The 144,179-nt window shown below is 45.0% G+C and overlaps 4 protein-coding genes and 1 pseudogene across 9 annotated transcripts; 3 read left to right on the top strand and 2 right to left on the bottom strand.

Annotated features, from left to right (window-relative positions):
- Window positions 1-40,173: 40,173 nt before the first annotated feature.
- On the top strand, window positions 40,174-42,655 carry LOC147633612 (uncharacterized). Its single transcript, XM_086805747.1, has 3 exons — window positions 40,174-41,588; window positions 41,684-41,933; window positions 42,064-42,655. Exons 1-3 carry the CDS (start codon window positions 40,174-40,176, stop codon window positions 42,487-42,489), a joined length of 2,091 nt encoding a protein of 696 aa, XP_086661873.1. The 3' UTR covers window positions 42,490-42,655.
- A 3,800-nt stretch (window positions 42,656-46,455) lies between these two features.
- LOC147633611 (uncharacterized) lies at window positions 46,456-47,843 on the bottom strand. 5 transcript variants are annotated; one of them, XM_086805873.1, is made up of 3 exons: window positions 47,500-47,843; window positions 47,203-47,368; window positions 46,456-47,026 (listed from the first exon to the last, which is right to left on the bottom strand). In XM_086805873.1, the coding sequence occupies exons 1-3, from the start codon at window positions 47,784-47,786 to the stop codon at window positions 46,937-46,939; spliced, it is 543 nt and encodes a 180-aa protein (XP_086661999.1). In that variant the 5' UTR covers window positions 47,787-47,843; the 3' UTR covers window positions 46,456-46,936. The 5 variants fall into 5 exon arrangements, with proteins under 5 accessions (XP_086661999.1, XP_086662000.1, XP_086662003.1 ...); XM_086805874.1 differs by having other exon boundaries at window positions 46,456-47,103; window positions 47,220-47,368; XM_086805877.1 differs by having other exon boundaries at window positions 47,220-47,368.
- Window positions 47,844-56,532: 8,689 nt separating this feature from the next.
- Window positions 56,533-114,623, bottom strand: LOC147633608 (uncharacterized). Its single transcript, XM_086805746.1, has 6 exons — window positions 114,264-114,623; window positions 65,011-65,561; window positions 63,221-64,916; window positions 62,171-62,246; window positions 61,927-62,032; window positions 56,533-58,872 (listed from the first exon to the last, which is right to left on the bottom strand). Exons 1-6 carry the CDS (start codon window positions 114,548-114,550, stop codon window positions 57,224-57,226), a joined length of 4,365 nt encoding a protein of 1,454 aa, XP_086661872.1. The 5' UTR covers window positions 114,551-114,623; the 3' UTR covers window positions 56,533-57,223.
- LOC147633610 (vacuolar protein sorting-associated protein 60.1 pseudogene) lies at window positions 87,197-88,023 on the top strand (annotated as a pseudogene). The gene is made up of 3 exons (XR_015267153.1): window positions 87,197-87,271; window positions 87,619-87,770; window positions 87,861-88,023. The product of XR_015267153.1 is annotated as a vacuolar protein sorting-associated protein 60.1 pseudogene (transcript).
- On the top strand, window positions 106,938-109,510 carry LOC147633609 (uncharacterized). The gene is made up of 3 exons (XM_086806818.1): window positions 106,938-108,352; window positions 108,448-108,697; window positions 108,828-109,510. Exons 1-3 carry the CDS (start codon window positions 106,938-106,940, stop codon window positions 109,251-109,253), a joined length of 2,091 nt encoding a protein of 696 aa, XP_086662944.1. The 3' UTR covers window positions 109,254-109,510.
- Window positions 114,624-144,179: the final 29,556 nt, after the last annotated feature.

Raw genomic sequence — 144,179 nt, 5'->3', positions numbered from 1 at the left:
TCAGTCCCATGAAAGAGAGAGAGAGAGAGAGAGAGAGAGAGAGAGAGAGAGGAGAAGCTCTTCATTCAGTCCCATGAGAGAGAGAGGCGAAACTCTTCGTTCAGTCTCATAAGAGAGAGAGAGAGAGAGAGAGGCGATGACTTGCTGGCTGCCCCTTTCTACACGTCGACCTCCTTCTGTCATGAATGCGAAGTTGCCATGAGTTGCACATGTGGCCAACCATGCCTTAAGGTCTTTCTCCCTTTTATACTTTTAAGTGCCAAAAACCTACGTAAATGATATTGGGTACACCCTAATAGTTGAAGTCCTTCCCATTAGTAATATGGGACATGCAATTAGGATTTATGGGCTCGTGTGCCCATTGGGGTGTTCACACCCATTTTTAATGTGGGTGTGAACACTCCACCTTATAAATTTTTGACTAGGTCCCAAACATGGATTTTATGACCTTTTTTCTGGCCAGTTCTAGCACCTGTAAAAACACAATCACTAATCAACAAGCAAAGGCATCCACGAGCCTCGTAGCCAATAGTTCTGGGCGTCTCCAACGCTACGCGATTGGACATATACATGCATGTAGGACACGAAAACAAGTCATGCATCTAGCAAATCTTATATCTCCGCACACACACAAAATGAAATGCATATGTAGATATACCCTCGTTCTCAAGCCATGTATCTCAACCAGGGATCTAGCCATACTAGATGACCTCAAGTACCAATGTTCCCAATCAAACTCATCACACCTCCAGGCCTACTAGTCACACTAGCACTGCCAAAAGAGCCATAGATCATATTAGCAAAGTTCTGGGGAAGCTACTGATCGTATCAGTAAAGCTCCCATCTCTCTGGAAATACCAGCCCATGCCACAAGACTACTGATCATATCAGCAAAGCCCAAACAGAGGGTGATTCACCAGTCAAACTCGTGTCCAAATGCATATAAGGGTCCAGTAAAAATCCATCTTTGCATTCAATAAAGGATACCTTGTTGTTCAAAGGTGACAGCAAGGACGCCACCCACCCCCATCCCCCCCCTCCCCCCGATATCTCTATTATCCAAAAGAGTATTTCTTGTACAAGCTTTGAGGGCTCTCCTCCATAAGAAAATCCCGCATTATCCAATAGCATCTTCCCGTCATGGGTTCAATAAAGCATAATATTCATATATTTATTATTGAAAGCCATTTGATATCTCCCTGTTACATAGAACACCATAAGCTTGTCGATATATACACATGAAGGCTAGATATGTTCCAAATATTACTTGTATACCATAGATATTCATGTAGGCACTTCAGCTTCCAATATATAAGAGCACCACACATAAGTCTTATCAAAATAAACTACGCTCATGACTATTCCTAGTTTTCCAAGAAGTAACCTCGGATTCCTCTACTTGAATGCTTTACCTTAACATGCAAGGGCTAATATAAAAATGTCTACACAAAGAAAGAGCTTATTCTTCAACAGATTTCACTGATCAATTGTTTTTATTAGTTGTGGATGTATGTCACCAGCCTAGACATTTACCTTCTTTCACATGTGGTTGGGCTCTAGAGGACACTCGGATGCCCAAGTGATTGTGGATGTACAAGCTTTAGGAATGGGGAATTAAACCAATACAAGAACCATGGCATAGAGAGTCTAGTCATGGTGCCCGAAACAAGATATTGGACAAAGAGAATGATATGTAGTGTTTTGTTCGCATGGAAAGTATGCATGGAAAGCCCGAAGATTTGGGGCGGCACACTCTCCTCTGGAGAGTATGTCCGGAGTCCTCGATACTCACAATGTATAGATGAATAGACTAAGACAGATTATAAGATGAGCATAGCAAAATGACAAGAACACTGTAAACATTACTTGCATTACTCCCAAGAAGTTGTTACATACCCTTCATTGTACAGTGTGATGGTCATAGTGAGTAGGACGACACAGGCAATAACAAGGGACTATAGCACTCGATGAATAAGACTCAATGAACAGGACAAGATGGAAGAGGATATCCCTAGAATGAGCTGAAGAACCATTTTAATTGATTCTTGCGAGGCGGTGGAGTCAGTGGCATCTCCTATCTTTGGTAGATGCCCATCGGGGTGACAGTGCAATAACAAGTGACTATAGCACTAGATGAATAAGACTCAATGAACAGGACAAGATGGAAGAGGATATCCCTAAAATGAGCTGAAGAACCATTTTAATTGATTCCTACGAGGCAGTAGAGTCAGTGGCATCTCCTATCTTTGGTAGATGCCCATCGGGGTGACAGTGAGGTGCCTTCAATGCCAGTGTGTGCACCTCTCATGTATCCATTGGTGGTGCACTTTAGGATGGTCTAGTGGAACGATCTAGGCTCAAAATGATCCAATAGGACTATTATATACCTAACACTAATCCTTGGGATTAGGTCCTAATTTGGGCAGGGTTGGGGAGGCCTGAGATTAGGGGGAAGATTGCAAGCACGTTACACGTGGCAAGGGTGCACTGTTTTTGATAATCCATGGTTACTCGCTATTTATGACCAATCATAGGTGCTTCCTTCACCTTGGGCTTGAGAGTAGAACAAGCATCATCAAGCCTCTCATTCCAGGTAATAGGACTATTAGATTTCCGTCCCCGTCCTCTAAGAAGGTTCGTGAAAGGAACAATCAGATTTGAATAATCCTTCATTGACTTTTTAAGAAAGACTGTTCGAGGAAACGGCCAATCCAACACCTTATGGATCCACTCAAGATCAATGCTCATACTATCCCAACAAATTCGATGACCTAGGTATGTGAGCTCCTTCCAGAAGAACTCACACTTGGAGAGTTTAGCATAGAGCTGTTCCCACCTCAGAATCCCCAAGAGTACCTTGAGATGCTCAACATGCTCCCTGAGGATAAAACCATAAACTAAAATATCATCTAAGAATACCACAACGAGCTTTCCCAAATAATCTTGAAAGAGATCATTCATCATCCTGCTGAAAAGCAGCGAGAGCATTCGTGAGACCAAAAGGTAATACGAGAAACTCATAATGGCCATATCGCGTACAGAAACCTGTCTTAAAGACATCCTCCTCGGATATATGTATCCGGTGATAACCAAAACAAAGGTAAATCTTTGAAAAATAGGCAGCACCCTCCAACCTATCTATCAAATGGGAAAGAGGATACCTATCCTTTATCGTAACTTTGCTCAAATTTTTTTGGTTCAAACATATCCACCAAGTACTAGTCCTTTTTGTGCTTCAAAAGCATTGAAGCTTCCCACAAAGGTTTACTCCTGCGTATCAGTCCCATCTAGAGAAATTCCAAGGTGCTATACTCACCGGCTAAGGCCCCGGAAGCAAATCAATCTTATGATCCACCGACCTATTGGGCGGCGAACCATAAGGCAATTTCAACAGGGAAGACATCAACAAAATCCAACTTAATGTTTACTAAAGCCTGTGTCTCCCAAGCATTCAACTTAACCGTATTCAAATAACAATTAACATTACATGAAAGGGGATCAAGAACACATTGAAACACCCCATAATCTAAATTTTCAAATTTCTACTAAATTTACAAAATTAGAGGATGGGACCGCAAAATCACCCTTAAGACAAATCAAAAGACCCTCCATAACAAAGGACAAAGTATATGACCCTTCCAATCAACATGAACATCATGGCTAAAAAACCATTCCTCTCTTATAATAACATCAACCCTATCTAGATTCATAATCAAGAAATCTAGGAACTCCATGTAATCTTGGATAGAGATTGGCAACAACTAAGAATCTGTCCATGCCCCACTCCCAAGTTCACACGGTAAACATGATCACTTGGCTGCCTCTCCTCCCTCAACTTCTGCACAAGTTTGGCATTAACGAAGTTGTGAGTACTACCAAGGTCAAAAAGAATGTGCACAATCTTCCCCAATACCAACCCATACATCCGTATGAGATCACTGGAACCGAAGACAAACATGTTGAAGTTACACACCATGCAGGTACTGTGATCAAGAGCTGTAGTATAAACGGAATAAATTCTAAGGTTCCTTTTCACTTCAGACATGTGAGCTGCCTTGGGCGCTTTCTTCACTTGGGGACAATTCGCTCTCATATGACCCTTCTAGCCACAAATGAAACACGCGCGGCGCGCCATCTCGGAAAGTTCGGAGGCATTGGTGGGTTTTCTTCTGTTTCTTCGGATTGGAATCACCACCTACTGATGCTCCACGCACAAGAGATGGAAACTGTGTTGTGAATCCATGCAACAAACCGTCTCCAAAGTTTTGTCATGCCCGGAGGAGGGTAAGATGAGTTAAAAACCCCTAGACCACGTTTGTATAGGTGAAAAAAAGCACCACATGTGCTTTCCACTATAAATAATAGGGATGCCTTTTTTAAAAGCATTAGAAAGTATAAATGCGCAACCCCCCGCGCCCCCCCCCCCCCCCCCCCCCCCCCCCCCGGGGCACATTTTATCTTTAAAAAAACAATGGGCTTTTTGTTTTGAACTCACCTAATTGTCTTTTTATAATTTAAAAAAAGAAACTTCCCTAAAAAATCGTAGCGCTGGCTTTAGCATGCCCGACTGTAGCTTTCTGCACGCTTGTTGTATAGCTGCCTGAAGACACACCTGCTGTACGATCTGTGCCACACCACCCCATCCTCTCCTTTGCTACACCCTGCTGTAGCTAACTCCTGGACTACCTGCTGCGACAGACAGCAGTTCTACCATGTGTACACTAGCGCAACCCTGTACAGCGCAGCACTGAGGTTGACCTGTACATTACTGTGCACTTCTGCACACCCTGACTCTACTACTAACCAAAGAGTAAAACACATAGATACCAGATGCATCATTGAAGACCAACCTACACAATCAACTCAAAAAAGGATAATAAGCCTTCTCCAACTAGTTGAAAATGAAATAAGAAGGTCTTGAAGGCATGATGATCTATAGAAAAAAGAAGAAAGCCAAAAGTAAAGAGCTCCCCACAACTTATCAGGACACTAATGAAGATGGAAGAAGCTCTCAGGGGGGCAGCAAGGAGGATGCCACTGAACAAGGGGATGAAGGTTAATCCCCATCATCCCCACATTCTCAATAGTGTTCAACCTTACATTAGGAAGTGAATGGGGTCTTCTTGGGCCCTTTAATTTGCCCAAGCCTAATCAAGGTGATTAAGGAATAGCCAAAAGGGGGGTTGCCATGTGGATTGAAATGTTGGGTTTTTAAGAGAGGTGTAAGAGTGGTCAAAGGGTGCACTTTTTCCCCCCAAAAAAGGGGGAGTACAGCCCATGTAGCAAGTATGCAGAGTACAACATAGCACTGGCAAAATGGGAAAGGACTTCAGGTTTCCTGCTGAGCTTCTGGGACAGCATACCTCCCACTCACGCATGCGCACATGAGCTATGCAGAGCCCGGCGCCCTCGACCTCATGGTCCCTCCCTACACCCGCGAGGATCAGAGACATCATCTCCCACCACCACAGGACTTTCTCCCGCCGGCACAGCTTTACTGCATTGGGTGCCATTGTCATGTGCACAGTGTGTATCTACCGTGTGCTACACGCACACAAGACTAGCTTCGAGGTTTGGGGAAGCTTGGAGCTAGGCAGGCTGATTGGTGAGCTGAGTTAGGGATAGACTAATGGGCAGTATGGATGGGCGGGCGCCCAAGTGTGGACGCCCGATGACCGGCCAAGAGCCTATAAAAGGGTGGCCAAGGTTAGTCATTAGTGATATAGAGTCTCGCGTGATTTGTGAGAGCTCTATGGTATGGAGCCTGGATCTAGTGCAGACGTGCACCTGCTTTACGTGGCCGAGACCGGCAGCAATCTCGTGGCCCGCGAGGGTAGCTTTATGGCGGTATGGGACGTCGCGAGGTAGAGCTTGGTCGGTACGTCAACCTAGTTAGCTCAGCTCATGGCTCGGTGGGGACAGCCAAGTCTGTGGGCTTGCCTACGGCTATCATGGTTGGGTGGTGAGTCAGGCCTGCACCCCCTTCTTGTTTATTTGTTTGCAGGTTTTGAGTCTCGTACCAGGAGCGTTCTACGAGGAGATCTATGGGGTTTTGACAGTGGTATCAGAGAATGCCTCGTGAACGAGCAAGTTGGTAGGTAGCGAAGATGAGGTCGAAGACAGGTATGTGTTCAAGAAGCTTGTTGTTTTGTTTATGCATACTGCTGTTTTTTCACATTAGTATGTGCTTTTTTTCATCGAAGAAACCCGTGATGATGGAGATGGTGTTCTAGGAAGGGTCGATTTGTTTAACATGAAGAAGGTTAGATGTGTTTTGCAGTCATATGAACTATTGAGAGAGAAAAGAAAAAAGCATGTTCGCTTTTTGTTGAACGAGAGAGAGGAAGAGAGAGAAGTTCGCTGGCTGTGTATGCGCAGTCGGATGCTAGCCGGGTGTTGCTGGTCGGGTGCTACTGGCCAGGTGCAATTGGGTGCTGCCGGCTGATGTGGGCACAGGCGTACAGGCTAGCATCACCTGTGCGCAGGCTGGCAGGCGGCCAGGCCTACGCAGGCAGCCGTGCGCCGGCGGGAAAGCACACGTGCGCCGGCAGCAAAGATTTCAGGCCACGCAGGCGTCCGGCGGCACTAAATTCAGGTGGGCACAGAAAAAAAAAGCGTAAAAGCATTCAAGCGCCAAATTGAGCTTTTGTTTTGTTTTTTTTTTTTACAAAACATACGCTTGCTTTCGTTTTTTTTATGGATTAAACTTTTTTTTAAAAGAGTTTCAAGACCCACCTAAAGTTTAAAGGTGTTTTTTTTATGGATGAAAGGGTATGTAGAAGATTATGTTCTCAAGTGTCAAGTTTGTCAAGCAAATAAAGCTGAACGCTTTAGACAGGCTGGGTTGTTGCATCCTTTGCAAATCCCAAGTAATAAATGGGAAAGTATTTCCATGGATTTTATTACCGGATTGCCAAGAACACATCAAGGCCACCATTCTATTTGGGTTGTGGTAGATCGCTTGACAAAAATGACTAGATTTTTACCGACCCGAAAGACTATTACAGCTACACAATTAGCAAGGCAGTTTATCGAGCAATTGTTTAGACTGTACAGGTTACCGCAGGACATAGTCAGTGATAGGGACTCTAAGTTTACGAGTGATTTTTGGAAACATATTTTTGAGAAGTTGGAAACAACTTTGAATTTGAATTCCTCAGATCATCCTCAATCTGATGGCCAGACTGAAAGAGTGAATCAGATTTTGGAGGATATGCTTCGAGCATATGTATCCAAAAGACAGAGTTCATGGGAGAATTATCTTCCTATGTTAGAATTTGCATATAACAGTACTAAGCATACGAGTACAGGTTTTAGTCCTTTCATGCTTATGTATGGTTTTCATCCTAGATCACCTGTTTTACAGTGGGATTCTCAGGACTTCAGCATGATGCAGCACGTAATTTTTTGCAAGATATGCAAGAAATAATACAAGTTGCGAAGGAATCTATTAGAAGTACTCAAGACCGAGACAAATTTTATTCTAATAGATATCGTTCACCCAGAGAGTACTCTGAAGGAACCATGGTATATTTGCGAGTTTCGAAAGATTCCGAGACTTTACGGACAGATCGATCTTCAAAATTATCCCCTAGATACTGTGGACCATTTCGTATTACACGACGGATTGGTTCAATTGCATATGAATTGGATTTGCCTTCTCATGTGAAAGTTCATCTTGTATTTCATGTCAATAGACTTAAGGAAGTACTGGGTGGAACAAACCAGTTAGTTACTCCTCAAGAAATCATAGATGTCGAGGACATGACATTTGTTCCACACGAATCTGAAAAGATTCTTGGAATTCGTGAAAGAAGATTGCGTAATATGCTTATCACGGAATACAAGATCAAGTGGAAGGATCGTGTTGAGGAGGACGCTACATGGGAGACATTGACTACTCTTCAGAGAGATTACCCTAGCTTTTAGTGAGCTCAGGAGTGAGCTCTTAGAGAAAGGGGAGTATGTCATGTGCACAGTGTGTATCTACAATGTGCTCACGCACACAAGACTAGCTTCGAGGTTTGGGGAAGCTTGGAGCTAGATTGGCGAGCTGAGTTAGGGATAGACTAACAAGCGGGCACCCAAGTATGGACGGGTGGGCGCCCAAGTGTGGACGCCCGATGACCGGCCAAGAGCCTATAAAAGGGTGGCCAAGGTTAGTCATTAGTGATATAGAGTCTCGCGTGATTTGTGAGAGCTCTATGGTCTGGAGCCTGGATCTAGTGCAGACGTGCACCTGCTTTACGCAGCCGAGGCCGGCAGCAATCTCGTGGCCCACGAGGGTAGCTTCATGACGTTATGGGACGTCGCGAGCTAGAGATTGGTCGATACGTCAACCTAGTTAGCTCAGCTCGTGGCTCGGTGGGGACAGCCAAGTCTGTGGGCTTGCCCACGGCTGTCATGGTTGGGTGGTGAGTCACGCCTGCATCCCCTTCTTGTTTATTTGTTTGTTTGCAGGTTTTGAGTCTTGTACCAGGAGCGTTCTACAAGGAGATCTATGGGGATTTGACAGCCATGTTACAGCATCCTATGCGGGATATTTTAGGGTGATATGAGAGTTGGACACTTTCTGTTTTGGGATCAGATCTGACATTTCAGCTCTTATGACTTTCTTTGATTTTTATTTTTAGTACCTATGATGATGTATTTCATGGACATGATGTAACCTTTTGGTCTCATAGGTCATTTTGGATTTTTATAGATATTAATATAATTTTTACAGGTACTCCGATTTGTCTCATAGGCCGAGTTCGGTCTTTTGGAAGACGTTAATAAAATCTTTCTTTCTTTCTTTCTCTCTGTCTCTCTCTCTCTACATGGACTATGGGAGCTTCTACAACATAGTATGTTCGGTTGGCACTCGAGTCCTCCAGACAGCTGGCTTGGCTGCAGAGGGGGGTAGATCTTGCCGATATGCACAGATGTCTATATGGTTTGAGCTACATGGATTTTCTATGGACAGATTACCCCCTTTCCAATATTCTTTGGATGCACCATCTCTCCCCCTGACAGACACAGAGATTAGCAGGGTCATCAGACAGGATCTCACCAGGTTGGACACTGAGAGGACGTGGCTTACGCAGAACAGGAGTTAGGGACGAAGAAGGCTTTCTATAGAGATCTTCTCCTCCATACCACTGAGGACAGGTTCACCATACGCCCGAGACACATGGACACACACCTCTCACATGACATTAGATGTGCTATTGGAAAGATCCACACTTCTTCCCACCAGTTACTGATTGAGACTGGTAGATAAGGACCACAGAGATTGCTTGCAGAGGAGCACATATGTTGCTTGTGCAACATGGTGCCTAAGACAAAGGAGCACTATATATCCCACTATCCAGTCTACTATGAGATCCGAGGGAGATTCCATTCTCTCTTCGCACAGGGAGGCACTTCTACATAGCAGTGGACCCATGATCAAAGGACCAATACAAAGACATTTGACCGACTATTTCAGTATTACTTTGCAACAGGAGATCTCATATGCACCAGAGTATACAGCTGATCGTAGCCAAGCACCAGCAGAGGCCTACCACGCACTTTACCTCCGATGAGATTGGGCTCATGTTACGCCGTCCCATGCGAGCGTTTCTCCGATGACAACCTCCGGCCCCCCGACGATGATATCACTCATCTGATTGTACCCCTCTTTAGTTTAGGTGCTCTTCCCCTATCTATTCTTTGATGATTTACTTCAGCTATTTCAGCTTTATATTATCTTTCTTGTTCCACAGACAGCTTGTATCGGACCTTTGATTGTAACTTTTGTCTCATAGGTCATTCTGGCCTTTTGAAGACGTTAATATGACATTTCATCATAGTGGTTGCGTACTTTTGGTACGGTGCGGTAGGATATGCGTATGAGTATGTAAAGTACGCATCCGGGTAAGTACTTTAAGTACGTTTACTTTTTAAAAATAACGTATATATAATAAAAAATATATTTCATAAACCATTCATGATTTAGCAACACTAGTACACAAAATTGCGCAAAAAACGATTGAAATTCAAAAATCTATGCTCTATAAATGCTACTTGCGATGCTCAAACTCCTCAACAACAACCTACATACCATGTATTCACTAGTAGCTATTAGTGACTAGTCACTAGTAGCTATTAGTGACTAGCCACTTCAAACCTTTTTTTAAGTATGGGTACGGAAAGCATGCTACCGGTACGGTACATATTGAAAGTATCGAATGGATGAGTACGAGCACGGAATGCAACTATGCATTTCATCTCTCTCTCTCTCTCTCTCTCTCTCTCTCTCTCTCTCTCTCTGCATAGAATCAACGAGTTCGTTTATGCAATCCTAACAACATAAACACTTACTAGATTTGTAAATCAAACAAGAACATGGTGACTAAGAGTACCTGGACAAGGCGACTATTAACAGCACATGCTAGACACACAAACCTTATGAAGTTCCTTGCTTCCGTGATCAGGCAAGTTCTGACACCAACTATAAAGCTCCCATAGGACCACCTAATACACAAGCTAAACACACGAGGTTAGAACACATAGAATGGTGCAAGCAAACTCACCTCCCAACCGTAGATTACATCACGAATCTCCCTCACGACAAGGGCTAAGGTTCCACTTCCCACACGCCAAGCTAGTCAACCCGAGCATCCCATACTGCCAATGCCTATCCTAAGGGTCCCTCAGCAAGACTGCCTATGAACCACCATGTCCATGGTAGGAGTCCGATCCAAGCATAGACCACCATGTCCATGGTAGGAGTCCGATCCAAGCATAGACCACCAATCAAGTATATCCGATGGGCAAACTGTCACGATTGTGACTTGATCTCTCTAACTATTCTTGCTTAGCCTTCAATCATTGAAAGGACACCAGTGAAGGGTCACACCCTGTCACACGGGTCAGCACTAAAGGACACATCTCTTCAAAGAGACACATCTATTGATCAAAGGATACATCTCTACGTTCAACGAACATGACTATTCATTCAAGAGCCACACCTCTACACTAAGGATGTGCCTCTTCATTTGTAACTTCTCACGCCCTATTTAACAAGGGCTTGTGTCTCAATGCTACACAACATAGCTTTCTCCTCTCTGACTCCTATTTACATAAGTATTTATGTATTAAGATCTTAAATCATGTTTAATAATGTTTAATTATTAACAGTGGTATCAGGGCAAACAAAGCTCCAACCTGTAGGATGCCCATAGCCAACTTTTATTCTGAAGGAAATAATGTATGAAATTAATCCGGTGGTATGGGACATCAGATTGGTTTCGTATACTTACTCCAGACGCATTTATGTCTTCTATCTTTCTACCATCCTATGTGTGTACGTAAAACCCACCTATGTGGTATGAGACACATAGACTCGTCTTACATACATTCATTTGATTGGTTCACTGCATATGCATTTAGTGTAGATCTAGTCTTCCACACTCATCATAAAGCCATCCTCTCACATGTTTATGCTACCGTATATCGGGCCCGTATATGGCATGCTTTCATGCCCTCATTGTTTGTTTCAGTTGGTTCATATGGAGGGATGATTCCCTGGATACTTATGCTTGGCAAACATGTATGTGGCTACCTTCGCTATTTGTTTCAGTTGGTTCGTATGGAGAGGTGATTCCCTGGGTACTTACGCCTGGCAAACATGTGTATGGCTGTTGTTTGATTATTTATGGGTTGTCTATATCTCTAGACGATGTGGATACCATCTGAGTAACACCTCAATCGGTACCCTCGTATAGTGCGGCTCCTCAATCGGTACCCTCGCACATCTCATGCAGTGCAACATCTCAATCGGTATCCTCACACTTCTCGTTGCTACGTATGGCTGGTGGATTGTGCGGTGGTGTGAAGATGATGATCATTTTTCTTTTGTATTAAACTTTTTGTACATGTTATCTTGATTTGATAATCAGTGTGACGATCACCAATTTTCGTGTCGCACTAGTTTTTCTTGATTGATATTTCATGTCCATGAGAACCTCTAAGCCATGCCTTTGTGCCTCTGAGCCATGTTCGGACCTCTGAGTTTACCTTGCAGATTATGACATCAACAATCTTGTTCTCTTCACATATTTCTTACACAACTGAGGACAATTGCTTCCTCAAACGAGAGGACTGTTACAAATATATATTTATTCATATTTTTGATGAATTAATAATCTTACAAAAAATATGTTTAATGTGCAGAATTCAGTTTAATGGAATATGAAAGTGGGCACAAGATTAATGTATAGGTATAAATGTGCACAAAGACATTTTTATGTAACAAGGCCTACTAGCAATTTTATTGGGGCAAAGATTTTTATATGTACAAACCTTAGGAGATTTCATATGGTTAAAAATGTGTAAAGCAATACCCCAAAAGTAGTGGATGTATGTTTGTGCTGAGTTGTGGAACCATGTACATGAGATATGCCAGATGTGTGCTCAAGGCTGTCCTGCTGAATGGTCTTGGCTGATCAGAGGGAAGCACAGAGTGTTGCTTTTGTGGGACACAGATCTGTGTGTGAATCCTCTGTGCTAAGAGGTATTGTGGACTGCCAAATTGGACATACAGGTGTATTCTCCTTGCTGGTTTTGTTGTACTCAGCTTTACATCTTTTTTGAAATTGAATAAAGAAATACCGCAAGGGGCGCCAAGCTTTGGGGCCAACAAGTGTCGGCTTTATTTCAGATTTGGGGCACTCTAGCTCCAATCAAATTTGTTTTTATATCTGGACTACAAGTGGAAGGGTGACTGCTAGTCTACCGCACTTTGGTTTCTACCAGAGGCCAGTTTCAAGGTTCCGTCCCCGGGACCTATCATCAACTTTCTTAAGGGGGTGAGCTCGTGGGTGGTTGACTCGAGGAAAGTCATCGCTGAAAAATTCAGCAACATGTCTGATACAGAATACGAGTACTTTTATCATGAAGAGGAAGAGCAAGAGACCTCTCCTGAGCGAAATGAATCCGAGGATATTCTTGCAGGAGAACAGGTTGCAGATGATGAGCAATATGAGGATGTAGCACAGCCAGAAGATGTGCCTAGTAAAGAGGAAGATGATGCTCAGTTTAAAAATCGTTTGGCTAGTGTTATGGATGTGTTTATGCAGCTCACACAAAGTGAGAAGTTTGCTGAATTTATGAGATCCCGTACATACTACAGAGCCCGAAAAGAAGAAGAAGAAGGTGCGTTCTAAGAACCTTCCTCAAGGTCATAGTGGTGCCTTCCCACAGGATCCATCTTTTGGACAGTTTCCGAACATGCAGCATGCTTATGGTGCTAATTCTCAAAGTTCCTTCTTTGGACAGCCATCTATTCCTCAGCAGACTATGCATCCAGGTTATTTTGGTGGTGGCTCAGTGTTCCAATCTATGACTGGGGGTTATCCTCAGGGAGGCATGGGTATGCCAGGGACTTTTGGAGCCAATTTTCAGCTTGGTATGCAGGGGAATATGTATGGTGGTATGCAGTCCAGAATGCAAGGAAACATGTTTGGGAGCATGCAACCTGGAATGCAAGCAAATATGTATGGTGGCATGCAGCCCGGTATGCAGCCTGGTATGTTTGGAAACATGGCTGGAATGTATGGCATGCCAGGTGTGGGAATGGGTAATGTTGACCCTATGATGGGCATGAATGCTGGGGGTAGCAATCTTGTGAAGCCACTTCCTTACGATAATCTTACGCCTATGGGAAAGACGAAGGATTATAAGGAAGGGGGAGCTGCTGTGAAATTTGATACATTCAATGGAGCCAAAGATAAATTAAAAGCACTTACCTTTTTACAGCAGTTTGATGCTGCTTTTTTTGGTGGTAATTACACGGAGTCCTCAAAGGTGAGAAAAGTTGCAACTTTTCTCAAAGGCAATGCATTGCAGTGGTGGTCTACTCTTCTTCTGCAGGGCATAGCACCAACTACTTGGGTACAATTTAAACAAGTGTTCTCTTCCATATGGCTCACATCTACATTTGAGGTGGATGTTATGACTGCATGGCACAAGTTGGATGCTTCAAAGTGTGAAAATTTGGAAGATTACAACAAGAAGTTTTGGGAAGCTTTACTCCCAGTTACTTCTTACCGTGCAGTGCCTTTGTCTGAGCAGGTAGAGAAGTATTGTTGTTGTGGGCTGCCCAAGGAGGTGCGTGACTATTGCATCAAGACTCGAGTAACGAACATGTCACAGATGATAGAGAATGCTATGACAGCTAATGCGTTACTCACTGGAGGTTCATCTGGATTTAAAGGCAGTAAGAACTCGAGCAAGGAAGCTGAAAAATCTGGGCATGCTTCACGTGATGCTAAAGGGTCTTCAGAGACGCGCTATAAGAAGTTGCCAATGCCCAAGAGAACTTCTGAGGAGAGACAGGCTTTGAGAGATGCTCGGAAATGTTTTTACTATACTGAAGAGGGACATATGTCATTTAATTGTCCCAAGAGAAAGTCCCAAAAGGACTCTGACAATAAAGGAGAGCCCAAGTCAAAGAAATCAAAACCTTCTGCAGGGTTAGTTCCTGATCTTGTTGGGGAACAGCCAGGTGGTGAAGAGACAGAGTTGTGCAGGGCATGGGACAAAGTGAGAGATCAAAATGCCTTGATATTCTTTGACACAGGTGCTAGAGCCAACTTTATTTCACCGGATTTGGCTGGCCGATTGGGGATTCGTGCAGAGGAGATGGGGCCGTTATATGAGGCTAACATGGCTTGTCCAGGGTATGCAGAACCTGTTACTCCTATCATTGGGAAGCTCAGGCTTCATTTGCAGGGTTATGTGGATAGCGAAGAGTTTTTCATCATGTCACTTGATGGCTATGATGTTTTGTTGGGTATGCCATGGTGCCACAGAGTACATGCGGTGGTGGATACATACAATCGGAAGATCACTCTGACTCATAGAGGGAAAGAACATGTTTTGGATGTAAAACTTAAAGGGAAATCTGTTCCTATTGTATCAGCTTCAACAATTTCATCAGTAATGAAAAAGCATCTTTCCGCGTACTTGATTTATGTAAAGGATGCAAAAGATGATGAGTCTAAGTCTAATTTGTCTATGTTAGATAAGGACAGGACTGATTTCTTATGTGGGTTCCAAGATTGTTTTTCCGAGACATTGCCAGGGGAACTTCCTCCGGAGAGGCCAGAAGATCATGCCATTGATCTAATTCCTGGTAGTACTCCACCAAATAGACCGCCGTACCATCTTAGTGCAGCTCAACAAGAAGAAATTATGAGTCACGTACAGGAGCTTTTGAATAAAGAGTTGATACAGCCTAGCTCATCACCCTTTTGCTCACCTGTACTCTTAGTGCAAAAGAAGGATGGTTCTTGGCGCATGTGTATTGACTACAGGGCGCTGAACAAGAATACCATCAAGAATCGATTCCCCATTCCGAGGATCGATGACATTTTGGACCGCTTACAGGGCTCCACAGTCTTTAGTCGTATTGACTTGAAAAGCGGGTATCATCAGATACGTATTAGACCCGAGGATGTGCATAAGACAGCATTTCGAACCACGTTTGGGTTGTATGAGTTTTTGGTTATGCCCTTTGGTTTGACAAATGCACCTGCCACATTTAACAGAATGATGGACAGGATTTTCCGGCCTCATAGAGCGTTTGTGGACACATTCTTTGATGATATGATTGTGCATTCACAAACTGAGGAGGAGCATAGAAGGCATTTGGCCATTGTGTTTGCAAAACTCAAGAACCATAGGCTGGTTATTAATGGCAAGAAGAGTGAGTTCTTTTTGCAAGAGATACATTTCTTGGGGCATATTGTGTCTAAGCATAGAGTCCGTATGGATCCAGCAAAGGTGGAAGCAATTCTTCACTGGCCAGATTTGAGAACCGTGCATGATGTACGCAGCTTTCTAGGATTGTGTTCCTATTACAGGCGGTACATATGGTATTTTGCTGAAATTGCTTCGCCCCTTCATGCCTTAACAAAGAAGGCAACTCCGTTTAGATGGGCTGATCGGGAAATTACAGCCTTCAAAAAGCTCAAAGAAAAGCTTACTTCGGATCCAGTATTGGTGTTACCGGACCTCCGAAAGGCTTTTGTTGTCTAGTGTGATGCATGTGGAAGTAGCATTGGCACAGTTCTCATGCAGGAGGGACATGTGATAGCCTATGAGAGTAGAATATTGCAAGATGCCGAGAAGCATTTACAGGTTTATGAGAAAGAGATGTTGGCTGTAATCCATGCTCTTTCTACATGAAAACACTATTTGCTTGGGGCTGATTTCACTGTGCAGACAGATCATCAGACCTTGCGTTATTTCCTCACGCAAACTAAGCTTTCAGAGAAGCATATGCGACGGGCAAACTTTTTGTCTATGTTTCACTTCCAGATTGTGCATGTGGAAGACAAAAAGAATGTAGTGGCAGATGCTTTGTCACGCAAGCCACAGGTCTCCGCAGTTTCACTTGCTTATCATCATGAGCTTGATGAAATGAAAGAGCAGTATGCCCATGATGAGGACTTTGAAAGGTTGTATGATCAGATGTCTGAGGGTCAGCGGCATGAGCACTATACTCTCAGAGATGGGTTTTTATTGATACATGGCAGACTGTGTGTTACCAGGCCATTGCGCCTCAAGGTTATGATTGAAAGTCATGCTCCACCGTATGCAGGTCATAGAGGTATTGACGCCACGGTAAAAGCACTAGAGACTTTCTTTTATTGGCCAACCTTGAGAAGAGATGTTGATGCCTTTGTTAGGCAATGCATCGTATGTCAGAAGGTAAAGTTTGACCGTCAAAAGACACCAGGGTTACTACAGCCTTTACCTATTCCAGATAGACCTTGGGAGAGCATTGCCATGGATTTTATATTTGATCTTCCACGGACACAAACGGGCAATGATGGCATTTGGACTATCATATGCAGGTTCAGTAAGCAGGCTCATTTCATTCCCGTGCGTAAGACGATCAAAGTGGATCATATGGTGAAGTTGTTCATGGCGAACATCTTCAAGTATCATGGCTTGCCTACGTCTATCATTAGTGACCGTGATCCACGGATGACGAGTTTGTTCTGGAGAGGGTTGTTTGACAACATGGGTACAACTCTCAAGTTTTCATCGTCATTTCATCCACAAACAGATGGTCAGTCAGAAGAGGCTAACTCTACAGTGTTAGATCTTCTCAAGTGTTATGTGTCAGAGCACAAGCAACAATGGGAAAAGTATCTTCCTTTGGTGGAGTTTGCATATAACAACACTGTTCATACCTCGATAGGCAAGGTGCCTTTTGAGATTGTGGAAGGAGGGAAGAAGGTACCACCTATTTTGCACACAAAGGATAAGATCTTTGAGGCTGATCAGTATGTGGAGAGTATGGATGAAGCTTATCCGAGAGTTAAGTTGGCACTCCAGAAAACTCAGCAGAAGCAAAAGAAAGCCGCAGACCGTCACAGACGTGCTTTAGAGTTTGCATTGGGTGATTGGGTTCTTTTGCGCTTTGAAAAGGCTAGACTCAAGAAGATGAAGGGTAAAGAGCGCTTATTCCCTAAGTTGAGCATGAGTTATTATGGGCCTTTTCACGTATTGGAAAAGATTGGTGAGGTAGCCTATCGTTTGAAGCTACCAGATCACTGGAAGATTCACAATGCTTTTCACGTGAGTCTCCTTAGACCTTTCCGTGGGGATGTGCCTGAGGATGTATCAGATGAGGCTCAGCCGGAAGTTGAGGAACTTGATGAGGTTCTTATTCCAGAGCAGATACTGGCACATAAGGAAAGAAAGGTACGAGATAAAGTTTCCCGTCACTATCTTGTGAAGTTCAAGAACTATTCACCGATGGATGCGAAGTGGATGGAGGAAGGTGACTTAACAGATTCAACTTAGGGTTTGCAGCTTTATCTCGATGCCTTTGAGTTAGAGCCGACTCAAAGTGTGGCTCATTCAGGTTCAGCAGAGCATGGGTCTGGAGCATTACCTAATGCTCAAGAGGGGGGTAGCACCTCCACTCCCTTGATACAAACAGGCTCAGATGACATCTAGAGGTCGCTTGGTGCAGTTTTTATCTCACCCGAAGGTACTGATGGCTGACAGTACATCTGTTTATGGGACTTCTATGATATATGTGTACTAGTCACATTGGATGTTGTGGTTGTGTATGGTTCACAGTGGTATACAACTTGGACTACTACTACGCCATTGGTTTGCAATGAATGTTGATACATGTGCATGGCTTAGAGAGATTGGGATGCTGATCTTGCCATATTGTATATTTCACTCTGAATATTTTGCTGTATCACCAGAATGCAATCGAGGACGCTTGCCATTTTTCAAGAGGGGGGTATGTCATGACCCTATGAAATGGAACAGCACAAGTGTGGACATGGTGGTTGCTGAGCAAAAATATTAAATGATTCACATTTAGGGTGCCCGGACAGAGAGAATGATGTATGGACATCTCCAGGTGTGAAGGGGGGAACTAGAACATTAATATTTTAATGTTTTATTTATGGTTGCCCCTAGGCCTTAGTGGCCCCTAGGGAACTTTAATGTTTATTAAAGTTGGGGCCCTAGGACATTTTTGGAGAGAGGCCACTCCACTTTTGGAGTTGCATGCCTCTCTCATCTCTCTCTCTCTCTAGCTTTTTGAGAGGCGTGTAACCTACGTGCAAGTTCTCAAGCGTGGAGAAGAGGAGAAGCAACGTCGATTGCTGGCTGCTGTTTTTGACTGCTGTTTTCTGTGCTAAACTGGCCGTACAGTCCACTTGTTGCAAGCCGTACAGCCCAGGTGGAGTTTGCCCGTACAGAACTGCTGCTGCAAGTACAGCCGGCTTCTGCAGGTACAAGCGACGCAGGTCAGGCAGTTGCTGCTCTGTTGCTGGCTGGTGCAGGTAAAGCCATCAGAGAACTGCACAGCAGGTACAGGTGGCTGTACGACTGCTGACACAGGCGGCTGACTACAGGCGCTGGTACAATCGGATACAACAGCATAGGTAGACTCAGGCGACAGCAACACAGTCCGTACAGTTCTGTACGGACAGATTCAGTCAGGTGTGCAGAGGCTGTACGGACAGGTACAGTGGAGAATTACTGACCTGTACGAACAGGTGCAGCATCTCTAGTTGCATGCAGAGCTTTTCCAGAGCTTGGCTGGTTCAATAGTCAAGTGGTTGCAGGGGAAAGAGTACAGACAGTCGTCGTCAAGTGCAGACTGGTACGAACTGTTCCACGGGTGCAAAATCACGCACTGACGTGGTAAACTCTGAACTTGTCCATCTATCTTTCTTTCCATTGGCTTATGTCTGCTGCTGCAGAGTTGTGCTATCTGGCCCCTTGTGAGAGGAGGGGTATGGCAAATTGAAAGGGTGGAAACAGAGATTGGACAGTGGATGTATGTTTGTGCTGAGTTGTGGAACCATGTACATGAGATATGCCAGATGTGTGCTCAAGGCTGTCCTGCTGAATGGTCTTGGCTGATCAGAGGGAAGCACAGAGTGTTGCTTTTGTGGGACACAAATCTGTGTGTGAATCCTCTGTGCTAAGAGGTATTGTGGACTGCCAGATTGGACATACAGGTGTATTCTCCTGGCTGGTTTTGTTGTACTGAGCTTTACATCTTTTTTGAAATTGAATAAAGAAATACCGCAAGGGGCGCCAAGCTTTGGGGCCAACAAGTGTCGGCTTTATTTTAGATTTGGGGCACTCTAGCTCCAATCAAATTTGTTTTTATATCTGGACTACAAGTGGAAGGGTGACTGCTAGTCTACCGCACTTTGGTTTCTACCAGAGGCCGGTTTCAAATTGCTAGTGGACCTTGTTACATAAAAATGACTTTGTGCACATTTACATCTATACATTAATCTTGTGTCCACTTTCATATTCCATTAAACTGAATCCTGCACAAATTAAATTAAAATATGTTTAATTTAATTTGTGCAGGATTCAGTGTAATGGAATATGAAAGTGGGCACAAGATTAATGTATAGATGTAAATGTGCAAAAAGTCGGTTTTATGTAACAAGGCCCACTAGCAATTTTATTTGGACAAAGGCTTTTATATGTACAACCCTTAGGATATTTCATATGGTTAAAAATTGTGTAAAGCAATACCCCAAAAGTGAAAGAAGGAAGCCCATACAAAACCGAGTGTAAATGTTATACCCGATGTTCAGGGTAACACTGCACATGAACCAAAGAGCAAAATTTTATGCAAAGCTTGGGACAAGTTGAAGGACCAAACAGCTTTATTCCTTTTTGATAATGCCTCAACAGATAACTTTATATCCATACATATGGCTACTGCTCTTAGGCTAAAGCCCGAAGAATTGAGCATGGACTTTCATGCAGATGCTGCCTTTGAGGGCAAGGAAGTCAAGGTGACTCCCATCATCGGGAAGCTTCGCATACAAATACAGGGATACTTGGATCATGAAGACTACTGACGGGATGTGATGTGATACTTGGGATGCCATGGCATTATCGTTTGGATCCCAAGATTTTGCACAAACAAAAGAAAGTTATATTTACTCATAGGGGTAGGGAAGCCTGTATTGATGCGGGTACTACTGGGAGTACCATACCTGTTGTAAGCCACATTTCTATTTCCAAGGCAATAAAGAAATAAGCTTGTTCTTATTTGGTCTTTGTACGTGATATTGTTGAGCATGATGTTGTAAATCCCGTAGATCAAGATAAGATTGATTTCTTGAGTGAGTATGCTGATTGTTTTGCTGACTCCCTACCTGGACAGTTACCCCCAAAGAGGCCAGAGGATCATTGTATTGACATAATTCCTCGTAGCTCTTCTCCTAACCGACCTCCTTATAGAGTGAGTGCTGCCCAACAGGAGGAAATCATAACTCAAGTGAATGATTTGCTTGAGAAGGGGTTGATAAGGCCAAGTTCTTCGCCTTATTGTTCCGCAGTTTTACTTGTGCAGAAAAAGAATGGGACATACAAAATGTGTGTTGATTACAAGGCCCTTAACAAGATTATAATCAAGAACAGGTTTCCGATTCCTTGAATCGATGATATTCTTGATAAACTTGAGGGAGCTACTTGTTTGTCGTATTGATCTTAAGAGTGGTTACCATCAGATTCGAGTGGCACCTCAAGATGTATACAAAACGGCTTTTCGAACATCAGTAGGGCTATAGGAGTATTTGGTTATGCCATTTGGACTTACAAATACTCTCGCCACTTTCAATAGAATGATGGACATAATTTTAGACCTCACCGCAAGTTCAAAGGAACTTTCTTTGATGATATTATTATCTTTTCAAAGAGTGAGGCTGAGCATAACGAGCACCTCGCCATTGTTTTTGAAGAGCTAAGGAAACACAAGCTTTTCATCAATAGAAAGAAGAGTGAATTCTTCTTGTCTGAGATTCACTATTTGAGGCATATTGTCTCCAACGGTGGAGTACACATGGATCCCGCAAAGATTCAAGCTATCAAGGATTGGCTAGAACTTCAGAATGCTCATCAAGTTAGGAGCTTTATTAGTTTATGCTCTTAGTATCATCGATTTATTCGACATTTTGCTTTCCTGGCTTCTTCGTTGCATGATTTGACGAAGAAGAAAGTTGCACTCTGTTGGTCAATTTCAAAAAAGACAGCTTTCCAAAAGTTGAAGGACACCATCATCTCAAGGCATGTTCTTATAATTACAGATTTGCATAGACCTTTTCTGATCAAGTGTGATGCATGTGGAGATTGTTTGGGGGCTGATTTGAATCAAGAGGGACATGCGGTGGCTTTTAAAAGCCACCGCTTGCAACATGCAAAATTGTATTTGTATGTCTATGAGAAAGAATTGTTAGCCGTTATTCATGCCCTTGAAACATGGAAGCATTATCTTTTGAGGGCTGAATTTATGGTTAAAACAGATCATCTGAGTTTACGGCACTTTCTTACACAACCTAAACTCTCAGAAAAGCATCTAAGGTAGGCAAATTTCTTGTCAATGTTCCATTTTCAAATTTTGCATACTCTGGGCAAGAAGAATTTGGTAGCGGATGCTTTGTCACGAAGGCCTCAAGTGCATGCAGTGACTACAACTTATCATCAGGACTTGTCAACGATGCGGGATTCTGTATTTATATTCTGGAAAGGTTTCGGAAGGACCATAAACCCTGGGCATTTTATCGAATACAACTGTGCAGATGGGTGTTTCTTCCAGTCTAGCTACACTCATGTGTGTGCATGACTTTGATTTTACCTTTGGATGACTTGTTTTGTTTGCCTCGACAATGCCTGAGATTTCTGCCTGCGTTGTCCATGGGGCCGGGGATGCCTGGGCACCCTGTGGACACGTATGTGCACATCTGTTTGGGACTGACAGGTGGTCTACATGTGTTTTGCAACTGGTAAGTGTCCCCAAAAACCCAATTTACAGCTTTACGTTTTCACATACTAATAATTATGGGTGCAGGTTCACACACTTATAAGTGGCCGGACAACTTATAAGTTCTACACAGTGGACATGACTTATTTAATACACATGGCTGCCAAAAGACGGGCTCTGGACAATATTTGGGCTATCTTCAAGTAGGCGCCCCCTTTTGGACTTAAAAAGCACACGAGTGAGCTATTTCTGGCAGAGAGCCTCTATTATTGAGAAAAACTCCAGATTTGGGGAAGGCGCATGCTTTTCAGTGTGCATGAGGGCTGGTCAACTGGTTTTCAGCCTGTTGGCAGCCTACTACAGCTATCTATCGGGACAGATGTTCACCAAATGGGCCGACTCCTTCTGCATGTCTTCCACTACTGGCTGGCTAGTTTTATAGCTTGAACAAAGGCTGGACGAGTCATAAAAACAGAGAGAAGGAGCTGGTCATCATTATCTAGACCAGTTTTCTTCTTACCAAGAGCTTGCAGGCATGTGTGCTGCTGCTGATCGCATCCTTCTGTGGCTGCTGAGGGCTGCTCAACTGCTGTAAACAGCCTTTCATGGCTGGTCGACTTGTCTTGTGAGCCATACAGGAGGAGGGTGAAGACATAAGGTTGTTCCGGACTGATGCGGGAGTGCTATGGGCTGTCCATAGTTGTCCTGCATGTGCTTGATGCCGGAAGTGCCTTCCTGTGATGAGGATTGTCAACAAAATTCTGCATATGTGTTTGTTTTGCTTTGATATTGTACTGGAAGAGATAGGTGCTAGCCAGTGGAGAGTCCCTGGGCACCCATGAAGTTGTATTTGGAAGCAGACTCCTTTTTGGTAATCTAACCATAAAGGGGGCTGGCCCCTAGTGTGGTGCACTATGCAGATTTGTGATCTTCTTTTGTCCGGCATGCTTATGTGTATTTTCAGTTTTTCATGATTGATAAGATTTTCCGTGTACAGTTGCCCTTCCGTTTACAACAACATTATCCTCAGCTTCCAATATCTCTTTCAATCGATTGATGTGAAAGACTACATGAGCTTTCACATTCGGAGGTAACTCTACTCTTTAAGCAATCTCACCAATCTTTTTCAAGATCCTGTAAGGTCCACAGTACCTAGGGGATAACTTCCCGACCTTCCCTGTAGGTAACGTCTATGAACTCTTGGGCACTCTCAAATATACTAGCATTCCCTCAATATACTCCCTCAGTGATAGCGCTCCCTCTCAACATAGAACTGTGCATGAGCTTGTGCAGTTCTGATAGGCTCTTGTACACTAACTAGCATTTCCTACATATTAGCTAAGAAATCTCTAGCCGCATCAATTTGAATACCCGTAAGTCCAATTGTTACTCGAGATCAAGGTTGGTATCCGTAAATCAGCATTAACGAATTGTATCCAATAGCCACATGCTTAGCACTATTATAGGCAAACTCGACCATTGCAATGTACTTCTCCCAAATCTGATGGTCTCTAGGAGACGTATGCATGAAGCATATCCTCCAAAACCCGATTCACCCTCTATGTTTGCGCATCAGGCTAAGGATGATCAAAGGAACTCATACTCAGTGTAGTCTCCTATCTTTGGAAAACTAGCTGCCAAAATGTCCAAAAAACTTCCACTCCCTATCACTAACTATATTAAAAGGTAATCCATACAACCTCAAAAGCTGCTCAACAAACTGTTGTGCTAATTCAGCTGCTTTCGTTGTCACTTTTGTAGGTAAAAAACATGCTCTCTACAACCATCCAGAGAGCATCATGCCCTCTGATCTGGTCCGTGGCAAACCTACAATGAATTGAAGTCCATGGAAATACTATCCCATTTACCTCCTGGGATCTCTAAAGGATGCAACATACCTCCAGCCCTCAAGCATTCAACCTTATTCACTTGACATTGACGACACTTTACCGAAGTCTTGAACATACACCTTCATCTTAGGCCAGTAAAAAATCCGTTTTACTAAATCATAGGTTCATTGTACCCCTGCATGACCCACTGTAGAAGCGTCATGACATTCAAACAAGATCCTCTTCCTAATCTCAACGTTATCCGGTACACAAACCTTCTCATTCTAGAACAACGATCCATTCCGAATAAGGAACTGACCACCTGCCACACTCATGAATAGCATGACTCCTTAATCTCGGTCTAAATTATTCTCATTTCCAAGTTTTTAAACTTGGAGACAATGTCGTACTCATCCTCCGCCTACAGGAACTCTTCCCAGAAAACACGTCGTAGGCTTAAGATGTTCAGCCTCTGCGTTAGGGTTGCTCTGATACCAACTATAAAGTCTTTCCTGAATCTCCCTAAACAAAGCTGAAAATCAAGTTTAGTCATAAACCAAATCACGAGGTAACACACTAGCTCACCTCACATCCACCGATCTCCCCCAAGTCAAGGCTAGGGCTTCTTGCACGATCTCATAGATCCGTGTCTAACTCCAACGTCCCATACCACCTAAGCTTTCCTGTAGGCCTTTGACACGCCAACCTACATATTCGCCATGTGCATGGCATGAGCATGTAAGCTCTCCTGGTCCAAGCCAGACCATAAGTGGTGAATCCGCACAACTATGTCTCATAATAACCCAAGCTCTCACGTATATAGTGATAACTACACCATAAATAGCTAACTCGCTATAAAAGGCCATTAAGCTTGTTTTATCAATCCACGAACCCTAGCCAAGTATCAGCCTGTTAATCCCTAATCCTCGGGCCCCTAACCCTACTGGATTAATTCCCTAATCTGTAGATTAGTATCTGGGTAATAACACAATACCACCAATGTCACTCCCTTGGCAAGACCAAAATCATGGTCCTTAACACATCCTATGATGTTGCATCACAGCTATCCTTCTCGTACAGGCATGCCCCTTTGGAGATTCTCAAGAGGTATGTATCCCTCAGAATGACCTTTACGGGTCCTCACTTTTGCAGGACCATGGTTGCCATTGATCGATAGCCACAGGCCACGCCTCCCTCGCTCATCTAGAGAGGCAGTGTTGCCAAGCCCACTTCCAAGAGCCTCACACCAAGTGTTGGCTTTTTGACACTTTGGTACTCCCAGCAGCCATGTATGGTGCAGCTTTTTGGGGACCACCACTAGAGGAGGCTACATAGAAGAGCAAAACGAGGCCACACATTATGATGTTGTCACACATGATCAGAAGTAAGATTTTAGCACCACATAAGGTTGTGCTAGCAGTGTTCAGGGTGGTCCCACTCGCCATAGATGAACTCTTTCAAACCATCACCTACATTTAACATGTATACACTTTTGATAGGGATTGTCTTCCGAGCCTGGCACTAGTGTCATCTATGTAGTTAGATTCAGTACAGGGAGAGAGAGAGACAGAGGGAGAAGCAGTAAGTTAGGTTGGTTGGACTGCCCTCCACTCATAGTCACAGGGGACGGAAGGGACGGCTGCTTGGAACGCGGGGACGGCGAATCGGGATGGAACAGCGACGAGGGCGGGCGGGGACGGCGAATCGGGACGGAACAGCAACGCGTCACTCACAGGGGACGGGGACGCCGCAGGGACGGGGACGCCGGTGGGGGACGGCTCTGTGAGGGGACGGCAGAGAGCCGTTGCTGGCTGTTTTTTTGCCGTTGCGCTCGCCGTTTTTAGCCGTTGCGCTTGCCGTTTATGGCTGTTGGCTTGGCCTTGGGCCTTGGCCCTTGAGCCTTGAGCCTTTGAGGGTTGGCCCTCTCTCTCTCTCTTGCCCTTGAGGCTTTCCTCTCTCTCTCTCTCTCTTGCCTATCTATATAAGAACAAGCCTCTACAAGGCTCCAAGCACACACAACTCTCAAGGCTCAAGCTTTCAAGCTTCTTCTAGCTTCCAACTTCCAAGTTCCAAGCCTCTAGGCTCTCACACAAGGCCCGCGAGCCGCCGCCCTACTATCTAGATTCTAGAATCTAGACTCTCTCTCTCTTCTCTCTCTCTCTCTCTCTCTCTCTCTCTCTCTCTCTCTCTCACCGCTCTGAAACCGATCCCGTCAAGTGGGAAGACTCCGTTGGACACCCACACGCTTAATAGCACAACTTTAAAACCACAAATTTGAAATGGACAACTTAATACAACTTGAAATTTAAATGAAATGAAATGGAAAGATGGACACCAGCACTGGGGCCGGAACGGGCCGACCCCCCCCTCAATATATGATATATTTATTGGGAGTATTTAATGAATACAATGCTCCATGGGTTCCAAGAACCAGATAATGTCCATGTACATATGAAAACAGTACCAAACAAATAGGCTCGAATTTCGATGTAGAAGCTTGAAGCAGAATGACCACTAGGGTGGTCCAATCTCTACGGTCCTGTGCTTTCACTGGACTCCGCGGAGAGCGCCACACTGGTGTTCCGAGACCACGCACAGACAGGCGCTCTCGTACTAACGCCTGGCTCTCCCGATCTCAGCACCTTTGGACCGAGGTTCGCCAATATAGCTTGGACAACCCGGCACCGAACGGGTGTGGCCGTAGAGGAAACGAATCCCTTAACAGATTTAACACAAAGTACTTTATTTAAATCTGAAAATTCACTTACTTGTTGATGGTTGATAGGAAACCAATACTCGTGGTGTTTGTGCAGAAGATGAAACCACCCAAGAGATGTGAAGTTCCTCTGATGAAAACTCAATCGCCTCGTGGTGAACCTAGTGCTGCCACCAAGATAAATACACCCGCAAAAAGCACAGCCGCCTGCTGTGAGAGTAGGAGTGCCCACTTGCAATGCAAGGGAGGAATACAACAGCAGAAAGAGAAGTATGTGTAGTTGCCTGCTGTGGGTAGGCGCAACTAGCTGTAAACAAGGCGCAGAGCCTGTTGAAGGTGGCCCACGACTGTGTGTAGAAGAGGAAAAACAGCGCAGCCTTCAAGTTTGCAGCCGCCTGTAGGAGTAGAACAATAGGGTAGTCTGCTGGTGAAAAATGCGCAGCCTGCAGAGCCAAGAGAGTCGCCTGCAGAGGGTCCTGGAGTGCAGCCTGTCAGCAACCGCCAGGGAGCATGTGGAGGGGCTTGGCTGCAGCCTGTAGTGCAGAGGAGAAAGGCAGCGCAGCCTTCAAGTATGCTGCCGCCTGTAGGGGTAGTTGCAGCCAGCCGCCTGGTTGATTAGCCGCCTGCAGTTAGTGCTGTGAGGAGTAGAAGCAGCCGCTTGTATGGGGTGGTACAGCCGTACAGAAGCATGCGCAGCAATCCTCAGCCGCCTGGGAGCCAAGAAAGTACACAGCCGCCGGTTCTCACGTAGGGTGAAAGCGATGGGGTGGTCTACGCTTCAAGAAGAGGGTCCCTTGATATAAAATATTAAGGTGAAGTTAACTTTTGATACCCACGCATGCATGTGGGGGGATTAGTGGGGGTAGGTGACCATGCCCACCCCACACTCACTTAAGTGGGGCTCCCCACCTTGGCCCCTAAGTGGGTGCCCAAAGGGGGTGCCCACATTTAAGTGAATGTGAACACTTAACCTTATAAATTAAAAGGTTAGAATAAAATATTAAAAACTACATGTGCAACATACTTACCACCTGTTCACATGCACTAAAACTTGTCAGAATACAGAGCAGACTTCACGACTCACTGGCAGGCGTCCCCGCTCAGTAAGTAACACGTCAAGCAGGCAAACACACAAATACATGTCATACGAAAACAGTTTCAAACATGCAAAATATGTGTGCATGTGCAAATAGTAACATGGACATATCTCCCGTTCATGGAACAAGTACAAAATATCTGTCGGCACAAAACTGGCACGACATAAAAACATAAAAACCTGGTCTTCCTATGGAGTGACAGTCCCATAGGTAAGACACAATTCCAGGCACGAGTCTCCCTATGGTGTGACAGTCCCATAGGCAAAACACGGCACGAATACTGGCTCTTCCATGGCGTGACAATCCCATGGGTCGAACACAGTCCAGGTCATACACGGGTGGCACTGATCTGGCTCCCGTCCATACGACACCATCCTGCTAACACACGGGTGGCACCAGTCTGGCTCCCGTCCATGTCAGCAAAATACTGGCCTCTTCACATGAGACACCGGCCTGGCCTCAAGTGAACGAGACGCAAAAACTGGAGATGGACCAAATGGTCGGTCAATTGGTGACATCCCCCCGGGCTTCTAAAGAGTTGACCTCAACTTAAAAGCCTCAAGATATGCCTGCAACAACTGCGGATAATCTGCAAAATAATCCTCATTTACCCATTTGGCATCAATAGGCAAATAATTTTTAAACTTCACAAGGTATCTCCTGGAAAGCTTTCCTGCAGGTAGCTTTCTCTCCTTGTGAAAAACAATCTGTTCTGGCTGGAGGATCTCCTCAAGCTCTTCAATCTCTGGCGGATCTTCTGTGACAGGCTCATCAGGATCTGGCCCCACATATTTCCGAAATAGACTCACGTGAAAAGCATTGTGAATCTTCCAATGACTAGGTAAAGCAAGCCTGTAGGACACTTCATTGATTTTGTGAATCACCTTGAAGGGTCCATAATAGCGAGGAGAAAGCTTAGGATATGATCCTTCTCGTCCTGGCCTCTTCCGAAGCCTAGCCTTCTCAAATTTCAGCAATACCCAATCACCCTCTTTGACTTCCATGTCCCTTCTATGCTTGTCAGCAGCCATTTTATGCTTATCCTGAGATTTTGCAATGGCTGTCCGCACCTGACCAAAGGCAACATCTAAGTCACGAACATATTCATCAGCTGCAAAAATCTCATCCTTTGTACGAAGGATGGGTGGCAAGACCACTCTGCCATAAATAATCTCAAACGGAGCCTTGCCCGTGGAAGCATGGATCGTATTGTTGTAGGCAAACTCAACAAGTGGAAGATACTTCTCCCATGCAGTCTTTTGATCTGCCACATAACACTTCAATAAATCCAATACAGCTGAATTTGCAGCTTCACTTTGGCCATCCGTTTGGGGATGACAAGCTGATGAAAACTCAAGCTTAGTACCCATATTATCAAACAAAGCCCTCCAAAATAGGCTTGTAGTCCTGGGATCTCTATCCCCAACAATGGATTTAGGCATACCATGATGCTTGAAAATATTAGCAAGAAAAAGCTTTACCATGTGAGCAGCTTTGATGGTTTTCTTGGCGGGCAAGAAGTGAGCTTGCTTGCTAAATCTATCCACAATAGTCCAAATAGCATCATTCCCATGCTGGGATCTAGGCAAATCCATAATAAAATCCATCGTGATACTTTCCCAAGGTTGCGAGGGAATAGGCAATGGCTGAAGCAAACCTGGAGGCTTTTGCCTGTCAAATTTCACCTTTTGGCAAGTAATACATGCCCGCACATAAGCCTCAATGTCTTTACGCATGCTTGGCCAAAAGAAATACCTCTGAATCATGCGAGTAGTAGGCATAATACCTCTATGACCAGCATATGGTGGAGCGTGACATTCGTCCATAACCTTTGGACGCAACTCCTTCACCACACAGAGGCAATTATCCTTCATGAGATAACCCTCGTTGATAACATAAGAGGCATGTGAATGACCAGCCATCAAATCAGTCCATAAATGGCAAAAATCAGCATCCAAATGATACAAATCTCTCATAGCATATAGATCTCCATGAGAGGCCACTGAGATGGCAGCAACATAAGGCTTCCTAGATAGTGCATCAGCCACCACATTTTTCTTTCCTGGAGTATGCACAATCTGAAAATGAAACATGGAAAGAAAATTTGCCATTCTCATCTGCTTCTCTGAAAGCTTGGTTTGAGATAGAAAGTATCTCAAGCTTTGATGATCTGTCTTGACTACAAATTCAGCCCTAAGAAGGTAATGTTTCCAAATCTTTAAGGCGTGAATTACAGCCAAGAGCTCTTTCTCATAGATATCCATATGAAGCTCAGCATCATGCAAACGACGGCTCTCGTATGCAACTGCATGCCCTTCTTGATTTAGAACAGCTCCTATGCAATCACCACAAGCATCACATTCAACCACGAATGACTTGTGCAAGTCAGGAACAATCAATACTGGACCACATATGATCGCATGCTTGAGCTGCAAGAAAGCATCCTGTTCCTTTGAAGTCCATTTGAAAGCAGTTTTCTTCTTCGTGAGATCATGTAGAGGAGTGGCAATCATAGCGAAATGCCTTATGAAACGCCTGTAGTACGAACATAATCCCAGAAAACTACGTACTTGATGTACATTTTGCAATTCGGGCCACTTCCGAATAGTCTCTATCTTTGCAGGATCCATTGTAACTCCATCTTTGGATACAATATGACCCACATAATGAATCTCCGAAAGGAAAAACTCACTTTTCTTGGCATTGACGAAAAGTTTATGCTTCTGCAACTCTTCGAACACTGTGACCAAATGAGTTCTGTGTTCCTGCTCATTCTTGGAGAAAACCAAGATATCATCAAAGAAGACTCCTGTAAACTTGCGATGGGGTCGGAATATCCTATCCATCATACGATTAAAAGTAGCAGGAGCATTGGTGAGACCAAAAGGCATTACCAAGAATTCATATAATCCGAAGGCTGTCTTGAATGCAGTCTTATGGACATCTTGTGGCACCACGCGTATCTGGTGATAACCACTCTTCAAATCAAGTCTGCTAAAGCAAGCTGAACCTTCAAGCTTATCCAAGATATCATCAATACGTGGAATAGGAAATCTGTTCTTGATGGTAAGCTTGTTCAAAGCTCTATAGTCTACACACATACGGAATGATCCGTCCTTCTTTTGAACAAGTAGCACAGGAGAGCAGTAAGGTGAGGAACTGGGCTGAACCAAACCTTTCTCTAAAAGCTCGTTTACCTGCTTCATAATTTCTTCTTGTTGTGCAGCACTCACTCGGTATGTGGGTTTGTTAGGTGGAGAACTACCTGGCACAAGATCTATGCGGTGATCTTCGGGCCTTTGGGGAGGTAATTCACCTGGCAACGAGTCAGCAAAACAGTCGTTGAATGCATTAAGAAAATTCAGCCTATCATTAGACATAGCATCCACATTTTGATGATTTGGCACAAGACTATCACGCACAAAAACCAAGTACGCTGAAAGACTCTTTTTCATTGCTTTATTAATTTGGATGTGTGATACAACTGGGATGGAATCCCCTTCTTTGCCAGCATCAATAAAATGCATGCGGCCTTTATGCATAAAAGAAATCATATTAGACTTGTAGTCTTTGCGGGGCTCAAGCCTATGATGCCACGGCTTGCCCCAACAATACATCACATCCATTCAGAGGAGCAACTAGAAAATGCTCATTATCAAGGTAGCCCTGGATATGGATACGCAACTTCCCAATCAAAGGGGTAACCTGCATCTCTTTACCAATAAATGCAGCTTCGGCTTCAATCTGAGGTCCCATGTTTTCAACCTCAATACCCAATGCAGCTGCCATTTGCATAGAGATGAAATTGTCAGTTGCACAGTCATCAAACATGAATAGTGCGGGCTGATCCTTGATTTGCCCCCAAGCCTTGCAAACCATATGCTCTTTTGCATCATGACCTGTATTACCTTGCACATCAGGAACTGCATGAACATTTGCTTTGGTGTGCTTGTCCTCGTGCTTTGGTTTGCGATCTGGGCATTTCCGAAACATGTGGTCTTTACTACCACAAGAAAAGCATTTTCCATCCTTAGCATATTGCTCTCTTTGCTCCGGGGTTAATCCAAATTTGTTCTTCCTTGGGCCCTGTTCTTTAGATGTGTTATTTTCAGCTTTACCACCCTTGTAGGACTCCCGGAAGTTCTTTTTAGGTGGCTGTCCACCCTTTTGCTGATTTGGGACAGCCTTGTCTTTTGCCTTGGAACCTCCTTGATCCTGCTTAATCTTGAGCACCAATTGCTCCGTAGCAAGGGTTGAAGCTGTGAGTTGTTGCAACGTATGTTTGGGGTGCACTTCAATTCCCGATCTATATGCTGGTTGCAGTCCAGAACGAAACTTCCTCTTTCTTTCATCCTCAGTGATTTGCATGAAGGGAGTCACTTCCAGCAACACTTTCCAAAATTTGTTAACATACTGTTGCACACTCTCATTGTCTCTTTGTTCCAGCCTGTCCCACTTTTGAGTGAGAGTTTGCTCTGCATTGGGTGGCAAGAACTGAGCATAAAATCTATCCTTGAATTCCTTCCAAGTAGAAATGGGATCCTTGGTGATCTTTTCAGTGATCCACCAATGAGCAACAGTCCCTTTCAAGAACATGCTAGCATGGCGCACCTTTGACTTTTCTGTGAAGTCCTCATCGCTAAAAGCAATGTCGAACTGTGCCACAAACGCTAACACCTTAGAAGCATCATGTTCACCATGAAAGACATCAAATTTGACAGATTTATCACCTGCTTTGAATTCCTTGAGCTTCCTGGCATAAGGCTCATGGTCTTCTCTTTTTCTTTTCCCCTTATCCAACGGGGTAGCCCTGTCTGCATGGGCTCCATGGGCCGTCATAGAAGCTTCATGGGGCACGGTGGCATGTGCTCCACGAACTCGAAACTCAGATGCATGTGACTTACCTGCATATGGCATGGTCTCTCCATGAGACAACTCAGAAGGCAAAATTTTTCTGGAAGTAGACCTGTCACCATGAGATACATGTCTTGCATGCATGTGACTTTCATGCCCTCCCTGAGCACTGGCATACATATATCTGTCAGGCTTAGTGCCTTGGGGAGAAGATGCATGACGAGAGGTGATTGTCGCCTCTTCCTTTTTCATAAAAGATTTCAGCCTTTGGGATGCGGGATCTCCATGCTTCAAACGAGGTGGATTTCTGAATTTCAGCTCTCCGTCATCCCCCTCTTTGATATCACCTTTGCGAAGGAGATAGGCAAGTGCCAACTCCCTTGGTTTCTTGCCCACTTCACGAGCCATTGATTCAAAGGTTACATCAACCATAGCATCAGCCTTCCTGGCTTCAATAGCACTTTGCAGATGGGGATCTTCATGCAAAAACTTTAATTCTTGCTCTTGAGCCTGCAAAAGTTTTCTCATATGTTCCATTTCAGCCCTCATAGCATCAGGCTCTTGTTCAAGCATAACTGTCTTTCCTGGAGACAGTTGACCCTTGGATTCACTATCAAGAACCCTTTCAAGGGGCTTGTGTCTTCCTCGCAGGGCATCAGACCCACGAGAGGCACTAGATGGACCCCTCGAATTTGGTACTTCCAAAGGGTTACCATGGCTGTCCATTGTGTTCAAAGTTTGCTAAAAGCGGGATGTCCAGTACACAGGTTCGTTTCCCCACTAGAAAGAGGGAAACAACCGTGCTCTGATACCAATGAAACCGATCCCGTCAAGTGGGAAGACTCCGTTGGACACCCACACGCTTAATAGCACAACTTTAAAACCACAAATTTGAAATGGACAACTTAATACAACTTGAAATTTAAATGAAATGAAATGGAAAGATGGACACCAGCACTGGGGCCGGAACGGGCCGACCCCCCCCTCAATATATGATATATTTATTGGGAGAATTTAATGAATACAATGCTCCATGGGTTCCAAGAACCAGATAATGTCCATGTACATATGAAAACAGTACCAAACAAATAGGCTCGAATTTCGATGTAGAAGCTTGAAGCAGAATGACCACTAGGGTGGTCCAATCTCTACGGTCCTGTGCTTTCACTGGACTCCGCGGAGAGCGCCACACTGGTGTTCCGAGACCACGCACAGACAGGCGCTCTCGTACTAACGCCTGGCTCTCCCGATCTCAGCACCTTTGGACCGAGGTTCGCCAATATAGCTTGGACAACCCGGCACCGAACGGGTGTGGCCGTAGAGGAAACGAATCCCTTAACAGATTTAACACAAAGTACTTTATTTAAATCTGAAAATTCACTTACTTGTTGATGGTTGATAGGAAACCAATACTCGTGGTGTTTGTGCAGAAGATGAAACCACCCAAGAGATGTGAAGTTCCTCTGATGAAAACTCAATCGCCTCGTGGTGAACCTAGTGCTGCCACCAAGATAAATACACCCGCAAAAAGCACAGCCGCCTGCTGTGAGAGTAGGAGTGCCCACTTGCAAGGGAGGAATACAACAGCAGAAAGAGAAGTATGTGTAGTTGCCTGCTGTGGGTAGGCGCAACTAGCTGTAAACAAGGCGCAGAGCCTGTTGAAGGTGGCCCACGACTGTGTGTAGAAGAGGAAAAACAGCGCAGCCTTCAAGTTTGCAGCCGCCTGTAGGAGTAGAACAATAGGGTAGTCTGCTGGTGAAAAATGCGCAGCCTGCAGAGCCAAGAGAGTCGCCTGCAGAGGGTCCTGGAGTGCAGCCTGTCAGCAACCGCCAGGGAGCATGTGGAGGGGCTTGGCTGCAGCCTGTAGTGCAGAGGAGAAAGGCAGCGCAGCCTTCAAGTATGCTGCCGCCTGTAGGGGTAGTTGCAGCCAGCCGCCTGGGTGATTAGCCGCCTGCAGTTAGTGCTGTGAGGAGTAGAAGCAGCCGCTTGTATGGGGTGGTACAGCCGTACAGAAGCATGCGCAGCAATCCTCAGCCGCCTGGGAGCCAAGAAAGTACACAGCCGCCGGTTCTCACGTAGGGTGAAAGCGATGGGGTGGTCTACGCTTCAAGAAGAGGGTCCCTTGATATAAAATATTAAGGTGAAGTTAACTTTTGATACCCACGCATGCATGTGGGGGGATTAGTGGGGGTAGGTGACCATGCCCACCCCACACTCACTTAAGTGGGGCTCCCCACCTTGGCCCCTAAGTGGGTGCCCAAAGGGGGTGCCCACATTTAAGTGAATGTGAACACTTAACCTTATAAATTAAAAGGTTAGAATAAAATATTAAAAACTACATGTGCAACATACTTACCACCTGTTCACATGCACTAAAACTTGTCAGAATACAGAGCAGACTTCACGACTCACTGGCAGGCGTCCCCGCTCAGTAAGTAACACGTCAAGCAGGCAAACACACAAATACATGTCATACGAAAACAGTTTCAAACATGCAAAATATGTGTGCATGTGCAAATAGTAACATGGACATATCTCCCGTTCATGGAACAAGTACAAAATATCTGTCGGCACAAAACTGGCACGACATAAAAACATAAAAACCTGGTCTTCCTATGGAGTGACAGTCCCATAGGTAAGACACAGTTCCAGGCACGAGTCTCCCTATGGTGTGACAGTCCCATAGGCAAAACACGGCACGAATACTGGCTCTTCCATGGCGTGACAATCCCATGGGTCGAACACAGTCCAGGTCATACACGGGTGGCACTGATCTGGCTCCCGTCCATACGACACCATCCTGCTAACACACGGGTGGCACCAGTCTGGCTCCCGTCCATGTCAGCAAAATACTGGCCTCTTCACATGAGACACCGGCCTGGCCTCAAGTGAACGAGACGCAAAAACTGGAGATGGACCAAATGGTCGGCCAATTGGTGACACGCTCCCTCAAGCCTCTTGAGTCTTCCAACTTCCAGGCCTCTAGGCTCTAGGCCTCTCTCTCTCTCTCTCTCTCTCTCTCTCTCTCTCATTCCTCAAGGCTCAAGAGTCAAGCCATCTTCAACCATGGCATCCTCCTCACGTGCCGGGGCTTCTCGTAGAAGGACAATGGGATGGACATGGTGGGAGGAGGTTAACTACACCCCATCCACTCATGGAGGCGGTTCTCCGCCATGGGTATGCAAGCTTTGCCCGTACCGGCGAACGGGTGGTGCCGACAAAGTGCGAGCCCACCTCTTGTATGAGAGTGGGCATGAGGTGAGGTTTTGCACGAATGTCACGCCCGAGAAGAGACAGGAACTTCTTGACAAGCTTAGCGTCTACGAAGCGGTCGAAGCGACAAGAAGGACACCACGAGTGGCCGTGGATCCCGCGACGATGGGGAGAGGAACTCAAGCCTCTACAATGGAGTCATGTGGTGGATCGGGATCATGCACACCATCACCTTCACCATCAAGTCGGAATGTTACTCCATCCACGACGCCGGCACCCTCCATCTCCACGGCCTCTCAATCATTACGTGGCCCACGGCGACAATCTACACTTGGGGAGAATTGGAATCCCAAGTTGAAGGAGGAGGTGGATATGGCGGTGGCCCGCTTCTTCTTCCACGACCACATTGCCTTTCAAGCGGCTAAGTAAGTGCAATCGATCATTGCCAATTCATCATTCATGTTTTCATCATCCTAGTCCCCTTCTCATTAGTAAATTACTTTCTTGAATAGGTCGGAATACTTTAAGGTCATGGTTAAGAAGAATGGGGAGTATGGCTCAACCTATACGCCCCCCTCATCCGAGAGCTTGCGCACTACATTGCTCGAGAAGGAGAAGCGCATTGTAGAGCAAGCGGCCGACGACACAAAGCGGCAACGGGAGAGGAACGGAGTCTCCCTCATTGTGGATGGATGGAGTGACACCCGCAAGAGGAGTATTCACGGCATGGTTGCATATTTCCGAGGAGAGATGTACTTCATCTCATCTCATGATGCATCCGGCACACTGGGAAGAGCGCGGACGTGCTTGCGGCGCAGTGGGCTACCACCATGGAGATCGTTGGCCCTGAGCATGTAGTGGGCTTTGTTGCGGATGGGGAGCCTTCCAATAGGGCGGCGGGAGCTATTCTCCAAGGTATGTATGGACATGTCACGGTGTCCTTTTGTATCGCTCATTGCCTAAACAACCTCCTCAAGGACATCGGGGCATTACCATGGATCAGCCCGCTCATTGAGGAGGCCAACACCATGGTCTCCTTTGTCCTCAACCACCAAAGACTTCGGCATGAGTTCAACAAGAGGTCCTCTCTCTCTCTCCTCAAATATTCCGACACCCGGTTTGCCTAAACTTTCTCATGTTGGGCCGGTTGAAGAATTGTAGTGGTGCTTTGAGGGGGCTTTTCCTTAGCGACGAGTTTGTCGCCATGCAAGAGTCCCATACAAACACTGGCCAAGAGTGTAGGCTACGGGCGGATGCATATCACCATTTGTCCACCCGAATGGTTCACTCTTGCTTTCACACTATGTACATATTGGATTGGTGTCCATGGCTTATGGAATGTGTCTATGCATGTGATTGACACGTGTCATGCTGTATAGTTGGAAATGATATTCCGCTGGGACTTGACGTTATCATGCCCGGAATATCTGGAGGACTTGGCTTTCCGCTAGGACTTGTGCCTTTGTATACATGCCCAGAAACGCCTAGAGGATTGGCTTTCCACTGGGTCTGGTATCGCATATACTTGCCTGGAAACGCCTAATCTTATATGGTTTCATGAACGGAAATTGCTCATGCCAATGCTGCATTGCATAGCATCTTTATGTGCTTGCCTGCAAATGAAATTGCATGCTGTTTTCATGCCTGCATGACCTATGTGTGGTTCCGGGCTAGGGGACGCCCGCTCGTGAACCGTGCGTGTGAAACTGTCTGCTGACATGGTTGTGTGGCATGTGAACAGGTGGACCCAATCTAGGCTCAAATAGCCTTTAGGACTTAGCCAATATTTATAAGTGAGTGCGTTCCCACTTCATTAAAGTTTGGGCGCCCAAAAGTCACTTATAAATTATGACCGCTTCCAAGTTCACACTCACTGAAGTCTCGAGGCGGACAAGACTCAATGTCCAAGACCTTATCCTCCCTTTTTACTCATAAATGGACATCTCCCCATGTCCTCTCATCTGATTGGATCCCAATTCACTTACTTATTAAGAGAAAATTCGTGTTTTCTCTTCATGAGGATTTTTCGAGGCTAAAAACTCTGTTTTTCCACCATTTCTCTCCATTTCCAAGCTCGGCATAGCCATACCCAACTTGCTAGGGTGTTTTCCAAGCTTCCAAGAGTGTTTCCAAGTGCTAATCACTCTCCTACTCACTCCCAATGACTGAAATTCAGCAAAACAGCTCTCATTTATGCTGTAATTTCAGGTCTTTTTGCTGAAAACCCTAATTTCAGCCTTCCTTTCTCAAATTGAACCATAGGGGAAGCTTTCCCAGGGTTCCCTTCATCCTCTTGAAGACTTTTGTCGCGAAGGATTGCGGCAAATCGAAGATATCAACACTTCTAAAGCTTCCAACGCGAAGGCTTCCGCTTGCAACAACTTCTATGAAGACTGGTAAGCTAATTAGACAATGTGTTGTCATTACTTATTCAGTAGAAGGGCAGGACTCCTTGTTTAGCCGCCCTGTGTAGTATTTCTCTTGTCCTATGTGCTCTTGAAGATGTTGCTACCTTGCTTGGTAGAACATAGAGCCAATGGTAGAGAATATGGGCACTGAAGTCGGGCCGGGCATCAAGGCAGCTCCTTGGTGATCTACATCGACATACCATTGTTTTCTAAATGCTGAATTTCATATGCATTGGCATGGAGGATTTGGCAATGGATGCCCGTGAAGCTATGTATTGAATTTCTCCAATAGTAATACAATTTACTCAAGGGAGGGGTCGGCCGTTCCAGCTCATTGTGTGTCTCTTGTCAATTTAGCAATTTACTTCTTGTATTTGAGGAAGTGTCCTTCAAATCTTAGTGTATTTAAGTGTATTGATTAGCATTGTGTTCAACCAAGTTACATGACGCCTCTGGGTGGGAGCGTGTGAAGACCAGAGATGCTATGGTGAGGTCCATAGTCCACCTATTGAGGATTGTAGACGCTATGCAACCATGCATAGGCAAGGTCTACGAGGCCATGGATCGCATGATAGAGAAGTTGAAAGACTTCGTGCCTGACGAAGACAGATACGAGGAGATCCATGCCTTGTGTCTAGGAAGGTGGAATTCCTACTACTCTCCATTGCATGCAGCAGCTTATGTGGTGGACCCAGAATTCCAAGGCAACAAGCAGGAGAGCGACCGGGAGGTGAGCCCTGGATGGAGGATCATCTTGGATCGTCTTGTGCCTAATGCATCGGTTAGGCGCAAGATCAAGGACCAGCTTTCGATGTACAGGTCATTTCATGGCTCTTATGGCTGTCATGATACACAGGTTGACCGCTCCAAAGTTGGTGCTGCTCTATGGTGGGAGGACTTTGGTTCAGATGGACCGGAGCTGCAGCAGCTTGCCATCCGCATACTTAGCCAGGCCGTCAGCTCCTCTTGCTTGGAGCAACTTTGGAGTACCTACAGCCACATTGCCTCTAGGAAGAGGAACCGACTCGGGGTAGAGCGTGCCAATGACCTTGTCTTCGTCAGCGCGAACTTGCGAATGCTTTGCAAGAGCGTGACCAAGAAGGCAGATTCCTTCACCGAGTGGGAGATGAGTCAACAAGAAGAGCAACAAGAGGATGAGGTGCAGGAGCACCATGCCAGTGAGGATGAGACTGAGGATGAGCTTGATGCTTCTTTGGCACAAGCTACCATAGTTGCAAAAAAACGCGTTTCAAACTTTAGGCTACTCGTTTGAAACGTGCAAACGTTTCAAACGTTTCAAACGCGTTTTTTTGCTGGGCCAGTTTTTTTTTATGATAGAAAACGTACGATGCAGTATCTCCTGGCATTTCAGTTTTGAAAGTGACGCTTGAAAGAGACGTTTCCAGCCTTTGAAGTCTTCCAGGTTTGCTTGCACCCCTACCTACGCACCAGTCCTTCTCCCCCGGCCCCTACGCACCGTAGGTAACAGGTTTGTACTAACCCTAAATCCTGATTTTTTCTGATTTTGGACCAAATTTCAGATTTGAAATTTGGGCATTTTTTGCCAGGTTGCCTACATTGGTGCATGCACACCTTGCCTACGCACCAAGCCTACTCCTCCGGCCCCTACGCACCCTGCTTCTCAGGTTTTTAATAACCCTAAATGCTGATTTTTTCTGATTTTGGACCAAATTTCAGATTTGAAATTTGGGCATTTCTTGCCAGGTTGCCCAAATTTCTTCATTCATTCATCATGCCTCGGGCTAAGGATGCCATGTGGAACCACGTAACTCCTGTGAGCAGATATGGGGGTTCAGGCACAGAAAGGTGGAAATGCAATTTTTGTGCCAAAGTGTCAGGTGGGTCTATTATTAGGGTAAAGGCCCATTTTACAGGAGTAAGAGGGGAAGGCATTGGCCCTTGCAGTCAAGTACCAAGAGAGGTTGTAGCGTCTCTTCAGCAATGGAAGAGAGAACATGAAGCAGCAAAGGGAATTCAGCCTATTGATGATGATGTACAGGATACAGATTCTGTAGGTGATGTGTCCAAAAGAGCTAGGACAGAGGATGATTTGCAGAGTCAAGCAGGTGGGTCTAGCTCCATTCCTGTAGCCCACAGATCTTCATTGCCCACCGTGCCTTCTCTAAAGAGGGCAGGCATTAAAGCAGGCATACAAAAGCAAGCTGTCAAGGAGGCCACACGTGAATTGACAAAGTTGTTTATACAATGCGCTTTGTCATTTCACGTCGTGCGTACTCCTCGTTGGAAGAAGGCCATTAAAGCTATCAGCCGCATTGGGTATGAGTGGGAGGGTCCATCTTATGAGTCCCTTCGCAAAACCCACTTAAGGAAGGAGAAGAAGGCAGTGGAGCTTGAGATGGAGCCTTTGAAGGCAACCTGGCAGAAATATGGATGCACATTGCTTTGTGATGGCTGGACAGACATGAGAAAGAGAAATGTATATAACATTTTGGTGTCCTGTTGTAAGGGCACAATGTTTTTGCGTGCCATTGATGCCTCGGTTCCAGGTACAGTTGTTACTGGAGCATTCATATGGAGACATTTGCGTGAGGCAGTGCTAGAGATTGGCCCAGAGAACATAGTGCAGGTAGTTACAGATAATGGGTCAAATTGTGTATCTATGGGCAGGATGTTAGAGGATGAGTTTCCAAAGATAGTGTGGACTCCATGTGCATCACACAGCTTGGACCTCTTGATAGAGGATGTGGCCAAAATTGGGTGGATTGCCGACCTCTTTAGTACTTCTCGGAGCATGGTGAAGTTTGTCACCAAGAGGCCAAAGGTTTTAGCTATGTTTCGTGCACACAGTGATTTGGAGTTGTTGAAGCCCTCAAACACCAGGTTTGCTTACATGCTCATTGTGGTTGAGAGGCTTGTGCGGGTCCGTACAGGTTTACTCCGCACTGTTGTCTCTCAGGAGTGGATGGCATGGGATGATAGAGAGCATCCCAAGGCAGTAGCATTTGTGCGCGCGGTAATGCGAGACACTTGGTGGGCTGAGGCCCTTGCACTTGTCACGGCCACTCAGCCTATATATAGTGTGCTTCGCATTACGGACATGGAGGGCAGCACCCTTGGACTCTTATATGAGTTCATGGACCGCATTGGAGAGGCCCTAGATCGATGCACTATACTATCAGCTGAGAGGTATGTATCATTGTATGTCATTGTTGTTCTTTTAGTTGCCAGTGGCCACATTATACATTGATATTAATTCCATGCTTCCAAGTGTCGTTGAACAGGATCCATATACTACACCCACTATGGCGGAATGAGGAGCAGTTCAACAATGAGGAGCTAGAAGAGGGATGGCAGTCTTACATCCAGACCTGGACTGGAGGTGATGTTCAGCTCCTCAGGAAGTTAGAGGATGAGCTCCTAGTATTTCGGAATGGGAGTCATGCCTTTGGGAGAGCCACTGCAGTTTTGAGAGAGACTCAGCTTCAGCCAGTCTCTTGGTGGGAGAAATATGGCATCGGTACTCCAGTTCTGGTAAGTGCCCACTGACAAGTTACAACTTACATGTAATAAGTTTGCACTTTGAAGTAACAACTTAGTACTTACAACTTATATAAGTTGTTTCTTCTTATTATTTATAAAGTTTTCTGTTATCTTTTGACAGAAACGCCTTGCATTACGAGTCCTCTCACAGGATTGCAGCTCTGGTCCATGTGAGAGAAACTGGAGCACATGGGCCCTCTTCCATACAAAGAAGAGGAACAAATTGTCCACTGCTCAATTAGAACGGTTGGTGTATTGTCATTGCAACCTCCGTTTAATTGAGCAGCAAGGCAATCCCATTGAGCCGCGCCAAGTGAATGTCGACAAGATCGACATAGAGAAAGTGAAGGACGTACCAGAGATCCCTGCTGAGGAGCGCGACATCTATGCCATGCTATACGAGGAGATGATGGCACCAGCTACTATGACACGATCACGGGCACCGACATCAGCAGATCATGCATCTACGAGTGCTGAGGCTGAGGCTGAGGCTTCATCTTCTTACGACACAGACTCACATTCCTCAGAGGAGGATGATGCTGAGTAGTTACTAGTTACTACTAGTGACTCTTGACTCTTGACACTTGAGTCTAGAGTTGAGAGTCCAGACTCCAGACATTGGAGACCATTTGTTTTTTCAGAGTTTTTGTATTTGGTCTTTCGGTACAGACATCTGTATTTCAGATTTCAGATTTATCATTTGACACTATTCACTAGTGCTTAGTATGTTGCTTAGTATGTTGTAAGTTGTAACTTGTAACTTCAAACTGGTTATGCTATTAATAATTATATGGGTTTTTGCCATCTATGATCTAATTCCTGATTCCTGAAGACTGCCATGTATCATGTATGATGTATCATGATTCATGTTACATGTATGATCATTGTATGATGTAAATTGTAATCATGTATGATGTATTAAGAATCAGGATTCAGTATGAAATTTGAATCATGGATTCATCATTCATGATGTATCATGATTCATGTATATGAAAGTTGAATGTAGATTTTAGCATTAAACTGTACCAAACATAAATTTATGGACACCCCCCTAAAAAAAACCTGGAAAAAACACCTGAAAAAAAATTTGAAAAAAACTTTTAAAAAACTTTTGGAAATTTGTTTGAAACGTTTTTGAAACGTTTCAAACACGTTTCAAAAACGCGTTTCAAAAAACGTGTGGCAACTATGCTACCATGTTAGGGTGGAACAATAGAGAGCAGATGGAAGGGAACATGGGCACTTGAGAGGGTAGTGTAAGAAGGCATCTCCTTGGAGATCTTCATCGACAACCATATTGACTGCAATATTGTTTTCATATGCATTGGTATGGAAATCTGGTCTGAAATGCTCATGATGCTATGTACTTGATTCTTCCAAGATCAATATACATTATTTTAGGGAGAAGCCGGCCGTTCCCACTCATTATGCGTCTCTTGTCGATTCCACAAATTACCTTTTGTATTATGCTTATTGTCCATTAAATCTTAGTGTATTTAAGTGTATTGATTACCATTGTATTCAACCAAACATTCCACACCGACCGGTGGAATTACATGGGTATCAGAGCATACCATTCTCTTTCACTTCCATCATAAAAGACAATCATCGTGAACACAAGCTATCTTTATACTTACAACATTAAGGACAGCCATACAATTAAGGTTGAAGATACCAACACAAGGGACAAAGACAATGGTATGCATGCTTCCAATGCCTTACAAGAAGAGCATACTCATGATGTGCATAACAACGAACATGAACACAACAGTCCCATGGTAAAGAGAAAGTACAAGAAGGAGAATCCAAAGCATTATGGGCTGAACTTACTCGTATGCAAGCTCTTCTTAATGCACAAGAAGAACTGAAGTTCTACCGCCAACATCCATTACTACATGACCACTTGAAGGCCTGGAAAGCTGAATCGTTTATGGATTTTGACATGGAAGTCAAAGCTCAGGAATTGCATATGCAACCAAGGGATGCAAAACGTGCATACCTGGCTTGTACTAAGAATCCTATGAAGAAAATGTATCCCAAATGTCCGAATACCTCCTCTAATGGTTGAGCAAGAGCACATGCAAATAGAGAGGAACTATCAGTGACTTCACGCCTTGCAGGTGTACGTCATTAGCCCATGAAGAATACAATTTATATAGCAATGGTCAAAATGTAAACCAAATGCCATTGCTGGGCCAACGATGTCTCATGTTTACAAGACACATGTTTCTATGCCCAATGCGTCCCCTTTCGTTACCAAAATGATGCCAGACAAGGACTGTCCCAATATCATTTGAAATATGATGCATCAAAGGCACTTGTTTTTATTGCCCAGTTCGGTATTGCCCTTAGTGATGAAGATTTCACTCAAAAATCCATGATCCGGCATGTAAGCATGTTCATGAAAAGCTCTGCTGCACATTGGTGGCTTATTGAGAAGCTCTTCCCAAATCCTGTTAGAACATGAAAAGAGTTTAAGCAAAGGTTTTATGTGCAGTTCTTACCTCCCAATGCGTTGAATGAGATATCAATTAAGTGGGATTAGGTGAAACAGAATGAAGAGAAAACAGTAAATGCATATGTGCACAAGTTTTTGGAAAGTACTTTTGGAGGTGTCTCCATTTATGGATGTTCCAAAGACAAAAAGGAAGAGAAAGTTTCAATCACGATTACAACCCATGTACAAAGCAGGATTGCAAATGTATCCTGGTTACACCTTACAACAACTAATCACAACCACCACTGCCACCAAGCAAATTTCTTCTCCTTTGCATGACTTGACAAAGAAGAAGGCTATATTTAAATGGACTGATTTTGAGAGAGGTACATTTATCAAATTGAAAGATGCAACTACACATGGTCCAAAGTTGGTCACTCTGGATCTGCAAAAGTGATTTTAGGGTGGATGAGAGGGCTGAAGCGAAGTTTGCAACTTTCAGAGACCAAGAGCTTGGAGATGGCATATGTAGATCTTGTACACCTAGGGCTTAAAATTAAGCCCCCTCCCTCTTTGGCACAAAAATGTGCTTTTTTGTTTCATACACGCCTCTATTAGCTTTCCTTCCCAACTTGGCCCACACAATCACATGTGCGCAATCATACTTGTATGCAACCCTTCTCTGCTCACTGTCCATGTTGCAGCGTTGCTTCTGGCTGTGCCCTCTGTTGGCCTGTACTCGAACAGCACAGCCTTATGGCCACCCACATGTTTGGCCTGTGCGCAGGCTATTTGGTCGCCCTATAGACAGGTCTTGCTGGCCCCCATACAGGGGTGCTTATGCACCCCTGGCTGGCTGCACATGAGCATCATGTCTAAGATCATGGCTTCCCCTTGCTGTCCCTAAAACGCATCTACTGCCCCCTTGATCTGTGCACTACTGGCCCCTGACCTGCGTGCAATGATGGCCCTTGCGCACCTAGGGTTAGCGGATCCATGGCACACTGGCCGGAGCTGCCCTCTGTCCTCTGTGCGCCCAAGGCCAGCCCTCTTGCCTTTGCTATCTCCACCTCTTGTGGCTGCCTTCCCATCACCAAAAGCTTCATCTTCTCCTTCTGCTGAGAGGTCCCAGTCAAGAAATATCTTGCTTTATCAGGCTTCTAGCCACTTCCTACATTTCACATAGGCATGTGAGCAAGAAAAGCAAGACCTTCCTTGCACTTAGGAGCTACTGTCCAGCTTGTAGGAGGGTGTTTTTTTTTAACTTCCCTCTGATCCTTGCGCATCCGCGCGAGGGATTTCTCCCTTTCTAGCTTTCCCACACATCCATGCGGAGAAACCATGGCTTTCTTGCCAAAACAGCCCACGTGAGGGTGCTACCTTGTACATCCTCCATGCCTCGAGTTCTAGCACTTGTCAGATCCATGCTCTGATACCACTGTAAGGTCTCCACAGACCATGCCCAAGGATCATCTGACCTATAACCTAAACCTAACGAGGTTTCATAGACCATACCATATGGGAAGCATCAGTTTGGGCATCTGTTGATCACCAGTTGCTCCAATTCATTTTCCTCATGGGTTCCGAGAAGGAAATTTTGGATAGTTTGTGTGATCCACAGGAGCGCCACAACAACAGTTAACTTCAGTGTCGCCGCACGTCAACCAGCATGAGGGACAATCGTATGATAGCCATGCACATCGTGTAAGGATTCTTTTGATTAACAACATGGGAGCCATTCTCACCATTGCCATGATTACAGTTGGGACAGGCACCAACATTATTATGATTACAATCTGGAGAGGCATCACAAGGGCAGGCATCACAAGGGCAGACATCACCATGACTACAGTCAGGAGGATCTCAAAACAATTGTCAACAGCAGCACACACATGCGGGTCATCATAAACAGCATACAGAGAGCTTGGCTCAGTTCCAAGTTGCATTGCAGGAGAACCAAACCCGGTTCAGGGACAATTTATGGCAAGTTCTTGCATGTGTTCATTGCTCTGCTGTGGCAGGCTTAACGCTTAGGCAACATACTGCATGTAACACTATCATCTTTGTGTCCTGTCAGTATGATAGCAAGAAGGTATCAAATTCAACCAAAAAAAAAAGGCTAAATCATGTGCTTTACACTTTGTCATAAGTGTGTCCTATTAGAATAGATAGCAAGAAAGGTACCAGATTCAAAACATGCAGGTTCAAGAAAAAAAGCTTTGGCATACAGGGCCAAGGTATTCAAGCTGATACAAGCTACTTTTATCATCCATTGATTAAAGGGAAGATCAGATAACACAAAGCTTGTCTGATACAAGCTACTTTTATCATCCATTGATTAAAGGGAAGATCAGATAACACAAAGCTTGTCTGTTCGTTTCAAGGTGAATCCATGCTATTGCTGCCATCTCTGAGAGGAAAATTTGAAAAACACTCAGGTTTTGAGGCTATTGGAATACATATTTTCCCCATTCATTACCAACTCCAAATGTTGACGGCATACAAGCCATCTGCAGTTCATCTCGCATATTCATGTGACATCAGGTGTACTATAATATCAGAAAGGAAGACAGGTTAAAGCAGCCATCTGCGAATGGCAAGCAAGCTGTCCTGTTTGTTTTCCCCAAACTTCATCGCCACCATCATACTACAAAAGCATGCAAAACACAGAAGATGAAGCAGCAGATGAATGTCTTCCTGAGTTCGTTGCCATCAGCATAAAAGCTTCCTCGGCATACAAAAATATCATTCCAATCCAAGCAAAACACAGAGTCAGAATATGAAAGAAGCAGTTGGTTCGAGAGCCAACTTTCATAGACATACAAGTTCCAGCGGCATACATGATTTCCCACAGAACTCGGAAGAAGGAGTTCGCTTTGGAGCCAAACGTCCTTGACAAGGGGGCTGCAACTCAAAAATAAAAGCATCCAGGCCAGACTTCATCGCCGTAGGCATACACGACAGAAACTCAGGTGATGAGATCCCGAAGCTTCATTGCCATAATACATTTGTCCCATAAAACTCAGAAAATGAAAGCATCCAATCCCAAATTCCAATAAAAGATTTCCACGGAAGCTCGGATAGATGAAATCAAAGAGAGAGAGAGAGAGAGGAACCAACCTTTCGCAGGTGAAATGCGGTGAAGGGGTAGGGGGGCAGCCGAGGGACTCACAGGTGGAAGCGAGGCGGGAGCCGAGGAAGGCGCCGAGGGTCGGGACCGCCGAAGAGGCCCAGGCGGCCACCTCTTGCAGGTGCTGCAGATGGGGAGAGGATGCGGTGGCGGTGGCGGTGGCAGTGTTAGCCGGCTGCTGCTGGCGATTGCGCGTCAGTATCTGTGATCGGAGGGGCGATCGCCCTAGCGGTATAGGCGTATAGACTTTCGCAACAGGTGAAGCTCTGTTAGCCATCGTCGTACCCCCATGACCACCGTTTCCCGGAACTCGAAGGTTTTGTGGTTTTGTGAAATAAACCCTTAGTTCTGTGGGTTCTTAATATCTTATACAAAATCCTTTTAATCCTAAAAAATAAGGCGCTTTACACACTCTTGGTCGTGGAAAGCCTAGAAACGCCACAAATCTCTTCTGATTGATTAATTTGCAATAATGATTATTAGTCGAAAAAATTGGTTGCTTATGAGCACCAAAGGATATAAGGTTTTCATCCTTCAAGAAGAAAACAAATGGCTATTGACACCTATGTAAGCTACATGCACTCCAACGATCTCATGTGCTTTCCACGTGATTTTTCCATAGATGTTGTACACAATGCACATGTTTCTTTCTCTTTCCCTATTTTGGAGAGCTCTCTCTCTCTCTCTCTCTCTCTCTCTCTCTCTCTCTCTCTCTCTCTCATGTATTCTGCCTCCTTAAGGCTTAGTCCTGACTCCTGACTCTTGAGTCATGACTCATTTTGTATCTACTTAATTATTAATATGACTCAAAAGCTTACCATTTTAGTGTAAATTTGTGCTCATTTTGATGTACTTCCAAAGTAGAATAAGTGTAGAGTAGAAAATTTTAAAAAAAAAAGTATTTTATGAGTGCCGTTCCCTCCCCCGTCCCCGTTCCCTACTTATGGCCGTCCCCCGTCACCGTCCCCCGTCCCTTGTGACTATGCCTCCACTTCATCAGCACCATCACCATCATTATCCTCGCGAGCATGGTACTCGGGGGTAGTCGACAGGTTTGATGCACATGACAACCTCCAGATGGACCATCTCTCCCCTTTTCGACATAGTCTGGAATCTCCATTCTTGAACCTCCAAATCATCAGTTGGAACTACTGCAGCTTTACATACATCAGACATGGGTGTTTGCTTCCTCCATGCTTGGCACGAAAACCCCGTTTTACAAGGACAGTCTCTGAAAATGGTTTCATTGTGATCCCAACATCCATAAGAAACATGCCATGCGTATCGTGATTGACCAGCTCAGGGTGTCTTCTCACTGCCTCAGAGTTGAGAGTGGCAGGGATGATGATACCCCACAAGAGGATCAATATGCAGAGAATGCACCACAGGACAGGTGAAAGATGAGGTACACTACATGCTTAGGTGCCCTTCCTACTATGAGATACGCGGGAGATTCCACAGCGTCTTCCATTAGGGGTTTGGTCCATTTGGACAGGTGATGCAGTTTGATGATCAGAGCCAATACGTCGTAGGAATGCATAACTGAGACATCATACTGAGAGGCTGTAACTCGCGGCGGGTGCCCAGGAGACTAGGGTCTTTGACACACTTGTTGATACCATCAATGCATATTCAAACACTTAAACATGGCCACAGCCTTAACACTTTGCATAAAACATAAAAGTTGGACAAAACATCCACAAATGCTGAAAATAGAGCTTGCATGCGTGACACCGCATAGAGGCCGGAATGGACCGACCCCCCCCCTTGGAGTATTTTATTGTTCAAGGAGAATAATATCATGTACAAGCTTTGAGGGCCTTACTCTCCCCACGGGAGATGCCGGATTATCCATATACAACACAAGGCAACTGAGCCGGAACATAGGCTGTAGAAATGCCAAGCCAACAACATAATCCATATACCTCTGTGTGGGTACTGATTCTTCCCCAAAAACCACGGGTCTTCATGCAATAGAGCTGGTACAGCAAGTACAACTCTCCATTCAGCCGGTATAGTAGGTACAATGGCTGGTACAACCGGTACAGTGGTTGGTTCAACAAGTATAGTTGCTGGTACAGTCGATACGATGGCTGGTACAGCAAGTACAAGTACAAATGTTGGTACAGCATGTACAGTGACTAGTACAGTAGGTACAGTGGCTAGTACAACAAATACAGAAGCTGGTAAAATCGATACAATGGGTGGTACACTAAGTACAGAAGCAATGGGTGATATAGTAAGTACAAAAGCTGGTACAGTCGGTACAAGGACTGGTACAACAAGTACAATGGCTAGAAATCATAATAAATGATTAAATACCCTTGCCTTCAGTATTTCTTCACGATGGAAGCCTCCAAAACAGTCCCCAACAGCCGGTATTCTTCATGGGCAGCCTTCAAGAGAGAGAGAAAGAGAGTAGCCATCATTAGGGCAGCCTGTAACGGTGGTAGAGGCTAGTGAGCAGCAAGAGAGCCTCCATTAATGAAGAGAGGGCTCCAATTTATCGATTTGGGCCTCCCATGAGCTAAAATGGCAAGAGAAGGCTACAATGACAAGTGGAGAACCACACAATAGCTGAAGTGACAAGTGTGAGGCCACTTGTCTCACTTTGATCCACTTTCTAACAAGTGTCAAGCTACTTGTCTCACTTTGGTCTACTTTCTTGCCACATATCCCAATCTAAGAGATGGGTCCTTCCATAAACTTTATCTCTAAAAATATCCCAACTAGTAGACATTCTGTCATAGGCACTTTGCCAACTCTTGGTATCTGCTCAATTCCAGATGTAATGACGCGAACAGAATTTCCATCGGAGTCGGGCCAAAAATAGCAACTCTCCTAAATTTTAGGAGTGGTCCTTTGTATTCTAGGATAATGCCCCATTCCCAAAGCTTGTACTTTCCAAATATTTAGACATCCTAGAGTCCACCACCAGACCCCTTTCATACTGGGAAATGTCCAGGCTGGTGACAGAGGCAGACACGACATGATACTTCCCAGAGGGTCATTACATATTTCTTCAGTCGTCGTGCTTCCACATCAGAGCCACCGCCCACAATACCAGTCCGGCCGTAGGGGTCTTCAGTGAATAGAGTTCAAACTATTTTGTGAATGGAGTTCAAACTATTTTGCAGACTTAGTATTGTTGGGGTAAAGGCATTATGCCCACCCTTATAGTGTGTACAAGCCCATAAGTTTTATAGTACATAGTACACTTGGTACTTTTAATGTACTAAGTGCACTATGTGTACTAGAGCAAATATACATAGTGCACTATGTGTACTAGAGCAAATATACATGTGTGATAGGGGAGTCACACACTCATACTTTGTGAGTTAACTTATCCCCACATGTCTCTCTCTCTCTCTCTCCCTTCTTCTCTGTGTGTGTCTCCCACATGAAATCCTAACTCTCTACAGCTGAGCTTCTTTAGCTCCCTTCAACTGGTATCAGAGCTCTGGTTTTAGGGTTTTTTATCTCAAGGGTGCAAAGAGCAAGGTGACATTCAAGGCCCCGTTGGGCGCTGCAAGAGACAGTGGCAGCAGTGCATAGCACAAGGCGTTGGCCACGAGTTGCAGCAAGGCGTTGGGCGTCAGACGCCTGGCCACAAGAGGGAGTGGTTGTAGCGCTAGTCACTAGGCAGAGGCGGCGGCAACAAACGAGGCCTGGCCACCGCAAGGCATAGCATCGCATACACTAGGGCCTGGCCACAAGGCGTAACAAAAGGGTACAAAGAGCAAGGAGCACGTGCGAAGCGGAGCGCTGTCGGGGCTGGAGCGCCTGGTTCTGGTGTGCAACTTCTACCCTCCGTGTCCCGATCCTAACGTTGTGTTCGGACAGAGCGCCCACTCCGACCTCTCCCCTGCGACCTTCAGCGGCCAGCAGCTGAAGCCCGTCAATGAGCTCGCCCGCAAGGTTGGTGCTGGCGAGGCACGAGTGCAGATGATGGCGCCCAAGAAGGCAACTCCCTTCAACAGCCGTAGAGCACACGAATACAGCATCCGTACCTGCACAGCATCAGTAAATACGACGCCCCCCTCCTTTTCTGCAACAGAAATCAAAAATTTTCTAAGATATTTGCTTCAATTTTGGGATTTGCATGTCCATTATCATCAATTGAGAAGGTACAGGTCCTAATGGCTCAAATTTGAGCACAATTGGCAACATTGGGTGACATTGGTCACATTCCGGGTCAATTGGCAGGAAATTGGGTGTTAACATTTGCGCTTTTGATGTAATTGTGCCATTGGGCATTCATACATGCTGTATGATGTGAGCAATCTCCCATTTGGGGCAAAATTGCAGGAAATTAAAGTGCAAATCTAAGGGCTTTTGTGCCAATTGGGTTGATTTGCATGCAGGCACTGGCATTTGATGCTTTGGGCAATGTGTTGATGCCTGTCAAGCACTCAATGTGCCTGTAAATCAAGGGGCTTTTATGTATTGGATGTATATGTGGCCAGGGGGAAGCATTGTGAAGACTCGGATGCCTTCATGTGCGTTAATGTACCATGTATGATCAAACATTGATCTTGAATCAAGGGGCTTTTCAAGATTTTATGCTTGTTGAGCTTGGCAAAGCAGCAGGGAAGACTTTCATGCCTTGAACCCTCAGAAATCCACTTGCAGTCAAGGGGCTTTTGCTCAATTTCTGTCCGGGACTGTTGTATGCAGTGGTGAGGACTGTCAAGGTCTGATTTTCACTCATTTGGACAGCCAGGAGAGCATTTACTGCTACTGTACTTGCTGGTACAGATTTGGTACAACTTTGTACAAGTTTTGGCATGGCTGTACATTGATTTGAGTAAGGAAAAGGCTCATTTTCAGCTGCTGTACTTGCCGGTACAGGTTTGGTACATCATTGGTGAGCACTTAGTACTGTTGTACAGTACTCTGAAAGGGGAACAAAGCACATCTAAGGTGCTGTCCTAAATCTGCAGCAACCAGATTTTGGTGATTTTATCACAAACAGTGGGAGTAGAGTTCCATTTGTGCTTCCGCAGTGGGAGATAAACTTTGGGAGAACAACTGTGAGCACTTTGTGTGCTTTGGTGCAATGTTTGCACATCTTGCAGGGAGTCAGGCATTGACTGTGTCAAAGGTTGCATATTGCTATGGCAACCACAGGTGAGAGCTCTTCATTGCTTCACATCAAGAAGCTTGAAGGCTCACAAAATTATGACATTTGGCAAACCCAGTGTTATAATGTGTTGCTCCAGAAGAAGCAGCACAAGCCCATCAAAGAAAGGGGTGTAATGCCCGCTTCTCTTACTGCTGAAGAATGGGAAGATATGGATGAGCTGGCAAGATCCACCATCATGTTGTCTGTGTCAGACACTTTACTTTTCAGCATTCGTGAAGAGAAGACAGCTTGGGGAATGTGGCACAGATTGCAGGACTTGTATGCCCAGCAAAGTGCCTCAAGCAAAGTGTATTGGTTGAAGAAACTCATAGGTCTTCAAATGAAGGAAGGGGCGTCTATGACAGCCCATCTAAATGACTTTAATGGTATTGTCAGCCAGGTCATCAATCAAAAGTTGGCAATGGACGATGAGTTCAAAGCCACCTTTCTCTTATGCACTTTGCCAGAGAGTTGGGACACATTCAGGACAGCCACTAGCAATTCAAATGCTATGCTGTCATATGCAGATGTGGAGGGTGCTCTCCTTTAAGAGGACATGAACAGGAAGAACAACTCTGTTGGAAAGTCCAATGCAATGAATGCACGTGGGAGATCCAAGCAAAGGGGTAAAAGCCAAGAATGGGGAAGCAGCAAGTCCCGCTCCAAAAAGGACTTGGAATGCCATTATTGTGGCAAGAAGAGACATATCAAAAAGCAATGCTACAAATGGAGAAATGATCAAAAGGAAAAGGGCAAAGGAAAAGACAAAGACAAAGATGAAGCCAAAGATGCAAAGCCAAAGGGCAAAAGTGGAGTCAAGATTGAAGAAGTCAATGTGTCACATGCAGGTGACAGTGAGGATGAAGTCCTATTCACATCTTCACTTGATGCCCATTCACTTCGTGCAGGAGATGGTCATGGTATGCACTCATGGATCATTGATTCAACTGCCTCCTTTCATGTCACTGGTTGCAGAGACTTGTTTGTCAAGTATACTGCTGGCAATGAAGGAGTAGTTTATTTGGGTGACAACCATGCATGCAAGATTCTTGGCAGAGGTGATGTGAGGGTTGTGTTTTCAGATGGCTCACAGCTTATGCTCCATGATGTCAAGCATGTGCCTGAGATCAAGAAGAACCTGCTTTCTACTGGACAGCTTAATGATGCGGATTATGTTACCACATTTGGTCGTGGAAAGTGGAAGATTAGTAAGGGCTCACTGGTTGTTGCCAGAGGCTCTAAGGTGGACACTCTTTACTTCATGCATGCTGGTGTTTGTCACCATGCTAATGTAAATGCAACCGAGCTGCCGGAAATTTCTATGTGGCATAGCGGGTTGGGACACATGAGTGTCAAAGGAATGGAGCAATTGTCTCGTTTTGGTTACTTGCCTTCTCTAAAGTTCTCAAGTTTTCAGTTTTGTGACCATTGTATATATGGCAGGCAACTCCAGTGCCCCCACAAGAAAGCTCTTGGACATGAAGAACAGGAAGAACAACTCTGTTGGAAAGTCCAATCCAATGAATGCACGTGGGAGATCCTAGCAAAGGGGTAAAAGCCAAGAATGGGGAAGCAGCAAGTCCCGCTCCAAAAAGGACTTGGAATGCCATTATTGTAACAAGAAGGGACATTTCAAAAAGCAATGCTACAAATGGAAGAATGATCAAAAGGAAAAGGGCAAAGGAAAAGACAAAGACAAAGATGAAGCCAAAGATGCAAAGCCAAAGGGCAAAAGTGGAGTCAAGATTGAAGAAGTCAATGTGTCACATGCAGGTGACAGTGAGGATGAAGTCCTACTCATGTCTTCACTTGATGCCCATTCACTCCATGCAGGAGATGGTCATGGTATGCACTCATGGATCATTGATTCAGGTGCCTCCTTTCATGTCACAGGTTGCAGAGACTTGTTTGTCAGGTATACTGCTGGCAATGAAGGAGTAGTTTATTTGGGTGACAACCATGCATGCAAGATTCTTTGAAGAGGTGATGTGAGGCTTGAGTTTTCAGATGGCTCACAGCTTATGCTCCATGATGTTAGGCATGTACCTAAGATCAAGAAGAACCTGCTTTCTACTCCACAGCTTGATGATGTTGGTTATGTTACCACATTTGGTAGTGGACAGCTTGATGATGCTGGTTATGTTACCACATTTGGTAGTGGAAAGTGGAAGATCAGTAAGGGCTCACTCGTTGTTGCCAGAGGCTCTAAGGTGGACACTCTTTACTTCATGCATGCTAGTGTTTGTCACCATGCTAGTGTTTGTCACCATGCTAATGTAAATGCAACCGAGCTGCCGGAAATCTCTATGTGGTATAGCCGGTTGGGACACATGAGTGTCAAAGGAATGGAGCAATTGTCTCCTTTTGGTTACTTGCCTTCTCTAAAGTTCTCAAGTTTTCAGTTTTGTGACCATTGTATATATGGCAGGCAACTCCAGTGCCCCCACAAGAAAGCTCTTGGACAGAAAGATGCTCAGTTAGAGCTTGTGCATACATATGTATGTGAGATGCCTCAGCTTTCTTTGGGAGGGGCAAAATATTTTGTGTCTTTTATTGATGATGCCACACGCAAGGTGTGGGTTTATCCTCTTCGTTTGAAGAGTGATACATTCTCAGTGTTTGAGAAGTTTGTTGCTCATGTTGAGAATCAAAATGGCAAAACACTGAAGGCTTTGCGTTCCGACAATGGTGGAGAGTATATGTCCAAACAGTTTCAGCACTTTTGTGATGCTAAAGGCATCAAGAGGGAGCTCTTTGCTCCTTATGATCCTCCACAAAACGGGACATCAGAGAGGATGAACAAGACCATTAAGGAGAAGGTCCGTTCTATGTTGTCCCATGCTGCGTTACCTCATGGTTTTTGGGCTGAAGCTATTATGACAGCCGTTCATCTTATAAACAGGTCACCTAACACGAGGCTTGGTGGGAAAGTGCCAGAGGAAGTATGAACAAGGAAGCCTCCGTCCTACAAGCACTTGAGAGTGTTTGGTTGCGTTGCGTACGTGCACATACGAAGGGAAATACGCACCAAACTTGATCCTAAGTCTCACAAATGCATATTCCTAGGATATGGTGATAGAGGTGAAATAGGGTATAGACTTTGGGATCCAGTGAATAGAAAGATTATACGCAGCAATGATGTCATTTTTGATGAAACATGCATGTATAAGGAGCCTGCAAGGCAACAGGAGCCTGGCAGAGTCATCTTTGATGATGATGGACATCATGGACAACAACCAAGGGCTGTAAATCAGCCATTACAGCAACAAAACCAGCCCTTAAATGGTGCTGGAAATGGTCCAAATGGACAGCCAGACATGGCAGAAGATATCCCTATGGATATCCCAGAGTTAGAGGAGATACCGGGCATGATCTTTCAACCTTATGGCATGGAACAGGAGCCACCAATAGGTGATATGCAAGCTGGACAGCAACCTGCAAATGATGATCATTGGGACAAAAGGTCCACAAGACCCTCCAGACCCCCTAACAGGTTTGTTCCAGGGGTTGACTACTTAATGCTCACTGACTGTGGGGAGCCCTCATGTTATAAGGAGGCTTTACAGAGGGCAAACAAGGCTCTTTGGGAGCTTGCTATGAAGTCAGAGATGGATTCTCTGCACAAAAATGGAACATGGAAGTTGGTGCATTTGCCTACAGGCAAGAAGGTTTTGCCATGCAAGTGGGTTTACAAGCTCAAAGTTGCACCTGATGCAAAGCCAGGATACAAAGCCAGGTTAGTGGCTAAGGGCTTCAAGCAGGAATATGGTGTGGACTTTGATGAGATCTTCTCTCCAGTGGTCAAAATGACCACACTTAGAGCTGTATTAGCTTTGGTTGCTCATGATGATCTCGATTTGATTCAGATGGATGTGAAGACTGCTTTTCTTCACGGTGATCTCCATGAGGAGATATATATGCAACAACCAGAGGGTTATGCAGTGAATGGAAAGGAGAAGCTTGTATGCAAGCTGAAAAAGAGTCTTTATGGGCTCAAACAGGCACCAAGGGAATGGTATCATAAATTTGATACATTCATGAAATCCCAAGATTTCAGGAGGAGTGACATAGATCACTGCTTATACACCAAGAAAGCTTTGGATGGCAGTCTATTGATCCTCATCTTGTATGTTGATGATATGTTGATTGCCGGCAAATCTCGTAAAGAGATGGATGCCTTAAAGACATAGAAACATGGGACGGGGAACGGGAACGGGGACGGGGACAGGGACGGGGCAAAAGGCCGTCCCGAGGACGGTGGAAAAAACGGCAATCTGAAAACCATTGTTTTTTTGCAATTTTTTTTAACACACTTGATTTACACTTAGAAACCAAGACATTAAGCACAAAATTGCACCAAAAAGAGGAGAAATGCATAGTCGTATTAGCAAAAAACTATAATGGGGCGCCGATGGCGTGATAAACAAAAGTGAGTGTACAATGATCAATCTAAACAAAAATGCCAAATGGCATAATGAACGGCCCAAGGAGGGTGTACACTCAAGGCAAAATGACTAAGTGCCAAGATACAAGATTGCTAGCAAAAAAGTGGGGCAAGATTCGAGACTCGAGACTCTAGACTCAAGAGACTAGGCAAGAGGCTGAAAAGGGTGAAGATCAATCGTGACCTCCTCAGTGAAGTCCTCCATAGGCTGGTCCTCAAGTGGGAGGGGAGGGGGAGGTGGGGGGGACAATGCCTCGGGCACAACCTCAAGCTCCTCTAAAATCTCGGCCCTCTGCTGATCAGAGAGATGCGGGTCCTGCTGTGCCTGCTCCCATTCGGTGAAAGGATCTGCCTTCTTTGTCAAGCCCTTGCAAAGCATTCGCAAGTTGGCACTGACAAATACCAAATCATTTGCACGCTGTACACCAAGGCGGTTCCTCTTCTTAGAGGCAATGTGGCTATAAACTGACCAGAGTTGCTCTAGGCAACTGCTACTGCAAGCCTGTGAGAGTACGTGCACAGCAAATTCCTGCAACTTTGGAGTTTCCGCACCATAATCCTCCCACCAAAGTGCAGACCCTACCTTGAAGCGGTCCGCCTGTGCATCTGCCAAACCAAAAGCCCCCCGCTTCTCTCTATAAATCTGCAATTGGTCCTTGATTGTGCGGCGATCCTCCTCACTAGTGTAAAGGCGATCCAAGGTTTGTCGAAGGCCTTTGCTCACCTCTTTGTCCTTGTGTTGCCCTTTGCCTTGAAACTCAAGATCAACAATGTAGGCAGCAGCATGGAGGGGAGAGTGGTAGGCTTGCCACCTTTTCAAACATAGGGATTTGACCTGTTTATAGTGAGGCTTGACTTTGAACATTGCTTTTAGCTTCTCTGTCATGCGATCCATTGCCTCGTACACTTTGCCAATGCATGGTTGAGTGGAATCCACTACCCTAAGGAGATCAATAATCGGTTGCACCATCTCCACAAGCGCCTTGGCCTCCTCCCACCATGCCGCATCATCCGCCCTTTCCCTGCAAAATTTGCCGACCGTCGTGGAAGCCTCTGAAGTGCGTGCAAACTCATCACTGAGGAAGAGTCCCCTCAATGCCCCGCTACATGTACACAAGCGGCCTAGCATGAGAAAGTTGAATGCAAACCTCGTCTCGGAATACTTAAGAAGAGAGAGGCTTGACTTCTTGGAAAACTCGTGCTGCACCCTGTGATGGTTGAGGACAAAGGTCACTATTTTGTTGGCACCCTCAATGACAGGTGCAACCCAATCCAAGGCCCCTATGTCTTTGATAAGGTTGTTGAGGCAATGGACCATGCAAAAGCACACAGTGATGCGAGGATAAGTTGCTTGGAGAATTGTCCCCGCTGCCCTATTTGCCGGTTCTCCATCCGCACATATGGCAATGACATTCTCCGCCCCCACCGTCTCTAGTGTTGTTGCCCACTCTGCAGCAAGTATCTCGGCACTCTTCCCCGTCCCGGAAGCATCATGGGAGTCGACAAAGTATGTCTCCCCTCGTGAGTAGGCAACAACTCCATGGATGGAGCGCTTTCTAGTGTCACTCCACCCATCAACGACGAGGGTAACACCATTTTCAGCCCATTGCTCTTTCATGTGGTTGGCCGCCACCTCCACGCTTGCCTTCTCCTTGTCAAGGAGAGAGGTGCGGATGGTCTCCGAAGAGGGGGGAACATAAGAGGGTCCATACTCCGCTATCAATTCGCACATGGCCCGAAAGTATGGAGATCTATCCAAAACACCATATGCAAAACACAAACAAAATTCAGATTTTTACCATCATTTAGTCTTTTAAGTTTTAGTCTTTAGAGCATGATATTTGCATTTTGAATACTACATGAGCATAGTGCCAAGGACTTACCGTGCCGCCCGAAATGCTATGTGGTCATGAAAGAAGAATCGTGCCACCGCCATGTCCACCTCCTCTTTCAATTGAGGGTTCCAATTCTCATCAAGAGTACTTTCGCGTCCCCGGGAAGCGGATGCCTCTCTTGATGAACGAGGTACATGCGGCGTTGATGTCCTCACAAAGGATGTGGGGTCGACGGCCACTTGAGGATTGCGTTTTGCCAACTCGGCCGCCTCATAAACCACAAGCTTTTCAAGGAGCTCCTTCTTCTTCTCGGCCGAAACCTCCTTGCAAAATTGCACTTCGTTGCCGGGCTCATGCAAGAAGTGAGCACGCACTTTGTGGGCACCGCCGGTTCGCTTGTAGCCGCAAAGCTTACATACCCATGGTCTTGAACCACCCCCTTGACCGTATTGCGAGCACTCTACCTCATCCCACCAACTCCATCGATGTACGGCGGGCCTCCTTCTTCGTGATGGAGCGGGTGTTGAAGTGGTGGAGGCGGCGGCGGACCCGGGTTGAGGAGAGGAAGGGGTTTGAGAAGAGGATGCCATAGTGATAGAGTAGAGCTTGAGATGGATGGTAGAGCTTGAGAAAGAGTCAAGATGGAGAATCGGGATGGAGATGTTGGAGAAGGAGAGCTTGGACAATGGAGAGGGTGAGCTTGGAGAGGGAGAGCTTGGATGTTGGAGAAGGAGAGCTTGAAGAGGGTGAGCCTCGAGAGGGAGAGCTTGGATGTTGGAGAAGGAGAGCTTGGAGAGGGTGAGCTTGGAGAGGTTGGAGAGGGTGAGCTTGGAGAAGGAGAGCTTGGAGAGGGAGAGCTTGAGCCTTGGGTCTTGGAGAGGGAGAGCTTGGAGAGGAGATGGCTTGAGGAGAGCATGGAGGTCTCTTATATAGAAGAAGAGGGCAGCCATGTGGGAGAGAGAGACTCAAGGAAGAAGCCTTGGAGCCTTGGAGGAGTTGCGCATCACCAAACGGCTAGGACAGATAGCCGTTGGCGCCCCGCCAACGGTCAAAAACTGCCGCCAACGGTCAGTTTGACCGTCCCCGTACGGACAGGGAACGCCATTCCCGGAACGCGTCCCCGGCGTCCCCGTCCTGCAGTCAGGCAGCCGTCCCCGTCCCTCCGTCCCGCGGACATCCCGCCCCCGTCCCACGCGTTCCCCGTCCCTAGGGTCCGTTCCCCCTGTCCCATGTCACTATGCTTAAAGAAGAGGCTACATCAGACCTTTGATATGAAGGATTTGGGTGATGCAAATCACATTTTGGGTATGCGGATACTTCGGTACAGAAATCAGTATGTGTTGTAAACTTGTATTTGTCTCAGAAGGAATACATTGGCAAAGTTTTGCAGAGGTTCAATATGGAAGGGGGGAAGAAGACTAGTACTCCTTTGCCTCCATATGTGAAACTCAGTGCTATGGACAGCCCACAGTCAGATAGTGACAGGGCTGATATGGCCAAGATTCCGTATGCTTCAGCATGTGGCAGTCTCATGTACGCCATGGTTGCTACCAGGCCGGACATTGCATTTGCAGTGGGAGTGGTTACTAGATACATGGCCAACCCTAGCAAGAAGCATTGGGAAGCAGTGAAAGGTGTCATGAGATACCTGAAGGGCACACAGGATATGTGCATCTGCTTTGGCAAACAGGATGCATTAGTGCATGGTTACACGGATTCGGATTATGCCGGTCATCCAGATAACCGGAAGTCTACTACCGGTTATGTGTTTACATTCACAGGAGGTGCTGTGTCATGGATATCCAGGATGCAAAAGTGCACTGTCTTATCTACTACAGAGGCCGAGTATATTGCAGCCACAGAGGCTTGCAAGGAGGCATTATGGCTATCTCGGTTAGTGGTTGATTTGGGTTTTACAGCGGATATTCCATTGTTGCATTGTGACAGTCAGAGTGCCATCCAGTTGGCAAAGAACCCTGTCTTTCATGCAAAGACGAAGCATGTGGATGTGAAGTATCACTTCATCAGAGAGGTGATAGAGAACAAGCTGATTCAGCTTGTCAAGATTCATACGGATGACAACCCGGCTGATCTGTTGACAAAGAGTTTGCCTCAAGAGCGGTTTGCTCATTGCAGACACTTGATGGGCATTGGATGAGGCCAGTTTCAGCCTTAATATGGCCTTGTATATTATCATGTACATGCTGATTTTTTCTTTTCCTTCATTTAAGGGCACATTGCCTTTAAGTGGGAGGTTGTTGGGGTAAAGGCATTATGCCCACCCTTATAGTGTGTACAAGCCCATAAGTTTTATAGTACATAGTACACTTGGTACTTTTAATGTACTAAGTGCACTATGTGCACTAGAGCAAATATACATGTGTGATAGGGGAGTCACACACTCATACTTTGTGAGTTGACTTATCCCCACATGTCTCTCTCTCTCTCTCTCCCTTCTTCTCTGTGTGTGTCTCCCACATGAAACCCTAACTCTCTACAGCTGAGCTTCTTTAGCTCCCTTCAAGTATCTGCCAATCAAGGGTATCCTCAAACCACCTTCAGATTGAATATGGGAGAGCTTAAGGCATTCCACAAGAGGCACCAGTATGCACCCCTGCCCCACCACACACACACTGCGCTTCCTCCATTTCCGTCCTGCTGGTGCACCTTCCCCCACAGCACCTAGCCCATGCTGCTCAACCCGCCCCCCAGCCCAACGCATCCCCCACCTCTCTCCTTGGTTTCTGTTGTGCATCCTCTCTTTGCCCCCACTATTTGCCTCTGTGTAACATGCCTTAACAACTAATTCCTATCAAATGCCACTTACACTTTTTAGAACATGTAAATATCTCACTCTCACTCCCTCTCCCAAGTCCATCCCCGTCTTTCCTTCCTCTCCTGTGTATGAATCTTAACCAAAAATGTTTGCTTGTCACCGAACGATATGTGCCTTTCTATCTCCAATTGAAAATGCACAAAGCGCAACATAGTCATAGCCGGTTAAAATATTTACCTGGCTTAGAAGGTGTAGCTTCAGCAAGTCTTCCTGTTAGCTGATTAACAACCTTCGTTACCTCAACAACCTGATTAGATAAGTAATAAACCTCATTCCTGAGACTCTGCCAAAAATCCAGAAATAACTTATCAGAACTTGAGCATCTAAACATTGAAGCCAGGTAAACTCAGTTCTCTTGAACAGTGCATTTCTTCTCAAAAGAAGTCGAGGATCCGATAACTAACTTCAAAAACCAACTTACTGACAATTCTTGCTTGATAGAATGATAGCTTGCAGTTAAACTTTTCTGCTGTCGAAGTCTCAAAAGTTTTTGCTTCCTGCAAACACTAGGACCTTTCAAAACAGTGGCTGCACATATTTACACATGATTTCAAAGAAGTTTCTAGCCCAAGGGGGATCAAAAGGGACCTATCTTGAGTTCTTCTAAGGCATAACAATCCTAAGTTCAATTAGCCACTAGAAGATAAAAATCCGGGATCCAAGCATGACAATCCTGAGTTTAGTACTTCCATAGGGATGGTACCCAAAACCATACAAGACAATATTTTGCACCCTTCTGCCCAGGACCTGTTGAAGGCAGAAATCAACAAAGATAACGGACACAAAAGTGGTATCAAAAAAAAACATAGAAGAGAAAACCTGGTAAATTCCCTTCAAGAAACTCAAGCTACCAGTAACGTGTACACAGGAGGCGGCACACACAAACGGGCCAAATCCCTCTTAGTCTGCAGCTTTTATAGCCTGAAATCGGAACCTCCCTCGTGGTCAGCCAGCTTTCTATAGGCTACTTTCAGCCTATACACAGCTGCAATAAGCTCACTCTAACGGTCTTTTGGTCCAACATAGGCTCTTGCAGGGTCCACCTAACAGGCGTACAGTTCTCAAGCGTATCTAAAGCCACCTTCACTCCCGTAAATACATCCTGCTCTGCCGATATTGGCAGGTTCTCAAGCATATCTAAAGCCACCTTCACTCCCGTAAATACCTCCTGCTCTGTCTACATTGGCCCTTCTTGTGCATGCCTCCTGCTTGTACTTGTGGGTGATGGGTGTACCACAACTCCACTAAGTAAGTGAGCCCAATATCTAAACCTGCACTATGCGGAACCCTTGAGATCTTTCATGTTACAATGCTTAACTAATGAGCATACAAATTTTTCTATGCATAAGATTGCGCACATGCCTGTATTGATAAGTCTAACCTACCTGTATATTAGCCTCCTTTACACATGTGACTAAAGTAGGGCAAAAGAAGCTTTGACAAATCACTCAAGGAAGGAGAAGTGACTGACCTGACAGCTTTTTTCAACTTCTTTAACAAGTCTTCATGTTTTTTCTCAGCAACTAGAGTATCATTAACCTTATCCAGAGTCTGCTTCAGGATTTGGACTGTCTCCTCCAAAGAAAGGGAGCGCTCTGGTCCTACAGCTGATGGCCTGTTGTCTTGAGTGAGAATTTCTAATGGGAATGGAAAGATGGCAGCATCTTGCCCTCCATCCAAATTCAGATTAGAGATATGAACCTCTGAATCACCATCTTGAATAGACGGCTGCAGATTGACAAGAGCATCACTTTTTCTCTCTTCTGCTCTGGGTGTTTCTTCTGACCCAGAGGCATGTATAATAAATGTCTCAGACACAGGGATATTTGCATCTTCGTCTCTGTTTGGCAGTGTCCCAGTGCAGACAATGCCTGTGGCGTCCAGTTCAGCCTCCTCTATATTCACTGTTGCAGGTACCAAAACCACATCTCTGTTCGCTTCTTTCAAAATAGGGGCCTCAGCAAAAACCATCTCAGATCTGAATGCATTTACAAATTCTTCTTTACCTTGCAATGGCAGTGTACATACTATGCCCTTGTCATGCACTTCTTGAGCAATAGACTTCTTTGGCATTGCATCTAGGCCTTTCACTTCACTAGCATTCAACTTCTCTACGATCCCACCCACATCTTTCACTTCCTCTGGAATAATGCTTGTATCTTTCACATCATCCTCAATCAACATCTCTGAAATCATTCCCGTGTCTTTCCTTTCATCAGCATTCAACATCTCTGGGATCAAACACGTGTCTTTCACTCCATCAGCATTCAACGTCTCTAAGATCATGCCCGTGTCTATCCTAGCATTCAACCTCTCTAGGATCATGCCTGTTTCTTTCACTTCATGAGGATTCAACTTCATGGTCGCATCTTTCAATTCATCAGCATTCAACATCTCTCGGATCATGCCCGTGTCTTTCACTTCATGAACATTCAACTTCATGGCCATGTCTTTCATTTCATCATCATGCAGCTTCTCCGGTATTAAACCCATGTCTCTCACTTCATCAGCATTCAATTCCATGCCCTTGTCTTTCACTTCATTAGCATATAGCTTCTCTGAGATCATGACTGAATATTTTACTTCATCAGGATTCAACTTTTCTGGGCCTACTACTGAGGATGTCAGAGGCATTATCTCACCTGAAATAGTACTGTGACCAAAAGAGGGAGCAACCTTGACATGATCTTGGCCTTCATCTTTTGCCAGATCTGGAATTTTGTTGTTATGAGGAGTCTGAGCAACCTTGATATGATCCCCATGTCCCATCAAACCAGAAGCCAACAAAGCAATAGGATTGTGACCATGATTATCTGGTGAAGTTCTGCATTCACTTGTCTGGGATACAAAAGTTGATGTGTCATTCCCTGTTCCATTTGTTTCTTGGCCAGCGGGTGTGTCCTTCTGGCTGTAATATTCTGATACTCTGACCACAGAATCATGAGCCTTCTCATCATCGCTCGAACTCATGCCAGAGTTAAGTAAAGTGTCTCCAGCAATGCACCCCAAATGCCTGGTGAGTGCAGTAGACTGCTCCAACCGTGCAAGATCCAAGCTCAACTTCTGCTGCAGGCATGTATCCTCTGCATCCATAGTAATCCCAGGTGCATTACACTGCTCCAGCTCCAGGCCTGACTTGATCTTGTTAGCCCTTTCAGAAGGTTTCCCTGCCAAAACACAACTTGAAGATCAGTTTTCATTCATGTAGAATCTACCCTATATCATGTGAGATGTCAACAAGAGTTTAATCCAGCAGCTTACCCTCAATGCTTGCATTAGATGCCACAATTTCTGTGTCATTTTGTGAAACTATGGACATGGCTCTTGTAGAATCCGACAGTTTTAGTTGAACTGATTGAGGTGGTTTAGCTTCCTTCACATTAAGGATGGACCTGCCACTTGCAGATGAAAGGTCCTTTGAAGATGTAGCCAACTCCTTTAATGATAGCCACCCTTTCCGCTTGGTTTTCTTGGCAGTGCTACCTGGGCTTTCAGTGGAAAACCTGTTAGAAGAAAAAAGCAGCTCATTGTTCAAAATTTTGTTCACTTGGGGCACCCTTTCTGGCATGGAAACATCAAGGCCTTGGCTTAGCTCAGACAGTTTGTTGCGTGCCGCCACTTCAGTCAGCTTTGTTTTCACATAAGCCTTTGGAGTGCCTGACTTCACGTTTTCAAATGAGCAGTAATTGCAAACATACGCAATGCTGTTGTTAGAGGCAGCTACCCCTTTGGCTGCAGTAGACCGCTTCTTCGATTTCCTACCTCTGACACGGACTGAACAGTTTATTCCAACCTGAAGAATGGATTCACACCTGGTTGAAAATGAAAGGAATCAATATTGAAGTAAATTATAACAATTATAGAATGAAAAATATGGTCCCTTTCATATCACAATTTTCTTTTTTTCCAGAAAAGAGATCCTTCTATTAGTTAAAAATCAAGCAGCCATAGGCTAAATGTACATGCTTAGAACCCTCCAAAGAGGCAAAGTAGGAACTCGGGAGGGTGGCCCCCTCCCTGACTGCTGCTCTTGGAGGAGCTTACCTCATACAACGGAAGAAGAAAGGGCAGGACCCGGGGGGGGGGGGGGGGGGGGGGGGGGGGGGGGAGGCGACCATGTGTAGAAAGGCCTCTCACCGTCTACGCATGCTATCCGAAGCTCCCTGAACTTCCCCCACTAGCCGCGGGCGGTATGAATGATCTCGGTCCATATGGAACGGATGGACTCAGCAGGAGGGGGGAGTGCCCTCAATGGCCTCACTGCAACCAGCCTGCCATATATGCCATGCAGCAATGCTGCTGATGATTTCCCGTCTCTGACTAGTCCCCAGAGACCACGGCTCTGACGATCTGTCGTATAGTATCAATCCTGCAGTAAGAAAGGTCCTCCTGCTCGCTCCTCATAGGAGACAGCAAGGCCAGTCTTAAGTCATCCAGACTACTGCCCCCCAGGTGAGTGTGTGTGGAGCGGCCCGTACGATCGTGCAGAGGCGAAGGCTCGTCTACCAAACCTGTTGCACTCTGGGGCAGTCCCAAAGGCAGTGCCACTGCAACTCTGTTGAGATGGCTGCATGGCACGCACTGTGTTGGCCGTCCTCCAATGGCCACCCAAGTGCCAACGGCGAGCCGGCGGTGGGCTAATTGCCAGAGGAAGAGTGCAATCTTCCTCGGCCAATAGCTGTCCCACAAGCACTTCCAAAGATCTCTGAGGAAGCGGAGAGAATTGAGCTGCCGCTGCCAGGGTACCATCAATCTCACAAATCTGGATCCTCCACCCCATCCTCACCATGTAGTGAAAGAAGGGGGTGTCGGGCTCTCCGGGCTGAAAGGGTCCTGCCACTCCCACTTGCCTGGATCCCACTAGAGGTCAGCTCACCTAGACTCGAAGTCGTCAAGATCTGTCATGGACCACCTTGGCTGGAGGAGGGTCAATGTGAAACTAATGATCATGGAAACCAATAATCCTCACCCGCTGCAGAGATCTGCCACTGAAATCCTCAGTGGGCAAAAGGGTCAGCCAGCCCTGAGGGCCTACCGAGGATTGCTAAGGGGATATCATGGCGAGTGAAGGAGCCGAACCACTCCCGGGCAGGATGATCTGCCCTCTACCCTGTATCCCAGCAAGGTGTCTTTCCTGTGTCTCTGGTGGGAGCCTCCTGAAGCTACACCACTCCCAAAGGCTAAGGGGGTCCTGTACTACAGAGCCCCTATGCAATGTGAGCGCAGGTTCCAAAGGGGTTTGGCTTGAGGTGACCCCAAGCTCTGATCAAACTAGCTGCGAACCGGTCCTCAAAAGAGGAGCTGAGGCCATGTGTGCGGACCTTAATGAAGATCTACCTCACATTAGGGGTCCAAGGTCCACCAAGAGATGGGGTGCACACCAAAATCCGAGTGCAGAGGAAATCCTTCAAGGGCTCACGCCCTGGCTGATGGCCTCGAGCAACCAACTTCCCGGAAGGGCTATGCTCTGAATAGCTGGATCAATCATGCCCAATCCTCCACAATGTCCAGGCTGGATAAGAACCCTCCAGGCCACCTTGGCCATTGCCAGTTGATCGTCGATCCCTGCCCAAAGGAAATTTTGGGAGGCATGCCCGGGAAAACGTGAGGCGTGCCCAGGAAAACGCCCAGCACAACCAGCAGGAAGTAATGTAACACATGGTGACCAGATCACCTGGTTGGCCACCACCACACAACCAGCGAGGGAGAGCTCGGCGGTGGTCCAGTAAAGGAGCTTCTTCCAAATGCTCAGAAGAAGAGCGGCAAGCTGCCGCTCTGGCGAGATCGATCCCCACCTAATCAAAGGGTGCCATTGGGTATCCACTGAAAAGACTCACTTGGACGCCAAGCCAAGGTGGGTGAGGATCCAACCCAAAAACCTGACGACATGTGCCAATTGTTCTACGCACCTGAGGCCTAACAAAGTCCTCGATTGCTTGTGCAAATCTCTGAAGGTTTCCCCTCCTCTCCTGAAAGGTTGTATCATCGCAAACTTTGAGTCTAGGGGCTCGTCCTGAGATCGTATGGGGAGACGAAGACCCTATAGCCTTGTTCCCCAAGCGCACAAAAAATTGCTCATCGCCTCGTCAACAAAGAGGAAGTGGAAGGGAGCGAGACGACACCCCTGATGAACTCATCCCGTGATTCGAAATATGTCCCCAATGGCCCCCCTAGTAAGGAGCTGGAGGCTCTGCCGCAGGCTTTCTCCAAATCTAGGAGTAGCACTGCCATATCTTCATGTCGAATGTGGGGGCCACCTACCATGAAATGAAGATGTTATCCAAGATGCTCTTATCTTGGATGAATCGTATTTGTGCACCATGAATCAAATCCGGGAGGTGAGGCTTAAGGTGGCAGTTAATGGCTTTGGCAAGGAATTTGTAGGCACTCCCAGGGAGGGTGATGGGACGCCACTGGCATACCTCCAAACAGTCACCACCCTCCGTGGGAATCAAGTGCATAAGCCCTCCCATATCCCTTCCCGCATTTGGCCAATGATCATAATCTCATTGAAGGCGGCCCGAAAACCAACCTCCATGAGGTCCCAACGATGAAGAAAGAGGAAAATTGACACGCCATCCACTCCAAGGCACTTGCCGCGAAGCAAGGCCTGAAGTGCATCACTCAGCTCCTCACTCAACAGGGGCGAGCTCAAGAAGCTCTAAAGACTAGAGGAGACGACCTTGAGGCTTGAGCGTGTGCTGCCCCACTCTCTCTCTCTCGCTCCCTCGATCTAGGGTGAGGGGCTTTGACTGATTGACAAAACTAATGAAAGTTTCGACTTTTACTACCTTATGGGCAAGTAAAAACTCCCCACCTGGTGTTCTATGTGAAGGAGATAGCACATGCGGAAGCATAAACAGTAAACATATGAGAGAGTGCAAAGGAGATTGAGAGAGTTGGACAAGATCACGTTTTATAACAACACTAAAGCTTGCTGCTTTACAATGGCAATGGCCAGCAACTGAATGTTGAACTATGTGCAAGGGAAATTGATGAAGGATTGAATAATGGGGAACTCCTTATATAGTGCATGAGTGAGCTGGCCGACTGGCTCTAGGGCTAGGCGACTGTTCACAAGACAAATAAATAGGAGAAATACAATAAATGCCAGATAAATGGTAAAGCCCCAGAAAACTGAGATGCACAATTCTAACACCCCCTCTGCAGCTCATAGTGTGCAAGAGTCGAAAGAAGATAAGTCGATGAAGATGCAACCATGGACCCTCCAACATCGTGAATACTGGAATCACCTAAGAGAGAGCACACACCAACCTGTTTCCTCGAAACAAGATGCCACCACGAACAACAAGGAACTTTGCTTGGCCACGAATTCCTACACAAGTGTGCAGTGAACTCCAAAAAATAGATGATGAGCTACTGGACACACCGCGCCCATAATCCCCAATAGTGGACAGGAACTGATCACGTCCCAAAAGCCTCGAACAATGAACTTGGAACAGATCTAGTTCATAATCTCTGTTGTACCAAAGATAACCATGTCCTGCTAGATGTCTAATGCTTGGAACTCCGAATCACGGTCCCCATGCACCAGTAAGTGGAGCAATAATCAGCCCCCTCTCCCACACCCACAAGCCTCTTCTTGTTGGGGTAAAGGCATTATGCCCACCCTCACTGTGTGTACTAGCCCATGTGTTTTATAGTACATAGTACACTTAGTACTTTTAATGTACTAAGTGCACTATGTGTACTAGAGCAAATATACATGTGTGATAGGGGAGTCACAAATTCATTCCATGAGTTGACTTAATCCCACATCTCTCTCTCTCTCTCCCTTCTTCTCTGTGTATGTCTCCCACATGAAACCCTAACTCTCTCCCTTCAACTGGTATCAGAGCCTGCGTGTACTGTACGGACCTGCGTGCTGCATCAGAACTGGTCGCGTGGGTGTGTTGCTTGGGCAGAAGCTTGTGTAGGTGCTAAGGCACATGTGAAGCTGCTGTGTGCAGAACAGGGCAAACCAGCTCGAGGTACGCCAGCATTGGAGAAGTGCGCCAGCCTGTCTGCGCTTAAACCATTGATCACTCGCAGCCGCAGCTATTGCCAGAGCCAGGCCTGCCCTCGCCATGACCATCACTTGTGCACGTTTGTGCGCTTACAGGACCAATAGTGATATAAGAGCCGCCGCCATCCAGTCCCTTCAACTGGGCGGATACGCGCACGCAGGGAGGCGGGCGTCCATACTCAGGCGAACACGCCTACGAGCGAGCTGTCGAAGCCAGGCTGGGCGAGCACAACCCGCCACCACAGAGCGCCTCCGGCACGTTTACGTGTCCCCGTATAGCTCCCACCGCCCACACGCAGCCCCTTCGGACAAAGTCGTTCACACCTGCACGACTCTCCAACCGAGGTCTTGAAGGTCACCTTGTACGCCTGCACCTTCCCCATGCTGCTGCCCGCAGGCTTCAGCCCGAAGGCCAAATTCACATTGGAGAAACGAGGCAACCACAGAAGCGGGCTTCAGAGCACCAGCATCAGCTCCTTCACGAGTTAGCAAATTCGACAACCCCTTTCTGCAACATAAATCAGAAATTGCCTGAGGTATTTGCTTCAATCATCAATTGAGCAGGTACAATCATCAATTGAGCAGGTACAATCATCAATTGAGCAGGTACAGCTCCAAATTGCTCAGATTCTGAGCAAAATTGGCAACAATTAGGTGACATTGGTCACATTCAGGATCAATTTGGAGAAAATTGGATGTCAAAATTTGGGGCTTTTGATGTAATTGTGCCATTGGGCATTCATACATGCTGTATGATGTGAGCAATCTCCCATTTGGGGCAAAATTGCAGGAAATTAAAGTGCAAATCTAAGGGCTTTTGTGCCAATTGGGTTGATTTGCATGCAGGCACTGGCATTTGATGCTTTGGGCAATGTGTTGATGTCTGTCAAGCACTCAATGTGCCTGTAAATCAAGGGGCTTTTATGTATTGGATGTATATGTGGCCAGGGGGAAGCATTGTGAAGACTCGGATGCCTTCATGTGCGTTAATGTACCATGTATGATCAAACATTGATCTTGAATCAAGGGGCTTTTCAAGATTTTATGCTTGTTGAGCTTGGCAAAGCAGCAGGGAAGACTTTCATGCCTTGAACCCTCAGAAATCCACTTGCAGTCAAGGGGCTTTTGCTCAATTTCTGTCCGGGACTGTTGTATGCAGTGGTGAGGACTGTCAAGGTCTGATTTTCACTCATTTGGACAGCCAGGAGAGCATTTACTGCTGCTGTACTTGCTGGTACAGATTTGGTACAACTTTGTACAAGTTTTGGCATGGCTGTACATTGATTTGAGTAAGGAAAAGGCTCATTTTCAGCTACTGTACTTGCCAGTACAGGTTTGGTACATCATTGGTGAGCACTTAGTACTGTTGTACAGTACTCTGAAAGGGGAACAAAGCACATCTAAGGTGCTGTCCTAAATCTGCAGCAACCAGATTTTGGTGATTTTATCACAAACAGTGGGAGTAGAGTTCCATTTGTGCTTCCGCAGTGGGAGATAAACTTTGGGAGAACAACTGTGAGCACTTTGTGTGCTTTGGTGCAATGTTTGCACATCTTGCAGGGAGTCAGGCATTGACTGTGTCAAAGGTTGCATATTGCTATGGCAACCACAGGTGAGAGCTCTTCATTGCTTCACATCAAGAAGCTTGAAGGCTCACAAAATTATGACATTTGGCAAACCCAGTGTTATAATGTGTTGCTCCAGAAGAAGCAGCACAAGCCCATCAAAGAAAGGGGTGTAATGCCCGCTTCTCTTACTGCTGAAGAATGGGAAGATATGGATGAGCGGGCAAGATCCACCATCATGTTGTCTGTGTCAGACACTTTACTTTTCAGCATTCGTGAAGAGAAGACAGCTTGGGGAATGTGGCACAGATTGCAGGACTTTTATGCCCAGCAAAGTGCCTCAAGCAAAGTGTATTGGTTGAAGAAACTCATAGGTCTTCAAATGAAGGAAGGGGCGTCTATGACAACCCATCTAAATGACTTTAATGGTATTGTCAGCCAGGTCATCAATCAAAAGTTGGCAATGGACGATGAGTTCAAAGCCACCTTTCTCTTATGCACTTTGCCAGAGAGTTGGGACACATTCAGGACAGCCACTAGCAATTCAAATGCTATGATGTCATATGCAGATGTGGAGGGTGCTCTCCTTCAAGAGGACATGAACAGGAAGAACAACTCTGTTGGAAAGTCCAATGCAATGAATGCACGTGGGAGATCCAAGCAAAGGGGTAAAAGCCAAGAATGGGGAAGCAGCAAGTCCCGCTCCAAAAAGGACTTGGAATGCCATTATTGTGGCAAGAAGGGACATATCAAAAAGCAATGCTACAAATGGAGAAATGATCAAAAGGAAAAGGGCAAAGGAAAAGACAAAGACAAAGATGAAGCCAAAGATGCAAAGCCAAAGGGCAAAAGTGGAGTCAAGATTGAAGAAGTCAATGTGTCACATGCAGGTGACAGTGAGGATGAAGTCCTATTCACATCTTCACTTGATGCCCATTCACTTCGTGCAGGAGATGGTCATGGTATGCACTCATGGATCATTGATTCAACTGCCTCCTTTCATGTCACTGGTTGCAGAGACTTGTTTGTCAAGTATACTGCTGGCAATGAAGGAGTAGTTTATTTGGGTGACAACCATGCATGCAAGATTCTTGGCAGAGGTGATGTGAGGGTTGTGTTTTCAGATGGCTCACAGCTTATGCTCCATGATGTCAAGCATGTGCCTGAGATCAAGAAGAACCTGCTTTCTACTGGACAGCTTAATGATGCGGATTATGTTACCACATTTGGTCGTGGAAAGTGGAAGATTAGTAAGGGCTCACTGGTTGTTGCCAGAGGCTCTAAGGTGGACACTCTTTACTTCATGCATGCTGGTGTTTGTCACCATGCTAATGTAAATGCAACCGAGCTGCCGGAAATTTCTATGTGGCATAGCGGGTTGGGACACATGAGTGTCAAAGGAATGGAGCAATTGTCTCGTTTTGGTTACTTGCCTTCTCTAAAGTTCTCAAGTTTTCAGTTTTGTGACCATTGTATATATGGCAGGCAACTCCAGTGCCCCCACAAGAAAGCTCTTGGACAGAAAGATGCTCAGTTAGAGCTTGTGCATATAGATGTATGTGAGATGCCTCAGCTTTCTTTGGGAGGGGCAAAATATTTTGTGTCATTTATTGACAATGCCACACGCAAGGTGTGGGTTTATCCTCTTCATTTGAAGAGTGATACATTCTCAGTGTTTCAGAAGTTTGTTGCTCTTGTTGACAATCAAATTGCAAAACACTGAAGGCTTTGCGTTCCGACATTGGTGGAGAGTATATGTCCAAACAGTTTCAGGACTTTTGTGATGCTAAAGGCATCAAGAGGGAGCTCTCTACTCCTTATGATCCTCCACAAAACGGGACAGCAGAGAGGATGAACAGGGGTCCGTTCTACGTTGTCGCATGCTGCCTTACCTCATGGTTTTTGGGCTCAAGCTGTTATGACAGCCGTTAGTCTTAAACAGGTCACCTAACACGAGGCTTGGTGGGAAAGTGCCAGAGGAAGTATGGACAGGAAAGCCTCCGTCATACAAGCACTTGAGAGTGTTTGGTTGCGTTGTGTACGTGCACATACGCAGGGAAATACGCACCAAACTTGATCCTAAGTCTCACAAATGCATATTCCTAGGATATGGTGACATAGGTGAAATGGGGTACAGACTTTGGGATCCAGTGAATAGAAAGATTATACGCAGCAATGATGTCATTTTTGATGAAACATGCATGTATAAGGAGCCTGCAAGGCAACAGGAGCATGGCAGAGTCATCTTTGATGATGATGGACATCATGGACAACAACCAAGGGCTGTAAATCAGCCATTACAGCAGCAAAACCAGCCCTTAAATGGTGCTGGAAATGGTCCAAATGGACAGCCAGAGATGGCAAAAGATATCCCTATGGATATCCCACAGTTAGAGGAGATACCGGGCATGATCTTTCAACCTTATGGCATGGAACAGCAGCAACCAATAGGTGATATGCAGGCTGGACAGCAACCTGCAAATGATGGTCATTGGGTACGGAGGTCCACAAGACCCTCCAGAGCCCCTGACAGGTTTGTTCCAGGGGTTGACTACTTGATGCTCACTGACTGTGGGGAGCCCTCATGTTATAAGGAGGCTTTACAGAGGGCAGACAAGGCTTTTTGGGAGCGTGCTATGAAGTCAGAGATGGATTCTCTGCACAAAAATGGAACATGGAAGTTGGTGCATTTGCCTACAGGCAAGAAGGTTTTGCCATGCAAGTGGGTTTACAGGCTCAAAGTTGCACCTGATGCAAAGCCAAGATACAAAGCCAGGTTAGTGGCTAAGGACTTCAAGCAGGAATATGGTGTGGACTTTGATGAGATCTTCTCTCCAGTGGTCAAAATGACCACACTTAGCTGCATTAGGTTTGGTTGCTCATGATGATCTCGATTTGATTCAGATGGATGTGAAGACTGCTTTTCTTCACGGTGATCTCCATGAGGAGATATATATGCAACAGCCAGAGGGTTATGCAGTGAATGGAAAGGAGAAGCTTGTATGCAAGCTGAAAAAGAGTCTTTATGGGCTCAAACAGGCACCAAGGGAATGGTATCATAAATTTGATACATTCATGAAATCCCAAGATTTCAGGAGGAGTGACATAGATCACTACTTATACACCAAGAAAGCTTTGGATGGCAGTCTATTGATCCTCATCTTGTATGTTGATGATATGTTGATTGTCGGGAAATCTCGTAAAGAGATGAATGCCTTGAAGAAGAGGCTGCATCAAACCTTTGATATGAAGGATTTGGGTGATGCAAATCACATTTTGGGTATGCGGATACTTCGAGACAGAAATCAGCATGTGTTGTATTTGTCTCAAAGGGAATACATTGGCAAAGTTTTGCAGAGGTTCAATATGGAAGGGGGGAAGAAGACTAGTACTCCTTTGCCTCCATATGTGAAACTCCGTGCTAAGGACAGCCCACAGTCGGATAGTGACAGGGCTGATATGGCCAAGATTCCGTATGCTTCAGCTTGTGGCAATCTCATGTATGCCATGGTTGCCACCAGGCCGGACATTGCATTTGCAGTGGGAGCGGTTTCTAGATACATGGCCAAACCTAGCAAGAAGCATTGGGAAGCAGTGAAAGGTGTCATGAGATACCTGAAGGGCACACAGGATATGTGCATATGCTTTGGCAAACAGGATGCATTAGTGCATGGTTACACAGATTCGGATTATGCCGGTCATCCAGATAACCGGAAGTCTACCACGGGTTATGTGTTTACATTCACAGGAGGTGCTGTGTCATGGATATCCAGGATGCAGAAGTGCACTGCCTTATCTACTACAGAGGCCGAGTATATTGCAGCCACCACAGAGGCTTGCAAGGAGGCATTATGGCTATCTCGGTTAGTGGTTGATTTGGGTTTTACAGCGGATATTCCATTATTGCATTGTGACAGTCAGAGTGCCATCCAGTTGGCAAAGAACCCTGTCTTTCATGCAAAGACGAAGCATGTGGATGTGAAGTATCACTTCATCAGAGAGGTGATAGAGAACAAGCTGATTCAGCTTGTCAAGATTCATACGGATGACAACCCGGCTGATCTGTTGACAAAGAGTCTGCCTCCAGAGCAGTTTGCTCATTGCAGACACTTGATGGGCATTGGATGAGGCCAGTTTCAGCCTTGATATGGCCATGTATATTATCATGTACATGCTGATTTTTTCTTTTCCTTCATTTAAGGGCACATTGCCTTTAAGTGGGAGGTTGTTGGGGTAAAGGCATTATGCCCACGCTTATAGTGTGTACAAGCCCATAAGTTTTATAGTACATAGTACACTTGGTACTTTTAATGTACTAAGTGCACTCTGTGCACTAGAGCAAATATACATGTGTGATAGGGGAGTCACACACTCATTCCATGAGTTGACTTATTCCCACATCTCTCTCTCTCTCTCTCTCTCTTCTTCTGTGTGTATGTCTCCCACATGAAACCCTAACTCTCTCCCTTCAACTGGTATCAGAGCCTGCGCGTACTGTACGGACTTGCGTGCTGCATCAGAACTGGTCGCCTGGGTCTACTGCATGGGCAGAAGCTTGTGTAGGTGCTAAGGCACATGTGAAGCTGCTGTGTGCAGAACAGGGCAAACCAGCTCGAGGTACGCCAGCATTGGAGAAGTGCGTCAGCCTGTCTGCGCTTAAACCATTGATCACTCGCAGCCACAGCTATTGCCAGAGCCAAGCCTGCCCTCGCCATCACCATCACTTGTGCACGTTTGTGCGCTTACAGGACCAATAGTGATATTAGAGCCGCCGCCATCCAGTCCCTTCAACTCGGCGGATACGCGCAGGCAGGCAGGCGGGCGTCCACACTCAAGCGAACACGCCTACGAGCGAGCCCTCGAAGCCAGGCTGGGCGAGCACAACCCGCCACCACAGAGCGCCTCCGGCACGTTTACGTGTCCCCGTATAGCTCCCACCACCCACACGCAGCCCCTTCAGAGTCGTTCACACCTGCACGACTCTCCAACCGGGGTCTTGAAGGTCACCTTGTACGCCTGCACCTTCCCCATGCTACTGCCTCCAGGCTTCAGCCCGAAGGCCAGATTCACATTGGAGAAAGGAGGCAACCACAGAAGCGGGCTTGAGAGCAGCAGCATCAGCTCCTTCACGAGTAGGCAAATTCGACAAGCCCTTTCTGTAACATAAATCAGAAATTGCCTGAGGTATTTGCTTCAATTTTGCAATTTGCATGTCCAATCATCAATTGAGTAGGTACAATCATCAATTGAGCAGGTACAGGTCCAAATTGCTCAGATTCTGAGCAAAATTGGCAACAATTAGGTGACATTGGTCACATTCAGGATCAATTTGCAGGAAATTGGATGTCAAAATTTGGGACTTTTGATGTAATTGTGCCATTGTGGCATTCATACATGCTGTATGATGTGAGCAATCTCCCATTTGGGGCTAAAATGCAGGAAATTGGAGTGCAAATCAAAGGGCTTTTGTGCCAATTGGGTTGATTTGCATGCAGGCACTGGCATTTGATGCTTTGGGCAATGTGTTGATGCCTGTCAAGCACTCAATGTGCCTGTAAATCAAGGGGCTTTTATGTATTGGATGTATATGTGGCCAAGGGGAAGCATTGTGAAGACTCTGGATGCCTTCATGTGCGTTAATGTACCATGTATGATCAAAAATTGATCTTGAATCAAGGGGCTTTTCAAGATTTTATGCTTGTTGAGCTTGGCAAAGCAGCAGGGAAGACTTTCATGCCTTGAACCCTCAGAAATCCACTTGCAGTCAAGGGGCTTTTGCTCAATTTTTGTCCGGGACTGTTGTATGCAGTGGTGAGGACTGTCAAGGTCTGATTTTCACTCATTTGGACAGCCAGGAGAGCATTTACTGCTGCTGTACTTGCTGGTACAGATTTAGTACAACTTTGTACAAGTTTTGGCATGGCTGTACATTGATTTGAGTGAGGAAAAGGCTCATTTTCAGCTGCTGTACTTGCCGGTACAGGTTTGGTAATCATTGGTGAGCACTTAGTACTGTTGTACAGTACTCTGAAAGGGGAACAAAGCACATCTAAGGTGCTGTCCTAAATCTGCAGCAACCAGATTTTGGTGATTTTATCACATACAGTGGGAGTAGAGTTGCATTTGTGCTTCCGCAGTGGGAGATAAACATTGGGAGAACAACTGTGAGCACTTTGTGTGCTTTGGTGCAGTGTTTGCACATCTTGCAGAGGCAGTCAGGCATTGACTGTGTCAAAGGTTGCATATTGCTATGGCAACCACAGGTGAGAGCTCTTCATTGCTTCACATCAAGAAGCTTGAAGGCTCACATAATTATGACATTTGGCAAACCCAGTGTTATAATGTGTTGCTCCAGAAGAAGCAGAAGAAGCAGGACAAGCCCATCAAAGAAAGGGGGGTAATGCCCGCTTCTCTTACTGCTGAAGAATGGGAAGATATGGATGAGCTGGCAAGATCCACCATCATGTTGTCTGTGTCAGACACATTACTTTTCAGCATACGTGAAGAGAAGACAGCTTGGGGAATGTGGCAAAGATTGCAGGACTTGTATGCCCAGCAAAGTGCCTCAAGCAAAGTGTATTGGTTGAAGAAACTCATAGGTCTTCAAATGAAGGAAGGGGCGTCAATGGTGGAGAGTATATGTCCAAACAATTTCAGCACTTTTGTGATGCTAAAGGCATCAAGAGGGAGCTCTCTACTCCTTATGATCCTCCACGAAACGGGACAGCAGAGAGGATGAACAGGACCATTCAGGAGAAGGTCCGTTCTATGTTGTCGCATGCTGCATTACCTCATGGTTTTTGGGCTGAAGCTCTTATGACAGCCGTTCATCTTATAAACAGGTCACCTAACACGAGGCTTGGTGGGAAAGTGCCAGAGGAAGTATGGACAGGAAAGCCTCCGTCATACAAGCACTTGAAGAGTGTTTGGTTGCGTTGCGTACGTGCACATACGCAGGGAAATACGCACCAAACTTGATCCTAAGTCTCACAAATGCATATTCCTAGGATATGGTGACATAGGTGAAATGGGGTATAGACTTTGGGATCCAGTGAATAGAAAGATTATACGCAGCAATGATGTCATTTTTGATGAAACATGCATGTATAAGGAGCCTGCAAGGCAACAGGAGCATGGCAGAGTCATCTTTGATGACAATGGACATCATGGACAACAACCAAGGGCTGTAAATCAGCCATTACAGCAGCAAAACCAACCCTTAAATGGTGCTGGAAATGGTCCAAATGGACAGCCAGAGATGGCAAAAGATATCCCTATGGATATCCCACAGTTAGAGGAGATACCGGGCATGATCTTTTAACCTTATGGCATGGAACAGGAGCCACCAATAGGTGATATGCAGGCTGGACAGCAACCTGTAAATGATGGTCATTGGGTACGGAGGTCCACAAGACCCTCCAGAGCCCTTGACAGGTTTGTTCCAGGGGTTGACTACTTGATGCTCACTGACTGTGGGGAGCCCTCATGTTATAAGGAGGCTTTACAGAGGGCAGACAAGGCTCTTTGGGAGCGTGCTATGAAGTCAGAGATGGATTCTCTGCACAAAAATGGAACATGGAAGTTGGTGCATTTGCCTACAGGCAAGAAGGTTTTGCCATGCAAGTGGGTTTACAGGCTCAAAGTTGCACCAAGATACAAAGCCAGGTTAGTGGCTAAGGGCTTCAAGCAGGAATATGGTGTGGACTTTGATGAGATCTTCTCTCCAGTGGTCAAAATGACCACACTTAGAGCTGTATTAGCTTTGGTTGCTCATGATGATCTCGATTTGATTCAGATGGATGTGAAGACTGCTTTTCTTCACGGTGATCTCCATGAGGAGATATATATGCAACAGCCAGGGGGTTATGCAGTGAATGGAAAGGAGAAGCTTGTATGCAAGCTGAAAAAGAGTCTTTATGGGCTCAAACAGGCACCAAGGGAATGGTATCATAAATTTGATACATTCATGAAATCCCAAGATTTCAGGAGGAGTGACATAGATCACTACTTATACACCAAGAAAGCTTTGGATGGCAGTCTATTGATCGTCATCTTGTATGTTGATGATATGTTGATTGCCGGGAAATCTCGTAAAGAGATGGATGCCTTAAAGAAGAGGCTGCATCAAACCTTTGATATGAAGGATTTGGGTGATGCAAATCACATTTTGGGTATGCGGATACTTCAGGACAGAAATCAGCATGTGTTGTATTTGTCTCAGAAGGAATACATTGGCAAAGTTTTGCGGAGGTTCAATATGGAAGGGGGGAAGAAGACTAGTACTCCTTTGCCTCCATATGTGAAACTCCGTGCTAAGGACAGCCCACAGTCGGATAGTGACAGGGCTGATATGGCCAAGATTCCGTATGCTTCAGCTTGTGGCAGTCTCATGTATGCAATGTCCGGCCTCGTAGCAACCATGGCATACATGAGACTGCCACAAGCTGAAGCATACGGAATCTTGGCCATATCAGCCCTGTCACTATCCGACTGTGGGCTGTCCTTAGCACTGAGTTTCACATATGGAGGCAAAGGAGTACTAGTCTTCTTCCCCCCATCCATATTGAACCTCCGCAAAACTTTGCCAATGTATTCCTTCTGAGACAAATACAACACATGCTGATTTCTGTCGCGAAGTATCCGCATACCCAAAATGTGATTTGCATCACCCAAATCCTTCATATCAAAGGTTTGATGCAGCCTCTTCTTTAAGGCATCCATCTCTTTACGAGATTTCCCGGCAATCAACATATCATCAACATACAAGATGAGGATCAATAGACTGCCATCCAAAGCTTTCTTGGTGTATAAGCAGTGATCTATGTCACCTCTCATGAAATCCTGGGATTTCATGAATGTATCAAATTTATGATACCATTCCCTTGGTGCCTGTTTGAGCCCATAAAGACTCTTTTTCAGCTTGCATACAAGCTTCTCCTTTCCATTCACTGCATAACCCTCTGGCTGTTGCATATATATCTCCTCATGGAGATCACCGTGAAGAAAAGCAGTCTTCACATCCATCTGAATCAAATCGAGATCATCATGAGCAACCAAAGCTAATACAGCTCTAAGTGTGGTCATTTTGACCACTAGAGAGAAGATCTCATCAAAGTCCACACCATATTCCTGCTTGAAGCCCTTAGCCACTAACCTGGCTTTGTATCTTGGCTTTGCATCAGGTGCAACTTTGAGCCTGTAAACCCACTTGCATGGCAAAACCTTCTTGCTTGTAGGCAAATGCACCAACTTCCATGTTCCATTTTTGTGCAGAGAATCCATCTCTGACTTCATGGCACGCTCCCAAAGAGCCCTGTCTGCCCTCTGTAAAGCCTCCTTATAACATGAGGGCTCCCCACAGTCAGTGAGCATCAAGTAGTCAACCCCTGGAACAACAAACCTGTCAGGGGCTCTGGAGGGTCTTGTGGACCTCCGTACCCAATGACCATCATTTGCAGGTTGCTGTCCAGCCTGCATATCACCTATTGGTGGCTCTTGTTCCATGCCATAAGGCTGAAAAATCATGCCCGGTATCTCCTCTAACTGTGGGATATCCATAGGGATATCTTCTGCCATCTCTGGCTGTCCATTTGGACCATTTTCAGCACCATTTAAGGACTGGTTTTGCTGCTGTAATGGCTGATTTACAGCCCTTGGTTGTTGTCCATGATGTCCATCATCATCAAAGATGACTCTGCCAGGCTCCTGTTGCCTTGCTGGCTCCTTATACATGCATGTTTCATCAAAAAATGACATCATTGCTGCGTATAATCTTTCTATTCACGGGATCCCAAAGTCTATACCCCATTTCACCTCTGTCACCATATCCTAGGAATATGCATTTGTGAGACTTAGGATCAAGTTTGGTGCGCATTTCCCTGCGTATGTGCGCGTACGCAACGCAACCAAACACTTTCAGGTGCTTGTATGACGGAGGCTTCCCTGTCCATACTTCCTCTGGCACTTTCCCACCAAGCCTCGTGTTAGGTGACCTGTTTATAAGATGAACGGCTGTCATAACAGCCTCAGCCCAAAAACCATGAGGTAATGCAGCATGTGACAACATAGAACGGACCTTCTCCTGAATGGTCCTGTTCATCCTCTCTGCTGTCCCGTTTTGTGGAGGATCATAAGGAGTAGAAAGCTCCCTCTTGATGCCTTTAGCATCACAAAAGTCCTGAAACTGTTTGGACATATACTCTCCACCATTGTCGGAACGCAAAGCCTTCAGTGTCTTGCCAGTTTGATTCTCAACAAGAGCAACAAACTTCTCAAACACTGAGAATGTATCACTCTTCAAACGAAGAGGATAAACCCACACCTTGCGTGCGGCATCATCAATAAAGGACACAAAATATTTTGCCCCTCCCAAAGAAAGCTGAGGCATCTCACATACATCTGTATGCACAAGCTCTAACTGAGCATCTTTCTGTCCAACAGCTTTCTTGTGGGGACACTGGAGTTGCCTACCATATATACAATGCTCACAAAACTAAAAACTTGAAAACTTTAGAGAAGGCAAGTAACCAAAACGAGATAATTGCTCCATTCCTTTGACACTCATGTGTCCCAACCGGCTATGCCACATAGAGATTTCCGACAGCTCGGTTGCATTTACATTAGCATGGTGACAAACACCAACATGCATGAAGTAAAGAGTGTCCACCTTAGAGTCTCTGGCAACAACCAGTGAGCCCTTACTAATCTTCCACTTTCCACGACCAAATGTGGTAACATAATCAGCATCATCAAGCTGTCCAGTAGAAAGCAGGTACCAAAAAATGGAGCTGCTAATAACAACCCCCTCTCCCACCTACAAGCCTCCTCTGGCTGGAAGCACATGGAGGAAACTATTTATATACCTAGAGAATAACACCATCCTCGTCCTCCCGAGCCGGAAGCGTCCTAGGAGCCGTAGATGAGTCACTAGAAGTATCTGAATCATTGTCCTGTGTCTTGTCTTTGCCCTTCTTCTAGGATGAAGACTTGCCCTTGCCCTTGTCCTTCTTCTTCGTCAAGCAGTCTTTAGACAAATGTCCTTTGTAACACTGGCTTCAACCTTTCTTCTGTACTGAAGCAAGTGCTTGATCTTGACCATTAAGAGACAGCTTGACCTTACCTCGTGAAACGAGAACGGACTCTTCTTCCAAGAGAAGGGAGCTGAGGTCATCAAAATCCAACTTGCTTTCTATGACCTGGCACAACAAAGCCCGAGATACCACATCATACTCTAGAGGAAGCTTTGTGTGACGATAAGTGTAGGACAAGGCAGCATCCATTACCAATAATTGATCATGGATAACATTGGCATTCATTAAAAAAGACTGCACCGAACTACCAATAGAAAATTCTAGACTATATAGTTGCCCCTGCAGAGTCACTGCCCTCATCGAGAAATCTCGAGCATAAAGATCCTCCAACTTGGACCAAGCTTGATGTACACTACCAAGAGTTTGCACGCCGGTGAGACCTCCTTCGTAATGGTCCGCACAAGCCCTGAGTGTGCCTTCAAATCACGATCCCAGTCTTGTAATTCTGCAAGGAATTCATCCTCTTAACCTGGGTCGAATGCCTTGAGTTTTGAGGACGCTCGGGCTTCTTCTCACTTTGAACAATCTCCCACAAACCCTTCTAAACCAACCAGACTCGTAGATTCAGCTTCCAATGAGCATAGTTGGTTCCATCCAACTTGTCCTTGTTCATACAGGGAGGAGCCATATATGTAGCAACAACGAACGCCATGAAAACACAAATCTCAGCACTCCAAGACTTCTCTTGAGCACTTTCCAACGAAGCGAAGCACAAGGACCAATCAACCCCCTCTCAAATCTGAGAGAGAAAGGGGCTGGACAGCAGCAAAACAGTCTACCAAAACACACCGGAAAGACCCAACCGAAAGGGCAAGAAGCAAGGCTGTCAAGGCCGCTTGTCGAGCTGCACCACACACGAATAGACCACCTCCAAGAGCTGTCCTAATTGTAAAAAACAGCCACTACAACCAGCCACTACAAAAAATGCTTAGAAAAGCAAAACATAGCCACCTTGGACTTGCACCTTGTCGCCTTGCGAGGCAAAAGCACCACAGGAGAAAATGCTGATGTGAATAGGCACAGAAAAAACGCAGCAGCTCCTTCTGAAGAAAACGCAAATGCAACAGCAGCACCAAAACACAGGAGGAAGGAGGGGATCAAAGAAACGCAGATGATGGCAATGGAGACCCCCCCCCCCCCCCCCCCCCCCCCGGGGGTCTTTTTTTGTCTTCGCCGCCTCCCCCCCCCCCCCCCCCCCCCTCTTTCTGTTTTTTCCGTCCCCTGGTTTTTTTTCTTGCCTTCCGCCGTCCCCCTCTGCCCTTTGTGTGCAGCTCGGTTCTTGCAGGACTCTCCGCATTCGCTCCGCCTTCGACATAGCTTCAGACTCTGATGGAGGCTCCTCCCGCCCCACCTCAGAGGGACTCTCCCACAGCCCCCTCGCCCGCCCCTGAGGATACCCCCATCAGGCTTTCTCTTTCGCCAGAAGAGGAAGCGAGCCTCGCCGCAGAGGTGGAACGCCTCCAGGCACATTCCACCATCTGCCGTATAGTCGGCACTCGCCCCAGCAGAGGGGAGATCCGGGATCTTCTCCAAGCCCGCCTTCTTGCAGATGTGGGCAAGATCTTGGACGTTCAGCTACTGGGCCGTGGACACTACCAGATCGAGTTCGAGACAGCCCAAAGCGTGACCAAGGTCCTAGCCATGAGTCCCCTTGACATCAGGGGCGCTCGGGCATTCTTCAGACCTTGGCAGCATGGCTTTGACCCAGCAGCGGCCGAGCAGGGAGAGCGCCTTTTCCATGTTACAGTTTGCTTCCCTGGACTCCGCCGTGAGTACCTTCCGTTCCTTTCTAGGCTAGGAGCATTGGTAGGTTCGATGCTTGAGACTGGCCCCACAGCAACTTCAGTGGTGGCCAGAGCAGCTGGGCTACCTTCGGTCAGAGTTTTAGTTCCGGACATCTCCTCCCTTCCGAAGGTCATTCAGCTACCTAGGATAGGGGGGGGATGGATTGATCAGAGAGTGGAGTTTTCGGGGCTCCCGAACTAGTGCTTTATCTGCAGGCAGGTCGGCCACCTAGCCAAGGCTTGCCCTCGCAGGAGACCCCAACCTTCACCGCAGCAGAAGGCCCCCGATGGCCCACCCACAGATGCGGCTCGGCAGGCAGCCTCCGGGACACCTGCTCAACCCACAGAGACCTCGGAGTGGCAGCCTGGACACGGGCGCCGTCGAGGGAGACAGCCCCAGCAGCACGCCCAGAGACCGATGCAGCAGCAGCCACAATCTTAGCATCACTGGGTTCCCGTGAGGAACAGCTTTGCTCCCCTACAGGAGGAGACCCCAGCGCCGACTGAGGACCAAGAGATGCCAGCACCCCCTCCTTCGCCCCCACCCCTCCCGCCTCGCTTCCACCTTCGCCTCCTCTCGTCCCCGCTCCGGTTCTGGCAGCGGCTCCTTCTCCAGCCCCTTCTCCCCCCCCCCCCCCCCCCCGCGCTCGCCTCAGCTCCCCGAGAGGCCCTGGCAGTTCCCTGGCGCTCACCTGCAGTCCGGCAGACACTGAGCACCGACCTTGCTCGAGCACCGCAGAGGAGACTTACCATGCCGATTCGGGCTTCACGGATATCCTCTATCCGCAGTCGGCTGAGTCGTCTCGACACTAGACAGCGCTCGGAGGCTTTTGATTATTCCTTCACATGGCTTTTTGGAGCGGAGGGCCCCCATGAGCCACCACCCATCAAAGTTCATGTAGTGATACCTCCGGCCCGAGGGGAGGAGGCACTTGATTCAGCGGTGGCCTTCTCATTCCCTCTCTGTGGCCCTAGCGACCGGGAGTGGACTATGGATCTCGCTCTTAGCACTTTGAAGACTCGGGCAGTTGAGTTTTCTCACCATGTGAGCGATCTGGAGGTGACAGACATGATAGGCCGACTATGGGAATTGGCTCATTTTTTCTTTGATCCCGGGAGTGTGGATGCCTTCGGGATTCGCCATTTGGTGGTTCGCATAGTGGCAAACTTAGCACACGACCCTGGATATGTATGCATACACGAGGTTGCTTTGTCTGAGCGGGAGGCAGTCGCCATGGGACACAGCCACACTGGCGCATGATCCGAGATTCTTGCAGCACACAAGGTGGGCAGATTCGCAGCCGCTCGGATGGGGACTATTCTCCATCCAAGCCGCTAGCGAAGGCCCGTCGTACGGCTGAGACAGCCTCCACCTCAGCAGGCCATCCATGAGGATCATCTCATGGAATGTACAGGACCTTGGCGGCGCACACTATATACGTTATCGTGGTTGCTTGAGGCAGGAGCTTCAGAGATGCCTGGTTGGGGGCAGTATTGATATTTTGATGATGCAGGAGCACCATTTGGGTGAGAGCAAGATCCGGAGATACGGTTCGGTGATGCCTGGTAGATGGGAAACCTTTTGGTTGCACGGTTTGGCCCCTTGGGTGGGCAGGGAGGAGTATGTATGGTCATTGCGGATGTATGGCGGCAGGCCATTGTGGATCGCGGGATCATTGTGCCTGGTAGAGCACAGTATGTCATTCTGAGGATGCATGATGAGCTCTTTGGCGTGCTCAATGTCTATGCGCCCAACCATGCTAGTGCCAGAGCAGAGTTCTGGACCCAGGTTACGGATGCATTGCCAGAGGCCGCACATTGGTGTGTCGAGGGAGACTTCATCATGCTTGAGGACCCGGCCGATAGGGTGGGAGGCAGTCATGTGACAGTGCACGGCACGGAGCTTGCAGCTTGGGAGCGATTTTGCATGACACTGAGGATCACTGATGCATGGCAGCATGAGGCTTTCTCCCGCTCTCAGGACAGTCTTAGTTTCTCTCGGTCGGATCGCCGGCAGGGAGGGACTAATCTATCACGAATCGGTCGCTTCTATGTGGGCAACATGTTAGGGGAGCGAGGGGGCTCCGTTGGCATTCTCACTGGCACCTCTTTTTCAGACCATGCGCCAGTTATTTTGACACTTGAGGAGAGGACACGGGAGACCAGCTTGTAGTTGAGGATCCCAGAGAGGGTACTTACAGATCCTAGTCTCGCTGAGGACATTGAGAGGATATGGCATGATAGCCAAAGCTCTGACCAGGATGCAGCAGGCCAGTGTGCCTAGGGACTCATCGAGCTCAGCTCTTTTTTGCATGCTACAGCCTTGACACGGCTGGGAGAGACACGTGAGCGGGAGCGTCGGTTGAGATGTAGCCTTGCTTCGCTTCACCGCCTTCAAGAGCAGCAGCCTACATGTGAGTGGGTGGCGTCCAGGGCCTAAATTTGACGCCTGTTTTTCCTGTCAAGGGCCATTTTGCCTGTCAAAAAAGGTAGTTGAAAAAAATTCCTGTCAAATGACAAGCCTAAGAACAAAATTTGCCTGTCACCTCGACAAGCTGTTCCAAATACTACCAGTCAATTGAAATTTGACATGCTTAGTATTATTATTAAAGTTAGTAATTATTACTACATTTCTAATGGCCAATGGCCATGTGTGGGCGCTGGGCGGCGGGCGGTGACGGGTGGCCGGTCAAGGTATGGAAGCCTGAAGGGTTCACGATTCACGAATCACAAGGGTTTGGAAAAATTTCCAATTTGGGACCTGGCTGATTCGAATCACAAGGGTTTGGAAAAATTTCCAATTTGGGACCTGGCTCTGCAGTCTGCGCCGCCTTGTAACTTGTAAGTTGTTACAGCTTACCCTGTCTCTAGGTTGGGAGTCGGGACTCGGCGGTGGCGGGCAGGAGAGGGCGACTCGCGAGCAGCGCAGCAGGGCCCAGAGGGCAGCACACAACGAATCGCGATGGATGGCTTCATTGGCTTATGAAGAAGATCTTCGGATCCAAGAAGAAGAAAGAGAAGCCGCCTCCTGTGACAGTCGAAGAGGCCACAGAAAAGGTTCCCCCTGCCCTCCCTTTTCTTCTCTCTCTCTCTCTCACACACACACACGCACACAGAGTTTCTGTTGATTCTACAATGTAAGATGACCTTATTTCTCGCTAGATCTTCAGTTTCTCAACGTATGTGAATGCTTGTTCTACTGCTTTTTCCCCCTGTTCTCTGTGTGAATCAATGGAAGATGATGAATTTTCCAAGCCTGCTTCCTTGTAAAAGACTGCTCTTTTTCATGTCCTCTGCGTAAATTCATGGCGGATGAAGCCTGTACTGCTTCTTTCTTCAAGGAAGTATTTCTTTACTGAAAGGTACATAAATCTGCCCTTGTTTCTGTGCAAAAATATGTGCAGATAAACAGGAGAGGAGACATTGCTGATGAGAAGATCAAGAAGCTGGATGCGGAACTTCTGATTTTCAAGGAGCAGATCAAGAAGACGAGGCCGGGAGCGGCGCAGGATGCTCTCAAAGCACGTGCATTGCGGGTTCTGAAGCAGAAGAAGATGTACGGACATGGTTCAAGAAAACTGTTCAGAGTATATCGGTTTGCTGGTTCTTGTCATCTGTTTACTGTATGTTTTTGCTTTCCAAACAGGTATGAGGCTCAGAGAGACATGCTATACAGTCAAAGCTTCAAGCTGGAGCGTGTTTCGTTTGCAACAGAAGGCATAAAGGATGCTCGGGAGACGCTGGCTGTGACCAACTCTTCCCTGGGCGATGTGCTGTGTTCTGGACGACCTGCCCACCTGGCCAACTGATCCATTCTCATGAAAGTCTAAACAGATGACAGGTATCACCTATTTGGGTCCTGATTTCTTTTGCGGCTTCTCCAAATCTTGAAAATTTGAGAGCACTATGAATTGAGTCATTGATGGTACTAGAACATGCTCTATTGACTCAGGGCTTTGCACTCCTTTTTTGGCCAATGATACACGCTGAATCTGAGGCTTGAGCGCTGCATCCTCCTGCTGAATAGGCCCAGTAGTTGGCAGCAACAAGCGTGTTCGTGACTGAAGTCTAAAGCTTTCTACGCAAGGAATATTTGGAAATTTTAAGAGTAAGTGATGCTATCTTTTTGTGATTCATTCTTCTTGTTTGAGCTCTATGCTTTTGTTGCAAACAAATGTTGAAGAAAATTACTGCACTCATTATTATAATCATATGTAGAATGCATTTTATGTATAGTTTTTTGGGATATTTAATGGTTACCTCGCTCATGTATGGTATGGTTCAATGTGTTGCAGACTAGGTTAGTTCTGCCTATTGCTAGTTGACAATGGATCCTGGCAAGAGAGTAGCGAGTTCACTCTCTTCTTCAAGGAAGAAGAGAAAGTCTCAGCCCAAGCTGGATGCTTTTTTAACTAAGCAGTCAAGCGGTGCAGGCCAGCCTAGCAATGCATGTAATGATGTACAAAGAAATGTGGCTAATGCACAAAGTGATGTGGCCAATGCTCAAGGCCATGATACTATCATGAGTGGCAGTAGGAGTGGTGCTGATGTAAATGATCATGTGGCTATTGAGATTAACAAGTCTGCTCAAGCTCCAGAAGCTTCCAAGAAGACTAAAAGGAAATGGCGTAATCAATGGACTCTCATCCATCCATGGGCTTACTTATGTAAGTCCATGTTGAATGAGGAAAGAATAAAATGTACTTATTGTCAGGACACCAAAAAGGTGAATATGTATACATCCCAAGAGGGTTCCTCAAGCATAATGATCTCAGCATTGCATGATCATGCTTTGACACTTCCTCATAAGGATGCTGTGCGTATTTTGAATGCAAGAAAACGCATCAATGATGTTGGTAAAGGGCCTCTTGACCATGGCATAGAGAGCATTGTCCACACGGAACAAGCTCGAATTTTGACATGTATGAAGGTCGTTTATTTCTGTGCTTGTGAAGATCTTCCTTTAGAGAAGTATCCTAGCCAATGCAAGCTATTGCGTGAGCTTGGTACACCAAATGTTCCTGCTTCTGATGAGTATGGTTCATATGTGAACCCAATGTCTGGAAGAGAGATGTTGTTAGCCATTAGAGATCATGTAAAAAAGCAGATGCTAGCAGACATGCATGCAAGTCCTTTTTACTCATTGCTTATTGATGAAAGTACAGACCGCACTATGGAGAAGCATTTGATCATTTATGTCTTGTATGTTGGTAACTCCGGAAAGGGGCGTGCAAAGTGTTCCTTTGTTGAGTTGTTGCCTGTGGAGAATGCAAATGCAAAGGACATTTATGATGCAATGCGTACATTTATAGAGGACACTGGGTTAGAACTTCAAAAGCTCATTGCCATTGCAACTGATGGAGCATCTGTTATGATTGGGCACAAGACAGGTGTAGTTGCACGTTTTCAAGAAGTTATGCCTCATATCATGGGTGTACATTGTATTGCCCATAGACAGTCTCTTGCAGCAAAGGATGGTTTTGTCTCACATCCACATGTTTATGCCTTTGTTGATAAGGTTGCCAATAAGGTGTACTGCTGGTTGGGAAAGTCCGCTAAGAGACATGCAGAATTATGGAAGATCATGAGTGAATATGATATGACGGATATGAAAGCATTACAAATTCACTCGGTACGATGGCTTTCAAGAGGGCAAGTGATGGAAAGGCTTGTTAACATACTGCCTGCTGTTCTTGAGCAGTGGCAACGCCATGACAAAAAGTGGTATGGATATGCCACTATGTATGTGGTGCAGTTTATGATACACCTTTCTGCCGATGTACTCATAGAGTTGAATAAGTTGAATGTAGAATTCCAAAGGCAAGAAATGGATGTCACCACAATTGGTGCGATGATTGATTTGACATTTGAGAAGCTCACAAGAAGGTATCTTAGTAGCGATATCCGTAATTTTGGTACTGGATCAAAGCATTTGACTACTTTCTTGGGGATGGCGAAAGAGGGCACATTAGTGTATTCAAATGCAAGTGGAAAGACTTATACGCATGCTTTGAAATTCAAGCCTATTCCTAATGACAAAAAGAAGAAAAATGCTAAAGAAATTAGTGAGTCTGCAGGAGAAGATGAGGAATTGGACTTAGACATTTTACTTGAGGATAGTGCAAAAGAGACCGGATCTCGTGAAGAATGCATATATATGGCACAAGCATATGTACAGAACATTTTGGATGCACTTACTCGTCGTTTTGAGGATCTCTCAGTGTACAATGCTTTCAAAATATTTAGTCCCTCATCATATCCATTGGATGCAATTGATCGAGAGAAAAGAACGCAAGAATGGTTGGAAAAATTAATAAATCGGCTTAATGTGGACAGTCATACTATTGACATACAAAAATGTATGAGTGAAAGAGAAGATTTTGTTGGCATGTTATATAGGGTTGCACAAAATAAGAGTATACATGATGCATGGGAAGTATGCAGCGCAACCAAGACTTGGTGGGATTTATATCCCGGAATGATGCATTTATGGCAATTAAGTTTGGTTGTTCCAGCAAGTACCGCTGCATGTGAGCGTGGTTTTTCTCGCCAAAATTTCATCAAAAGTACCTCAAGATCTGCCTTACGACTAGACACTTTGGATGCTTTGATGTTTCTATCTATTGATGCACGTGGGAGTTCTTTGATTGACTGGGACGATGTGTTTGATATTTGGGGTAAAGCAAAAAAGAGGAGAGCTATGCCATTAGAGTGATTTTTGGATTGCACAGCTTTGATGATTGTTCACATTTTCAGTCTTTTGTCCGAGGTTTATTGTGATCTAGTGGTTTTTTATTTGATATCTTTTGATGATTAGGGATTTTGCACTGGCAAGATATGCATGAATGTGATTTTAAAGAGAGCCGGTCCGTAGGTTATTCTCTATTTTATGTGTCTTCTTTTTATGGTATCTGTGTTGATATAAATTTACCTGTCATTTGACAAGAACTTTTTTATTGAAACCTGTCAAGCGAAAGGCGAAAAAAAAAATTGCCTGTCATAAAAAATTTCATAGCAGCCGTCAAATTTAGGCCCTGGTGGCGTCCCAACTGAGCCAGGCACGCCAGGAGGTTAGAGAGGCAGAGGAGCAGAGACATGAGTTCTACTATCGTCGCCAGGTCTCTCAGTGGACGCAGCTTGGTGATAGAGTGACTGGGGAGTTTTTTGAGATCACTGGACCTCGCCATGCTCGAGCAGGAGTCCGCCAGCTCAGGCGGCAGGACGGATCGGTAGCCACTGGGCCCGGGGAGATCAGAGCCATTGCAACTGAGTTCTATAGACCTGCTTTCAGCGGAGCCAGCCACTGAGGCTCGGGATGCTTGCAGACAGACTGTGTGGGCCCATGTGCAGAGGAGGGTCACAGATCGTATGCGTACAGTTCTGGGTGAGCCTCTTTCAGAGGTTGAGCTTGCTGAGGCCTTGAGGGTCCTTCCGCGCCATAGTTGCCCTGGGGAGGACGGATTGATGTTGGGGTAAAGGCGTTATGCCCACCCTTATAGTGTGTACAAGCCCATAAGTTATAGTACATAGTACACTTAGTACTTTTAATGTACTAAGTGCACTATGTGTACTAGTGCAATATACATGTGTGATAGGGGAGTCACACACTCATGCCTCATGAGTTGACTTATCCCCACAACTCTCTCTCTCTCTCTCCCTTTGTTCTTCTCTGTGTATGTCTCCCACACATGAATTAACCTAACCCTAATTCCTGTTTCTCCCACACAACTGGTATCAGAGCCTTCAATTGGAGCCATGGTCATTCTGCTGGTCGTACCCTGTGCAAGTTGTACCCTATGACTGCTATCAGCTGGCTGTCACCCTCATTAGTCTACAGCGCTCGTGTGTTGGGCGCAGCCTGTGTGTAAAGAGGAGAAGCGACCAGCTAGGCAGGCAGCGCAGCAGGTAGCCTACGCTGCCCAACAGGCAGCAACCAGCGCTGCCCAGCTATTCAGGCGCATACCCAGGCGGGTGCCCGTCAACAACACCTAGTAGCGCTACAGATTTTGGACGTGGTGAGGTGTGCAAAAACGCGAGCCACTGAAGTGAGCGAAGAAGAAGCATTGGGCGAAAGCGTGGAGCGAACAAGCGACTGGCCTTCCTTTGCTCGCCAGTCCTATTCTGGTCAGGGTCTGCTCGCACTGGGCGAGTGCTTGCGGGTGGCTAATCACCCGACGGAGCTGCTCCTTCTTCACACCAGGCGGAGCGATGGCGTGGCAGCTGGTAGGCAGGCGAGCATAGAAGAACGCCGTGCATTCAGCTGGTAGGCAGGCGAGCGAAGAAAAACGCCAAGCATTCAACAGGCGCTCAGCTCCACGTCACCTGCTGAGGAGAAAACGTAACCCGGTCCGTACATTACCTGCAGGTGATCTAAATCTGCAGCGCAGCCAACTCCATCAACACAAGCAGAATCAGTTTTGCCTCCCCCTTTCTGCATCAGTTTCCTGCAACAAAATTCAGAAATTACAAGGTATCTTGCTTCAATTTTTTTTTGGGACTTGCAATTGAGCAGGTACAATAATCAATTGAGCAGGTACAGGTGCCCAATTGCTCAATTTTTGAGCAAAATTGGCAAAATTGGGTGACATTGGTCACAATCAAGATCAATTTGCAGGAAATTGGTCACAATCAGGATCAATTTGCAGGAAATTGGATGTCGAAATTTGGGGCTTTTGATGTAATTGTGCAATTAAGCACTCATACATGCTGTATGATGTGAAAAATCGCACATTTGGGCAAAATTGCAGCAAATTGCAGTGCAAATCAAGGGGCTTTTGTGCCGATTAAGTTGATTTGCATGCAGGCAATCGCATTTGATGCTGTGGATAATGTGTTGATGCCTTACAAGCACTCAATGTGCCTGTAAATCAAGGGGCTTTCATGTATTTGATGTATATGTGGCCAAAGGGAAGCATCGTGAACACTCTGGATGCCTTCATGTGCGTCAATGTACCATGTATGATCAAAAATTGATCTTAAATCAAGGGGCTTTTCAAGTTCGTATGCTTGTTGAGCTTGGCAAAGCAGCAGGCAAGACATTTATGCCTTGAATCCTCAAAAAATCAGCTTGCAGTCAAGGGGCTTTTGCCCAATTTCTGTTCGGGACTGTTGTATGCAGTGTTCGGGACTGTAAAAGTCTGATTTTCACTCATTTGGACAGCCAGGAGAGCATTTATTGCTACTGTACCTGCTGGTACAGATTTGGCACAGCTTTGTGCATGTTTTGGCATGGCTGCACATTGATTTGAGTGAGCAAAAGGTTCATTTACAGCTGCTGTATTTGTCGGTACAGGTTTGGTACATCATTGGTGAGCACTTGGTAGTACTGTACAGTACTTTGGAAGGGCAACAGAGCACATTTAAGGTGCTGTCCAAAATCTGCAGCAACCAGATTTTGGTGTTTTCATCACATATAGTGGGAGAAAAGTTGCATTCTTGCTTCCGCAGTGGGAGATAAAGCTTGGGAGAACAACTGTGAGCACTTTGTGTGCTTTTGGTGCAGTGTTTGCACATTTGCAGGGAGTCAGGCATTGACAAGTTGCATATTGCTATGGCAACCACAGGTGAGAGCTCTTCATTGCTTCACATCAAGAAGCTTGAAGGCTCACATAACTATGATATTTGGCAAACCCAGTGCTACAATGTGTTGCTCCAGAAAAAGCAGCACAAGCCTATCAAAGAAAGGGGTGTAATGCCCGCTTCTCTTACTGCTGAAGAGTGGGAAGATATGGATGAGCTGGCAAGATCTACTATCATGTTGTCTGTGTCAGACTCATTACTTTTCAGCATTCGTGAAGAGAAGACAGCTTGGGGAATGTGGCAGAGATTGCAGGACTTGTATGCCCAACAAAGTGCCTCAAGCAAAGTGTATTGGTTGAAGAAACTCGTAGGTCTTCAGATGAAGGAAGGGGCGTCTATGACAGCCCATCTAAATGAGTTTAATGGTATTGTCAGCCAGGTCATTAATCAAAAGTTGGCAATGGACGATGAGTTCAAAGCCACTTTTTTGTTATGCACTTTGCCAGAGAGTTGGGACACATTTAGGACAGCCACTAGCAATTCGCATGCTATGCTGTCATATGCAGATGTTGAGGGTGCTCTTCTTCAAGAAGAGATGAACAGGAAAAACAACTCTGTTGGAAAGTCCAATGCAATGAATGCACGTGGGAGATCCCAGCAAAGGGGTAAAAGCCAAGAAAGGGGAAGGAGCAAGTCTCGCTCCAAAAAGGATTTGGAATGCCATTATTGTGGCAAGAAGGGACACATTAAAAAGCAATGCTACAAATGGAAAAATGATCAAAAGGAAAAGGAAAAAGGCAAAGACAAAGAGAAAGATGAAGCCAAAGATGTAAAGCCAAAGGGCAAAAGTGGAGTCAAGATTGAAGAAATCAATGTGTCACATGCAGGTGGCAGTGAGGATGAGGTCCTATTTACGTCTTCACTTGATGCCCATTCACTTCTTACAGGTGGTCATGGTATGCACTCATGGATCATTGATTCAGGTGCCTCCTTTCATGTCACAGGTTGCAGAGACTTGTTTGTCAGGTATACTGCTGGCAATGAAGGAGTGGTTTATTTGGGTGATAACCCTGCATGCAAGATTCTTGGCAGAGGTGATGTGAGGCTTGTGTTTTCAGATGGCTCACAGCTTATGCTCCATGATGTCAGGCATGTGCCTGAGATCAAGAAGAATCTGCTTTCTACTGGACAGCTTGATGATGCTGATTATGTTACCACATTTGGTCGTGGAAAGTGGAAAATTAGTAAGGGCTCACTGGTTGTTGCCAGAGGCTCTAAGGTGGACACTCTTTATTTCATGCATGCAGGTGTTTGTCACCATGCTAATGTAAATGCAACCGAGCTGCCGGAAATCTCTATGTGGCATAGCCGGTTGGGACACATGAGTGTCAAGGGAATGGAGCAATTGTCTCGTTTGGGTTACTTGCCTTCTCTAAAGTTTTCAAGTTTTCAGTTTTGTGAGCATTGTATATATGGTAGGCAACTACAGTGCCCCCACAAGAAAGCTCTTGGACAGAAAGATGCTCAGTTAGAGCTTGTGCATACAGATGTATGTGAGATGCCTCAGCTTTCTTTGGGAGGGGCAAAATACTTTGTGTCTTTTATTGATGATGCCACACGCAAGGTGTGGGTTTATCCTCTTCGTTTGAAGAGTGATACATTCTCAGTGTTTCAGAAGTTTGTTGCTCTTGTTGAGAATCAAACTGGCAAAACACTGAAGGCTTTGCGTTCCGACAATGGGGGAGAGTATATGTCCAAACAGTTTCAGGACTTTTGTGATGCTAAAGGCATCAAGAGGGAGCTCTCTACTCCTTATGATCCTCCACAAAACGGGATAGGAGAGAGGATGAACAGGACCATACAGGAGAAGGTCCGTTCTATGTTGTCACATGCTGCATTACCTCATGGTTTTTGGGCTGAAGCTGTTATGACAGCCGTTCACCTTATAAACAGGTCACCTAACACGAGGCTTGGTGGGAAAGTGCCAGAAGAAGTATGGACAGGGAAGCCTCCGTCATACAAGCACTTGAGAGTGTTTGGTTGCGTTGTGTACGTGCACATACGCAGGGAAATGCGCACCAAACTTGATCCTAAGTCTCACAAATGCATATTCCTAGGATATGGTGACAGAGGTGAAATGGGGTATAGACTTTGGGATCCCGTGAATAGAAAGATTATACGCAGCAATGATGTCATTTTTGATGAAACATGCATGTATAAGGAGCCTGCAAGGCAACAGGAGCCTGGCAGAGTCATCTTTGATGATGATGGACATCATGGACAACAACAAAGGGCTGTAAATCAGCCATTACAGCAGGAAAACCAGCCCTTAAATGGTGCTGAAAATGGTCCAAATGGACAGCCAGAGATGGCAGAAGATATCCCTATGGATATACCACAGTTACAGGAGATACCGGGCATGATTTTTCAGCCTTATGGCATGGAACAGGAGCCACCAATGGGTGATATGCAGGCTGGACAGCAACCTGCAAATGATGGTCATTGGGTACGGAGGTCCACAAGACCCTCCAGAGCCCCTGACAGGTTTGTTCCAGGGGTTGACTACTTGATGCTTACTGACTGTGGGGAGCCCTCATGTTAAAAGGGGGCTTTACAGAGGGCAGACAAGGCTCTTTGGGAGCGTGCCATGAAGTCAGAGATGGATTCTCTGCACAAAAATGGAACATGGAAGTTGGTGCATTTGCCTGCAGGCAAGAAGGTTTTGCCATGCAAGTGGGTTTACAGGCTCAAAGTTGCACCAGATGCAAAGCCAAGATACAAAGCCAGGTTAGTGGCTAAGGGCTTCAAGCAGGAATATGGTGTGGACGTTGATGAGATCTTCTCTCCAGTGGTCAAAATGACCACACTTAGAGCTGTGTTAGCTTTGGTTGCACATGATGATCTGGACTTGATTCAGATGGATGTGAAGACTGCTTTTCTTCACGGTGATCTCCATGAGGAGATATATATGCAGCAGCCAGAGGGTTATGCAGTGAGTGGAAAGGAGAAGCTTGTATGCAAGCTGAGAAAGAGTCTTTATGAGCTCAAACAGGCACCAAGAGAATGGTATCATAAATTTGATACATCCATGAAATCTCAGAAATTCAGGAGAAGTGACATAGATCACTGCTTGTACACCAAGAAAGCTTTGGATGGCAGTCTATTGATTCTCATCTTGTATGTTGATGATATGTTGATTGCCGGGAAATCTCGTAAAGAGATGGATGCCTTGAAAAAGAGGCTGCATGAAACGTTTGATATGAAGGATTTGGGTGATGCAAATCACATTTTGGGTATGCGGATACTTCGCGACAGAAATCAGCATGTGCTGTATTTGTCTCAGAAGGAATACATTGGCAAAGTTTTGCAGAGGTTCAATATGGACGGGGGGAAGAAGACTAGTACTCCTTTGCCTCCATATGTGAAACTCAATGCTATGGACAGCCCACAGTCGGATAGAGACAGGGCTGATATGGCCAAGATTCCGTATGCTTCAGCTTGTGGCAGTCTCATGTATGCCATGGTTGCTACGAGGCCGGACATTGCATTTGCAGTGGGAGTGGTTTCTAGATACATGGCCAACCCTGGCAAGAAGCATTGGGAAGCAGTGAAAGGTGTCATGAGATACCTGAAGGGCACACAGGATATGTGCATTTGTTTTGGCAAACAAGATGCATTAGTGCATGGTTACACGGATTCGGATGATGCCGGTCATCCAGATAACCGGAAGTCTACTACCGGTTATGTGTTTACATTCACAGGAGGTGCTGTGTCATGGATATCCAGGATGCAGAAGTGCACAGCCTTATCTACTACAGAGGCCGAGTATATTGCAGCCACAGAGGCTTGCAAGGAGGCATTATGGCTATCTCGGTTAGTGGTTGATTTGGGTTATACAGGGGATATTCCATTGTTGCATTGTGACAGTCAGAGTGCCATCCAGTTGGCAAAGAACCCTGTCTTTCATGCAAAGACGAAGCATGTGGATGTGAAGTATCACTTCATCAGAGAGGTGATAGAGAACAAGCAAATTCAGCTTGTTAAGATTCATACGGATGACAACCCGGCTGATCTGTTGACAAAGAGTTTGCCTCCGGAGCGGTTTGCTCATTGCAGACACTTGATGGGCATTGGATGAGGCCAGTTTCAGCCTTGATATGGCCTTGTATATTATCATGTACATGCTGATTTTTTCTTTTCCTTCATTTAAGGGCACTTTGCCTTTAAGTGGGAGGTTGTTGGGGTAAAGGCGTTATGCCCACTCTTATAGTGTGTACAAGCCCATAAGTTATAGTACATAGTACACTTAGTACTTTTAATGTACTAAGTGCACTATGTGTACTAGTGCAATATACATGTGTGATAGGGGAGTCACACACTCATGCCTCATGAGTTGACTTATCCCCACAACTCTCTCTCTCTCTCCCTTTGTTCTTCTCTGTGTATGTCTCCCACACATGAATTAACCTAACCCTAATTCCTGTTTCTCCCACACAATTGACGCGTGCCTTTTTTATGCGTTATTGGGACCTTTTGGGGCCAGGCCTCCGCAGAGGCTTTCAGTATGTTTTGGACATTGGGGCGATGCCACAGAGCTTTTCAGAGGGCTTGATCTTTCTTATTCCCAAGGGCGAGGGAGTATCAGATGATATTCGGCATTGGAGACCTATTACGATCCTCAATACTGTCTACAAGGTCTTGGCAAAGGCCTTGAGTTTGAGGATCCAGCCCTCCCTGGGGGAGTTGATTCATGCTACCCAGACAGGATTCGTCAAGGAGCGTAGTATCCTTGACAACATTTTCACCTTCTGGGAGGCAACGGCCCGAGCTATATTTCTCCGTGAGGACCTGGTCGTGATGCTTCTCGACTTTGAGAAGGCATACGATCGAGTCGATTGGAGTTTCTTAGAGGGCACTATGCTTTGCCTGGGCTTTGAGCCAGTGTGGATTCGAGGAGTGGCGGCTCTATATTCCACAGCTCGTAGCCAGGTGCTGATGGCAGGAGGACGGGGGCCAAGTTTTGAGTTGACCAGATCAGTCCGTCAGGGGTGTCCTCTCGCCCCGTTTCTTTTTCTCTTCTTTGCTGAGGCTATGAGCATGTATCTGACGACAGAGGAGGTTGGTTTGAGAGGACTCCAGCTCCCAGTCCGGGGGGAGGACCTGCTCGATGCTGAGTTTGCTGATGACACGGGTTTATTTTTGCATGGCCAGGAGGCCAATCTTCAGAGGGCAGAGCAGTCACTTCAGGTTTTTAGTGCAGCTTCGGGAGCATTGATCAATTGGCGCAAGACAGTGGCCTTTTGGATCAGTAGCGCTCCCACTCCGGCATGGAGCCCAGACCCGGGTTTTAGATGGATTCCTCCTGGCACAGCAATGCGGTATTTGGGATGCCAGATTGGACTAGATTTGTCACCTGAGCAGCAGATTGCCCCGCTTCTTCTGAGCATTCGGAAGAAGCTTTTGTATTGGAGTACAGCTCGGCTATCCTTGGCTGGGAGGGTGGTGGTGGCAAATCATGTGCTTTTAGCGACCATGTGGTACATCACGTCTTGCTGGATCTTCTCGAGCTCTTGCATCACCCAGGTACAGAGGCTGATCAGGAACTTTCTTTGGTCTGGGCGGGATGGTCAGGCAGCCCGGGCTAAGGTCGCTTGGGCAGTTATTACACTTCCGCTGGCCCAGGGGGGCTTGGGCATTATAGATCCAGTTGATCAGAGTAGAGCCTTATTGGGGAAGCTTATTGTTCGGGGGCTGCTTCCAGGCGCTGAGCCTTGGAAAGAGCTTCTTTTGCAGCGGCTGCAGGCTCGGGCTCCCCCAGCAGGGGACACTTGGGCACCAGAGATACGATGGATCTTCATAGAGATGAGGAGGACAGGCCTCAATAGAGGATGGGAGGACAGATTTGCCTTGAGCATCCTGCGAGCTTGGGAGTTGCTGAGACCGGGACTCTCTCAGAGACCTCCTCCTTGTGATGAGGAGCGGGCCAGACAGCCGCTCATCTGGAGCCCAGCGGTTCACACAGAGCAGGGTCATATGCTGGGTTCTCGGCCTCGTCTAGCCTGGGGACCATTGGCGGCAGGCCCAGCACGTAGTTTTGGAGACTGGCAGGCCTTCGTCTAGCCTGGGGACCATTGACTGGCAGGCCCAGCACGTAGTTTTGGAGATCGAGGTGGAGAGGCTGAGTCACTTCAGAGGGGGGCTGATTATGAGGGATGACATTCAGGAGGCACTCACAAAGGAGTGGTTCACGCCTCTCGAGCCAGTGGCCCCACGGTGGATGGGAGCCTTTACGCAGTTGGAGATCCTGATTGCTGTCAGAGCTTGCACTGAGGATGGTAGATGCCTCTACTATGAGATCCAAGATGAGGGCAGACTTTAGAGAGTGGAGGTGGAGTCGCCTTTGGTTGCAGAGTGCATTTTTCAGAGGATACGGGTAGTGGCCGCCGCTTCTCGGAAGTGGCATGTTGACCCAGACCCTACAGATGTGGACTCTGATTGGAGCATATGGGCATATGCAGCACGCCCCTTGGCCCGGCTCCAGTGAGACCCTGGCGAGTACGAGTGGCATGATCCTTATGCATCCCCCGAGGCCACAGAGATCACCTATTTCCAGTATAGTGTTCGGTTGGGGCGACATATTTTGACGGCGAGGAGGATGGTCTCTCTAGCTGCATCGGAGCATTGGCGGCTACGGGGACTCTCACAGGAGTTCCTGGAGGATTTTTAGACCAGGCTCTGGGCTAGTCGACAGGCACGCAGGATCTCAACTTTCCAATGGCTGGTCGCCCACAGGGGCTTTGCAATTGGCACCTAGCTTGTCTACAGCGGTCTTCCGACGACCTGCGTCCGATGCGGCCACCCTATGGAGACACAGATTGCCTATGGGACTGTCCTCAGGCGCAGCAGATTTGGCTGTGGATGCTGCGCATTCTGGCCCCCCTCTCTCCAGAGGGTATGTATACGTGGGGTGCCGCTGCTTGGTTGACTTCATCAAGGCCTGCTATGGGCTATGAGACGGAGCAGGACAGTCAGGCCATCAGATTCATTAGGGGCCAGCCTCGCCTGGTTCCTTCCGCCGGCTGGACACAGCAGAGGGATCTACGATGGAAGCTCCTCAGCAGCCTCACCATCTAGTTCACATAGAGAGCCCGGTGTTTCAGGGCCTTTGAGGGGAGACTGGAGCCACCAACAGAGACTGTTCGGGGGATTTGGCAAGAGTTGATCCACACCTTGCGAGGACAGTATGACCGCATCCGGGGCGACTCGGATGAGGCAATCTTGCGGCGCCAGGCCTTTCACACCACTTGGCGCAGCGGCCCCTTCTATACCCTACACGCGGGCTCCCCCCGCTGGCACTACAAGCCACCTGTTTGGCTTTTCCCCCCTCCTATTGTATGATATAGCCCCTCAGTTCTTTGTACTGATATTTGTGCTTTTCTGCACCTAGGGAGAGTCTCCCTAGCTGCCTTGCTTGGATCTCTGCTCTGTTTTCTTATGAGCAGGAGAGGATCTTTTGTAGCCCTACGGGCGTTTTTATATAACTAATGAAAGGATCTTTTCTCGAAAAAAAAAAAAAGTGGGAAAGCTGCTGCTCTAGTTCGCCCTCCAATGCCTTGAGAGAACTACTTGTCGGTTCTCTCCTGAGGACCAACTCAATGTGATGATCCTCAGGACAACTAGGTGAGAGCTCGAGCGGGAGATCATCCTTCAATATAATACCCTGATACTATGCAAGGAGACCGTCCATCCTTTGCTGCTTCAAAGGCATTGCTGGTTGAACAGCAGACTACTGGCTACAGACATATATCAAAGCACATTCAGCTCCTTTTTTGATGGCTCGTTGGGCCGAGATATGGGAGATGAGTGGAATGACGGGAATACTCCTACCCCCACGAATCATGGCAGGCTCAAAAACACCATCTACAATCGTGAAAGTGTCATGCCTCCAATCAAGAATGGGTGCATACTCCCTAAACCACTGAATGCTAAGAATCGTATCACCCCCCAAAAGGGGTGAGACAATGAAGTCCCATTGGAATGTGGCCTTTTGAACCTTGAATTCAAACTGCTGAGCCTTATGAAACGTAGAGAGCGAAGGTCGAGTGTGAACCCGTCTACATCAAAATGATGGGATACAAGTGTACAACTCATCTTGTTAGCGAGCTGAGGAGTAATGGCATCCTCAGAGCTGCCTATATCAAAGACGACAATAAATTGTTGTCCCTTCGATGTGCCATAAGCACGAATAAGGGCAATAAATTGTTGTCCCTTCGCTGTGCCATAAGCACGAATAAGGGCTTTCTTTTGCCTCTCAACCTCACCCTCCCGTTTATTGTCAAATACTATAGTTAGCACTGAGTTTAAAGCGAGTAAGAGCTGTACAACACAGCCGATGGTGGAGGTGTGGATGAAGCTATAGCGGTGGCTACTCTGGAGGCAGATGTCTTGGTGCACAAGCCACTTGTTACAATCTTTCTTACCATGTCCCACAATGTGGCAGAAGAAACATCGGTTCTACGCCTGCGTTTGCTCGTATGGTTGGAGATATCCACCAGCAATACCCTCCTTGGCCTTTTCCTCAGGTGTCTTCTTAGGCTTGTATTCCCCATCTTTCTTGCCTCCTAAGGTGCTCTAGGAATCTTTCTTTGTATCTTGCTTTGCATGAGAGGTAAGGTCTTCTTCTTGAGCCTCAATTTGGAGCTTGAACAATCTTTTGATTGAGAATGCACAGGCCGAAGCATAAACAAGACGAGAGAGTAGAGAGAGCTTGTGACCGCTCCCTACAAGATCGGAAGACAATATACACATATTTAGAACACTTAATTTAACTATTATTAAACAATGGAAACAACATCAACAACACAAATACTGGAAATACTGAAAATACAAATGACACCAGCACTAGGGCCGAAAAGGGCCAGCCTCCCCCTCAATACTTTTTGTATTTCTTGGAGTATTTATATTTGTAGAAGTGTCACGAGCCTGACTGGCCAGATTTCTCCACAAGGGAGTGAAAACAACCAAATAAAACTGGTTCAAGTCGATAAAGAGGTGTTGGTCGGAGTAGCCCCAAATCACAGGCTCATTCCCACCTTCACTAGGTGGACAACTGCCTTTCACTGATCTTCCAAGATCGTGCACCAACAGGCACGCTCGTACTAACGCAGGCCAAGGAGAACACCGCAAAGGAAACGTGGCCTGGTTCTCCCCAATGTGCTTTACTCCCAAATTCCCTGGTGAGTCTAACCTTCACTGGCTCTCAGAAGCTCTGAGAGCGCGGTTAACAACACCACACAGGGAAATATACTGACCACACCAGGAAAAACATTCCTGAGCATGGTCAACATATACATGCTTTTCTCCTGCACTACAAAACTTAAAGCATTCTCTGAATTTAAATTTGTAAATTTCAGATTTATTCAAATGAGAAAAGTATGAGAGCACCTGGTACGGTGAGTACAATCCAGATACAACCGGTACAATTTGTAGCAGGTACAATCCAGCACATCAAGAACTTCACATGTGTGCAAGTACAACAGGTACTGTTTGTACAGTTGGTACAAAGAATTCAGCAGTCAAGTACAGTCATGTACCTAGGGTAGATATGGACAGCCAACAAGTACAACAGGTACACAAGTAGGTACAGGCGTGGGCAGCCCTGCACACACGTACAACAACAGGTTCAGGCATGGATAGCCCTGCAAGCGGGTACCAGGCAGTACTGGCGTGGGCAGTAGGCGAGTACCAGGCAGGCTGTTTTCAGCACCTTCTCCCCTGCGTTTTTCTTCCAGATCCATAGCCTTTGCTGCTGCGTTTTCTGGACGGCACCCTGCTGGTCGCTTTTCCTTCAGATTGGCTTCATCAACTCAGCCATCAGGTACTTGTTGACCAGCGTTTTCTTTCCCACTTGGAGATTGGACAATAGGCGGCCTGTTTTCTACAGGACAGCAACCTTTCTTTGCTGCGTTTTCCTCTCCAGTGGCCCTTTCCCTTTGCAGAGGGGGCTTGTGGTGTTGTAGGCTTTGGTGGCACTCTTGGTACTTGTGAAGGACACTTCTTCAGATTTTGTGCATTTTTTGAGATTGAGCCCAAGCTTTTGTGATGGCTGCACCGACTTCTCTTCATATGTTTGCTGAGTCTACCAAGTTGGATGGTTCCAACTACACCCTATGGAAGGTGAAGGTGAAATCGGCCTTGCATGGCGTGGATCTCTGGGATTGGCTTGTAACACCAGCCAATGCCAGCCCTCCCACCCTTGCTTCCGGTGGTGCAACTCAGGCACAGATTGATATTTGGCAGTCGAATGATCGACGCGTTTCTCCTTTCTGATGTTGAACTGTCAGGATGTTGTTCTCTCTCATGTGCGTACAGCAGATGCTGCACATGAAGTTTGGAAGGCTTTTGCAGATCTCTATAGATTAGGTCTCTGGGTCGGATTTTGGCGTTGGAAAAGCAACTTATGAACTTATCAATTTCTGCCTTTCCATCTTTATCTGCTTTTATCTCAAAGATGAAAGATCTCCGAGACGAGCTTGCTGTTTGTGGCAAGGACATCTCCACAGAGGATATGGCTATTCGGCTGCTCTCCAAACTCCCAGAGAGGTTTGATGCATACTTTCAGTCTTTGGTTTCTTCTCCTCGTCCTGTTCCAGTGTAACATGCGGAAGCTTTGGGAGTCTTCTTTCAGCCCTAAACACTCTTGGAAACCTTCTGATGCAAAAACGCACCATCTGATGCAAAAATTACATAAAAGGTGATGACACCTAAATCTGTCCCCTATGGGACCTCTAATGATCCAATCCCCTAGTGGGAGAGAATGCTTACAATGATGGGCACTTGGGCTATTTATAGCCCCTTGAAAACCATGGGGAACTGGCCGACTGCTGGTCGGCCAGTTCATATATTCATTAATCCTTTTTCATGCAGTCCACTTGGTGATACTCCTGGTTCATGATGCGCTTGTTGCTCCTACTCTGCTGATGTCAGCCGACAGCTCTTCTGGCAGCCAGCATCCTCTATCCTGCAACCGCCGACAGCCCTTATCTGGATCATGCGCTTCAGCCGTCTGCTTCCCTCCATGATCCCACTTGTCCTGCTCCATGTCCACCACAGATGCTACACCTGAAGTTCTTACATTCTGGTTCTACCTATCTTCTACTGGTTCATGGTCTTTATTTGTTTGCCCCCTTCTGGATTTAGCCTTGAGAAGGTCCATGGCATTGCTTATGCACATGACATCCAGTTACTTGGGAGGAAGTTCTCCCCTCCGTTATGCAGATTGAGTCCCGCTTTGAGGAGTGGACTGGCTTTTCTGGTGGCCCTGATGGAGCTTTGGCAACACGAGATAAAGGGAAGACTCAACAAAAGAAAGGAAAAGGGAGTTCTGACAAGAACTCCAAGGATTCCGACAAGGATAAAGACAACAAATCTTCAAAGAATAAAGACATTGAATGTCATTATTGTGGCAAGAAGGGTCACAAGTCACCCCAATGTCACAAGAAGAAGCGTGATGAAGCAGCAAAGAACTCTTCCTCAACGGTGGTGTCTCAACCCAAGAAGGATGATGGCATTCTTCTCTTCGCAGGTACTCGGCGTATACTTGCTCTTGTGACTTCTCAGTCACGGTCTTGGATTGTTGATAGCGATGCTACTGCTCATATGACACCCCATCGAGATTGGTTCGAGGATTTCACTGCCAGATCAGGCGAGATCACACTGGGTGATTCTTCTTCTGTGCCAGTGCATGGTCATGGCACTATCCCCATCTTCCGTTCTGACGAGGCCAAGAGGTACTTCTCTGACGTTCTGTATATTCCAGATTTGGCTTTTAACCTTTTGTCAGTGAGTGCTCTTATAGCTCAGGGTGCGGAGGTGATCTTTTCTCGTTATGAGATTACCATTCGTGATAAGGCGACTGGTAGCATCTTGGCTCAAGGAGTCCAAGATAGTGGTCTCTACAAGTTGACCGCTCCGCTTTCTTTTGGTGCTTCTTCTGATCTTTGGCACGCTCGGTTTGGCCATTTGAGCTATCAGCTTCTGTAGTGAGCTTCAAAGGATGGGTTGGTTGAGGGATTACCGACCATCAAGGCTCCGTCTTCTGCTTGTTCCTCTTGTTTACAGGGGAAGCAACACCGAGCCGCCTTTCCGAAGGAGGCGACACACAGATCTTCAACATCACTTGCTCTCATTCATGCAGACTTATGTGGTCCTATGAGTACCGCGTCTTTGAGTAAGGCGTTGTACATGCTCGTGATGGTGGATGATTTTACCAGATATACTTGGGTTTTCTTTCTAAAGACCAAGGATGAGACTTTTCATCACTTCTATGATTGGAAAGCTGAGGTGGAAAAAGAGACCGGTCACTCGGTCAAGGCTCTCAGGACCGATGGAGGGGGTGAGTTCACGTCCCAGGAGTTTCAGCAATATTGCAAGACACATGGCATTCGGAGACAGCTTACTACATCATATACTCCATCACAGAATGGAGTTGCCGAGAGGAAGAATAGGACCATTATGGAGATGGCCTGTGCTATGCTTGAGCATTCTTCATTACCTCGACGTTTCTGGGCTGAGGCGGCTTCCACTGTTGTCTACATTCAGAATAGGTCTCCTATTTTCACATACCATGTGTAGTGTTCTCTTGTATTACATGCTCTCCTAAAGATTGTTTCTACCATGCATAGTTGCAAAAAAACGCGTTTCAAACTTTAGGCTACTCGTTTGAAACGTGCAAACGTTTCAAACGTTTGAAACGCGTTTTTTTGCTGGGCCAGTTTTTTTTTATGATAGAAAACGTACGATGCAGTATCTCCTGGCATTTCAGTTTTGAAAGTGACGCTTGAAAGAGACGTTTCCAGCCTTTGAAGTCTTCCAGGTTTGCTTGCACCCCTACCTACGCACCAGTCCTTCTCCCCCGGCCCCTACGCACCGTAGGTAACAGGTTTGTACTAACCCTAAATCCTGATTTTTTCTGATTTTGGACCAAATTTCAGATTTGAAATTTGGGCATTTTTTGCCAGGTTGCCTACATTGGTGCATGCACACCTTGCCTACGCACCAAGCCTACTCCTCCGGCCCCTACGCACCCTGCTTCTCAGGTTTTTAATAACCCTAAATGCTGATTTTTTCTGATTTTGGACCAAATTTCAGATTTGAAATTTGGGCATTTCTTGCCAGGTTGCCCAAATTTCTTCATTCATTCATCATGCCTCGGGCTAAGGATGCCATGTGGAACCACGTAACTCCTGTGAGCAGATATGGGGGTTCAGGCACAGAAAGGTGGAAATGCAATTTTTGTGCCAAAGTGTCAGGTGGGTCTATTATTAGGGTAAAGGCCCATTTTACAGGAGTAAGAGGGGAAGGCATTGGCCCTTGCAGTCAAGTACCAAGAGAGGTTGTAGCGTCTCTTCAGCAATGGAAGAGAGAACATGAAGCAGCAAAGGGAATTCAGCCTATTGATGATGATGTACAGGATACAGATTCTGTAGGTGATGTGTCCAAAAGAGCTAGGACAGAGGATGATTTGCAGAGTCAAGCAGGTGGGTCTAGCTCCATTCCTGTAGCCCACAGATCTTCATTGCCCACCGTGCCTTCTCTAAAGAGGGCAGGCATTAAAGCAGGCATACAAAAGCAAGCTGTCAAGGAGGCCACACGTGAATTGACAAAGTTGTTTATACAATGCGCTTTGTCATTTCACGTCGTGCGTACTCCTCGTTGGAAGAAGGCCATTAAAGCTATCAGCCGCATTGGGTATGAGTGGGAGGGTCCATCTTATGAGTCCCTTCGCAAAACCCACTTAAGGAAGGAGAAGAAGGCAGTGGAGCTTGAGATGGAGCCTTTGAAGGCAACCTGGCAGAAATATGGATGCACATTGCTTTGTGATGGCTGGACAGACATGAGAAAGAGAAATGTATATAACATTTTGGTGTCCTGTTGTAAGGGCACAATGTTTTTGCGTGCCATTGATGCCTCGGTTCCAGGTACAGTTGTTACTGGAGCATTCATATGGAGACATTTGCGTGAGGCAGTGCTAGAGATTGGCCCAGAGAACATAGTGCAGGTAGTTACAGATAATGGGTCAAATTGTGTATCTATGGGCAGGATGTTAGAGGATGAGTTTCCAAAGATAGTGTGGACTCCATGTGCATCACACAGCTTGGACCTCTTGATAGAGGATGTGGCCAAAATTGGGTGGATTGCCGACCTCTTTAGTACTTCTCGGAGCATGGTGAAGTTTGTCACCAAGAGGCCAAAGGTTTTAGCTATGTTTCGTGCACACAGTGATTTGGAGTTGTTGAAGCCCTCAAACACCAGGTTTGCTTACATGCTCATTGTGGTTGAGAGGCTTGTGCGGGTCCGTACAGGTTTACTCCGCACTGTTGTCTCTCAGGAGTGGATGGCATGGGATGATAGAGAGCATCCCAAGGCAGTAGCATTTGTGCGCGCGGTAATGCGAGACACTTGGTGGGCTGAGGCCCTTGCACTTGTCACGGCCACTCAGCCTATATATAGTGTGCTTCGCATTACGGACATGGAGGGCAGCACCCTTGGACTCTTATATGAGTTCATGGACCGCATTGGAGAGGCCCTAGATCGATGCACTATACTATCAGCTGAGAGGTATGTATCATTGTATGTCATTGTTGTTCTTTTAGTTGCCAGTGGCCACATTATACATTGATATTAATTCCATGCTTCCAAGTGTCGTTGAACAGGATCCATATACTACACCCACTATGGCGGAATGAGGAGCAGTTCAACAATGAGGAGCTAGAAGAGGGATGGCAGTCTTACATCCAGACCTGGACTGGAGGTGATGTTCAGCTCCTCAGGAAGTTAGAGGATGAGCTCCTAGTATTTCGGAATGGGAGTCATGCCTTTGGGAGAGCCACTGCAGTTTTGAGAGAGACTCAGCTTCAGCCAGTCTCTTGGTGGGAGAAATATGGCATCGGTACTCCAGTTCTGGTAAGTGCCCACTGACAAGTTACAACTTACATGTAATAAGTTTGCACTTTGAAGTAACAACTTAGTACTTACAACTTATATAAGTTGTTTCTTCTTATTATTTATAAAGTTTTCTGTTATCTTTTGACAGAAACGCCTTGCATTACGAGTCCTCTCACAGGATTGCAGCTCTGGTCCATGTGAGAGAAACTGGAGCACATGGGCCCTCTTCCATACAAAGAAGAGGAACAAATTGTCCACTGCTCAATTAGAACGGTTGGTGTATTGTCATTGCAACCTCCGTTTAATTGAGCAGCAAGGCAATCCCATTGAGCCGCGCCAAGTGAATGTCGACAAGATCGACATAGAGAAAGTGAAGGACGTACCAGAGATCCCTGCTGAGGAGCGCGACATCTATGCCATGCTATACGAGGAGATGATGGCACCAGCTACTATGACACGATCACGGGCACCGACATCAGCAGATCATGCATCTACGAGTGCTGAGGCTGAGGCTGAGGCTTCATCTTCTTACGACACAGACTCACATTCCTCAGAGGAGGATGATGCTGAGTAGTTACTAGTTACTACTAGTGACTCTTGACTCTTGACACTTGAGTCTAGAGTTGAGAGTCCAGACTCCAGACATTGGAGACCATTTGTTTTTTCAGAGTTTTTGTATTTGGTCTTTCGGTACAGACATCTGTATTTCAGATTTCAGATTTATCATTTGACACTATTCACTAGTGCTTAGTATGTTGCTTAGTATGTTGTAAGTTGTAACTTGTAACTTCAAACTGGTTATGCTATTAATAATTATATGGGTTTTTGCCATCTATGATCTAATTCCTGATTCCTGAAGACTGCCATGTATCATGTATGATGTATCATGATTCATGTTACATGTATGATCATTGTATGATGTAAATTGTAATCATGTATGATGTATTAAGAATCAGGATTCAGTATGAAATTTGAATCATGGATTCATCATTCATGATGTATCATGATTCATGTATATGAAAGTTGAATGTAGATTTTAGCATTAAACTGTACCAAACATAAATTTATGGACACCCCCCTAAAAAAAACCTGGAAAAAACACCTGAAAAAAAATTTGAAAAAAACTTTTAAAAAACTTTTGGAAATTTGTTTGAAACGTTTTTGAAACGTTTCAAACACGTTTCAAAAACGCGTTTCAAAAAACGTGTGGCAACTATGCTACCATGTTAGGGTGGAACAATAGAGAGCAGATGGAAGGGAACATGGGCACTTGAGAGGGTAGTGTAAGAAGGCATCTCCTTGGAGATCTTCATCGACAACCATATTGACTGCAATATTGTTTTCATATGCATTGGTATGGAAATCTGGTCTGAAATGCTCATGATGCTATGTACTTGATTCTTCCAAGATCAATATACATTATTTTAGGGAGAAGCCGGCCGTTCCCACTCATTATGCGTCTCTTGTCGATTCCACAAATTACCTTTTGTATTATGCTTATTGTCCATTAAATCTTAGTGTATTTAAGTGTATTGATTACCATTGTATTCAACCAAACATTCCACACCGACCGGTGGAATTACATGGGTATCAGAGCATACCATTCTCTTTCACTTCCATCATAAAAGACAATCATCGTGAACACAAGCTATCTTTATACTTACAACATTAAGGACAGCCATACAATTAAGGTTGAAGATACCAACACAAGGGACAAAGACAATGGTATGCATGCTTCCAATGCCTTACAAGAAGAGCATACTCATGATGTGCATAACAACGAACATGAACACAACAGTCCCATGGTAAAGAGAAAGTACAAGAAGGAGAATCCAAAGCATTATGGGCTGAACTTACTCGTATGCAAGCTCTTCTTAATGCACAAGAAGAACTGAAGTTCTACCGCCAACATCCATTACTACATGACCACTTGAAGGCCTGGAAAGCTGAATCGTTTATGGATTTTGACATGGAAGTCAAAGCTCAGGAATTGCATATGCAACCAAGGGATGCAAAACGTGCATACCTGGCTTGTACTAAGAATCCTATGAAGAAAATGTATCCCAAATGTCCGAATACCTCCTCTAATGGTTGAGCAAGAGCACATGCAAATAGAGAGGAACTATCAGTGACTTCACGCCTTGCAGGTGTACGTCATTAGCCCATGAAGAATACAATTTATATAGCAATGGTCAAAATGTAAACCAAATGCCATTGCTGGGCCAACGATGTCTCATGTTTACAAGACACATGTTTCTATGCCCAATGCGTCCCCTTTCGTTACCAAAATGATGCCAGACAAGGACTGTCCCAATATCATTTGAAATATGATGCATCAAAGGCACTTGTTTTTATTGCCCAGTTCGGTATTGCCCTTAGTGATGAAGATTTCACTCAAAAATCCATGATCCGGCATGTAAGCATGTTCATGAAAAGCTCTGCTGCACATTGGTGGCTTATTGAGAAGCTCTTCCCAAATCCTGTTAGAACATGAAAAGAGTTTAAGCAAAGGTTTTATGTGCAGTTCTTACCTCCCAATGCGTTGAATGAGATATCAATTAAGTGGGATTAGGTGAAACAGAATGAAGAGAAAACAGTAAATGCATATGTGCACAAGTTTTTGGAAAGTACTTTTGGAGGTGTCTCCATTTATGGATGTTCCAAAGACAAAAAGGAAGAGAAAGTTTCAATCACGATTACAACCCATGTACAAAGCAGGATTGCAAATGTATCCTGGTTACACCTTACAACAACTAATCACAACCACCACTGCCACCAAGCAAATTTCTTCTCCTTTGCATGACTTGACAAAGAAGAAGGCTATATTTAAATGGACTGATTTTGAGAGAGGTACATTTATCAAATTGAAAGATGCAACTACACATGGTCCAAAGTTGGTCACTCTGGATCTGCAAAAGTGATTTTAGGGTGGATGAGAGGGCTGAAGCGAAGTTTGCAACTTTCAGAGACCAAGAGCTTGGAGATGGCATATGTAGATCTTGTACACCTAGGGCTTAAAATTAAGCCCCCTCCCTCTTTGGCACAAAAATGTGCTTTTTTGTTTCATACACGCCTCTATTAGCTTTCCTTCCCAACTTGGCCCACACAATCACATGTGCGCAATCATACTTGTATGCAACCCTTCTCTGCTCACTGTCCATGTTGCAGCGTTGCTTCTGGCTGTGCCCTCTGTTGGCCTGTACTCGAACAGCACAGCCTTATGGCCACCCACATGTTTGGCCTGTGCGCAGGCTATTTGGTCGCCCTATAGACAGGTCTTGCTGGCCCCCATACAGGGGTGCTTATGCACCCCTGGCTGGCTGCACATGAGCATCATGTCTAAGATCATGGCTTCCCCTTGCTGTCCCTAAAACGCATCTACTGCCCCCTTGATCTGTGCACTACTGGCCCCTGACCTGCGTGCAATGATGGCCCTTGCGCACCTAGGGTTAGCGGATCCATGGCACACTGGCCGGAGCTGCCCTCTGTCCTCTGTGCGCCCAAGGCCAGCCCTCTTGCCTTTGCTATCTCCACCTCTTGTGGCTGCCTTCCCATCACCAAAAGCTTCATCTTCTCCTTCTGCTGAGAGGTCCCAGTCAAGAAATATCTTGCTTTATCAGGCTTCTAGCCACTTCCTACATTTCACATAGGCATGTGAGCAAGAAAAGCAAGACCTTCCTTGCACTTAGGAGCTACTGTCCAGCTTGTAGGAGGGTGTTTTTTTTTAACTTCCCTCTGATCCTTGCGCATCCGCGCGAGGGATTTCTCCCTTTCTAGCTTTCCCACACATCCATGCGGAGAAACCATGGCTTTCTTGCCAAAACAGCCCACGTGAGGGTGCTACCTTGTACATCCTCCATGCCTCGAGTTCTAGCACTTGTCAGATCCATGCTCTGATACCACTGTAAGGTCTCCACAGACCATGCCCAAGGATCATCTGACCTATAACCTAAACCTAACGAGGTTTCATAGACCATACCATATGGGAAGCATCAGTTTGGGCATCTGTTGATCACCAGTTGCTCCAATTCATTTTCCTCATGGGTTCCGAGAAGGAAATTTTGGATAGTTTGTGTGATCCACAGGAGCGCCACAACAACAGTTAACTTCAGTGTCGCCGCACGTCAACCAGCATGAGGGACAATCGTATGATAGCCATGCACATCGTGTAAGGATTCTTTTGATTAACAACATGGGAGCCATTCTCACCATTGCCATGATTACAGTTGGGACAGGCACCAACATTATTATGATTACAATCTGGAGAGGCATCACAAGGGCAGGCATCACAAGGGCAGACATCACCATGACTACAGTCAGGAGGATCTCAAAACAATTGTCAACAGCAGCACACACATGCGGGTCATCATAAACAGCATACAGAGAGCTTGGCTCAGTTCCAAGTTGCATTGCAGGAGAACCAAACCCGGTTCAGGGACAATTTATGGCAAGTTCTTGCATGTGTTCATTGCTCTGCTGTGGCAGGCTTAACGCTTAGGCAACATACTGCATGTAACACTATCATCTTTGTGTCCTGTCAGTATGATAGCAAGAAGGTATCAAATTCAACCAAAAAAAAAAGGCTAAATCATGTGCTTTACACTTTGTCATAAGTGTGTCCTATTAGAATAGATAGCAAGAAAGGTACCAGATTCAAAACATGCAGGTTCAAGAAAAAAAGCTTTGGCATACAGGGCCAAGGTATTCAAGCTGATACAAGCTACTTTTATCATCCATTGATTAAAGGGAAGATCAGATAACACAAAGCTTGTCTGATACAAGCTACTTTTATCATCCATTGATTAAAGGGAAGATCAGATAACACAAAGCTTGTCTGTTCGTTTCAAGGTGAATCCATGCTATTGCTGCCATCTCTGAGAGGAAAATTTGAAAAACACTCAGGTTTTGAGGCTATTGGAATACATATTTTCCCCATTCATTACCAACTCCAAATGTTGACGGCATACAAGCCATCTGCAGTTCATCTCGCATATTCATGTGACATCAGGTGTACTATAATATCAGAAAGGAAGACAGGTTAAAGCAGCCATCTGCGAATGGCAAGCAAGCTGTCCTGTTTGTTTTCCCCAAACTTCATCGCCACCATCATACTACAAAAGCATGCAAAACACAGAAGATGAAGCAGCAGATGAATGTCTTCCTGAGTTCGTTGCCATCAGCATAAAAGCTTCCTCGGCATACAAAAATATCATTCCAATCCAAGCAAAACACAGAGTCAGAATATGAAAGAAGCAGTTGGTTCGAGAGCCAACTTTCATAGACATACAAGTTCCAGCGGCATACATGATTTCCCACAGAACTCGGAAGAAGGAGTTCGCTTTGGAGCCAAACGTCCTTGACAAGGGGGCTGCAACTCAAAAATAAAAGCATCCAGGCCAGACTTCATCGCCGTAGGCATACACGACAGAAACTCAGGTGATGAGATCCCGAAGCTTCATTGCCATAATACATTTGTCCCATAAAACTCAGAAAATGAAAGCATCCAATCCCAAATTCCAATAAAAGATTTCCACGGAAGCTCGGATAGATGAAATCAAAGAGAGAGAGAGAGAGAGGAACCAACCTTTCGCAGGTGAAATGCGGTGAAGGGGTAGGGGGGCAGCCGAGGGACTCACAGGTGGAAGCGAGGCGGGAGCCGAGGAAGGCGCCGAGGGTCGGGACCGCCGAAGAGGCCCAGGCGGCCACCTCTTGCAGGTGCTGCAGATGGGGAGAGGATGCGGTGGCGGTGGCGGTGGCAGTGTTAGCCGGCTGCTGCTGGCGATTGCGCGTCAGTATCTGTGATCGGAGGGGCGATCGCCCTAGCGGTATAGGCGTATAGACTTTCGCAACAGGTGAAGCTCTGTTAGCCATCGTCGTACCCCCATGACCACCGTTTCCCGGAACTCGAAGGTTTTGTGGTTTTGTGAAATAAACCCTTAGTTCTGTGGGTTCTTAATATCTTATACAAAATCCTTTTAATCCTAAAAAATAAGGCGCTTTACACACTCTTGGTCGTGGAAAGCCTAGAAACGCCACAAATCTCTTCTGATTGATTAATTTGCAATAATGATTATTAGTCGAAAAAATTGGTTGCTTATGAGCACCAAAGGATATAAGGTTTTCATCCTTCAAGAAGAAAACAAATGGCTATTGACACCTATGTAAGCTACATGCACTCCAACGATCTCATGTGCTTTCCACGTGATTTTTCCATAGATGTTGTACACAATGCACATGTTTCTTTCTCTTTCCCTATTTTGGAGAGCTCTCTCTCTCTCTCTCTCTCTCTCTCTCTCTCTCTCTCTCTCTCTCAGAGCAGCAGCAGCTGCACAGAGAGGTTTTGCAAGGTGAGAGACCTCCTTGGCAAGACCATGGTCTTTAACCCGTCCTATGAAAAGGAAAACATTGTGGCAGATGCTTTTAAGTAGATGTCCTAGTGTCCAAAACATTTATGTGATTGATAGTGAACCCTTCAGTCCTATGAGAGATTCCTATAAGCATGACCCTAATTTCTTTGAGGTTTGGATCAAGCTTAGAGACAATAATTGAAACCCTATTGAATGACTATTTATGACATGATGGTTACCTCTTGTTTCAGAAGAGATTGTGTGTCACATAAACTTTTAGATAGTTGGTATTAGAGGAAATGCATCAACCACCATACATGGGTCATCGAGGTGTTTCTGCTACTTTACAATTAGTGTTCAGAGAATACCTTATCTTAAACAAGATGCAACAAAATTTGTAGCTGAATATTCTATTTGTTAAAAAATTAAAGCTATAAAGGTAATACCCAAGGACTTCTCACACCTTTACCAATCCCTAATGATACTTCTTCTATAGAAGGTAAGTAGGCATAAGTGTATCATCATCTACAATGCTCGATGCCATCCCTACCCTCGAGATCATGCCCACATCATCTAACTCACACACATCACATACATGATCTAACTCACTATCATATATATCATCATGTGCATATGTGTCAATATCATCATGTGCATGTGTATCAATATTATCATGAGTATGTGTGTGTGATATAACATCATGTGTATGTGTATCAATATCATCATGAGTATGTGTGTGTGATACAACATCATGTGTATGTGTGTAATACATTATCTTAATCATCTGAATCTATGTTAGTGTAGTCTACATCCTCAAGAACATAATCATGATGGCTCAAGAGTGTATGACACTCATGCAAGTCACCAAAAGACGAATCATCCCATGCAAACAATGTCAAACCATCTGTGTCGAGGTAGCCAAGCAATGAATCAATAAGTCACTATGCATAGACCATATGGCACATACAACAAAACAAGTGCCTCAAGTGGCTAGGCATCAAACCCTCAAGCTCGAAGATCCAACCATGGCATGAGTATGCCACCTCATCATAGCATGAAGTCAATGCAAATGAAGATCTAGAGGAGCCTTGACGTACCAAAGGTATGTGTGAGCTCGACAAGAGATATGTGATCCATGACACAAAATGGCAACTCAACCATAATGACAAAGCATGAGCAAATCTCCTATGATCGAGATCTGAAATGGTAACAAAGTGATGTTGATGACGATGATGGCATGTAGCATGCCGATCCAATAAAGGATAGTAGTAGTAAACCATGGCACACAAAGTACCCAAAGTGCACATCACTCACAACACAATGCACTAGGCATGTGAATGAATATCTAAAATCCCAGCAAGCCAAAAAAAATCAATGGAACTCTCCCCTACGTGCCTCTATGTGTGAACTGCCCCTAGTTGACACACTTGCAAATGTGAACTTGTTGCATATGTGGCTGCCCAAAGTTTTAAAAGGCCAAGTACTTAAGTGGACAAAAGGGAAAGATGTGAAAAGGGTTGAAAACATTAAGGGTTAAGGGAACGTGTGAATAGGTTTTAAAAAACCCCTAAGGAAAGGTGTGAATAGGCACCACTTTTTTATCTCAAGCAAATTCATTTTCCTCCTTCTTTTCCTCACATTCGCAACCAATACTCAATGAAGGTTTCTCCTTGCTATGCTTAGAGCTTTGTGAAGCTCTATGCTAACTATGTGAGGTTAGAGCTTCACAAGCTATATGATGGCTCTAATTGTGTGTTTTACATCTTGTAGAGCCTTGTAACAAAGGTGATGATGCAAGCATTGCTCTTGTTGTTTTTTTCATGTGATTGCCTAGCGCCCAATGCCTTTCTTTAGTTCATAGCTTTTGCTACGTGCTGTTGCATTGCTAACAGAGACTCGTACTAATGTTTGTTTGCTTCTTAGATCTAAGATTTACTATGATTTTGTCAATACCTTCTCCAATGGTATCGTTTTCCTACTAGCAGCAATGTTCCTGGATATCTTCATATTCCTTGTAGATCCAATATACAGCTCCTTTAATGTATAAGGAAGCTTGTTATGGATTGGAGTTTCTTTCCTTGGACTGTCACTGAAGATGTTCTGCATGGCCCTCTCGCCCATGCCACCGATGGTGCAAGGGCTAGATCCTCCAAAGAACTCTACAATGATAGCTTTAGGAGAGGCACTAAGAATCCAAAGATAGGGATAGACCCAAGTGTGTAGTAGTGTGTTCCCTTGTCCTCTAGAGAGCAGCTTTCTTTGCCTTTGCAATATGAAGATGGTGGAGCAATGTGTTCAGAAAGTAGATCTTCTAGACAACTTCTATGACAAATGCACTAACAAGACATAGGATCTTGAAGTAGATGAGGACAAAATGAATAGGCTCGATGAATTGACTTAACTAGGTAATTGTGTTGAGATATTGAGCTTAACTAGCATTGCAGACATTGATGACCTGCCTGGGCGATAGTATCTGCACTCATGACACTCGCACAATTGGTGCGATTATGGTTGATATGCCTCCACCAATGCTAGGTGACAACAACCACTTTATAGTAGTACTGGAGTAATGGCATACTTATAGTGCCAGATCATGCTCTTATCTCTTTTATGTTAATGGTTATAGAGAAGAGAAGGAGATATAAGAAAAATCACCCATCTCTCTCGTGTCTTGCTCTCTTTTATGTATGTGTGTTTTACTTCCAAGGAACTCAAGCTCTGACTCTTCCCCGATTCTCTTTATGGTATCAAAGCTCCACTTTGTGTGAGAGCTAAGGAGGAAAGCAAGAACAAGGCAAGCAAGGGAGCCATACATGGGGTATCTCTCTTTGATTTTGTAGCTGTAAAAGCTACAAGCACATATGGAATTCATTGTCTTAGATTGAGGCAGTTAACTGCATTTTTGCTCATTTCAACATGATTTGGGCACAGTTCGAGCCCTATTTTGGCTGTGCAACCCAATTTCTGGTTCAATGCAAAGTTGAAGCATGGGTTACAGGATAGTATGTGCATAGAATCTAAGTGTTGCAATATAGTGTTGGCAAATGTATGTGTATATGACTAGTTCACATATAGTTGCGTTATAATAGGTTTACAGTTGTTGGAATTAGGGTAAGGGTTTCAACAATGCACACACACAAGATAGAGAAGCTTGAGAGCACACAAACTTACTAGAATAGAATGAACAAATGTGTGCCAGATACAAAAGATAAGTACACACCCCAAAATGAGTAGATAAGAGGGTGTACATACGCACGGGGGAAAAAACCTCCTAGTGAGGGAAAAAATGCCCCGCGGCAGTCGTAAGTGTGTTCACACACATCACTACCATATAATACTACAAATCCCCCCTAGAGTGATGATGTGAACATGTAGAGGGTATGGCCGATCAATCTTGAAAAGGTAGTAAGCCCAAAGCTTTGTGAAAAGCTTCGAACTTTTCACGAGGAAGAGCCTTCGTGAATAAATCTGCCATATTGTCATGTGTAGGCACATAGATCAAGCTAATCTCTACTGCTGCAGAGAGTCTTTCCTTGACACAGTGGTAATGCACCTCAATGTGCTTAGTGCGAGCATGAAACACTGGGTTCCTCGTAACTGCTAATGTGCTCTGGCTGTCAGTGAAAATGGTAGTGCTAGCCAACACCCAAATAATCCATAAGACGTCTGAGCCACACACACTCAACTGTAGCCATAAAAGTTACCCTGTACTCAGCTTCACAGCTAGAAGTGGCCACTGTAGGCTGCTTCTTACTGAGCCATGATATACATGAATCACCAAGGCGAAAGTAAAACCCACTAGTGGACACTCGTGTGTCATAACATCCAACCCAATCTGAATCACTAAAAGCATGCAACTGTGACTCACCCCCCTTTGGATAAAATAATCCAAATACTAAGTGCCCTAGCAAAAAACCCACTTGACAACCTGCCAATGCTTTGTACCTGGGCTATGCATAAATCTGCTCAACTGTGAGACCGCATATTGTATATCTGGCCTTGTGTTGCATACATAAAGAAGGGATCCAATAGCGCCTGCTGATACAAACTAGCATCAAAAGAGTCTCCTGTGTCTTGAGACTAAGTCGAGTACCTATCTCCATAGGTGTAGCCACCATAGGTTTACAGTCTTCAAGATTAAACCTCTTCATCAAGAGCTTCTGTATATATTTAGACTACAGCATAACAATGCCATCATTGCGCTGCATAAACTGAATCCCTAAATAATAATGCAAGGGCCCCAAATCTGACATCTTAAATGATGACTGCAAATCAGCCTTCTGCAAATCAGCCTTAAAGGCTGAAATCTGATCTATATTGATGAGTAGCATGTCATCAATGTATAGAACGATGACAAAAAATGTGTTCTAACTCCTCTTCACATAGAGGGTATTCTCTTTTGAACTGTGGCAAAAATCATTTGCAACCAAGTATGCATGAATCTTCTTATACCATGCTCTAGGAGCCTGCTTAAGGCCATAAAGAGCCTTTTTTAACCTGTATACTTTAGACTCTTCCCCTTTCACATCAAAACCAGGAGGCTGCGATACATACACCTCCTCATGTAAATCACCATTCAATAATGTAGTCTTAATGTCCAACTAATGTACATTCCACTCATGATGTGCTGCCAAAGCAACGATACACCTAATGGTAGTCATACGAGACGTGGGTGCAAAGGTCTCATCATAATCAGTGCCCTTTTGCAACAATTATGGCCTCTTGTAGTGATCAATGCTACCATCTGCTTTGCGTTTTAACTTGTAAACCCACTTAGTACTAATGGCCTTCTTGCCATGAGGTAGATATGTCAAATACCAGGTGTCATTCTTGAGTATAGAGTTATACTCATCCTGCATAGCATACATCCAATGATCATCATCCTGTGTTTCCTCAAAGGAAACAGGTTCCTCCTCATTACATAAAGTAGAAATGAGCACATGATCCACATGAGAATATTCTGCATGATGAGAACCTGCATGAGTTCTGCTAGGTAAAGAAGCTGACAACTTGCTATCCCTCAATGTCTGCACAAGCCATTCTGGCATATGCCTAGATTCTTCTATGGCTGCTCTCTCCTCATTCACTACATCCTCAATAATTGCCTCATCAAAAGGCTGATTTTACACCTGTAAAGGCTGAATTTCAACACTTGGTTGAGCATTTAATTGATCTACATAATATGGCTGCCCTCCATGAACAAAGGTAGGAGCGAATCAAACATGTCCTATGAGCATACATTCTAATGTTTTTGGCATGAAAGCATGGACTGAAGTGAGTTTTCGATACAAACAACATCTCTACTTACTAAAATCCATTGTGAGGCCAGATGGTAGAGTCTATATCCCTTGCTTTCTAAACTGTATCCCACAAATATGCATTTAACTACCTTATCATCAAGCTTATTGCGTTGTTGCTCATGCATAAGAGCATAAGCAAGACAACCAAAAATATGCAAATGAGCCACAGAAGGCTTCTTGCCATGCCAAGCTTCATAAGGAGTTTTAGATTGCAAGGCCTTGGTAGGACATTTGTTCAACACATAGTTTGCGCACATAGTTGCCTCTAACCAAAAACCATGAGGTAAATCTTGGGCTTTCACCATACATCGTGCCATCTCCATGAGAGACTTGTTCTTCCTCTCAGCCACACCATTATGCTGAGGTGTGTATGGCACTGTACATTGATGCCTTATGCCTTATGCCTTTTTCAACCATATATGCATGAAATTCCTTGGAAATATACTCTCCCCCTTGATCTGAACGAAGGGTGCCAACTTTACATTCACATGCATTTTCAGCCATGGATACGAAGTGCTTAAAGCACATAAAAGCATATGACTTTTGCTTTAATGGATACACCCAGCTATATTTTTATGTGCTTAAAGCACATAAAAACATATGACTTTTGCTTTAATGGATACACCCAGCTATATCTGGAGTAATCATCAATAAAAGTGACGAAGTATAGATATCCCCCAATAGATGGTGTTCTCATAGGACCACATACATCACTATGTATAAGCTATAATGTATGTAGTACCCTGGTTTCCTGCAAATAGTGACACTTACCCTTCTTTTTAGGCTTATCACATTCTTTCTTTGCATCCTTACCTAAGGATTTTGATTTTGGTTTATAGCCACCATGTGAAGAAGCTATGTGAAGAAGCTTTACCTTTGCCTTTCTGATTGGCAACAAAAGCTTGGTCACCAACTCGCATATTAGATGTGTTTTGCCTAGACTGCTCTTCTTGCAAGAGTATTGAAACCAGTTCATCAAATGTAAAGGCATTTGGATTTCCCTTCATCATGAGTCTAAGGGTAGAGGCAAAACTCTGAAAAGAATTCGACAATGCATTGAGAACTATGGGCACCAATGTATTATCAGCATATATCTCATCCACACTAGTAAGTTGCTCCTTAAAATCTTTGATCTTGGTCAAGAAGCTATCCATTGAGTCTCCCTTATTCATGTGCTCAGACTCTAACTGTTTGCGCAGATATGTGACACATGCTTCATTATGCACTTGGTATAATGCAGCAAGTGCATCCCATGCCTGTTTTGAAGTCTTACATGATCGAATATGAGGAATAATGCTTCGCTTCACAGAAAGTGCAAGCAATGCATGTGCCTGTGCATCTCTTCCATCCCATCTCGTTTGAGCAACAGTGAAGGTACTAGTGGTGCATGTGGAGGAGCCACATCTGTATCAAATTCTACTTCAGATGTACCTGCAGCACACCTGGTTGCACTGGTAGTTGTGAAACAGGACGAGTTTCACTACCACTAAACACATTCTAAAGGCCTTTAGCAACCAGTACATGCCTCATCATATAGGACCACAATGGGTAGTTAGTCCCATCAAGTTTTTCCTCAGCACAGACAACATGTTGAATACATCACTACTGCTAGCCATGACTTTCTACCAAATGCAAAATCTTTCAACACACTGCAAGTACTCACTATTCACTGGATGCAACCTCGGATGGCTGCCAGGATGGCTGCCAACTGACTGAATCACCTTTCTACAAAGTGTATGAAAAATAACACACAGAGTAGAGAATAGAGTGTTACTGGAAAAAGTATGATGGGGTCGATGTTGTTAAAGACATTGTAGATGCTGTTGCACACAAAATCTTTACTGCTACACAGCCCAAACACCCAAAATCGAGCAGAACCAATCCAAAATGATGCCTCTCCAGAACGTTTTGCGGTGCCCAAAACGCGCCCGAATCGCGCCGCAGACCCCGAAATTTTGTATACTTTGTATATGTCACATTATAGTATACACCTTCTTCTCCTAAGTGTCAAGGAAGCTAGCTCTGATACCAATTGTTGGAGTTAGGGTAAGGGTTTCAACAATGCACACACAAGATAGAGAAGCTTGAGAGCACACAAACTCACTATAATAGAATGAACAAATTTATGCTAGATACAAAAGATAAGTACACACCCCAAAATGAGTAGATAAGAGGGTGTACATACACATGGGGGAAAAAACCTCCTAGTGAGGGAAAAAATTCCATGGTGGTCGTAAGTGTGTTCACACACATCACTACCATATAATGCTACAACATTACCACTGTAGAAGGTTCCATATTTATTGTGCATAAGCTTTTTTTTTTGCAAGCACTTTTGATAAGTTTTAAGTTTCAAGTAAAGATGTTTGGTAGTCTATCGTCGCATATGTGAGTGAGAAGCTAGATAAGAATGACTTCCAGGTATGGAAGTTTAGGATGAGCAATTTCCTTATGGAAAAAGGATATCAGGAGTTCATCACATATGATAAAAAGGAGCCAGAGATAAATTCGACCACTTAGCAAGTGCACGCATATAAAGCATGGCATGAAAAATCCTGAAAGGTGTTGTATTGGTTGTATGTCAGTATGACAGATTCTATGATTGTGCATATACAAGATGTATAAGTGCCTAAGGAGACTTGGAACACCTTGTGAAGATTGTACGACACAAACACCCAAGCTTGGAAGATGTAGCTAAAGTAAGAGTTGCATAATGTGATGAGAGAAAGGCTGAGTATAAATGATGACTCAGTGAAGGTTAAAGGGCTTGTAGATTCGTTTGCTTTCATTGGATCACTAGTGGATAATGATGATATAGTGTCCGTGTCCTTGAATGGTCTTGGCAAAGAATACAACATATTTTAGACCTCCATTAGAGTTAAAGAGAACTATTTTTATTTTCAAGAATTATTTGCTCTTCTCATTCGTGTGAGGAGATACATATTGGGAGAGGTTCATTCTTTGGAAATTCAAATGAGCAAGCCTTTTACTCAGATATAGGTAGATGTAGAGGGAAATCATCATCTAGGGTGCGAGGTGGAGGACATTTTAGAATAAAAATCATGGGCAACAACAATAACAAGATTCAAATCTACAAACATGCAGAAGAGGTCACTCTAGAGGTAGGGGGAGCGAGCCAAGGTTGTTGAAATTAAAGTGCAAATAACATAGGGTGTTATTATTGTGGAAATTCAAGGCACATGACAAAGGGTTGATATAAAAAGTGGAATGATATTAAAAGTAAGAAGGCAACTATGTATCATTAAGTAAATAGGGTGTTGATGATAGAAGTGAGCAACTATTTGTGATGCAGCATATGCTTAGTTCCACAACAAGAGATGTGTCAAGATTTGAAGATGTTTGGTATGTGGATTCTAGCACCGTTAACCACATCACTAGTCACGATGGTGAGTGGTTTAGAGACATACAAAGAATTAAAAAAATAGGTTATGTAAAAACATGGGATGATATTGTGCATTCTTTTGTGCATGTTGGTAAAGTAGCATTATCTACGCAGGATGGCAAAATGATGTACTTGGCAAATGTACTTCACGTTCCAAATATTACAAAAAACCTGGTTTCTATTGAATAGACGGTTAAGGAGGGCCTACCAAGTAAGGTTTAATCCTCAAGAGTGTTTTGTGAAAGACTTCAAAAATCAATGCCGCTTGGTTACAAAGGGTAATAGAAATGGCAAGATGTTTACTTAGGATGTTAATATATGTGAGGTGAAAGAAGCCATGTTTGCACATGGGATAGGTGTCATTGTAGATATTGACATAGGGCACAAGTATATTATTTATATGAATATACAATGACTAAAGTCTATGTAAGCCCACAAATATTGTTGCACGTTTGTCAAAGTTTAAGATTGATGGTATGCATAAGTATGTGAAGCATGCCAACTTGATAATAAGTAAGCTAACATGCTTTCTCACATGAAAAGAATATCAATGCAAGACCATTGGATATTATATATTCGGATATATAGGGACCGTGGTCGACGAGAAGGAAAAAGATATACAGATTAAATGTTTAAGATTGGATGGTGGAGGACAATATTTTTCCAATGAGTAGTGATTTCTTGAGAAAGCAAGGGTGCATGCTTTGGTGTGTTTAAAAAGAATATGCCAAATTATTTTTGGGCAGAAGCAGTAGCAATACCGTTGAGTACATTATGAATAGGACCCCTATAGTATGATGCGTGAATAAAATTTTACAGGTATAAAATCACATGTGTCTCACTTGAAAGTGTTTGGGTGTATTACATATGTGCATGTTTTCGATAAAGTGAGAAAAATTTGGATCCGAAGGCAAAGAAATGTATCTTTATTGTCTATGCTTTGGAGCATAAAGATTATAGATGTTATAACCCTTCCACTGGTGAGATGTGAGTAAGCAAAGATGTTTTAACCCTACTTCTTGTGAGATATAAGTAAAGATGTTTTAACCCTACTGCTCGTGAGATGTAAGTAGAGATGTTATCTTTGATGAGATAAGTAGTTGTTATGCACCAATGAAGGTAACAAAAGATATATATGTAGTAAGAAGTAATGATGCTTCCCCACATGTAGAGAGTAGTAAATCACAGGTGTTTTTAGTGGACTTGGAGAGTCCTTGCAATGGATCCAATGTTAATCCATGGTCAGGCAGGTTGAGGATAAATGTAAGTACACATGAATCATGCAAAGGGAAGGAAAAGATGGATTAACCTTTTATGCCCAATCTATTCAATAGGTCACTCATGTGAATGGTGACTCTAATGGCTCTGAGTAGAGCCTTGATGAGGAGCTTAGCATTTTGTTAGTGGTGGTTACTCTTGGTGCAAGGAGAACCAGGGTTGTTTTATGAACACTTGGTAGTGATCCACACTTGGTAGTGATCCACAGGTGTACGAGAGAGTTAGATACCTTATTGTTGACAAGTTGAGATATGATGGATATATAGCCCATCATTATACTTATATGGTGAAAGCAAAGCAAGAGTTGAAGCCCACTTGTTTTGAGTGAGCACTTAGACATAAAAAATGGGAAGATACTATGAATGAGGAGATGGGAGCATTGGATATAAATGCAACATGTGGGAGGTAGTGTCTTTGCCTAAGGAAAAGAAGGTAATTGTAAGTGGGTGTATAGGGTTAAGCATAACACAAATGAATCAGTGATGAGTAGGTATAAGAAAAGATTGGTTGCAAAGGGTTATGCGTAGACCTATGGAATTGACTATGAGGAGACATTTAGCCCAGTTACGAGAATGGCAACCGTAAGGGCTACCATTGCTATTGCTACAACGAAGGGTTGGCCTTTACATAAGATGGATGTAAAGAATGCTTTCTTACATGGTGTTTTGCAAGAAGAAGTATACATGATATAGCCACTAGGTTACGAGACTGATGCACACCAAGATTTTGTGTGCAGGTTATATGAAGCTTTGCACGACTTGAAGCAGGCACCCATAGCATGGTCAAACAAGATTGGGGAGTATCTTGTTACCATTGAATTTCGGATATTCAATGGAGGTTTTTCACTCTATGTGAAAAAGAGAAATAAAGAGATCATGTTATTAGTCATTTATGTGGATGACTTGATTATCACTGGTGATAGTGATGTTGACATACATGATGCTAGGAGACTTTTAAAGTAAAAGTTTTAGATGAAGGACTTGGGTAAGATGCAATATTTATTGGGCATAGAGGTGATGAGATCACCTCATGGTATTTTGTTATTATAAAGAGGCAGTATGGCTTGGACATGTTGTCCAAGCATGGTATAACAAGATGTAAGCCTATTTCAGTGCCTATTTCAGTGCAATTAAAGCCTATTTCAGTGCAATTAAAGCCTATTCCAGTGCAATTAAAGCCTATTTCAGTGCAATTAAAGCAGAACAAAAAAGCTACCTGTAGATACAATTGAGCTTTTAGAGGACTCCACTATGTACATGTGCATAGTGGGTAGCTTGATCTGCATGACCATTACTAGGCCATATTTGAGCTATTAGACTTGTGAGTCAACTGTCCACTAACATTGCCATGCCTCAAGTAAGAGGACCAAATAGCCACCAACATTTTAAAAAGAGGCACAAAGTGCCCGGATCCATGTGGCCATATCTGCAAGCCACCCATCCTTTGTGGCTTACTAATGTCCCTAGCTGATAGGGTGCCCTCAATTCTTCTATTCTCATGGACAACCACCCTCAATCACACCTGCCATATCAATCAATGTCGTTACATATCAACTACTGATTTCCTATATCAAACCATGTGTAAGAGTTAAAGAAAACATAATCTAGACTATTAAAGAAAGCAATATGTTGAGTTTTCATCGGATAAAGCTTCTACATAGGCCCACATTTTGCCTAGTTTCTATGTACGTTACCTGCAATATCTATGGGCTCTACATTTAATAAGCACATAGGCATAGTTCTTTTACGAATTTGCGTTAAGCCTCATCATCGCGACGAGACAGCCATCCAAGTACATCTTTGGATGCCTGGCCCATAGTATGACCCATCACTTGGACCTTCCTATAATTAGCAAGACCCTTCCGTACCTACTCTTTGACCACCCCACCCATTCAATCCACCCTTTGTCAATCCCATAGCTCTATAACACCAAGTCTATCGAGACACAAGGGCCACCTAACTCCCTTTTATTGAGCTATGGTCACCACGTGTAAATTTGCTACTCTAACAAGCTATTGATCTTGACTCCCCAAGGAAAGGGATGCTAAGTAAATGTTAAAGAAAGCAGTAGAAAGAGTCAAAGAAAGCACTTATGTTAGAGCGGTTCTTATGTTGGAGAAGTGTACCCACATGGGCATACTTCTACCCATTGCCCATGCACATCACCTCCATATTTACTATGGGCATCATAAAGTTTTCACTCCTTGCATCTCATGTCACACACAAACACAAACACAAACACAAACACATTCACCTGCACGTAACCTCGTCAATGCCAACCCTCTAGGAATATCTCTAAATGGGGGGACCATGGCATGTGCAAGCCTTGCTGTTATGGGCTACCACACCTCCAAGAGGGAACTCAATGCATTCACCTAAGGGAAGAGTAATAGAACACAACTGTTGTAGGGCACTTACCAATGCTTTGAACTTGAGTCCCTTGAGGCTTCCAAGCTCACTTGAGAAGCTCCAATCCTCCAAACTCCACCTCCACGCCATCACCGTAGAGTCGCTTGCACAATCACATAAGGCAATCACTCTCTCTCACTCTTCAACACAAGCATGCAACATACAAGCATAGAAGAGGCACAAGTGCTAGAATGCTCTCTCTCAATCTCTCTCTCAAGACACAAATAAGAGCTCTCAATAGTACAAAGGGGGATTGTATTCATTCATTATGAGAAAATGCCTTATATATAATTGGTCCTTATTCAAACTTGGGTGCCCCTTACTTAATTAAGGCCTTGGGTGGCCAATATCTCATAACGTACAACTTTTATAGTGCCTTTGCAAAACACTTATTAATGTCCTCAAATGGAAGAGCATACTTGTTAATCCAAAATGGGATTAACAAAGTATGCTCTTCCAAAATGGGATTAACAACCTACATCAGGTAGGGGGGATTAACATCCCCCCTGCCTGATGTAGGTTATGTCCTCATAACCTATTACTGAGGTCGAAAGACCTGGTCACCGAACTTGTGACGGTAGAAGTAATAGTGTGATTGAAGCTTTTTTAGGGTTCTTCGAACAAGTGTGATCTCCAGAACCTCGTGTCGACCATGTCCTCGAATGTGACATGCATATAAGCAAGAAGACACCTTAGGCGACGATAATACAACAAGTGTGATCTCCAGAACCTCGTGTCGACCATGTCCTCGAATGTGACATGCATATAAGCAAGAAGACACCTTAGGCGATGATAATACAACAAGTGTGATCTCCAGAACCTCGTGTCGACCATGTCCTCGAATGTGACATGCATATAAGCAAGAAGACACCTTAGGCGATGATAATACAACAAGTGTGATCTCCAGAACCTCGTGTCAACCATGTCCTCGAATGTGACATGCATATAAGCAAGAAGACACCTTAGGCGATGATAATACAACATCATGCCTTTGTCAGAGGGTCCTTGATTCATGTCAAACAGGAGCTGCTCAACATCATATCCATCATAGCATTCCTTGGGTTAATCGATCAGGAACACGAGCAACTTTAAGAATCAAATGCTGGCAACAATTGTCGGGTCCGAGATACGACACCATGCCTATATCCAATTTAGCATCTGCTTTCTTTGTTCTCTTATGTCTGTAAATGTGGCTGGAATGAAGATGGGGAAGTTATAACAGACATGTGAATCCTGCTACTTGGCCTCTTGAAACTCCAAAGGGGTCCATCTTCTCTTTAGTGGCATGTACAAGGGATCAACTTGTTGAGTTAGTGGTGCACACATATATTCATGGCTGTATTCTGGGATTGTGAGGAACTCCTTTCTCTAGTCTTGTTGTATGCCGAAATATTCAAGCCTAGGGTATGCATCATTTGTGATAATTGTTGTATACCCCCCTCTTGTGTGGACTAGGTGAGCCTTCCTCCACTTGCAGAAGTAATAACTAATCAATCGTGGATGTCACCATTCTGATTTCCAATAGGTCAACCAATTGTGGATTTGCTAAGTTGGTATGTCGTGCCACGTTAGACCATAAGGTGCCCTCTCCAGCCAAAGGTATCAGTTCTTCTGATTTCGAGCGAGATGCTCGAAGAGGGTACAGTACATAAGTTTGCTTTGTCGCAGTGCGACATCTGAGTAGGCCTCTGGTAAAATCCGCCTAGTTGGTTCAAATGGTGTTATTTACATTAACACCTTGAGCATTAGTTTTGACTTTAGCAGTGGATTGCCAACTCTTATGAATCCTTCATACTCTGCACCACTAGACAAGGACTTTAGAATAGTATCATCAGTAAAATATTCAATGGTGTCTTGTGGGAGAGTATGACGTACCTCATGAGTTTGTCGTGGGGGAGACGGGTCAGGTGCCCGTACCTCCTCGGGGGTGAGAGTGTTACTGGGAAATTCTAAAGGTTGAGAAGGGAGAGTAGAAAAAATGCAGTCTGCTTGAGACTTGTCAAAGTAGGTAGATTTCGGTGAGAGTTAGTTTCGTGAGGTGGAAATCTATGAGATGGATTTCTGTGAGAGTTAGTTTCATGACGTGGAAATCCGTGAGATGGATTTCCATGAGAGTTAGTTTTGTGAGGTGAAAATCATGAGATAGATTTCCGTGAGGTTGTAGGTTTTGGTCGTAGTAGCCGTGAATTTGAAGGTTTTGGCCCCGCAGCCGTGAGTTTGAAGGTTTTGGCCGTGAAGTATTTATGTTTTGTTTTTTGTAAATTTGATTAATGAATTATTGGGTCAGACCGCATAGGAGAGTTTTGTGTAAGGATGATCACGAGGAAATTAATGATGATGACATTGATTGACAATTAAAGATCTTTGTTTGAAATTCAAAGACATTGTTTGCCCAAGGCATTCACTTGATTACGATCAATGTTTGAAAATATGAAGAAGAAAAAAAAGAAAAAACAAGGAAAGGCCCAAGCTCCCACCTCAACATGTAGGTGTTGATTGAACTCGGAGGAAGGTGATGCAAGGAAGGCTCAATTGCGTTTGTGCACATGATGGAAAAAGGAAAGAATTTCGATTTTATTGCACAGTTGTGCACATGATGTTTGGCGATTGCAAAATGATAGAAAAAGGAAAGAATTTCGATTTTATTGCACAGTTGTTGGACTAGGCGCGATTGCCTTAATGAAGAATGTCATGTGTCTTCTTACGATTGGTCTATAAAAAGTAACCGTTTCACGACGTGAACCTTTTGGACCAGTTCACAATGTGAACCATTTCGTACCAGTTCTTCACGGTATGAACCTTTTTGTACCAGTTCACGGCGTGAACCTTTTTGGATCATGTGTGTGCAAGATAGATACCCTATATTTCCCTTCATGCTCAGACACTCAAACATGCATTTAAAGAAGTGAGTGATACCCAGTTTTACCTTGTATCCATTTTGTGACTAATAGATATCTTTATCTTTTTATTGCCATGGAAACCAAGGTGGTACTTTGGCACTTCTGGTGGGTAGGTGTTGTTGAAGGCATTTTAACTCTCTGTGGGAGTGCTTGATTCTTCCCTCCACCCAACTGAACAGTGTTTCTACTGAGTCTTGCGGATTGGGGCTTGTATCAGTGTCCATTTGTTGCACCTTGTTTTTTCTCCTTTCTGTGTCTCCTTATCTAGCTCCTTGATCGAGCTGGTTTACAAGTATTTGTTTGGTTATATTTAACCCATCTTGTTGGGTTGGCTTCTTCCTCCACACTAGTGTTTGTGTACTCTTAGCATTGGTTTTAGTTGGGAGTTGGTTCTGAATGCCTTTACTACCCTTCCTTTGTATTTGGAGGTGTTTTCACGGTGGCCACCACTGGGTGGGGTTTGGGCACCCATATTGTCGTATTGCCTTGATAGTAACCTTGTGCCATTAGCAAGTCCTTTCGGACCCATTTCTTACGAATGCTTTGTGGAGTGTTGTTTTGTTTGGAGTACCACCAACTTACCTCTGAAGACCATTTCTATCCCTTGTCTCCCTTTTGAACCCTTCTTGTTGATTCCTTATTGACCCCCTTCTCCTCCTTGTAGAGCTGCTTTCTAAGGACCCTTAGGCACCCAATGTTGTGTACCTTGGGATGCTTTTTTACGTAGGGATTGCGGAATTGTTGCCTTTTTTGCTTCATAAGCTAATGTCACCGTACTTAGTGTTTTTATCTCCTCAATCATGGCCTGCTTCCCTGTGTTTATCAGGCTCCATAAGGGTACGAAAATGACATTGTTGCCCTTGTTTAGTAGTGATGTCCTATTCTCCCATTGGATATTACAGTTGCTGGCATAAATCCAGGATCGTCTTGGGATCATTTCCTCTTCCATGGAACCTGCAGGCATGACAAACATCTTCCCAACCAAGGAATTATTTCTGATGGAAACATTAACACTTAAAAATCCCTCAACTTTTGTAGTTATCAAGTGCACAATGCGTACTTGTGCATTGGTGGTTTCAAGGTGCGGTTTATCTAAGGCTACCCATGTCTTATATGAGATCAGGTGATCTCGTATCTATCAATGCAATGCTCATTGCATGACATTTAGCCATAGAGAGTCCCACCCTGAGTCGTGTTACCTCAATGTTTAGTTCCTCTTCATCTAGGAGAGTTAGTGTAGCCATGTTCACGTGCAACATTGTCTTCTGGAGTATCTATTTGGATTTGGCCTCCCTTGCATTAGCCTCTTCTTGAGCTTGCTGGATTTTTTCTTTTGTAAGCTCCTTCCATTGTTTTAAAATATGTTCTTGCAAGAGCATCTCTTGGGTCAGTGGTCCAAAATATTTTTTAAGTTTGCTCCCCCATTGATGTAACCCTCCATCTGCACGCTCTCAATTGTCTCAATTCTAACCGACCCCTGAGGTGTGATCTCGGACACTCAGAAGGGTCCTAGGCCTCTGTACTTGAGTTTCTTTTTTCTAGTGCTCCCTACACCATACATGAGGACAAGGTCCCTCATTTCCAGTTCTTTTTGCTTTAAGTTATTGTCAAACCAGTGTTTTCTTCATAGTTTTTCGACCAATCCATGCAATGCAATCAGTTTGGTCTCATCAAGCTTCTTTAGTCTTTCAGTAATTCATTTTCCTTCAGACGTTCTTGCACTGCAATCCTTAAGCTTGGAACTAGGTATTCCATAGGCATTATTGCCTCAACACCATAAGCTAGACGGAAGGGAGTGTATCCCGTCACTACCTTATATGATGTTCAGTATGCCATAAGGCTGCTTTTAGCTTATGCTCCCATTCCGTTTGACTTACTTCCAATGTTTTCGTCAAGATAGTACACAAAATCTTGTTTGTACTCTCTACTCCATTAGCTTGTGGATAATAAGGTGATGACTTCCAGTGGACTACTAGGAATCCAGCAAGTAAGTGATCAATCACCTCATTAATGAAATGTGAACTGCGATCACACTGACTAACTCTAATGGGAAGCCAAATCTCGAGATAATTTTCTCATATAAGAATTTTGTCGTTGTCGCATCAGCTCACTTCGAGGCTCTGGCTTCTGCCTATTTTATGAAATAGTCCGTGGCCACGATTACATATCGAGCTTGTGAATGGATGCGCCGCTGGACTAATAGGTCCAACAAAATCAATCCCCCATTTCTCGAAAGATTTTTTTACAATAACAGGGGTGAGTGGCATCCTGTCCCTTTGTTGTGGAATAGCAAATCGCTGACATTCCTCGCATCTTTTGATAAACTCTATGGCATCCCCGAACAACGTAGGCCATCATTGTCCTGCTTGAAGAACCTTGCGAGCCGTGAATCTCTTCGCAAAATGTCCTCCGAATGTGCTTCATCTAGTATCATGAGACAAACTCATCTTCTCTCATGCATCTTCTTAGGACATTATCCTTACCTAGCTTATATAGTTCTCCCGCAATTAACTGATAAGGTGCAGCAAGCTTGATAAGCCACCGTATTTTATCTTCTTTCAAGGGTCTTTCTTGCGAAAAACCATAAGCTAGATAATCGGATATCTCCTCGCTCCATTCAGGCACCATGTCTAGTTTGAACAAACAAGCATTAGGGAGGTCATCAACACCAGTTGGTGCCGGTTCCCCGTTTGGAATTCTCAACATATGATTGGCCAACACATGCTGTGTCCCCTTTTTCACTGTGTAAAAACTGTAAAGTCAAATTCCAATAGTAATAGCAACCAACGTGTGATTCTTCCCGTGGTGCAAGGCTTGTTCACCAAATCTAATAAGTCGTGATGGTCCACGAATAAGACAAATTTGTTGGCCAATAGGTAATGTCGATACTTCTTGACTGCATAAACCATGGCCAACCCTTCTCACTTTGTGGAAGTGTAATTCACCTTTGCATTATTCAATTGACGACTAGCGAAGCAAACTGGGTAGTCCAATTTGAACTCACCAGGCTGCACTAGTATGCATCTAATAGCAAAGTTTGATGCATCGATAAGCACATGAAATATAAGGTCCTGATTAGGTAGTCTTAGAATTGGCGCGCTAGCCAATGCCTACTTCAATCGATCATATACTTCCTGGCATTCCTTAGTCTCTTCAAAGACAATGAGTAGCTTGTATAATGGCTGGCGATTTCAGCATATCGAAGATTATGAAGCGGTGTTAATACCCAAGGTGGCCCATACATCTTTGCACACCTTTGTAATTAATGGATGGTGGCAATTCCAAGATCAACTTGACCTTGCTGTCATCCATGGATATACCATTCTTAGAGACAATGTGTCCCAATATCACACCCTGCTTGACCCAAAATTGGCACTTTAAAGGGTTTAGGGATATACGATATAATCGACATCGCTCAAACACCTTCCTTAAGCAAGCCAGATGGTTTGCCCACCATCGAGAGTGTGCACATAGATCATCAATGAATACCTCCAACCACTTCCGCAAGTAGCCTTTAAAGGCTGTGATTTCAGTGAAAACTGGATGCATGTGCTAGCTACCATAGATGTGATGCAACCCTGAGGAACCCAATATGTGGAATCTTGAACTGTTTCCACCACCTCTATCTGTATGGTCAATTTGTAAACTATTGATGAGGAATCAGAAGAGGAGGTCTCTAGCATAGAAGGGACTGGATCACAAGGCCGTACCAGCGTCCAATGCCTTAGAAGATGGCGAAAGTAGAAACGATATATTGCTTGACGAAATGCCCTGCTACGAAAAAAACCCATGGATGGCCAGTGGCTGAGATACCTCAAAGCCACTAAGGTATACGATGAGTTGTCTAAGGATTTGGGTGATGCATTGAGTAAGATATCACTTGAAGGGAAACATAAGGAGGAAGTCATCCTTTAAGAACTAGAAACACCTAAGTTTACGAAAGCTGGGTGTCGAAAATGAAACAAAGCTTTCGGAGAAGCTGAGTGAGAGGCCATGAAAGTTATGGCTAAAACAAAAAGTGAGAACTAGGATAAACTAGACTTGCTTTCAGTACAAAACCATTTCAAAACCTAAATAGTTGACGAACAGAAAGTGGTCCAATTGACGACAAAAAGAGTTAAGGAAGATGGGCTGTCCACATCATACGATGGCCTAGCTGAAGTTAAGGAAGGTGATATTACGGGACCAGGGGAGGAAGCCCAAACCTGTTTATATCGCTTATTAGGACTTGACTTCGGTTGAAGAAAATGAGCTCGTTACTCTCCTTAAGGAGTTTAAGGATTGTTTCACCTGGAACTATATGGAGATGAAGGGTGTACCACCTGGAACTATATGGAGATGAAGGGTGTACCACCTGAGGTAATGCAACATATGATCCCAATCATGGAAGGATCAAGACTAACTAGGCAGAAACCATACCAAGATGAATCCTAAATATGCGACAATTGTAAAGGAGGAAATTGATAAACTCATTGCTATAGATTTCATCTATGAGATAGAACATACGGATTGGTTGTCACCAATCGTAATAGTGCCAAAAAAGAATGGGAAACTTAGGGTGTGTGTCGATCTTAAAAAGGTCAACGTAGCTACTAGGAAAGACCATTATCCATTGCCTTATATGGAACATATTTTAGAGAGAGTGGCTGGTGAAGAAGCTCACAGCTTCTTGGACGGATTTTTAGGCTACAATCGGGTGTCTATAGCACCAAAAGACCAACATAAGATAGCCTTCAATACAATGTGGGGGACATTTGCATACTAAGTCATGCCTTTCGGTCTCACCAAATGCCCCAGTAACATTCCAATGATTAAAGTGATACATATATTTCCGTTTTCTCTTTCTCTTTGGAATTTTCCACCGTGGGCTTGCATATTTGTATGGATGTGGTCCATGGATGTGGTCCGCTCAGTTTGTGACCAAATCATTACCGAACAGTTGCCTTCCATGAGGTGTGCTCTCTACGTTCTCAGATCTATCTTTAAAATTTGTGAATCCCTATGCACATACACATGATCTAATGCCCAATCGTACACCAATTTGGATTCCCTCATGAAGGGTCTCCCCAATATTATGTCGTATGAGTTTGGTTGGCACAGAAAGTCCATTACTACAAATGTATGATGGTAGTAAAACGTAAAGAGTTTGAGTCTCACATTCTCTAAAAGCCCAATGGGCCTTGAAGATGTTCCCTCTGCAATTTTAACGATTAGATCTGCTCTTTTTAGATTAGGTTTTCCCTAGTTTTCCCAACAGTGTTTTGTGATGATACTAACCCCCCCTCACCGTCTAAGATAGCTAGTGCCTGTCTGGTACCTATTATGATGAATTGGGATTGTAGCATTAGTGTCGTCACTTTCGTAATAAGGCCCCAATTGATTAACTGGTATTTTGACGACTCTGGTTGTTCTTTCCCTTGTGTGTTTTAAGGTTCTTTCTACCACAGGTGACAGAACATCCTATGTAGTGTTGGCCGGCCTTCTACCCATTCATTTATGTTTGGCCATAATGCTGGTGAACTACGTAGTAGCAGTTGTCCCAATGGCATTTGCACAGAAGTGGACAGTACAGTCGCGAGGCTACCTATGTCTCTTAGTTCTCTGGCAATTGAGGGTTCCTTCCATGTGTGTGTCTCGTATCCATCCCTAGGGAATGAATGGATGGACTCATCCTATGCATCTTCCTCAAACATTCTTGACATTGTGTTTCCTTGAGATCCCTCTTCCGTCTCTTCTAGAATTGGAGTAGGTACGTCTAATTCTCTTTTCCCTGTTGGCTCATTTCTTGGATACATTATATCCCTGACCCGGTTAGCCCTTAACTTGGCTTCATACAGTCGTTGAAACTCTTCTACTAATGCCCTGGCATCTTTGAGCTTCCTTATCTCCTCTTCGGTATTTGGGTATTCACCGACTCCTTTAGGGGTTGATGGTCTTTCCCCATGCATCTCTAGGTCAGGCTCTTTTTGGTGTGTTGCTTGATCCCCTTCTTCTCTTGATTGGGTGGATTTGGTGTTGATCGTATCTTCTTCGGATCCATCTTAGATTGTGACCTTGGTATTACCCTTACCCAATTTTTTCACTCTCCTTCTTTGGCCAGTTCTGGAAGTGGTTGCATCTGCTCGATTCTTCCCCTTGTCCCCCAATTGGGCTTGGGCTCGTGTTAGGACATTGAGTGATATGATATTTCTAGGCTGCACACTAATGGTCCGAACAGTGGCTTGGTTAAAAGTGGAACTCCAACCACTTCCACGGTATGGACAATCCTTGATCAAATGATCAATGCCACATTTAGTACAAGTAAGTACTGGCATGTCATTGGATGGAGCAGTTAATTGTTGGGGTCGGTGCGTATGAACCACATTCTTTTTTGGACATTCAACGATTTGATGCGGTCCACGTTGCAACCTAGCGGTCCTCTCCTCACATTTGAGTTTATGTCCTAACCCTTCCACTATATCATGGTTTAAACACAGGTACTGGCCTGTTATTCTGTAGCTGTGATCTCTGCAGCTTCCTCATAGTACTCTCCACTGAGTTCTACTTCACGCACCATATCCATATCTTCTGATGGCTCTTCAATCAATACTTGGTTGATTTTAGCTTGTGGTGGTAGAACAAATGGCGCCAGAGGTGAAGCGTCTTGTACTCGAAACATCCCCCTAGGTAAATAGGAAGAGTTTGGCTATCGTGTAGCTGCAGTGATTTGCACAGGTGTGGTGTATGTAAGGCTAATGGAGCTCTAGGTGCCAGCAGCTGTGCAACTGTGAACCTTGGATATTTGTACATGGAGGTGTCATGATTCTCTATTTTACACAGTGTACATAATAGAGTAGTGGCCTTACTCTTAACTGTGGACATTCTCTGGTAGTGTGATTCAATCTGCACATAGAGCATCACACCAATTCCCTACAGGTGTAAAGATGGGTATACCCATGCCCAGATGTTTCTCTTCCTTTCTTTACCTTCAATTTTTCCAGTATTGTATTACTGAGTTCGTCCACCATCATGTTTTTGACTTGCTTACTCCAAGTTCCAATCTCTTGGTGACTCGAAACACGTGAAGTCTTTGCTGCCAAATATATTTTGACATTTTTCGGTTGTGGCAATTTCAGCATATCATCTTCATATTCAATTGCCAGTTTGCAACATGCATCTAGAGTAGTCGGTGTCAGGCTAATGCCAGATAATCATGCATCTTGTGGTCTCTAACTTCTCTTCGAAAAAGTAATGCAATAACTAATCGTCAGTTAGCTTTTCTCGTAGTTTGCACCTTGAATTTAAGTACTTTAGTCGAGACACATAGTCTCTTATCAACTCCATTTCCTTTTGTTTGATATTGTGTAGCTGTGCTAGAGGACTCCATCTGTCGCCACTTCTGGCAAAGCTGGGCACATTCTTGAGTCCTTGTTGTGAAGTTAACCTTATCCTCGGGTTTAAGGGTTTGGAACCATTGATGCCTTTTCCTTCTAGGGTCAGTGAGAAAGCATGAATCATCGTTACATCACTGACTGGCCCACAGGTTTCGTATGTGGATTCAAAAATCTCTACATGTTGAAAAGGATCCCCATCTCCAGAGAATTTTTGAACGAGCTTTGAAATGATGTGTGGCTTCATTTGGGAGGGTCGGGATTCTAGAGCATTGCCTAGTTCCCTGAACATTCCTCGGCCCATTTTCGCAGCCATATTCAACAGATCTGTCCTTGTGGCTGCATTAAGATCGATGGTTGGTCTTTGAGGAATTGCTCCCCCCCTACCTAGACCTCTCCCTCTTCCTATGTTTCACCCGCTGCTCTTGTTAGATTATCCTCTTCATCTAGGGTTACAAACCCTTCCTCCGCTTTGGGCTCTTCATTAATGGATTCTAAGTTTGGAATTTCTCCCACTTCTACCCATGACTATTTCTGGCTCTTTATCCCATGATTGGAGTAAGTTTACACATCCCATCTCCTTGTGTTCAGCTCTAGCCCTTCGAGTATCGAGCTCTTGTTTCCTTAAGCTGAATTCTCGTAGCTGTCATTCTACCTCAATCCTTTTCAGATCTAATTCTACTTCCTCTGAGGTTGGGAAGAATACTTGACCAGTCCTAGCCACACTTTCCATGTCCCTTCTCATTCGGGGGGTGCCAATGTTTAACATCCTCAAATTTGAAGTTTAGATAGGTACTTCTCGCATTGGACCAAGTCCAGTGTGCTGGTTGATGGACCCATGCCTACACATTGTGCTTCTTCATCATTGCTATTTGGAGACCAAAAAATCCCTGGGCTATGATACCGCTAGATCTTGTAGGGGAGGGTGGTTTATCCTCTTCCCTAAACCCAGAGTATTGTAGCCCTTCTTCCATGGATTTTTCACTACTAGTTTCGATGGTGGTCATATTCCTTAAGACACTCAATTGAGTACTTACTGAGTGGCCTGAACCCACACTCTTTTGATATGAAGTTCTTGGGTGATTTGATGGCACTATCGTGCCAGGAGTGAGGTCATCTCTCTGATGAACTTTCTAGACCTCAAGTGCATGTGAATATGATTTGAGAAGCTATTTTGTTGCCCTAATTAAATTTTGGTCAGATTCTGTTAACTTATTTCTGAGGCCGTGAGATTGCAGAGAACAATTCATGGCGTGAAGTGTCAGAAAACGGTTCATGTCATGAACGATTTTCTGCACTTTCACGTGTTTAAAATTTTTGCTTTAGACTCAAAATACCACATTCCCTTGTTATGATTTTGCCTTCCTCATTCATCACGACTACTCTTGCACGTCTTGTGTCACATACTAACACTAATTAACCCAAAAAAAAAAGAAAAGAAAAAGAAAAGAAAAAGGTACCTTCCACTAGTCATTCGACTGACCATATATGTTACAGATGTTTGTTTGAGAATCCGAATCTCGAGAGCAACCCTCTACAACACAAGCGAGTAGTGCTACAGGGTCCCAAAGTGCCAGCAAGTTGAAGACTAACTTCTTAGGCCTTTATGCCCATTCCTTCCAAGGCACACTCATCAAGAAGGAAGTCACCACACCACATGGCAAGGTCACTGTTCAATGCCATAGCAAGGAGTGCCTTCACTTATTAGAGGATGGTGAAGTGAAAGCTAAACTGGACAAAGTCGGCCTAGGCAGAATGGCTGAAGTGCTACCCCGAGTAATCAACACCGATCTCTGCACGCCAAATACCTCAGAACATACGACAAGCTGACAAAAAGAGGCAAGATTACAAAGGTGGATGGCGCCACTAAAGAGCTTCTTATTATAGAAGACCTCATCAGAGAAGCTTTACAGCTCCCCGCCGCTGCTGCAGGAGGTGAGAGCCCACATGCACACCCTCGATACAATGCCAATTAAGGAGATGCTAAAGAGAGATTCCTATAACTCCAATGGTGTGGAATACGAAAACATCAGAGATGAATCCACCAAAAAAGCTTGCAAAGCAATGTCATTAATGATGCAGATAAAGCTGGTGGACAGGTACAACAGGGTGGGCCTGAATAGGATAGCGAAAGCTTATGAAGAGAAGGAGGAGGACTGGGCATTTTACATGCATAAGGAGATGGAGAATTACCTAAAAGCCCATCAGTCAAAGATCAGCTGTTGATAAAAATGTGGTGGATGAGATATGTGGAGGAGATTGACTCAAAGAATATAAGAAAATATCTTGTTTATTAAGTTGTTTATGAATACAACTAGGCCTTGCTCAATACAAAATGCTTCCTAGCTCCACCTTTAAATAGATGAGCTAGTGGACCTTAAGTCCCTTCACACTCACACCCTTCTCTTCCCCTTCTACATAACCTTAAGTCCCTTAACACTCACACTCACACCCTTAAGTCCCTTCACACTCACACTCACCCTTCTCTTCCCCTTCTACATAACCTTAGTCTCTTAATACCCCCCCTCAATACCAACTATGAAAGAATGGAATAGGTGGTATTGGACATAGGATGCCTTTATAACATTAGGCGTACAAGGTTTGGAATATAGGTGTGATTACATTTAGATTTAAAACAATAGGATGCCTTTATAACATTAGGCGTACAAGGTTTGGAATATAGGTGTGATTACATTGAGATTTAAAACAATTTCTCAGTGGAGTTAGAGGCTGATACAAAGTTTGCCTCTGACTCTTTGTTAGGACATTTAGAAGTGATATGTCCCGTTTGTTTACACTTGTTACATTTCATTTTGTTGGGATATTTGATCCAACAATTATTTGCCAAATGACCCACTTTTTTGCAATGGGCACATTTTACTTTGACCACTTGATGTGACAAAGCTTGTTCTCTATTCGATGAAGTGGTTGCATTTGAAGATTCAGCTCCTCCCTTTGGCCTCTTTTCTTCATCAAGACAAGATTGGATGACTCCTTCGAGGGTGGGATTAGGTATGTTCTTTAGGGTGGTGACTAAGGTGGGGTACACCTTCTTGACTGCTTTTAGCAAAACAGCCACTGCATCATCTTCATCCATTCTCGCATTCACTGATGCAAGTTGAGCCATAAGGCCCTTCAAGTGAGAGATGAAAGCTCCAATGCCATCTCCCTCTTTGAGTTCCAAGCTGAAAAATTCAATTTTGAGTGAGATCTTGGAATTCTTACCACCCACGAGCTCCATAGAGCTTATCAATCTCTTCCCATTTCTCCTTTGCAGTCTCGAAAGCTGGTCCACATGGTGAATGAGAGCCTCATCAAGATGAAGCATGATGATGGCTTGTGCCCTCTCATCATCTTCAATATCTTCAGCCTTTGTTCGATCAATAACCTTAGTGCCGGAGATGAATGGCCAAAAGCCTTTGGACATCATCTTGTATTTGACAAGGACTTGCCAAGTGTGGAATAAAGCACATGATTAGTATCTAATGATACTTGTGTTGGTGATTAGATTCACCATTAGCATTCATGAACACACTTAGTGTTTAAAAACACTCTTAAGAGGCTCTCCTTTGCTGGATTAATAGCATGATTAGTGTTAATCAACACTTGTTGGTGTTTATAAACACTTTTGACAAAAGCTTGAGCAAGCTTCCATGGAAAAACCAGTAGGCGCCTGGTTTTTTCCTTCCAAGGAGAGCTCTACGCCTCCATTTCAGCTGAGATTTGAGCCGTGGATAGGGGAGACAATGGGCTTCAAAATCCCTAAAGCAATGGAGCTTGAAAGGCACCACAGAAGGCGAATCTATGTACGGCATTCAGCGCAGTTGAAAAATGCACCAGTTTGCTAATAGCACAATGCTGGGCGTAGCAATGCGAATACCACGCCTCTGAGTAGATGGGCTGATGTGCCCTAAGCTAAGGATGATCTCTCTAGAAGAAAGCAGACGCTGAAACATCTTCTACAGCTCTCCCCACGTCCTCCATTGACGGTTGGTGCATAATAGCTATGGAGGTTGAGAAGATAAAGTTTAAGAAATGGAGATTTTCCACCAAAAAACCTAGCTCAAGATACCATGTTGAGAAAAACGTGGTGGATGAGATATGTGGAGGAGATTGACTCAAAGAATACAAGAAAATATCTTGTTTATTAAGTTGTTTATGAATACGACTAGGCCTTGCTCAATACAAAATGCCTCCTAGCTCCACCTTTAAATAGATGAGCTAGTGGACCTTAAGTCCCTTCACACTCACACCCTTCTCTTCGCCTTCTACATAACCTTAGTCTCTTAATATCAGTAACCCGTACCTCTTAACTTAAATACTTAACCATGTGGCACAGAGGCCGTAAAGAGCCAGAACCAGAGGACAGCCTCTTGCAGCTAGCTATCATCCCTGCCCAACCTACAGAAGCTACTGGAACGATGGAAGAGGGGCAAGCAATGTTAATGGAAACAAAGGAGCTCATAAAGAAAATCAAGAAGGACCGAAAGAAGAAGATAGACAAACGAATGAGAGGGCTACTAGTAGATGTCACAAACGAATGAGAGGGCTACTAGTAGATGTCACAATAGAATCTCAACAACTAGGAGCAGCTATAGCATCTGAGATCAAAACATACCAAGAGGCCCTCTAAGAAAAGCTACAAAGCCCAACTGTGCAGGAACAATAGCAGTAGCTCTCCCCTCCAAACGAGCCCTGTACAACTTATCTTCAAAGGCCTCTCCCCGCTTAAAGATTCACGAGACGACTAGCGGATACATCAATAGAGGGAGCTGAAGAACAAACACCAAAAGGACCATGCCTTGGAAGAGCCAGTAATCGAAGAAGCACCAGTGGTGGCAACACAAGAATTGGAGGATCTAGCAGAATCTAGTAAGCATCCACACTCCCCAAATACTTCCAGTCCAAGCAAACGAAGAAGGTTGGATGATAATAGGCCATTGTCGCAACTTGGATCTTTTAAGAGTGTGGATTCTCAACAATTCATCTAGGATACATTGGAAGGCTTAGACGCACTACTCCATGATCCCCTTACAGAAATAGGAGCTACCACTAGTACCAGCTAGGAACAGGAACAAAAGGTGTGGCGTTGCCATTTATTAACAACACACATGCTACAAGACAGGAACGCCAACCTATGGAAGTAGCTGGAAGAGGCCAATGCACGAATACAAAGCGTAAAAGAAAATTTGGCAACAGTAGAAGAAACTCATAAAGAAGTCATCATGAAGAGATTAAAGGCTATAGAAGAACATGAAAATAGATACAGTGCCTTTTGGAAAGCAATAATTTAGTTTTAAGTCAAACCATTGTACAAAAAATCAACAAAAATGCTGACTTGAATGCAAGGCTAGAGCAAACAAAGGAGCAGCTACAAAAAGAGATAGCACAAACAAAGATCCTCACAACTAGGCATGCTAGGGACATGCAAGAGGAGTACCAAGATGGCGCAAAGCATAATGAGGATATGCTTTGACAATAAATAGAGCTCCTCACAGCCCACCTCAAAGAAGAACAAGAAAGAGTGCAAGGATTGCACAGGAAAGAGAGCAGGCTAACAAAGCACATGTGGAAAAAATCAAGGCCCTCAATGAGACAATCATCACACCAACCAAGCAGAGGCGCAAAGAAGATAAGAAACAATATCACAACTGGAAGCACAATTACAGGATACACAAAGACTGGGAGCACAACAATTAAATCAAATTACTGAGGCCCATCAAAGAGAAGCTACTGCCAGAAGAGCATAGGAAGCGGCAACAAGAAGATTTGAGGAACTGGAAGATGAGAGAATGGTCAGGGAGATGGCTATTTCCAACCAACTCAGCAACGTTGATATCCGCAGATGCAGGATTTGGCTCGCGAATTGGCCGCACAAGAAAGGAGTCAACCACCGGAGCCCACTAATGATTTGCGTACCCTCCTTGAGCGTGCCTCGAAATTGGGACAATTTTGCCAGTAACTCCTCGAGCCCCTCCTCAAACTCTTACTTTGTGTTTATCTACACTAACACTCTCATTACTTCAATATGACATCAACTTAGCTGAAGATATAGGCCTAGGAGAACTAACCCTTATTAAACCAAATACTGAAAGAGATGCTGACCCAACAATCATTATGGGCATTTTGAGGGGGAATCTTATATTAACTAACCCGCAAGACATCTTCTTCTATCCCTTGCATCCTATAGTCCTTCTCAACCTCTGTAGTTGGTATCGTGTCTTACAAAATTCAGACATCCTGGACAACACTGTTGACAAACTCCACGTGTTTGTTCCAGATGGCATACCAGCGAGGTGGCGGCTAATACTTATCGCGATGGTTAATTAGTCATGGGTGGTTAGAAGTATATAATACTCACCAACATTTAAATCTTTGTGAGTCTACCTTCTTATATCACCCAGTGGGCATCCTTAAGCTCTATACTAATATACACAAGCATTTAGAGGCTATGCTCACAAACGTAAGCTATAATTTTGATGCCACTCACATAA

Source organism: Cibotium barometz, chromosome 12 (assembly GCF_041138505.1).
Source record: "Cibotium barometz isolate CiBa-2024 chromosome 12, ASM4113850v1, whole genome shotgun sequence".
Lineage (NCBI taxonomy): Eukaryota > Viridiplantae > Streptophyta > Polypodiopsida > Cyatheales > Cibotiaceae > Cibotium > Cibotium barometz.
The sequence above is the reverse complement of the archived record's forward strand: the minus strand, read 5'-3'. Positions and strand labels throughout refer to the sequence as shown.

Bases quoted from the DNA above. Each gene is read 5' to 3' on its own strand.
- LOC147633612 (XM_086805747.1), top strand. From the start codon at position 40,174: ATGCCTCGGGCTAAGGATGCCATGTGGAACCACGTAACTCCTGTGAGC. The intron at 41,589-41,683 runs GTATGTATCATT...GTCGTTGAACAG, and splicing joins ACTATACTATCAGCTGAGAG to GATCCATATACTACACCCAC. The intron at 41,934-42,063 runs GTAAGTGCCCAC...ATCTTTTGACAG, and splicing joins GCATCGGTACTCCAGTTCTG to AAACGCCTTGCATTACGAGT.
- LOC147633611 (XM_086805873.1), bottom strand. From the start codon at position 47,786: ATGGCTAACAGAGCTTCACCTGTTGCGAAAGTCTATACGCCTATACCG. The intron at 47,369-47,499 runs GTTGGTTCCTCT...ATGGCAATGAAG, and splicing joins CCGCATTTCACCTGCGAAAG to CTTCGGGATCTCATCACCTG. The intron at 47,027-47,202 runs GTATGTCTATGA...ATGCTTTTGTAG, and splicing joins CATGTATGCCGCTGGAACTT to TATGATGGTGGCGATGAAGT.
- LOC147633609 (XM_086806818.1), top strand. From the start codon at position 106,938: ATGCCTCGGGCTAAGGATGCCATGTGGAACCACGTAACTCCTGTGAGC. The intron at 108,353-108,447 runs GTATGTATCATT...GTCGTTGAACAG, and splicing joins ACTATACTATCAGCTGAGAG to GATCCATATACTACACCCAC. The intron at 108,698-108,827 runs GTAAGTGCCCAC...ATCTTTTGACAG, and splicing joins GCATCGGTACTCCAGTTCTG to AAACGCCTTGCATTACGAGT.
- LOC147633608 (XM_086805746.1), bottom strand. From the start codon at position 114,550: ATGGCTAACAGAGCTTCACCTGTTGCGAAAGTCTATACGCCTATACCG. The intron at 65,562-114,263 runs GTTGGTTCCTCT...ATTTTCAACCAG, and splicing joins CCGCATTTCACCTGCGAAAG to GTGTGAATCCATTCTTCAGG. The intron at 62,033-62,170 runs GTAAGTTGGTTT...GATTTTTGGCAG, and splicing joins CTATCAAGCAAGAATTGTCA to AGTCTCAGGAATGAGGTTTA.